General features: G+C 41.6%; 13 protein-coding genes across 23 annotated transcripts; 8 read left to right on the top strand and 5 right to left on the bottom strand.

Moving 5' to 3' along the window:
- Positions 1-10,720: 10,720 nt before the first annotated feature.
- On the bottom strand, positions 10,721-37,272 carry CCHa1-R (CCHamide-1 receptor). Of its 4 annotated transcripts, none has more exons than XM_002049823.4 (10): positions 36,833-37,272; positions 20,084-20,119; positions 19,532-19,918; positions 14,798-15,024; positions 14,636-14,739; positions 14,360-14,572; positions 13,391-13,494; positions 12,977-13,114; positions 11,761-11,910; positions 10,721-11,701 (listed from the first exon to the last, which is right to left on the bottom strand). In XM_002049823.4, the coding sequence occupies exons 3-10, from the start codon at positions 19,855-19,857 to the stop codon at positions 11,524-11,526; spliced, it is 1,440 nt and encodes a 479-aa protein (XP_002049859.1). In that variant the 5' UTR covers positions 19,858-19,918; positions 20,084-20,119; positions 36,833-37,272; the 3' UTR covers positions 10,721-11,523. The 4 variants fall into 4 exon arrangements, with proteins under 4 accessions (XP_002049859.1, XP_070066272.1, XP_032292890.1 ...); XM_070210171.1 differs by having other exon boundaries at positions 36,923-37,272; XM_032436999.2 differs by having other exon boundaries at positions 19,532-20,119.
- Positions 37,273-37,735: 463 nt separating this feature from the next.
- eIF3c (eukaryotic translation initiation factor 3 subunit c) lies at positions 37,736-41,255 on the top strand. Its single transcript, XM_002049824.4, has 3 exons — positions 37,736-37,882; positions 38,124-38,243; positions 38,319-41,255. The coding sequence occupies exons 2-3, from the start codon at positions 38,151-38,153 to the stop codon at positions 40,965-40,967; spliced, it is 2,742 nt and encodes a 913-aa protein (XP_002049860.1). The 5' UTR covers positions 37,736-37,882; positions 38,124-38,150; the 3' UTR covers positions 40,968-41,255.
- Positions 41,256-41,374: 119 nt separating this feature from the next.
- On the top strand, positions 41,375-42,896 carry LOC6625276 (TP53-regulated inhibitor of apoptosis 1). Its single transcript, XM_002049825.4, has 3 exons — positions 41,375-41,511; positions 41,651-41,798; positions 41,863-42,896. The coding sequence occupies exons 1-3, from the start codon at positions 41,468-41,470 to the stop codon at positions 41,986-41,988; spliced, it is 318 nt and encodes a 105-aa protein (XP_002049861.2). The 5' UTR covers positions 41,375-41,467; the 3' UTR covers positions 41,989-42,896.
- On the bottom strand, positions 42,883-44,173 carry P32 (complement C1q binding protein P32). Its single transcript, XM_002049826.4, has 2 exons — positions 43,884-44,173; positions 42,883-43,736 (listed from the first exon to the last, which is right to left on the bottom strand). The coding sequence occupies exons 1-2, from the start codon at positions 44,089-44,091 to the stop codon at positions 43,153-43,155; spliced, it is 792 nt and encodes a 263-aa protein (XP_002049862.1). The 5' UTR covers positions 44,092-44,173; the 3' UTR covers positions 42,883-43,152.
- Positions 44,174-44,247: 74 nt separating this feature from the next.
- Positions 44,248-45,955, top strand: LOC26531805 (rRNA N6-adenosine-methyltransferase ZCCHC4). Of its 2 annotated transcripts, none has more exons than XM_015174885.3 (3): positions 44,248-44,660; positions 44,715-44,909; positions 44,962-45,955. In XM_015174885.3, exons 1-3 carry the CDS (start codon positions 44,272-44,274, stop codon positions 45,746-45,748), a joined length of 1,371 nt encoding a protein of 456 aa, XP_015030371.1. In that variant the 5' UTR covers positions 44,248-44,271; the 3' UTR covers positions 45,749-45,955. The 2 variants fall into 2 exon arrangements, with proteins under 2 accessions (XP_015030371.1, XP_070066270.1); XM_070210169.1 differs by having other exon boundaries at positions 44,534-44,660; positions 44,720-44,909.
- On the bottom strand, positions 45,766-46,789 carry Sec61beta (Sec61 translocon subunit beta). Its single transcript, XM_002049827.4, has 3 exons — positions 46,630-46,789; positions 46,358-46,566; positions 45,766-46,285 (listed from the first exon to the last, which is right to left on the bottom strand). Exons 1-3 carry the CDS (start codon positions 46,630-46,632, stop codon positions 46,198-46,200), a joined length of 300 nt encoding a protein of 99 aa, XP_002049863.1. The 5' UTR covers positions 46,633-46,789; the 3' UTR covers positions 45,766-46,197.
- Positions 46,790-47,382: 593 nt separating this feature from the next.
- Positions 47,383-58,695, top strand: Su(var)2-HP2. 4 transcript variants are annotated; one of them, XM_032436978.2, is made up of 10 exons: positions 47,383-47,727; positions 47,788-47,952; positions 48,035-48,190; positions 48,257-48,607; positions 48,989-49,141; positions 49,221-49,469; positions 49,543-53,724; positions 53,835-53,954; positions 54,015-57,427; positions 57,942-58,695. In XM_032436978.2, the coding sequence occupies exons 1-10, from the start codon at positions 47,673-47,675 to the stop codon at positions 58,329-58,331; spliced, it is 9,234 nt and encodes a 3,077-aa protein (XP_032292869.1). In that variant the 5' UTR covers positions 47,383-47,672; the 3' UTR covers positions 58,332-58,695. The 4 variants fall into 4 exon arrangements, with proteins under 4 accessions (XP_032292869.1, XP_002049864.2, XP_032292871.1 ...); XM_002049828.4 differs by having other exon boundaries at positions 53,832-53,954; XM_032436980.2 differs by lacking the exons at positions 49,221-49,469; positions 49,543-53,724 and having other exon boundaries at positions 47,390-47,727.
- Positions 58,696-58,977: 282 nt separating this feature from the next.
- Positions 58,978-73,368, top strand: rgr (regular). Of its 3 annotated transcripts, none has more exons than XM_002049829.4 (5): positions 58,978-60,022; positions 70,214-70,393; positions 70,486-70,830; positions 71,269-71,655; positions 71,731-73,368. In XM_002049829.4, exons 1-5 carry the CDS (start codon positions 59,201-59,203, stop codon positions 72,742-72,744), a joined length of 2,748 nt encoding a protein of 915 aa, XP_002049865.1. In that variant the 5' UTR covers positions 58,978-59,200; the 3' UTR covers positions 72,745-73,368. The 3 variants fall into 3 exon arrangements, with proteins under 3 accessions (XP_002049865.1, XP_032292850.1, XP_070066269.1); XM_070210168.1 differs by lacking the exon at positions 58,978-60,022 and adding an exon at positions 69,945-70,154; XM_032436959.2 differs by lacking the exons at positions 70,214-70,393; positions 70,486-70,830.
- An 8,263-nt stretch (positions 73,369-81,631) lies between these two features.
- Positions 81,632-83,764, bottom strand: LOC6625281 (fibroleukin). The gene is made up of 2 exons (XM_002049830.4): positions 82,515-83,764; positions 81,632-82,448 (listed from the first exon to the last, which is right to left on the bottom strand). Exons 1-2 carry the CDS (start codon positions 83,708-83,710, stop codon positions 82,316-82,318), a joined length of 1,329 nt encoding a protein of 442 aa, XP_002049866.3. The 5' UTR covers positions 83,711-83,764; the 3' UTR covers positions 81,632-82,315.
- Positions 83,765-84,185: 421 nt separating this feature from the next.
- On the top strand, positions 84,186-96,108 carry Cirl (Calcium-independent receptor for alpha-latrotoxin). 2 transcript variants are annotated; one of them, XM_032437034.2, is made up of 13 exons: positions 84,186-84,851; positions 85,080-85,135; positions 85,867-85,956; positions 86,315-86,504; positions 86,977-88,430; positions 88,499-88,726; positions 89,299-89,509; positions 89,575-89,815; positions 91,588-91,753; positions 91,815-92,044; positions 92,106-92,203; positions 92,277-94,094; positions 94,153-96,108. In XM_032437034.2, the coding sequence occupies exons 4-13, from the start codon at positions 86,470-86,472 to the stop codon at positions 94,610-94,612; spliced, it is 4,941 nt and encodes a 1,646-aa protein (XP_032292925.1). In that variant the 5' UTR covers positions 84,186-84,851; positions 85,080-85,135; positions 85,867-85,956; positions 86,315-86,469; the 3' UTR covers positions 94,613-96,108. The 2 variants fall into 2 exon arrangements, with proteins under 2 accessions (XP_032292925.1, XP_070066497.1); XM_070210396.1 differs by having other exon boundaries at positions 85,867-86,504.
- A 533-nt stretch (positions 96,109-96,641) lies between these two features.
- Positions 96,642-97,373, top strand: Vps25 (vacuolar protein sorting 25). The gene is made up of 2 exons (XM_002049832.4): positions 96,642-96,774; positions 96,829-97,373. Exons 1-2 carry the CDS (start codon positions 96,725-96,727, stop codon positions 97,301-97,303), a joined length of 525 nt encoding a protein of 174 aa, XP_002049868.1. The 5' UTR covers positions 96,642-96,724; the 3' UTR covers positions 97,304-97,373.
- Positions 97,374-97,575: 202 nt separating this feature from the next.
- On the top strand, positions 97,576-99,925 carry Gle1 (nucleoporin GLE1). Its single transcript, XM_002049833.4, has 2 exons — positions 97,576-97,722; positions 97,782-99,925. Exons 1-2 carry the CDS (start codon positions 97,720-97,722, stop codon positions 99,804-99,806), a joined length of 2,028 nt encoding a protein of 675 aa, XP_002049869.1. The 5' UTR covers positions 97,576-97,719; the 3' UTR covers positions 99,807-99,925.
- Positions 99,926-100,985: 1,060 nt separating this feature from the next.
- LOC6625654 (zinc finger CCCH domain-containing protein 15 homolog) lies at positions 100,986-102,606 on the bottom strand. The gene is made up of 3 exons (XM_002049835.4): positions 102,431-102,606; positions 101,872-102,309; positions 100,986-101,814 (listed from the first exon to the last, which is right to left on the bottom strand). The coding sequence occupies exons 1-3, from the start codon at positions 102,497-102,499 to the stop codon at positions 101,113-101,115; spliced, it is 1,209 nt and encodes a 402-aa protein (XP_002049871.1). The 5' UTR covers positions 102,500-102,606; the 3' UTR covers positions 100,986-101,112.
- Between the last annotated feature and the right edge of the window lie 14,172 nt (positions 102,607-116,778).

The raw sequence follows: 116,778 nt of genomic DNA, 5'->3' as shown, positions 1-116,778 counted from the left end.
CACTGCAAAGAAACCAGAATTACTCCACATTTAACGAAATGTTTTCCCGTCGGCCTTAGCCAAGACACAGCTCGAATCGGAAGCTTGGAAAGTGCGATTAAATTAATTGAAAAAAATATTGTAAAACACATGATGTCATGTTATGTTGTGATATATAAAGTAAATAATACAATTAAATACAATTATATATGTGTGTACACATATATAATAAATATTTTTTAGTTTTAATTGTATTTGTTAATACCAAGGATTTCTTAAAAAAAAATTAATTTTATTTCTAAGTCACTTTTATGAGCTCCCTATATTATGCTAGTTTTTATTTTTTTACTGAAAAACTAGGTTAAGGGATTAAAGCATTTCCCAACTCCCAACTCGATGAGTTCACCTAAAAGGTGCGCATAATCACATTTCCAATTTCAAATGTCAACGGGATTTGGAACCCATCTGAAATCAAATATTTGCGCAGTCCGATAAATTACGGACGCAAAGAATGTCTGGAAAGCGATGGCAGATGGCCGGTTGTTAACGATTCGCTAGCTATACCCTTGCAAAGGGTATACACGTTTTCTCACGCAATATGTAACACATCGAAGGGGTCTGTTTTTGTGCAAGTTAGTCTCTAGATATTTGACAGAATCGACCGAATCGAATTACTTTATCATCAAATGCCTTAAAAATAGTCTGTCAACAATTAAGTTCTAGTTAGAACAGTTTAAGGAATTAGGCATTTATTAGTTTAAGTGTATATCTTTTTCGCATTTCTTATCCACATGTCCGTAAGGGTATTTAACCTTCGGCATGTCGCAGATAGAAGCACTGTCTGGCTTTTCGGCCACCTTTGGTGGCAATGCTTATGGGTATTCATTTTTGCAGGCACTGTTCAACAGTCGGAGTCGTAGTCGGAGTTGGAGTCGGAGTCGGGCGGGCATTTGCTGTTAGTTGGTCGATATGGATATGGATGTGACATAAAGGTTGGCTCATCAAACGAGAACGATGGATTGGAAATATGCAAATGATGTGCGGCAACTTCCTGACCCGCTCGCAATTCAGTTGCAAGTGCAAAAAACTGTATTGCATGCGGCAAGGTGCAAGGGGCAGCATGTTCCACCTGTAGCCCAGCGCATGCAGCTTTTTGTTGCCAATCTCCATATGTGTGTGTGTGTGTGCGTGTGTGTGTGTTTTCCGTTAGAGCTTCAATATTTTAATCTATTTGCCGGCAGCTGAAGTTGACAGCTTTGAGACGATTCTCGCGCAATTTCTTTTACAGCTTAAATCGAAAATATGTTGCCCCTCACATTTTTTTGTCAGCCTTCAGTTTTCTTCTTTCTCATTTTTATATTTCTTTATTTTTTTATTTTTTTTTTTGTGTTTTCATATCTTTTCTATTTGAGTAACCGCGCAAGATGAACAGAATGCCAGAATACAATTTATTTCGTGCGTGTCTTTGACCTCGACAGTTGCGTTCTTTGTGTGAGTAATTGTCCCTGTATGTGAGTGTGTGTGTGTGTGTGTGTGTGGTGTGTCAGCATCTGAATTTTTGGCAGCTTGGGCGCCCAGAAACCCGCAGAAAAAAACTACTCTACGAGATTCAAGGCTTCCACTGGGCTGCATTCAAGCATGTGAAAAGGTCCGTCAAGTTTAAGGACTTCTTTTTCCTAAGCCTTGAAAGTTTCATTTGAAGTATGCTGGTCTTGAGCCAACCTTCAAATTATTTTGTTAGCGTAGGTCTGGCTCTGAAGTTGGGAGCCGTGCATAATGATTATTTCTAATTGTTACATAAAAAAAAAGTCCATTCAATTAACTTAAAGAACAAAATCTTTAACAGTTTTTTCGACATTTGAAAGATTTTAAGGATATTTGTCACTTGCTTACTTTCTCACCTTTCATTCAACTTAGGCCAACGTTTTTGTTTAGATGTTAATAAAATAGAACTGCAAAAAACATGCAGTAACACAACTTGTTTCATTCCTTGACGCTTACAAATCGCAACCAGTTTCAGCTTTAAGCTGAGTTAATTACTGAAGTTATCTTTTTTGATGAAAGTACTTGCTAGGAAGGGGTTTATGTATTTCCAATCGGTTGCATTGTTTTTTTTACTCAAATCTACTTTCAAAGATCTTTGCGATCCTCATCGCTGAACTAAAACGGGCCTAAGACGCGGTTTCAACATCGGTTTCTTGATATCTTAAGGAGGTTAAACACCAGCTATAATACACTATAAACAGAATATGTTTTTATATACGTGAGTCAATGAGTCGATGATCTAATGGCTTATAACAGACATGTTTAGTTCGTGACACTAGTTGAAAACTATGCGAAAGACCTTCTCAATGCGCATTTGATTGTCCTGTAAGCAAGCCGATAAAACGTGCTTTTCCCCCCAGACAAGTATGCTGGCAAAAATAATATCATAATTCAAATGCTATTAAAAGTAGATGAAAAGTTGGGAAAAACTCAGCAGAGCACAAGCCAGCGATTCCTACAAACACGTAGTAAACGCTCTCGTGGGCAGACGATAGTCCGTCTCCCAGTGGGAAAATGAGCCTTGAAAATAATTTGTCATTATTTCGGCTGCAGCCGAGCGGAAAGGCAAACTGAGAACAGCTCCTCTCAACGCGAACAAAACAGAACTTGGGCAAACTTGAAGTTTGTGAAGGAGGCGTCCACAAACGTCAAGATTTGACTTGTCATTTTTCCAGCTGCCACTCGTCGATTCCCTGCGCCCGGATGTTTCCCGGAATGCAGCCGGCGGTTGCCGGCTATCAGCGCTGCCAACTTATTCTGGCCATCAACGCGGCTGCCAACTCCATATGAGATGACCTGACATTGTGTTGGCATTATCCGCCAGCTCGTGGCACCACATTGTGGCGGAAATTCATTTGCCACGCCCTCGCATTAATAGTTTTGTGACGTCCACACGGTTAAATCAATTGTAAACTTTTCTGCCTTGTCATATAAACAGCTTCCACGTCTTCGCCTTCGAATGAGGGCAACTGTTAGTTTAAAGGGCGCCAGGATCAACGACAAGGTGCAGCATTTTAGTTAAGAAAAATCAAAAGCAAAGGCTGTGGAAGCCACAATGTGGATGTGAAACAATTCAAATGATATCTGCTACAAAGTCAAAATCGCCGTAAAGTATTCAGTATTCAGTTCGCCTGCTTTAGATTCTTGCCAGCAAAGTGTTTTTCTAGAAGTTATCAAAAGACAAACCTGCATAAATATTATTATTTATTTACTCGCATTTAACAGTTAATACAAATTTCCTTTTCATACATTTAAATTTTCTATATACACATATAAATAAAGCTTCCACACAAGCTTAATATAGCGCCATTTTTCTGCTTTGCATAACTTGATGCTTAAAATTCTCAAAGAGTTATAGCTGCCAATAATTGGCAAGGTATTTGAAAACCTAGAGTTGCTAACAAAGTTGGCTGCTGATAGATTTGAAAGAAGTTAGAATTGAAAAGCTTTACAGACAATCGGCACACCTGTTGGTTCTTATACCTTCTCCTTTTCCTAGTTATTATGTGTATAATAAAATAAACAAAAATAATAAACAATATTGACTCTGATCCAGGCAAGCGCTAACTATATTTTATACTAAGGCCATTTTTTTTGTTTCTTTGTATTCATTATTCTATTTGCGATCTATCCTACTTGGAATAATATGCGAATTTTGTAATATAACATTAAAATCACATTTATGCTCATAGAGTGGAGCAGCTTTTTCCCGAATATAATCTTGTATCTTTGGCTCAATTTCAACTCCAAGCTTTTCTCTTTTATTTAATTTTACTTTACATAAACTAAAATTTATTGAATAAACTTAAGCTTAAACTAAAGCGGCAAGGGAAATACAGACCTTGCTGCTGTGGCCCTCGGCTGTTGTTATTATTAGGGTACTCAATATTATCTTAGAAGGTAAAACCTCATTTAACATTCAGCTTGTATATTGAAACGTACAACCCTTAACGTTTAGGTAATAGTTTTTTTTTGAATATGGATTTTATGGTCCTGCTTTTAGCAAATAAATTATCTTTTTTTGCCAGGTAACTTTTGCTGGGAAGAAAGAAATAAACTTTCAGATTCAGTTTGAATAACATTCCCTTCATTCTCTTCTTTTTACCCTGTCCCTGTTTTTTTCTCTAAAAAATATTAATGACATTTTTGGATTTGTTAGTCACTTTTACTCAGCCATTGCACAAATCTTAATTTTACACAACTTAAAAAGCACAGAATAATTTTTGATATTAGAACAATTCTTTAATCTCTGACCATAAAAGACGTCAGTCGCAAAGCATTAGCTGCGTATCCTTCCATTTTCCGGACAATGTTTTCTCCTTATTTCACTTTTATCAGTTGAAATTTTAGCAAGCGGGTGCTCAGGTCGAGAGTGCTTGACTAGTAGATACCCTGTAACCAGCGCCAAGTTGCGATTAGAAACATTCAAACTTTCTTATATTGATTGATTATATTTATGTTGATTTTAGGGTAGAGTCTGCCTGTAGCATACATGTGCATAAAATCAATAAACCCTTTTTAACCACTTGCAAAATGTACAGGGTATAAAAGTTAATTGAACGTCTCGTTTGATGCGAACAATTTGATTGAAAAGGGTTTCTCTCCAGTTGCTTTTGCCCCAAAGCGGGCAAACAAATAAAATCGACGATGCGCATAAGTCTTAAAACAAAAACCACATTTATTTTTATCAGCATATTTCTTTTCTTTCAATAAGCCCAATGCAAAGTTTATGCTCGTCACTTCCCGCCCAAAAACTTTTGGGATTACCAATTTTGAGCAAAGGCAACACGCCTTGGATTCGAAATTAATTAAACAAGTGTCAGAGTTTTCGCCTAAGTTCAACCCAAAAATGCCGACTAACATAAAATGGATATATTGCGAGGAAATCCAATTTCCACGCTATACAGAATACATGCTCCTCTGCCGTGCCGGAATAAAGTTTACATTTCACATTTGCCATTCCGCTTCCATGTCATCAAAAATGAGATTTACTTCGTGTATCCAATTTTCAAAACCCGTTGAAATTTATTTGTATATTTAGAGCTTAAAGATCGAATAAAATTCTGGCAGTCCAATATTCCGCACAGAAGTAAATACTTATAAGTAAATAATTTATAAGTAAATACTTTATGAAGATCTTTGAAAATGAGATTCAAGTTGAACTGATTGAAACAAAATGTGTTCCTTGAGAGAAATTTCAGCTCATTTTCCAATCTTTGCGGTAGAGTATGCAAAAAGGTCTGAATATCGTTTTTAGTAAAACGTTAAATAGATCTTGGAAAGTAAGTTATGAGCCGATTGAATACAAATTTGAACCTTCGGCCCATTCGTTGATCATCAATCAATCAATCAAACGTTCTATATAAATTTAGGCAGATATGCGAATTGTTTGCTCAGAGGATTTGTCTTGAATTTTGTAACCTCAAACAAAAGTAAGCTTGAGCTTCGTTGAGTTAGTTTTTCAAACACTTTAACTCTCAAAAGAAGTAAATTTAAACTCATAATCCTGAATGGTAAGCTTTCAGCTGAATGGCACTACTCGCAACTATGTGACAATCCAGGCGAATGTCCTTTTTATTGTTAAGCGAATTCGAGAATTTCAAGCGGGCGTGTGTGTGAGTGCGTGTGTGTGCTCGCATCTCAATTTATGAGCTGAGTGGGTCCTCCACATGCCACTTTAGCTGTGATCCGGGTCGTGCTCGAAGTAAACGAACAGCTATTTTTATATGTTCTCTAAATTTTTTGGTATTTTTGTACCCTTAACGGAATGGAAATGGTTAGGGAGGGTATAATGGTTTACTGCAAATGTATGTGACAGGCGCAAGAAAACATTATCATCAAACAGAAGCCGCCTGTCTGTCTGTCTGTCTGTGTAGGCAAGTCGAACCCGGAAACAAAAGGGCTAGAGATTTGGAAATTTTATTATGCATTGTCGTATGTTATGCCATGTAAATCGTATATCGAGCTTGTTAACTAATTTTTCGTAATATCGATAAATATCGATTTACAGAACTTGGTACAACAAACGTTGCATTAAGGTTTTCGTGTAGTTGACACGGATTCATTTTATAATTTGATATAGATATTTTAATTTATCGAGCTTGTTCACTTAGTTTGCGTAATATCGATAAATATCGATTTAAAAACATGGTACTGTAGATAAAATTTCTTCTTTTCGTGTATAAAATATTTTAATTAACAATAATTTTATATAAAACTTAATTCATTTACATGCTCGTGTAATGCTCCTTAAAAGAGACCGACCGACAAATCTATAGAAGTGAGTTAGAATGTTTAGTTCGGCTGCTGAGCGACTGCATAGGGTATTTCGTAGTCGAGCTAGAGCAGTTCAACACTTGTGTTACATGCTCTCTACATTGTTTCGGTGTTTTTTTTTTTTTTGTTGCCTATTTATATATTTATATTTGTTGATGTGCTAAAGCAATAAACGCCAGCATCCCAAATGTCGCATTTTGATATCTGTGGCAGCTCAGTGAAAGGCCCAAGGCGAGCGCCTGCTGGGGATCTTCTTTGGGCTTACCTCGCCGGAGTGCACTTCATCTCAGTAATTATCTCGTGACTGGCGCAGTACATTTAATTGGGTTATTCGTCGCTGTGGCAGCTGCGCTCTTTGACTTGCTTAATTACTGTCAGCCAGTCGTTATACGAGGCGTATGCTTAGTTTTTGAGGGAATAGTATTATTTGTTTTTGGTTTTCGCTTGGTGTCAGATTCGAAGCTTGTGCCCTGTGCCCTATGCCCTTCCCTGCAATTAGGTACACATGAAGCATTACGGAGCTGCCCCATGCCACGCATGGACCACATAAACCACCCGCTGTGGGACCGCCCGCTGTGATTGCCCCAAAAAGGAGCTCAACTCTGAGTCTGGCCGGCTCCGAGCTAGTTGCCAGGACATGGCCGGAGGCAAGATGTGGGTCTGTGGACTTGACCACTTGACCGGCTGGCAATAAACTTGTAAATGCTTAAAATAGACTCGAACTCGAGTGCGCCGACCAAATCGGAAGGGTGTGGGCCATGCCCAGGGCTTAGGCCTGTAGGTGGGCGTGGCAAGAGGAGTGTAATTTCAGCTTAATATATTGCAAGTCAGCAGGTGATGATTTTCGGCTTGTGCGTGATTCCTGAACAGTGTGAGGAATCTGCTGGCTGGAGGCTTTAAATGGGGCGTGTGATTATATAGTATTTTTCGTACGTCTTGTGGGTAGGTAATCGACTCGGATTTAGTTGCCAGATTCGACATAATTGAAATATGTGGTATTTGTACGTGTGACATAGCTAAAACTACAATTCAGCAAACTTCGCTGATTTTTGGGGAATGAGTTACATTCACATGGCTTTCTATTTGTTAACTTTAATTTACCCAAATAAAATAACTCTTTTTTTTTGAATATCTATGTAAAACTAGCGTGTATACGCAGCCCTTGTTCGTAGATACATTCCCATCAAAGTTCTTTAAAAATTAGTTTCAAATCCGATCGGAGAGTATTCTAATGCCATAAAAATGGCACTAAATTCGGGAATATTATCGAAAGGGTTTCATAACGAATTTAGGAATTGAGAAAAAGTTCTTTAAGAAACGCACAAAACATTCTCAACATTAAATGAAACTGAAGAGGTAAATCGCAAAAAAGTTTTGTGTGTTTAATTTAAGTAATCTTCATGGAATATACAAAACAAAGAACCCTAATAATTTATTCGCACTTAATTGCCAAACGGGCAAACCGAAAATCGCTTCAGCTCGTTTTAAAAATAAATATAGTTGAAGTTGAAATTCGTAAGCCTCGCAACCCTCCTGTGTGGAAAATGCGGGTCAAACATTTTTTGTGCGAAATTTCAAGTTTCATGCGATCGGCGTCAACTTATTTTCTCAGCCCTTCTTAAGAACTTTATGAAGACGTGTTTGGAAATTCCCCAGAGGGAACTCTGTTCAATTTGGCGGAAATTTAAAATGCATCCTTCCTTTGTGGAAACAGCGGTCAAAAATTAATTGGGTGAAAAATTTAAGGTTGCATGTAACGGCAAGTAAAATCAAAAATGCCGGCTTCAAACCGAAACGGCTTAAGCCGTCTTGCAACACTGGTTTAAGTAGCGAAAATATTAACTTAAATTTATTACTGCGCACTAAATACTGACTGAGATAGTTCGAGTATATAAATAAATATGAAAAGCAATATTCTAATACCGTAAAGCTCATGCTGTAAGCATCTTTTCCGAGTGCCTTTCACATTGTAACTGTATTTCTGCATAAGTATTTATGTAGTTCAAATGAATAGAAAGGCGACAAACGGTAAATGCCTACGTCTCGTACGTCTCAGACACACGTTGAAGGAATATCTCGTGAAGTCTGAGCATGTGTGAGTGTGTGAGTGCGTCTCGCCTCCAAAGTGCCCTCGTGCTTATTGAGTGCCAATTTTTATATCGTTAATGCGTCTGTATGAGTGAGCGTGGCTGTCTATGTGCACGTGGCTCTGTCTGCGTGCGTCTGTGTGTGTGTGTGTGTGTGACTGTGTCTGCCTGCGTGCGTGAGTGTGTGTGTGTGTGTGTGGTAGATTAAGCTCCTCTCTGCTTTGGTTGTTGTTCTTGTGCTCTTGTCGCTGAACGCAATTTACGATTAGCAGTCGCCGCAGCTCCCCTCAACCGTCTTGCCCAGTGTCTCGATAAATTGCTCTGCTTTGCACCTTGAGGTATGTTTTGTATTTACATTTGCGTTGTGGGTCTCAAATCGTTTTATTTACTTGCCGCAGTCACCCCGACCCCTTACCCCTCACTACATGCACACATATGTTTAATATGCCCCAGCCTTATTATTGTTTTGTGTGTGTGTGTGTGTCTGTGCGAATGTGTGTATTTTATTTGTTTGTGTGCCTTTGTTATTGTAGGCGCGTTATGGCTGCTCTTATTGTTGTTGTTATTGCGGTTTTGAAGTGTCGTCGGGCCACTTAAATGAATATTAATGGCCGTTTAAATAAGAAATGAATAACTAGACGCATTACAAGTATTTTATTTGACGGAAATACACTTAATTTGCACCTTTGCGCGTATCGTTAAAACCCAACTAAGCCCTAGTTGTTGGCGGCTTTTGTGTGTGGGCGTTGTTTTTGTACTTTGGCTTTTATTTATCAAACTCAATTTAGACCAAAAGTTTCGCTACAAAGTCCAAAACCAGAAATTAAGACAAAGGCAGCTTCAGTAGCATAAAAGTCAGCCTTAGCTCGTGTTACCCACGCAAAGCCTTCAACTTTCTTTTGTTGATTTAAAAGAAAGAAGAACAGTAGAAAAAAAAACAGAAGTCGAACAGAAGGGCATAGGCAAGGCTTCTAAGAAATATGTGCTTGAATACCAAAAGTCACAGGCACATAAAAAAGGTATTTTATTGTCTTAAGGTTATCGAATTACCTGTGCATAAAATCAATATAAATTGGGATAGAACACGATCCAGCTTGCAGACGATAGCATAACATTCTCATCGAGAGTGTGTCACCTGAATGGTACGCAACTGTTTGGGCATTAAATATAATCAATATAAATTATGTATTATCTACTTTTCAATGAATATTTCATCGCGGTCTAAAGATTAGAGATAGTTGCCTTAGGGATAGGTCCTAACTTTGTTTGAATACACTCCGAACTATCGAAAGTTTCGAGATTCGTTGAAATCAACAAGAGTTGCTTGAATCGGCCAATTAGGCTAATTTAATTGAATTTGCATATTTGATAGCCACTTGGCCAACTAATTAGTGGCAATACGCACGTAACTCGGCTGTTGGAGCCAAAAATAATGTAGATACCGTAATCGTAGAAGCAGCAAACAGCGAAATGAACGGAAATGGTATCGAAATTCAAACCCACAGAACCGCAAAAATGGGACAGTTGCGGATAAAGCCAAGGATAAATACTCGACTTGGCCCGATGACAACTTGTCTTGGTGGCTGCCCCCACTCCGGGCTCCACTCCGGACCCACTGACGCGAGAGGCGGGTTTACTTTTTTTTAATAAGTCAAAAGAAACAAATATGAGCAAAATGTGAAGCCATTTTCCGCTTACGAAGCCACAACTGGCGGGCTGTCCTCGCTGGCAAAGGCAACGGCAATGATGATGGAGATGGGGATGATGATGTTCATGTGTCAGAGGAATCGCAGCAGATCAACGCCTGTAACATTTATGAAAAGTTAATTTAATTTATGCGTCTGTCGTGGCAATAAAATAAGTCGTATATACGCGAGATTTAAGCTGATTGAGCCAAAGCAGCCTGGCCATGGCCGGAAATCGAGTCGGAAAGGCAAACAGTGTTTAAAAGCCGCACAATTTGCTTAAGTCCGCACCTAGCTCGGTGTGCCTGGAGCCAAACCAATTAATCTCCCTCATGCTTATCGGGCCACAGAAACCTCCAACTCCGACGGCACACTCCCAGACCCAGAGCCAGACCCAGACCTGGACTAGCCATAAAGCAGCTGGCCAACCTCTATCAAAGCTGCTTTGCGACGCGCCTTTTTCCGGTTTCGAATTTGAGGTCGCATTTACGTTTAAAGTTGACGCCTTAAAGTTGAACATAAAACGAGGAACAGAGACAGTGGAAATAGCAATAATTTTTAGTCCCTATTGAATGCGCCCAAAAGTAGGCAACATTTTCTGCTACTGCCTTTGATAATAATAAATGAACACTTTTTAGTTTAACGCACACAAATTTACATTTATTGCAACAATCGTTTGAAATCTTTAAACATACAGATATTTACACATCTAAATATTTAATTGCTTAAAATATGTACAAGAGAACAATTGAAGTTAGCATTTAATTTACTAAGTGCATTCTTGTCGTGTATGTGGAACACGACGTTAAGTCTTAGCCATAAATCTTATTGTAAATACTTGTTTTAAATTGTGTTAGCTTAAAGCCGTGCAACGGCTGCAATACTTTAGTATGAAACAGACACAGTTGCCGCTTACGATTACGACTAGACATGAAAAACACATTAAATTCTTTTGTATATGTACAAGCCTAGGAACTAAAAGTCATCAACTTTATATTAACGCCAAGATGTTCCGTAAATCATTTTCTGCACTCAATTCACCAAGCAATTTCGGCAAGTTCCTGAAGCCCACTCCTCGGGGAGCTCTTAAATTGAAAAGGTCAAGTGAAATGTGAAGTAACAACTGCAATTTATTTGAATGAACTTCAAAGAAAAAGTTTGGTCAAGTGTTTTTTTTTTTTATAAAACAAATCATGAAATTTAGATTACCGAAAAGCTTAGTCAGAGTTTCTGCTAATATGTAGAGTAACATTTGCTTGTATTCGGCAGAGTAATTGCCTTTGGTTTTGCTTGATGTGCTGCTTAAAATTCTCAACGAGTTTTGACAGAATGTGAATTTGTGGAATAGTAGCGCATTGCGGAACATATTCAATTATGTAAAACTTAGTTGACATTCCTGCTACTAGATACTTCCTGTAATCTCCGTTTGGGACGTCAGCGACTCGAGCTGCTCAGTTTAATGGAGACTCCTGCAGCCTCTGTGCCAGCTGTGACGCCTTAAGCGGACCGAAATCGCTGAGTGGTGTAAATTCATAGCCGGGAGCTTCATTATGGGTAACGGCTGTGCTGGGCGCTCCGTTTAGGCCGCCGTTGGGCAGCGTTGTAATCGTTGTCTCCTGCAGCCGGCAGCTGTATGAAGGGAACTTAGGGCTATCTCTGATATGGCTTGGCCTTGTGCTTGGACTTACCTGCGCACTGTGCTCTGGTAGCAGGAGTGCCGGGACTGGAAACGCTTCGAGGCTGTGCTGGTCAGCGAGGTGTTCCGGTGCATGCAGAAGGTGTCGTTGTGCTGGTTGCGCTTCTTGCGACGTCCGCTGATGCCTCGACAGAAAAGGTATCTGGATGTTGCCAGCGAGAGGGGGCATTCATGTTCAAAGGGATGCAATAAAAGTCAAGCAGGAAAACATAATTAATTAAATTATGCTTTCAAAGTCTGTGCAGGAGCCTGAAAAGTTTGTCAATTCTTGTTTGTATGAGGCGCACCTTAGCTATAAAATTGTTAGTTAGGGATAAGAAACATCTACGTAATTGCTTGTGAGCCTAGGACAGTTCGTCTGAGAACTAGGTCTGAATATGTAAAATCTGTAAATGTCGTGCGCTTCTTCTAAAAAATCCCTTCATTTCCATAATATCGATAAATATCGATTTTGAAATAAGTTTTTGTTTGGAATAGATTTTTAGTTACGAAATCTGCCTGGGATGTTCTCGAATAGTATAGATAGATACAAAATATTTCACTTTTTGGTTAATCCGTCTGTTCTTCTTATAACTGCGCTGGATACAGGGTATCTCCCTAATTGGAGCACTCTGATATTACTAAAGAATCTGCCCAAAGCGACAATTTACGTAATTTGTATAAAAACAATTGCATTTTGATTGCGTATTCATTTGGTTTAATTACGCAAATAGATTCCTATTCAATCTAGCTGTAAGTCTTCGCTGTCTGCGTTTCACTTTTAAGCGTCTATACAATTTAATTGAATGAATTTATGTATTTATGTACATCGCAAATTGATTTGAATTCCTCTGTGATTTCTATTTGTCGCTCCTGCCTCTGAAAACTTTGTTTCGTTTCTGTCCTGCGTCGGACAAACAAGCAAAAAGTTCCATCAGAATTGCAATCAAAAATGAGCTTAACTTCTCCAGGCACAATCCCCAACAGGTATGTCATGATATGCAGGTGTCAGAGGGAGTCAGATAGATGTCAAAGAAAAGTTTAAAGTGTCTACTTGTTATGTTTGTCTGTTTGTTGTGTTTTTTTGTTAGTTTTAAGTTTGAGATACAAATTGCAGTTAGCTTACGCGTACAGTAACAGTTATTACATTGTTATCGGTAATCGGTATCGGTTATCGATTATCGTTATCATGCTGTTATTCTGCTGCGGTGATGTGAACGAACAAATACCTATTGAAATGCTTGCGAAACGCCCCGCTCACAAAGTAGAGAGCGACCGGATTGGCACAGCTGTTGGCAAAGGACATGCAAAAGCCGACGATGCGAAGGACATGCCAGAACATGTTGTAATCCTGCTGTGCTGTCGGCCTGTAAACGGAATGGAAAGTATGTATGTATGTGAGTTTGTATGTAAACCTAATGGAGACATAAGCCAGCGACAAGTTGGAAATTGATTGACCAGGGCAAATGGTCACAGCGAATGGCGTCCGCATTACTCATACGCCATGTGAGCCATGTATTCAATAGATAAATGGTCCAGAGCATAAACTCCCTTGGCATCCTCTTTGCAAATGCTCGCTCATCCATTCCTCCTGCTCCTGCTCCTGCTTGTCGCTGCTCTGCTGGATAAATGTCGCCACTTACCAGTAGTAGAACCATAGAAAGAAGACGTGATAGGGCAGAAAGCAAATACCAAAGATGACAACGAATGCCAACACCGTGACGGCGACTTTGCGACGGGCTCGAACCTGCAAAACATAAATCCAATATAACAATCTGTTCGATACAATTGTCAATGCGTACATAAAAAAGCGATGCTACTGAATATGAAATGTCGTTTATCTATTCGGCAGGTGAGCGAAAATCTTGCTGCATACCAAATGAGGTCGAAGTAGACTTTGAAAATTCAATTTAGAGCTCTGGATAAATATTATTCAATTTGCGGCGAACTCAAGCGATTGGAAATTATTGAAACAGCTCATGAAAAAATAACTTACTGAAAAGTTATTGTCATTTGTCTGTATTTGTCTGCACAATTCATCAAATGTCACAGGCTAGATTGGCATTTATTTTTATGCAATAGACATTCAGGAGGAGGAAATAAATACCTCAGGTATTTTTTATACACATAGCTTAAAAGGGATTCACTTCTTTGAAAGTTGAAAAGTGTCTTTGGTCATTGAACTGCTGACTCTTAGACTCTAAACCTGGGTTTTGTGTGAACGTGACATCAATGTCTTAGAATTATCTATCTAGTAATTAGGCTATATAAATAATTCTAAGCAATGGAAGATATAGATGATCTTCCGCTTGAATAGAGGCAAATAGATGTAGACAAAAAGTGAGCGGTGTTTTTAAGGCAAATAATAAAACGAGATACGAGCCCTTTTCTTATTTAAACAGACAGACAGAAAGCGTATTAGATTATTTTTTATTTTTTAAAATAGAATCCGGTTTTAATAAAAGCATTGTCTTCATTTGTCAATCATCAATCACTCAATAAATAAATGTCATTCAGCTAAAGCCTCGCTCGTTAAATGTAATTGCCAAATATCGACATCAATCTTCAGCCGAAGTCAACATCAATCATCATGATTGAGCATTGCTACTCACCTGTCTGACAGCACCCTGCATCTCGCCCGGCACACTAGCCGAGTACATCAGGTGTAGCGCAATCATGACATAGAAGGCGGCTATGATGACCAGGGGTATGGCATAGTAGACCAAAAAGTGCAGCATTACCATCAGCTTGGCATAGTTGTCGCCCCACGCTTCGGGATACGGATAACAGATGACAATCGATTTCTCCTGATTGATGCCAACTGGCTGGAAAATAGAAGGCACATCAAATCGCAAGTCCAACACACTCTGTTATATGACCCGACCCACCTTTAAGTTGCTGCCAATCAGCGCCGGCAAGCCGCAGATGATGGCCAACAGCCAGATGGACACGGCTATGGCCAGGGTCATGCGAGTGGCGCGACGTCCACCGCCTGCGAGTTGTTGCTTTCAGTAAGGGATAAGATGGATGAAATGGATGTGGTTTCTTACCATGTGCATGAAATTTGCGCAACGGGTCGACAATGGCAAAGTAGCGATCACTGGAAAGAGCCGTCAGTGTAAAGACCGATACGCCAATGGAGACATCCTTCATGAACTCCGAAACGCTGCACAGAAAACTGCCCCAGGGCCAATACTCGACGGCATAGACCGTCGAGACCAGCGGCACGGTAGTCAATATAACCAGCAAATCGGCCAGCGCCAAGGAAAGGATGTAGCTGGAATGATGAAGAAGATGTGGAAGGAGCTTAATAAACGGGAAATCTGAAGATAATCCACTTGCGCACTTTTGAAACAAACTTTGAATGCCCACACGTAAGAATTTTATGTATATTTTCTTGAGTTAAATAGAATGACCCCTCAACTGGTCTGGTTTTCCGGCTGAGGGTCACCCGCACGTGTTACGTTTTGCTGATTTATGTTGTTGCCCAAGTTTTGGCAATTTGCGCGTCTTTGTCATTGCCCATGTTAAACAATTTTGTCGGCTCGCGCTGATAAAATTGATTTATATGACACTTTATTAAATGCGCACACAAAAATAAAATGTCCAAAGTGCGTTTGACATTTGCATGTGGCACAGAAATCTTTTTCGCAGCGTTTTCAACTTACCCCCGACTGGACTTTAAAATCCTATTACTCTAACAATGCTCAGAACCCTGAAGAGGTCATATTGCTTATTGTTGTGTAACAGGCGGAAGAAGGCATCTCCGAACGCCATCAATTATATATATATTCTTCTTGCTCAGCATTAAAAGCAGATTCGATCTATAGACATGTTTGGGTGTTTGTCCATCGATTTAAGCTCCTGTTTTCTATGAACTACCCAACATCATTTGACACGGACCCTAGTTCTACATAGTCCTAGACCCTCATCAAGATCCTGTCTTTAATTTTTGATAATAGTAGCCCTTTATTAGGAAAATCTTGCCATAGATTGAAAGAACTTCAAAGCTAGTTAATATCTATAAATTATAACATGATCTTTACATGATAAATGCATGATATATATTTTATTGAGTGAATGCCAGCTGCCAAATGATATTTTGCTAACATTCTGAGACTTTATTTTCCGCTAACAATTTCATTTGATTGGATTAAGGAGTAATTGATTTGGTAATTATATTTCAGTTGAATTTCCTTTGGCGACATATGCAAGAACATCAGCGACAGCTGGAAATTGCATCTGTAATTCAGATATGGTTATTGCACTTTTATGCCACGTAACCTGCAATAAATAAGCTGCATGTGGCACTTTGTTTGTGCAACTACAAATTACATTACTTGGGCACGCCTGATAAGCATCTGCCAGCTGGTCCGGAGAGGAGCGACTGCTGCTGCTGGCGCTGAGATTCGGTGTCCTGGCCATGAAATGCAATTTCAGCATAATGTGATCAGCTGACATTTCCGGCTGCCTTTTGCTGGAATATACTAAGTACACAACTTTTATGTGGCAGACGTGCGCCCAGCATCCATAAGTCAGGTCAGGTCAGCGCCGGCAGCTCGCTTGGGGCACGTGTTGGCTTTTACTTATTTTTTTATTTATTTTTTTTTTGGCAAGTCTTTCGTCACATGGCACGTTCCAAAAAAAAATGCTCTGAATATCTACTTAACGCATCAACTCGATTAATTAATTGGTAATTCACTTTGACATTTACTTTCTCGCCTGGCTTTCATTCGATTGCGAGTCTTTTGCTCTTAAATTGAAAACCAGATTATTGAAAGCGCGTAAACAGCATTTTATTTGTATACTCTGATTCCATTGAAAATGGGTGAGAAGGGTATTATGTTTCTGTGCAAATGTATTTCTGTGCTAGTGGATGGTTTAAAGTGCCTCTTTAGCTCCATAATGTATATATATTCATGAACATGACGACGAGCTGAGTCGATCTACGTGATTTTGTCTTTTCGCTGACTTTAGAGTATCTGCCAGGCGGGTACTCCCGGCTAAAGCACCCTCTGGTTTCTTTTCCCTGCAAGTTTGAAGCACACTCCGGCAAAGTTATGCTCCGACTGACAGTTAATTGTCCTGCATGCATGTTCATTTAAGCTTAAGACTTTAATTGGCCGCTTTCGAGCTGTTGATAGAGGCAAATCTAAGTTAGATGGACATAAGCCCACATTCACCTAATTGTGGCCACAGGCGGAGCCTTGTAAAATAAATCATTAACTTAAAGTGTGGCTGCAAGCCAAAGAACTTACCTGTGCAATGCAAACCAGATATATACATACATATTGGAATAGGTATAAATAAACATCTAATATATGTATTCTTAATCAGCATGAACAACAATTGAATTGTTCTGGCCCTGTCGCCCTTTCTATGTATTTAAGCTTAGAGCTCACTTTCTATAAGGACAAAAGACTACAAATTTGACCAAATCTGTATCAAACGATTGATAAATCGCTACATTTCAACAAAACCGATAATAATAAGTTTTCAGATTACATTTTGTAGGTCTACATGCACTCATCATTATTATATTATTATTATGTCATTATTATTGGTAACCATCTCCCGTTTCCAGGAAAATGAACAAGAGCCTATTTTTAAATGTTTAACTTGACGCTTTGGGACGGCATCTTTATGCAATGAAAATTTCATAAGAATCCGATTTTACGCTCCGAAGTTATTTAAGAATGGGGTTCTCACACAGTGTGGGGCCAAAGGAAGAAAAAGCACACATGTGTGTGTGTGTGTGTTTTTTTGCCAAAAGTGTGGGATTTTCAGCCACTAAAACCACCACCTACTCTCCGTTTCCCTTGCGCTAAGTGTTAACTCAGGAGGAGGATAATCTTATCCAGAGTTAGAACTTGAACTTGTGTGTGTTTGAGAGATGTGTCCAGAAAATGTTTGAAACAGCATCTCGATGTATAAGTACCAATCCGTCAGGTTCTTTGGACTGTAGCCTGTTGTCTTTTTAAAACGAATATGAGACACGTGTCCATCGTTTATAATAATGAAGACATTATTTCAGGAAATTTTGTATTAAATAGATAATAAATATTGCATGCTGGCAAATTGTTTGACATTTACTTTATTGCTGCCTTTTACTGCCACGACGGCAATAAACCCGAGCGCAGTCGATACTCAACAAGCAGCTTCTTAACTTAACAATATTGAGTTTGATTTCAAGCACAAAACTTGGCCCGTTTAAGAAGGCAACATCTTTCAGAAAAAGTCGCCTAAATTAGTATTCCGTGCCACACAGTTGGCAGAAGGTATCCGGGCCACGGCTAAGACACATTTAATACACCAACCATTGACAGTAACAATAACTTGATTTATGACAGTCAATTTATGCTACACACACACACGCACACACACACACACACACACAGAGAGAGACATTACAGCTAGCAAGCATGGCTAATTAGTCAGCCAAATAAGCCAAAATCTATTTCGGCCCCACGTCGCGCAATTAATATGCAAATGTTGTGGCTGTAACTAATTTAAAGCCAGGCGGAAGATACATTGCCGCCGTCGTGAGTGTATTTGCCACGCCTACACATCCTCCTTTTTTTGGTTAATTTGGTGTTTGCTGGCCCCGTGACATTTAACTTTGGCCCATTGCATGCATAATTTGGCGAGCACAGGCTGTGCCTAATTCAATTCAATTAAAGTTTGCCATTAATCAAAATAGAATACGACAATTTTTAAATCGCCCGACTAGGCTAATATCCTGCACTCAGTTCGCACTCAGCGCGAGGCTGTGAATGAAATGCTATAAAAGCAGCTTAAAATATGTTCAACTCCATCTTCAGAGAAGATCTGACTCTATCTATCTAACTCCAGCTGTATAAGTGTGGGGAGAGATCGATTTTTTTGCGTTTTCTTCTGGCTCAAAATAGTTGACAGTTATGTGAGGGCTTTCTATATAAGAACAATATCTTTTTTATATGGTTTCTATAGGAACTAGATATAAAACAGGCAAAAGTATCTTAGCAAAATGTTTTTGGCGGAACTATATTTTGCTTCGATCCAACTGGGATCTAAGGAACCTATGCGAAGTATCTCAACAGCCTTAAAATCGCCAGACTAGGCAATTTGCATATAATCAGAAAGACAGACAGACTTTCGTAGTAATGCATGTTTACACTTCTAAGTCTTTAAATCTGCGAGGAGCACGCAACCATACCTGTCCAGTACTATATATGACTTAAGAGGGTATTATAATTTTGTCATGGTATGTGTAATGAATAGATGAAGACATCTATATAAAGTATACTTATTTAATACCAAAAGCTGAGTTGATATAGCCATGGGAAAATTAGGATCTTTTGTGGGAAAACTTTTTTGTTTATCAAAAAAACTGACTAAGTACAGGAAGAATCGGAGAAATGGAAAAATCAGTTTTGTATGGGAAAATATTGTGTTTTCCCAGCATTTGCGAGCTTTAGACATTTCTGGCAAAACCTTTGGGAAAATGTCTACAAGCGTTTTGAATCTTTGGCATGCCGAAGATATGCTTATGTACTCGTTTCGATATCAGTAAATACTTAATTTTAATTAAATCACAACATATTTAATATTTTAAATTAACTGACTTGTTAGTCGCAAATTTTCTGCAGAGAAAAAAATGCGAAAGGCCAGAACTGCGTAAAAAGTGAGACCTAACCACGGCGCATTATTTATAAATATACTTTGACAGTTTTAAATGTAATTCTAAATATAAATATATTAAATATATAGTCAGGCGAAAAGAGAGAAAACTTGTAGGGACTCACGTATTTGGCACATTTCGCATCTGTCGCACGCTCAAGAAGACCACAATCAGAGTCCCATTGCCGAGCACGCCCACCACGAAGATAATGGCGAACAATATGGGCACTATGTAGGTTTCCAGTCGCCGACCGTAGGGTACATAGGGTATCTCGGTGACGGGCACCAAGCTGCCGTTCTCATCAAAGAGCGGCGTCTCGGCCGTCGTTGTCATGGCCAGTTCCCACAGGGCGCGGGTTGCATTCAATGGCGACAGAGGCGACTCCGAGCCGGAGCCTAGCTCCATGTCCATGGCGATGGTGCTTATGTCGCTGAGTACACTGGTCATCATGGCCAGAGATTGCTTTTTGGCTGGCTCTCGATTTCAATTATGCTATCGCAATGCACGAAAACTGTTTAAGCGTAAACTATTAATTTAATTTCCGCACATTTTGCTTCTTGTTGCATTTTTTTTTTGTTTTGTTTTAATCCAATGCGAGTTTTTTACGCCAATTCATTCAAATATTCTTTTTTTTTTTGTTGCAAACTCTTTGATGCAAATTCTCAGTGATAAATACCGTAAATATTGTTGTTGTTGTTATCCGTGCGGTTGGCTGTAAACAGAATAAATGCATATAATATATTTCATTTTAATTTTGCTTTAAATTGAGCATTTTTAATGGCATATTTCATCATACAAGCTTAGCTTTAGGCACATGAAAAGCCGAACATTTAGAAAGCCTCTAAGTTCATGGCAATTTGCAAAATTTATCAAAAGAAATTTCCAAAATATAAAAGCTAAATTGAAAGCGACATGTCTTTAGCTGTATGAATTTCTTAAAGGATTATTGCCTCGAGAAATTTAAACCAATTAAAAAATTTGAGATTTTATGATAATACAATCAAAAACCACAAATATTACAACAGAATAAATTAAATTAAAATATGTCCCACATAAATGAATATATGTCTATATCTAAAAACAAAGACTGAACTATTTTTGATCCTATAGGATAAAAACATATATGCATTATATTTATTTATTTAAAAACAGATTTTTGTATCTATAAATGATATTATTGTTTGTTGCATGGATTAATTTTGCAAGTTTTCCGCGTTCCGCGTTTGGGTACAAGTTTTTTCAAATGACTCCCGAAAGAATTTTGTAAAACGAAGTCTCTGTTTAGGGTATCTTTTCGTCGAACACGCCCGTCTGTTGCACATTTAGTTGTTTTGCTTTTCGCTTTGAGAATGCTGTGAACAGGAATTGAAATGTCGGTTGCACAACTCACACTTGTTTATTTCACATTTTGCTATAACTTTTGAAATAAATTCAGGCATTATGCAAATTTTGTGTGCAGCATTAAAGCATTGACCAGAAAGCAACCGCACGCCCAAAGGGAAATGTGTGCTTTTACAGGCATTCATAATATTTAAACAGTGTGTGTGTGTTTTTTTATGCACTGAACAAAGCACAACAAAGCACAAGAACGACTCATCGAGCGTATTTGCAATTGTAACCTGAACGGAAAGCGAATGGTGAATAGCGAACTATTCATTCTTTTATGACAAAGAAATGGCAGCGAGCTGTCAAGCCGAAAGCCACGCACAGATTTCAATTACCAAGAGCTGCTCTCTTCACCAAAACCCAACCCAGCTGGAAGTTCGCACTGGCGTCAGTAACATTTTATGAGGCACTGTGTGTGCGGTTAATGGCTGGAAATGTAATGACAGCATCCTCGCCTGTGGACTCCTTGAAGTGTCTCGCCAGCTATAGCTGAGCAGCAGCTTGTGAGACGCCCCAACTTGATAAGGATATAAACTTGGATGCGCTATAATTCCTGTAACTTAAGGCTCAGCCCGGGTAGAGTCTCTCGCAATTAGCTAGCAAAAACATGCACAACTTATTAAAAGTTGCTATAAATAGCTGAAAGTTTTTCGAAAAAAATCATTAGTTTTGCAGTTCCCTGTGCAACGAACTCCTCTTCAGAGATGAAATCATTGCAGAAGTGCAGCATGAAGTTTTAAGGCGTGCAATCAGCAGCTCTGTCTAATACTTTGTCCTCAACAAAATCCTCTCGCACAATGTCAAAGCTTAGCTGGCTCTGTGTATGCTGGACAACTTCACGGCGCCTCTACTAACCACAGGGTATGCAAGTCCTTGCCATTATCCCCTCTTCCCATGACACTTGCACCTAAAACTTGCCGATAAAACCCACTAAAAGAACCGTTCTCTGTCTCCAGGGGCCCGAAAATTCTCGGTAGACCTACTGCCGGGAAAATACGCACGTCGCCAAATATCTTCGTAATCTTTATGATATTTTAAGGTTTACGTAAGTGTCCAGATGTGCGTAAATACCAGAGAGAGTGCGATACCCTAAACCCAGCTCCAAGCTGCCCTGACAAAACATTCAAGCTTCCTTCGATATTACATAAACTTTCCTTTCTTTAGCCCAAAATTATGGAATAAAATTTGTTAAATAAGCTTTATAAAACATTTATCTGTATTTTCTGTTGTCTGCAGCTCTTATAATTTTCGTGATATAAATAATGTATAATGTCATAAAAAAAATTGTAGAATAATGCAAATGTAGAATAAGTAAACGAAGGAAATTATGGGGAAATGCTAAACTGAAGTTTAAATGATTCTAAAATAAGTAAGCTGCTTTGTAATACAATTTGCAATTTTCAAAAGTATTTATTACAGTTTTAAAATATACAGCTCTTGTCATAAGGACGGACAGGCTGATAGAAATTGTGAGATTGATTCTTATCAGCTCAGGTCCTTATCCTTATCTCGGGTAAATAATGTCTGATTTTAAAATGTTATACCTTTTTGAATGCGTACGGATCCCTACCATCAATTGGCATTCAAACAAATTAATCATCGATGGGTTGAAAAATGTTGTTGACAAAAAACCGATTAGTTCGTAAATTCAACGTTTTTGATGAATTTTTTTACATCACGTTTTTTTCAAAACCGAGGTCGGTGCGAAAATCGTAACTTTCTCGATGATTTTTTTTTAATATCTCGGGTAATAGCTCCGCGCGGAGATATGACGTTCCAAAACGACATAACTCCGCGAGGAGATATGACGTTCCAAAACGACATAACTCCGCGAGGAGATATGACGTTCCAAAACGACATAACCTCGCGCGGAGATATGACGTTCCAAAACGACATAACTCCGCGCGGAGATATGACGTTCCAAAACGACATAACTCCGCGTGGAGATATGACGTTCCAAAACGACATAACTCCGCGAGGAGATATGACGTTCCAAAACGACATAACCTCGCGCGGAGATATGACGTTCCAAAACGACATAGCTCCGCGCGGAGATATGACGTTCCAAAACGACATAACTCCGCGAGGAGATATGACGTTCCAAAACGACATAACCTCGCGCGGAGATATGACGTTCCAAAACGACATAACTCCGCGCGGAGATATGACGTTCCAAAACGACATAACTCCTCGCGTAGATATGACGTTCCAAAACGACATAACTCCTCGCGGAGATATGACGTTCCAAAACGACATAACTCCGCGCGCAGGTTGCGCGGAGGTCGTGGTCGGTGCGAAAATCGAAACTTTTTGTTGATTTTTTATTTAATATCTCGGGTAAATAATGTCTGATTTTAAAATGTTACACCTTTTAGAATGCGTACGGATCCATACCATCAAATGGCATTCAAACAAATTAATCATCGATGGGTTGAAAAATATTGTTGACAAAAAACCGATTCGTTCATAAATTCAACGCTTTTGATGAATTTTTGGAAAATTTCCGTCAAATAATGTCAGATTTTGGAATTTTATACAATTTCTGACTCGTAAGGATCAGTTCTATAGATTGGCATCAAAAAAAGGAAATCCATAATTTTGACCCAAATCGACAAAATGGCAAGGGGTTACATCACGTTTATTTCAAAACCGAGGTCGGTGCGAAAATCGAAACTTTCTCGATGATTTTTTTTTTAATATCTCGGCTAATAGCTCCGCGCGGAGATATGACGTTCCAAAACGACATAACTCCGCGAGGAGATATGACGTTCCAAAACGACATAACTCCGCGAGGAGATATGACGTTCCAAAACGACATAACCTCGCGCGGAGATATGACGTTCCAAAACGACATAGCTCCGCGCGGAGATATGACGTTCCAAAACGACATAACTCCGCGAGGAGATATGACGTTCCAAAACGACATAACTCCGCGAGGAGATATGACGTTCCAAAACGACATAACTCCGCGAGGAGATATGACGTTCCAAAACGACATAACTCCGCGCGGAGATATGACGTTCCAAAACGACATAACTCCGCGCGGAGGTCGAGGTCAGTGCGAAAATCGAAACTTTTTGGTGATTTTTTATTTAATATCTCGGGTAAATAATGTCTGATTTTAAAATGTTATACCTTTTTGAATGCGTACGGATCCATACCATCAATTGGCATTCAAACAAATTAATCATCGATGGGCTGAAAATGTTGTTGACAAAAAGCCGATTCGTTCGTAAATTCAACGTTTTTGATGTTTTTTTGCAAAATTTCCGTCAAATAATGTCCGATTTTAGAATTTTATACGATTTTTGACTCGTAAGGATCAGTTCTATAGATTGGCATCAAAAAAAGGAAATCCATAATTTTGTTTCCGATAATCGATAACTCACTCAGTTTCCAAGCAATCGATAACAATCGATATCGATATTCTGTTTTTTAACCAATTTTGGTAAATAATAAGAGCTAGAGTCACGAAACATGATATGTTGCTTCTAAAATAGAATATATATATGCATTTGATGTTGGAAGAAGAGGATTCAGGGTATCCCCTAGTCGTAAGCTCCCGATTAGAACCTCTTACTTGTTTCCAATGTATGTGTGCGTTAAACCTTAAGTAGGTACTTCCATAACAATTTACGCAACACATTTCAATTGTCACAATTTGCCCATGCTCAGATTTCAGTCTAAGGGCTGTCTTCATTACCAAGGCGCTAAATCTTAATGGGAGAAGATACTCGAACGAGCCAGGAATGCGGTTATTCCCCTGACTTGTTGCTTTCGACTGCTGTCCCGGCTGCTCCTGAAAGTGGCAGTTAATGGCGCACAGCTAATTAAGTTGAGTTGCAGCTCAATTGGCAGCGTTCCGTTCAAAGTTTTATAGGAAATTTCTTGAGCTGGCTAAAGCGATGCCCGAGGTCTGCCAGCATCCAAAACGTAGCCAAAGTTTGGCAGCCTCACATCTCCGGGTACAACTTCATGATTGTCTTTGGCAGCGCAAACTGTGAGCCATTGCAGCGCAAGTTGTGCAATTGTAATTAAAATTGATTTTTAATGAATTTATGACAGTTACACCCAATTAAGAAACGATATACAGCCATTATTATTAAATCGATTTCAGATAGAAACCACATAAGTGAATATAAATCAAGTCTAAAGTCCTTAAGACCCATGCTCTGGAGTAAGAAGTGTCGTGTTCCCAACTCTTAGAGTATTCTAATTATATATTTAGAAAACTATTTGTCCCGATCGACTGATAGACCGATTGATTATGGATCAGAGCATAGCCTAAGTGGCATGTTTAAACAATATTTTAAGCAAATCCACTCTTAACAGTGGGAAATAAGTGGAAGCGGTTGTACGTAACCTTGCTTTTTGTCATCCGTCGGAGCTGAAGCTGACTTTTCAAAGATCTATCTGCAAATTTAGACATCCACTCCTCAAAGCTAAAAACAAAAGTTTATTTCACTTTGGATTTCACTTATCTAAGGGCATTCAACAAATAAACCAGTTGCCTATTAAGTATATACGAATAATAATATAATAATATTGTTCTTTAACTACTTATGAATAAAATATAAATTTTTTTTTACAATCGTTTAAAAGTCAACAAATGTTTCTTAAATTCAATAAAAGGTGTACATTAATATTTGTTACAAGCACGAAAAGACAGAAATATATATAAAATATAAATAATGTAGTTCTTCCCTCTGCAAAAGTATTTACAATTTTAATATTCTTTAATGCCGAGTACACACTTTGAATTTGCTTTCTAGAGCTTCACTCAACTTTTACCGGGCACATAAAACTTATTTGAAAGGGGGAGGGAGGGCTGAGTATTTGTTCCTGGGCCTGAACGCCAATTCGGTGCCTGCTTTTGTTGATGTTGCTGAAGCTTTAAGACGACAGAAAATGTACATATTTCAATTTAAATTTGTATAATTAAAACATATTAAATCAAGTTAAGCTGAGTTGATTCCTTGACTAAAGTCTCAAATACTCAAACATTTACGAACTGTACATAATCCCAGTTAAAGGCGTGGCAAACGGTTTTTGGGATACCTTTTGGTAACGCAGCTAAATTAAATTTCCAAAATGCGACATCTAATTGAAATGTAAAGTTCTTTGCATTATTATAAATGTAAATACACGGAAAACTGGATAAATAAAGGGGCTTTAATAGTGGCCCCTCTTGATTTCAGCCCCAAACACAAAGCCGGCTTATTAGGTACTTTGTATGTGGCACTTGAAGCCATTTTGCATTGTTTCGTTTCAATCATTTGCCAAAGTTTCAAAATGAAAGTTTTCCACAATATGTCCTGGTGCCTGGTACCTTTGATAAAGTTTTACGCCAAGCAAAATGGCAAGTAAAATGTCAACTTTGTCTCATTGTTTGCCGTTCTCGTAATTAATTTGTTAACACAATGGCCGAGGCTGTCTACACACACACACACGCACAACATATACATAAGTATTGGGCATGTATATACATATATATTGGTATATAATTTGTTTGTGTTTCACTTAGCTAATTGAAATTTACAAACTGCATGGCATTGAATTTGAAACAGACGCGTAATTGGATCAGGTTCCATTTCGGTTTATGATTACATTTACACAATCATTTTGTGCAACAAAATTTGCGGCCGCATTCATCTATTTCTGGTAGCCCCATTAGGGCCAACAAATAAAGCTGTTAGCCTATATCAATAACAAGCTTAAATCGCGCCATGCCCAAAAAAAGTGCAGAACTCAAATGATTTATGACAACTCCCGCCATCGGCGGGAAAGGTTCACTCGCTTATCTGTTGACCATCTGGATGCCACGTATTTATGGACTCCCATAGGGAGTGTACACACACGCACACCCACACACATACACACACACGCCGAGATATCAACACATGCTTACATGAGCGAGTAGATTTGATAAATCAATGCAATTTATCAACAGTTCACTTAAAATCTGTCGCATGTTTTCAGCCAACCGCCAGTTTTATCTTAACGCAAACAGCCCGGTTGCCGGTCGCCGCTTCCCTTTTGCCGGTCGCCGGTTCGAGTCGAGTACCCGAATCTTATCTCTGTCAGCCGTTGGGGCTTAGTGTGTCTCCTAATAAATGCATTTAAGTCGTTTGTCTCTGCAAATGTTTTCTAGTTCTACAGCCTTGTAGAGAGTATTAGAATTTTGTGCGGCAAACATCTCCGAGCTAAAATATAAATATTACTGATCAGCATTAGCAACTGTGTCTATATAAACTGGTCTCTCTAATCTAAAGAGTATTTAAATTTCGGCATGACAGCCATTCGTTCGGGTTCTTTATTTTTATTTGCGAAAAGCACAAGCAAACAAAACCATCCAAAATATTTGGCAATAAATAACGCGACTCAGCAGCGTTTTACATTCGTTGTCCTTATTGTATGTTTATGTGTGTCTGAGGATTCCGTGAAATATGCGTAGCCCTTGTAGGCGGCTAGCATGCGGGTGAGTATTTGTGTATTTGTGCCTGTTTCTTGCGGAGATGCAGCCCAAGATTTGTTGCTGGGCATTTGTTTTGCTGTGCGTAATTGAATCTGCGCGAAGCGAGAGTTTGCATATAAAAAAAAAAAAAATGCGGGGCGCGCATTCGGTAAATTGCGTAAATTTGCTCCCAATGAAAAATCAAATAAAATGTTATTTTTAACAATGAACATAAATAAATCACGACCAAAGATAAAAGCTATGTATTCCGTTTTTATATCGATATTAGCATTTTCATAGAACCCAGGCACAAATATAAACTGGAGTGCATAAACAATTGAAATTTTTGGACTCATAAAATGACAAACAAGCGACACAGTCGGCTGTGCCCGTCGAGAAGATACCCTAAACTTTACCTCCAAAACTTCACATACCCCCCCCAAGCATTCCTTTATGCATACGCATGCATGTTGTCCGACTAGCAGATGCTCTGCATGTTGCAAACCTTTGACACTTTCATTTATTTTTTACCATAAACCGAATCTTAAGTCTTACTTAAATGGTAAGGTAATGGAAATTTCGACCTTGAACCAACAACTGTGCAGGATGCAGGATATTTGCTAGTCGGGCAGTCTTATTTGCATTGTTACAAATTTACAAATTATTGCCAAACAATTATAATAATTGTCTTAAATGTATGTATTAAAGAGTTCAAAGGTTTCTATTCAGAATTAATTATCAAATTAAAATTGCACAAAAGCTTACTAAGGGTATCAATTATAATTATAATTAATATTATGATTATTAGTATATAATAAAGCAACAAAATTACGACCCAACTTTTGTCTTAGTTAAAGACAATATGACATTGACACAGTTTAGTCTAGGATTCAAGCCCGGATGTTCATTTATTTTGGATTTATCTACCGAGAAGTGAACGTCTAATCAACTCTGAGACACTCTGAGACTCGTTAGGCTGTTTAAATAGTACGCTTAATTAAAAATCAAATTTATCTCTCAAAAATATTGTTCAATTTATTATTCAGCATTCAGTTGTCGCTGTGCGGCTAATGGAATTTTCGGCTCTCGGCCTTAATCTGTTTCATATTCTGCTCATGGAAATCGTTTATGACTTAAAAATATTTGCGCAAAAATTCGGCAGCAGCAATTGAGACCATTGGCAAGAGTGGGGGAAAAGCCATTAACTATATAATTTATATAATCGCTGAAACATTATTTTCCGTTGCCCGAAAGTATGCTTTAAAATTTCGGCACCGGAAATCGACTGTTTAAGCAAATTGCGATAGCATTTGGGGCTCTTCCGGCGACGGGTGTTACTATAATAATACACAACGTTGTCATTTCGTAAAGCTATTTGGCCGCATAAAAATGCTATTTAAACCGACCAAAAGTGGATTAATTTTGCCATAGAAATGGCACTTTGCCATCATGCTCCTCAATCATAGCCGCATTGGCAGAGTAGTCAGAAACTTTGAACTGTTCTCCTTACTAACTAACTCTTGATAATGACAACATATTGGTCGGTAGATCTCAAAATCAATTAAATAAGAATCAAAATCTTTTTTGCAAATTTATGTAACAGGCAGAAGGAGGCATTGCCGATCGCATATCAATCCGTCAGTCTGTCTGAATGTAAGAACTTAGCGATCTCAGAACCGATAAGACTTGGGGTAATTTTGAACGCAGTTCCTCCGATTGTCCGATAATTGATAATTTGCCCCGTTTCCAAGATATTGCTGCAACTCGATATCTAAATACGGTTTTAGGCTTTGAGAACACATTTGAGCCACACATTTTAACAAGTAGCTTCTAAAAAAGTAGATCCAAATCAAGTATCAAGTATCAAATCAAGTTTTATCTAATTAATTTGTTGATATCTTTATCAAAAATTTCGTATGTGCACTGTGTACAGCGTATGTTCTAGTCGGAACGACCCGACTAGAGTCTACTTAGTCAGCCGCAAATTGTGAGCACAATTGCTTTTACCCTCATCATTTCGCCACTCCTTTGAAGAAATTTATAAATTTTATTGAATTTCGATTCACTTTCAGCTGAAATGCTTTCAAGATTTTGTTAAAAAGCTGTCGCGATCTTTTTACCATCTTTTGCTCGAATTGCACCGCTTTAAGTCGGATAAATTAAGCCATGTTGAAGCATTGAAATTGGCTTTTCTTTCCGTTTAAAGTGCTCAAATTTAATGTTTGAATTTTGCACCATTTGCTGTTTTATCAGCGTAAAGTCTCGGCACTGTCATTTGCACAGGCTAATTGTGCACTAAAAGTGGCCATTTTTGCCACGTTTTGTTGTGCTATCTTTTTTTTATTTTTTATTTTCTTATATCGCGTAGCACTTGGGCGAGTCCTTGCGCATGTAAATGAAGAATCCTGGCGGTTGATTTATGCACTTGAGTAATGGTCTGCTCCCATAAAGCCGGGCAGCGACAGCTTCTGTTGTTTGCGCCTGACAATTTAAAGCACACACCGACCGAACAAGACAACCTAAACTGGATACGTGTTGGTAAAAGATTGAAAGCAAAACCCAAGCAAGAAAGTGCGGCAAGACGAATATACAATGCCCTCACAAATACTTATGCTCAGTTTTGACAGAATATCTTGAAAAACCATCGAATTTTCCAGATGAGATTTAGAAATTTTGAAGCTTTGTGCGATTTATAATAATTTAATTGTCTAGAATCTATGAAAAAATTAAATGCATTAGTTTCGAAACTCTGAGACTAGTTGGCGCAGAAATAAAAGGTTGATGGAATGGGTGTCCATGTCTCATGTCAATAGCATAATATTCTAGGCAAGGGTATATGAATAGAGGAAACAAGTTAAGATTGATGGATAAGTTAAATGTCACATTTGACATTTTATAATAATAAATAAGAACATCTTTTGAAGTTGGGCAGCTAATGATGTAGTCAATTTGGCTGCATGTTCAAATATATGCTCCTGTGTGAATTGAAAATAGCTAAGTTTTCTGTCTTTGGGTAAGCACATTCGATCGATATTTATATATATATATGTTGCCTGCATGTGACAAGAGCCTCCCGCTGTGCCAATACCCTCTAGACATCCTCTGGTGCCTGGGCTGCGAAATGTTTTCCACTTGTCGGCGCCTTTGAGCGCCTCTCTCTCAAATTGCTTATGTGCTGACAATTTGCCTCGTCAATGTTTTGCTTTTGCTCATTAATTCAAATTTGGCCGCTTTTTATTTTAAGCATCTTTGTTGCAGCAACGCGACAGACCCCAAATGCCGCCAATTTCCATAATTCCGAGCAGCAGCCTCAAAACGCTTCGGTTTTGCTACACTCCAGCTTGTTGACATCGCTTTGATGGACACAGTGCCGGTGCCAAGAGCACTGCTGCCGACTGTCGCTTCAAGAAGCAGCTAAATCTAATAGTTATAACTAATTAATTCAAATTGGCAAAGCGCCGACTACCTTTAGTAAAATTCTATTGTATAATCAGTGCCTGCTAGTACTTGATTGTCGCTAGAAGCCGGCATAAGCTTTGCCAGCTAAATAAAAGTGACAATCAAAATATTCTCTTGTCAAATCGTGTATGCTGACGATCTCTGTAGAAAAAGCCAAATTTAGCTTTAAAAGAATAGCTAAATTGGCAACACTGAGCGCCAGTTCTGGCGTGTCGTGCCGCTTCATCAAGAGAGCAACAGTTTGAATTTGGATGCGAGAGCCATCGCATAAATTGCAAGCTGGATGGACGCTTTGAGTGACAGGCAGTGGTTGCAATCCCGTTGCCGCCTCTGCGTGCGCTCCACCCAAGCATCAGCAGATATACATATATCATTTTCATTTTGTAATTTGTCTCACATTCCGCCGCCCTGCGGCTCCGGACTGGGTCCATTTGTGCACAATAGCCCCCAGTTAATTGGTTGGGTGTCGGCAGTTGGCGCTGTATTAAATTACATGACAGCTTACATGGAAGGTGGCCGGACACAAGGACAGAGGCGTCGGCGTCGGCTCATTAAATGTGTGAAAACCGCCTGAGTGTGCTGTCATTTATGAAAAATGCGGCAGATTCAATTTTGCTCATGTAATTTACGTTTGACTTTTGACTATTGGCCTACTTAGGCGCAACAATTTAAAAACCAACACAAGAATATCATAAGCATAGAATTAGCAACGCGTGCATATGTCTTTAATAAGGATTTAATTCTCTTGACAACATTCATATATGTTGCCGAGAAATATTCCCTCTGGCTATACAGGGTATTTATTCCACTGCAAATACAATTATTGCACTGTATGATATTTAAATAAATTTAACCTCATTATAAGAGCTGTATATTGGCTTGAATAACCCATGTTGCATACACATAAGCTGGATAGAAATACCATAGAATTAAAAACAGGGTAACTTTAAGTGAGAGGAAGCACAACTTGCAGATACCTCGTGCCCAGAACCTTTGATACACTCATATTCAAATTAAAAACTGGATAATGGGTATCTCATTATTATACAGAGAGCCTAAAAAGCGCGTATCGTCTTGATAAACCAGACCCTAAGCAGCGTCAATATATTATATTATCAAGTATTTAAGGTTTCAAATATAATTAATCAGAATTTGTATAAGAATTTGCAAAGAATTTAACCAAGTTGATAAACGTAATGCAAAACTTTATTTTTGAGCTAAATGCCAAGTCCCTTTCAATTATTGAGCATCCTTTTGGCGCTGCCGCAAAAAAAACTATAGGAATGCCAAGCATTGAGCCAACATAAAGCTGCAAAATTTATTCTAACACGGAATTGGAATGGGACATGTAAAGATAAATTAATTTCAGCTAAGAGCAGACGCCCCCACACCAGTTCTTGCCACCGAACACAGAGCCCGGGAAAAGGTCGCCGCCATTTCATTAATTCCGAGCGCGTGCGCTTATCAAACTGTCTTGACGAAAGTATTAAAAACGTCTGCTTCAGTTAGTTAATTAATGATAATGTCAACATTATTCTGGCACGCGGCAAACAGTGAACACTGTACTTGCTATAGTATATGCAATTCTCTACATTTTCATAAAACCAAACCATCTTTTAAATTAAAAGCACGCCAATTTGTTGGCCTTGTGACTTTCTAATGTTGCGGTCTCATGTTTCCCGCCATCTAATAAGGCTAATTGCATTTGGTTTCTACAACAAAACCCAAATGCAGAGCATACTTATATGGGTGCCACTCGTGTGCTCGTTGATTATTTAAAATAGTCCAAGCCGGAAATTAGTTAAACAACTAAACTTCACTAATGAAAATATGAAATGAAATATATATATTATATAGCGAAAAACTAAATTCGTTTTGTTCGTTCTCAACAAACAAAAAGCTGCTTTAATTATAACAAATTATTGAAAGCATCAAAATAAATCATTTTTATTTATGCATAACTTTAATAAGAAACTCAACAAAAAACTAAATTCTTTTATTTAAATATTTATATATATTTTAATTATTTAAAATATTGCAATTAAATACATCATGACTTGGGGTTTTATTATCTGAGCCCATTTAAAATGGCAAACGAAAGTATCTCAGAGACTTTATGAGCTATGCATTTTCACGATTCAATTTTCAAATTGATTTTTTCCGCAGTAATAAGAGCTAGATACAGTAAATTTTTTCATTCTAAAGAAAAAGAATTTCCAATAGCCTTTAGCAGAATGGAAACAGAAGATATAATATATATATGCAACAGGCTAGTTACAGGGCATCTTCAAGTCGGACTTTCTAGATCAAGAGCATCACTTTTTAAAGACTTTTGAACTTTAACAGACTTGACTGTGAACCTAGTTGAACTCAAAATAAGAACAGAACCGTTAAGTTTTAATCTAAGCGCATAGATTTGTCGGCGATATTAAAATTATACCAAGAGTTTCTAACAAAAAGTGTGCCTTTTATCTAAAGCTCTCCCTGATTTGTGAAACCAATTATATCATTGTGCCTTTTATTCGATTTGGAATCATCTGCAACCGAATTGAAGCTAAGCCCAAAGCACAAAAACAATAGAGCATTCCGATGGTCAATCCAATGACAACAACAAATTCTGATGCCTTCGATAGCACAAAGCAGCAGACAAAAGCCACTTGCATAGTTCAGCATCATTACTTTAGTGTTTTGTGGTGATTGGCTTTGTGTGTGCCCGCCCAGCCAACGGCACATGGCACATGGCACTCCATATGGATCCTGGCAAAGACTCCTCCATCGTCACATTCAGCAGCCAGCCGGTAAACAAAACCAAAATAAAGTCAAGCAAATGTCAGACTGCAGCTCACAGTTGAGTGGCAAGTGGTGAATGGCGAGTGGCGAGTGGCGAGTGGGGTGTGGCAAGTGGCAAGTGGCAAGTGTGTGGAGTCGTGAGCAAACAAAACGCTTAGGCGATGTGCTCGTCGAGGCTCTGTTTAATATTAAGCATACGACGCGTGTGCACAAAGCCTTAAATACTACACAAAGCCGCACGAAAAACTAGCAAAAAGAAAAAAAAAAACACAAAGCAAAGAAAGAAAAAAAAAAAGAAGAAAGCAAACATATACGAGCGCTGCAGTCGAGAGTGCACGACTAGGATACCCTGTATTTTACATCCATAAAATGAAAAGTTAAGTTCGAAAATAAATTCGAGTCTTATTTAAGCCAAGCTATGTTTGTTTTTATCAGAACGAAAGTTCATGGCTTTTAATTTGTCTTTCGTAAATCGAAATATGATTCGGTATTATATAAATAGGAGAATTAAGCATGAGAATATGTTGTTCAAATTTTAAGTCTCTAGTTTTCAAGATTCAAGAAGTCATGCCCAAAACTTCCTTAGTCATTCTCCTGATCAAGGACTGCCTGTTACATACGAACGCACAAAACCTTTATAGCCCATTTCTTAGCCATTTTCGATTGTGTACAGGGTATGAATAATGGCACTCGATTCTCATGATTTGCACGAGAGCTATAAATGCTCGACCAAAACTTTTGCCGATGCTTGTTTTTCACTTCGAGTTGAAATTTTGTTTTTTGTTGTGGCCTCGGCGCTTTTTGGATAAATGTATTGATAAGTTTAAGTACCAACTATTAAAGACTTAACAACATGTTCAAGCTTTTTTAAATATTATCAGCTACTGAAACGCTTTAAGTTTGAGTTTCATTAAAAAACGAACCACAAGCCAGCCGGCCAAACAATTCATGGAATTATGTTGTTTTATTAATTGTAAACTTGCAAAATCATAAGTTACCCAAATCAACCAAATACATATTGAATGTTTAGTTTTATTTCCCGACTGTATGGAATGTTGCCTTCATTGTAACTAGCTTTCTAATTTGTCAGCTAATTAGCTGCATTTGCGTGTTGCTGAACTTTTAGCAGCAACTGTGCGCTGCTTACATCACAGTTTCATGCAGCGGATAAAGTACACACGAGGACACGCGTATAGAAACCTAATGAATGTGCATTATAAAAATTTATGGCTCATAGAAATTAAATGACAGCCATTCGTTAGCATTAGCTGCGAAATTAGAGCAGTAGCACTCGGAGCTGGGGATAGTCTGGAGATGGGGGCATCTGCAAGTACAAACAGAAGGAAGTCAAACAGAATTCGGAGCATATTGAAAGATATCCACAGCAAAGTGGGTGGTTGGGTTAATGAGCTAACAAAGTTTGGCCATAACAGTCAAGGCAGTCAAGGCTGCCACTGGCGAAAAGGACACGTGGACGCATAATAGACATAAAGTAGAGGAATATCAAAACATTTGACTGCCTAATTAATCAAGTAATCAACTTGGTAATCTCAACTTGAACTAGTACTTATTTGCATACATGTTTACAGACACATATTATGCTTGATTCTAATTAAAGTTTCTGCCCGATTCTTTCTTGTAGAAGCTGTCGATTGTAATTACGGCTTACCGTTAACAAGCGCTAAGAGCTTTACTTAATTAGTTTGTTTTTTTTTTGGAAAATTGAAGACAAGCTGATGTCTAATTTAGGCCTTGCAAAGCCGGGTAATGCCCGCCAGTTCTTATTAATTTGTATTGTATCTCTTCTAAACTGGAATATTAAATGATTTTCTCTGAACTAGAACAAGTGCAAATGGGAAAAATATGTGCCCAACTATAAGATGGCCGTGTGAATCAGGTGAGCACTTTTTACGATTTGGCTACATTGTTTATTTTTGCTGTCGCGTCGGCAAATTATAAACAAATTTTCTATTCTAGCCAACTTTGGCCGAGGCGTTCGTCTAATTTATATTTAGATGACGGAACGCTGGCCGACATCCATCAGGTCCAGAGCCGGTTATGGCATTCGAATGGCCGGCCTCTGGCATACAACATGCACATGAACCAACAATTACGCAGACGCCATAAACATTTCCATTAACTGTCGTTTGCCTCTAACTGCTCCTCCTATCCCAACTCTCTCTGTTCTGGCACTTGGGGGCTTCCGTTAATAGTTTTGGCCAGCGCACGTTTTTATCCACGCGCTGCGTGCCAGCTCAGCTTCTGCTTCTGCTGCCAAAGGCTAATAAATGGCACGCGCTTCTCCTGCAGCTACAGTTGCACTTTGTGCCGAGTGCCAAGTGCATCCCCGGCCCCATCCCCAAGCCCAGCACTGACCGCCGACCTCCGAACTCCGTTCGCCTGGCATATTCTCTTCTATTTCCTTGCATTTTTAAGTTCTACTTCGCCCCTTCCTTTTTGTTTTGCTGGCATTTTTTATTATAGTTGGGGATCTTCGCCCAGCTACACGGTGGCTTGATTTTGGTTTTGTGCGCTACTCATAAATTGTCCGACTAGCACGGAATGGGCGTGTCGCAATTCCATAGACCAAAGCTTGCCTTTGGAGACCTTTACTTGACTCAAATATTTATTGCGCTTGAGGTTAACGATTGCATTGAATTTAAAACAACAAAATTATTTAGCTTTCTTTACATCTACCAAAGGTGTCAAAAGACACCTTTTGCTCTTAAATAGGTGCATACAAGACCTTGGTGTTAGGAAATAACTTTTTGAATAAATTCCCATTTCCTAAACCTGCAAACAATAGCTAAACTAATTTGTTCAAATGCTCCATACTTCGGCCATATATTTATATTAAGTCGATACTTTATTTGATTTTGAGATATATTTGAAGCCCTTTGGATTGTGAAATTCGAAATGCCCAGAATACAACTTTCATTCGGTATGCTTCAAAATTTATAGCTAAGCTCAAGTGCGTAGATAAACGGATGCACAATTCAAGTTAACAGGCCGAAGAAAATTCAAATGAAAAAGGGAACTCCACTTTTTTAGCTGGAATATAAATACATATGTAAAAGCTTTGCCTGCATAGAAGATTTACTACGGACAATATTGCATTTGGATATAAGTACAATAAATTGCAAAGGGCAACGAATTTTATGGTGTAAGGCCTTCCACATGAAACAGGAAGTGTAAAATGCATGCAATTTATTTTTTTAATTTTTAATTTACAAATAAGCGGCATTAAATTGTCTATCAATGCTCGCAGATCTGTGCACCGTCAGTTGTCAGATGTCAGGAGCTGTACGGATTTTATCAGATTTTATCGGATTTTACCTGGTCAGTTTATGATATTCATTTGAGCACTTTGAGCGACACAGATAAACACATTTGCATCAATTTCCAATTATTATTTATTGTGCTTACATTTGCGTTTCAGAGTTTCCTTCTTTTTTTTTTGTTGGGCGAGGCGGGGATTTGGGGGATCTCAGCACACGTGCCCGTAAATTGTCGATTGCCGAACGGAAAATACGCTAAACACTTGGCTAATTTTGTTTAAATTTAGACTTTTTATCACTTTACGTTTCGCACAGACACCAAAGCCGGAAACGGACCTCAACGCTTGAATTTCGCGCTATGCTAAAGATTGCCGCTTCCGCCGATTGGCAGCTGGTGAACTGGCCACGACAAGCGAACGCAGACGACTTGTTGGCGCGCTCAAACGTCGACAACATTTTGCCTGTGCCTGACAATATAAATTCGCATACATTCGAATACGTGATTGTCAGCGGGAAGCGTTGCGGCAAGGAATGGCTGTGTTTGCGCCAAATGCCGGCTATTGGATGCGCCTGCGCAGGTATGCTAAACATATTTCAACTAACAATACGCTAAGTAATATGCTAAATAGGTTTATTACTTTATTTTCGTTGATTAATATAGTAGTTTTATACGTGGAAGTAAATGGTTATTTCCAATTTCAAGTATAGAAAATGGCTATGATGTTAGCTATTTAAATCTGTAACAGACAGCCTCACATTGGCTCTGTTAAACTCAAGTGGCACTGTTTTCTACAAAATTAAAAATCATAAAATTTTCCCAAAAGTTTTATAAAAACAAACTTCAAAAAAAAACCTTACCATTTTTTTCGAATATATCAATACAATAGTCAAATTTTAATAATTTTAGTTTTATTTGTCAGACAAGCGGCAATAGGAACAGTCAAAGAGATTTATGTTGAAATACATTGTCATAAATGACAGTGTTAAAAAATATAAAAACATCGTCAAAAACATCGATTCATACATTTCACATATCGATAACCGAAAATTTGTATTATTCCTCTTTTCTTTGATGTCTTGCGAATGACATCGTTTTGCTGTAATAATTGTAAGTTATTTTGAAATACCGTGACCGGAGCGGCTCTAACCAAGTTGAGGACGAAAGCCCAACAAGCGCGGCATGTATTGCAACTCGCGCTGACAAAGATAACTTCGTAATTGTGGCAGAAAGTAGTTGTCAATATTTGGCAAACGCCATGTTGGCCGCCTGCACATAACCTCAACCGCTCTGTGACACACAAGTCAAGCAGCTAAAATTGTATGTAATTTGTGTTTTATTTATTTTGCAGAAAACGGCATAAGCAGAACTAAGTACCATGTCACGTTTCTTTGCCAACGGCTCCGACTCGGAATCCGAATCCAGCGAAGAAGAGGTTCAAGCATCAAACTTCAACAAAGCGAATAACTTCGTAAGTTAAAAATGAGCCCATTGGCGCCTGTCCCAGTCGTGTTTAATTAAAACAAAAATAACATTATTTGAGCAGCAATTCAGCGATGACGAAGAGGAAGTTAAGCGTGTGGTGCGCTCCACCAAGGAAAAGCGCTATGAGAACTTAACAGGCATCATCAAAACGATACGCAACCATAAGAAGATTAAGGACATACCGAATACGCTGAGCAGCTTTGAGGATTTGACGCGCGCTTACACGAAGGCGCTGCCCGTCATCTCGAAGGAAGAGAACGGCATTACACCGCGCTTTTACATTCGCTGCCTTGCCGAGCTTGAAGATTTCATCAATGAGGTGTGGGAGGATCGAGAGGGGCGCAAAAATCTCTCGAAAAACAACTCAAAGTCGCTGGGCACGTTGCGTCAAAAGGTGCGGAAGTATATCAAAGATTTTGAAGAGGACCTCGCGCGTTTCCGAGAAGCACCCGACCAGGAAAGTGACGTCGATGAGGGCGAAGGGGAGGCACACGATAGCGACGCCGAACGCGCAGGCGCTGACAGCGATGGCGGCATTGGCGCCGGCACTGGCAAACTGGCCGAATTGCCCAAGGCAGCGAAATTGGTGCCTACCAAAGTGGCTGCGGACGAGGATGATTCTGATGATTCGATCGATTGGGACTCTGACACCGAGTCGGAGACCGAATCCTCAGAGGATGAGAATCTATACCAGAACATGCGTGAGCGTTTCCTTAAGCGCACCACCGAGAAGGAGGACAAGGATGACGACAAGCGCAAGGACAAGCGTAAGGAGCAGAAGCACAAGGTGCGCAAGCGCGCCGATGACGATGAAGATGGCGAATGGGAGACCGTCGTCAAGGGCAATGTCGTTGAGAAGCCCAAAATGTTTGAAAAGGATGCTGAAATCGATATTCCCCTCGTGCTTGCCAAACTGGTAGAAATAATGTCAGCACGCGGCAAGAAGCGTACCGATCGCCGTCTGCAAATTGATTTGCTGTTCGAGCTGCGCGACATCTCCGAGCAACATGAACTGGGAACGCCCATTAGCGTGAAGATTCACTTCAACATCATTTCGGCCATTTTCGACTACAATCAAAAGATATCCGAGCCCATGAAGCTGGAGCACTGGGCCCTGTTGCTCGAGGTGATGCAGAGCATGCTGAAACTGTTGCTCGCCAATCCGGAAATCAACATGAACGAGAGCGTGGCCGAGGAACACGAGGAATATGGAGCTGCGCCGTATTTCATTCGCGGCTGTCCGTTGGCTGCCGTCGAACGTCTGGATGATGAGTTCACCAAGCTGCTGAAGGAGTGCGATCCGCACTCAAATGACTATGTTTCGCGGCTGAAGGATGAGATCAATGTGGTTAAAACCATTGAGCTGGTTGTCCAATACTTCGAGCGCTGCGGCAGCAACAACGAGCGTTGTCGCATTTACCTGCGAAAGATCGAGCATCTGTACTACAAGTTCGATCCGGAGGTGCTCAAGCGCAAGCGGGGTGAACTGCCAGCTGCGGGCACAGCTCCGTCTTCCGTCGAGGTAATGGACAAGCTGTGCAAGTTTATCTATGCCAAGGACGACACAGATCGGATTAGGACGCGCGCAATACTGGCGCACATCTATCATCATGCGATGCACGACAACTGGTTCCAGGCGCGCGATTTGGTTCTGATGTCGCATTTGCAAGACAACATCGATGCGGCAGATCCCTCGACGCGTATTCTATACAATCGCATGATGGCCAATCTGGGCCTGTGCGCATTCCGCCAGGAGAACATAAAGGATGCCCATCATTGTCTGGTCGATCTGATGGTCACCGGCAAGCCAAAGGAGTTGCTTGCTCAGGGACTGTTGCCTCAGCGTCAGCACGAACGCTCCGCCGAGCAGGAGAAGATCGAGAAGCAGCGCCAAATGCCATTCCACATGCACATCAATCTCGAACTGCTGGAGTGCGTTTATCTGGTCTCGGCAATGCTTCTGGAGATACCCTACATAGCCGCACACGAGTTTGATGCACGCCGTCGTATGATCAGCAAAACGTTCTACCAGCAGCTACGCTCCTCCGAACGTCAGTCCCTGGTGGGTCCACCCGAATCGATGCGCGAGCACGTTGTGGCAGCCGCCAAGGCCATGCGCTGCGGCAACTGGCAGGCGTGTGCCAATTTCATAGTTAACAAGAAGATGAACACAAAGGTGTGGGATCTCTTCTACGAGTCGGAGCGTGTGCGCGAAATGCTGGTCAAGTTCATCAAGGAGGAGTCGCTGCGCACATATCTGTTCACCTACTCGAATGTGTACACTTCGATTAGCATACCATCGCTGGCGCAAATGTATGAGCTGCCTCTTCCAAAGGTGCATTCGATTATCAGCAAGATGATTATCAACGAGGAGCTGATGGCTAGCCTCGACGATCCCAGCGAAACGGTGGTCATGCATCGATCGGAACCGTCGCGCCTGCAGGCCCTGGCCATGCAGTTCGTTGACAAGGTGACCAACCTGGTGGACGTCAATGAGAAGGTGTTCGACATGAAGCAGGGCAACTTCTTCCAGCGCGGCAACATGGGCAACCGTGACCGCGGCTACAATCGCAACCAGAATAACCAAGGCGGCAACTGGGGCGGCCAGCGTCGCGACAATCGCAATCAGCGCAACCGCAACCAACGTGGACACCACAAGCAACAGCAGCAGCAGCAGCAACAACAAGTGCAGACCATCGAGGAAGAGTAGACACAGTCATCTAAGTAGAAGCCTTTAAACAAATTTCATGAACAATACACTGCGTATAAGGAAATGGATCTGTGGAAGAGGAACAGCTGCTGATGCCGACTGTGGCCAGACCTCCGATTCAGTCAAGCCCTGAATCGGAGGTCTACATTCATTATTCAGCCTTTCATTGTAACCATTTTATCCTTATTTATTACGCTGTACTGTGAATTTGTTTCAACGCTCATTATGCTTAAAAAAAAAGAAAAAAAACTAATTGATAAATGCATTTTGTATGAACTAAAATCTAAAGTGCGCAAGTCTTTGATTAAAATAAACAGTAAAGGAAACTAAAAAGAAACCGAAGAAAAAACACACACACAAAACAAGAAAAACAAATAAGTCGTGTCATTTCTAGTGCGATGTAAAAACTGTTAACATGTGCTAAGAATTGTGTCGTATATTTCAAATTAAATAACGGCACAGTTGAAGGCGATTGTACAAGGTGCCTGCCTGCTGGCAAAATGAATATTTTAATAAGTGGTCACCGTACCCGGCGTTATCGAAGGTAAAGTCTTGTGCTGTGGAACTATCGGCGTGACAATTATCGATATGTTATCGGCAACCTTTCTGCAGCAGTCGCACGTTTTATTGGCATTATTATTTAACAAGTGAAAATTATCAATAAAAAATTCAACACTCTGCAGCATGAACAGCATAGGCGACGACTGCAATGAGCTAAAAAAGCAATACGATGCATGCTTCAATAACTGGTTTTCCGAACGTTTCCTTAAAGGAGAAACCGATGATTCCGTGTGTGCGCCCATTTTCAAGGTTTATCAGGAGTGCGTAAAGGTTGGTGGTCAATTGCACATAGACACTTGTATTACTCATTGCTACAGCATGATAAACCCAACAGCGTGCCATGCGTGAGCAGAAAATAGAATTACGTGAAATTGAAACGGATTACAGCACAGGCACCGAATACGACAACAACAATACGGCGAGTGGGAGCAAAAGCCAAAGCGGCCAAAGCAAAAGTTGACCCCAATTAGCCGATTCAAAGCCTTGCCATGGTGATAAGATCAAAACGGATTCAGAGCAAAACATTGAACAGCCGCGAGGCGACAGATAGGAGTAAGAACGCATTCCCTGGGAAGCACAAACGCAGCTCCACAGTCTAAATGTATAAGTAGCTCGTGGCAGTAACGCCTTTTAAATTGGCGCAGAATGTAAATTAATCGTTTTCAATTAAATTTATGTTAAGTTCAAACAATGCCAGAATTATTTAAAGTTCAAAGTTTGTAAATATGTGTGTGTGTTTTAATAAATAATTAAAAAATTACATAAATGTATATGCATAATCCTCAACCTGCTGCTCTCACAAACTAACAATTGACTTGTGTATAGAGAATAATATTTGCATTTGAACAGATACAGGGCATTTGCTAGTCGGGCATTAAAGAAGCCACAGAATTTGCCGACAAGATGTAAACAACTCATATTTACGTTTTTACACACACATCTGCAGCATTTATTTTATTGCACCTTCATTCAAATCTGCTTCTTGGTGATTCCCAGGAGTGCTTATCGAAGCTGGGAGCTTAAGGTCAGGTGCTTCCCGGCGCAGTAAATTGTCGCCGCGTATTTCATATATAAAGTCCAATGCACAATCTACTCAAAAACAGAACTGAAAAGTGATTTTAGCTATTAACATGCGGCTTCTATCATCACATTTGATATTCGTGCTGGTCCTCTGTGCACTTTGCACGCAACTCATCCAAGCGGAGCCCTTCGTTTCGCGATCAGGTTTGGGTCAACCTAGACGGCCAGAAACATTGCCGCCCAACAGACCGCAGACTCCAAATTTTGGGCCATCGCGCTGGTAATCAGTCGAAAGGATATTGTTTGCCCACGTTTCCAAATAAAACTCAATAAATGAATAGAACAAAACGTGTTGTATTTAGCTTATCAAAGCCAGAGCATATGCCCCACTAGATAGTCAACTAGCATAGGCTCTTTGTTGAAATGCCAAAATGGTTGGACTTAAAAACTAGGTTCAATCGAAAGTATACGGCTAAAAACACAAAGGATCAAAAACGTTTTTAGTTAAGATAGACTAACGATTGGTACCATATCTGCAGTTGCCGGTGAAAACTTAAAAAACTACACAACTTTTGCCTTAAAATTAGCAACGAACATTCAGCTTTTACTTGCCGGCTGTGAACTTGGAAAGTTTCTCCAGCAAGGCAATGTACGAGATGTGCTCATGAGCTGTGGCCAAATCGGAGAGTTTCTCGGCAAACTCGTTGCTGATTCCCTTCTCCTCGAGAATATTCATCAACAGATCGTATAAATAGCCATCGAGCACATCTCCAGCAACGGCATAGATTTTGTCATTCCACTCGCCCTCGTAGATGGACATCTCATCAATGGAAAACACATCATTGTACTCTCCCTCCTGCGCCTCTCCCTCCAGATAGGAGCAAGTAAACGAAAGGGTCGAGCTACCCCTAATGATATCTACTTCGAACTGGGGCTTGCTGCGCATTTCACCCAATTCCGGTTTGTCGGCATTTGGATTGATTTCAGGCTCTTGCTCGCTGTCAACTGTGTGATTCACATTGAAGCTAACAACAACCTTCTCCTTGTCCGTCTCCTTGGTCAGCTCCACATCGGCGCCAGTCAGTTTTACGCTAAAGCCTTCCAATGTGCTGGGAACAGTTTTGCCCTTTTGCACCTTACGCTCCGCAACGATCTCCTCGGTGAGAAACTCGACAAGCTCACGTTCACCTATCCACAAAAAGAAACCTTTTAGTTAATTTCAAAATATCACCCTGGATGTTGTCAGCATCCCGCCTTTGAGGTTATGTAACCATGCAGGAACATGCGCCAATCTTTAAAGCTTGCGACAGACGTTATTCTCAATGGTAGACTCACCTTTGGTGTGCACATTGCAGCCACAAGTGCAGTTAATGCTGGGCTTGTGCACATTCAACACGGTAACATGGTCGCCACTGGCGCCTGTCGCCGCCGGCTTTTTGGTCATGTGCCAAAGACTACGGGCGAAATCACGTTTGCCTAATGCGCCATTTGCTGTACTGGCCAAATTGGCAAATCGCATAGTTGCTGTCTTCAGGCTGTTCATCTTGTTATATAATATATCAACTTATTATGACAATAATTGGAAAAATGTGCTGCCGCTTCTATGTTGCAACTTGCAATGCTCTTACATATGCGGATGTCGATATATTTTATATCGATATACATCTTGAGTTCCGATATTTTGAAAAGTGGCAACGCCTTGCCCTTTGGTCAGTTAGCGCAAATGAGTAAAGAAATCGTCAGGGAAAAGCTTCTTCTGCAAGTTGAGGAAGATGGCGCAGATGCCGCGGATCAGCATCCTTGCTGCCCGCACGGTCCCACAGTGTTATTCTATCGGCAAAGTGAAACCCCAGGCGATGGCTTCTATGCCTGCTCCGCTCATCGGAATCCCAAACTGTGTGATTTTCACATGGATAAGATTCAATGGAAAGGCAACAAGCTTAAGCGCTTGCCAAATGTTCGCGATTATCCCGAGTCAATGAAGGAGCAAAGCGATCCCGATCCAACAAATCACCTAGAAGCCCTTTCGCAAGACGAAGTGCATGCCCAATACTTTTTTGACCAGAAAGCCCTGGAATTCTTTGCGGATCAATGTCGCTTGCTTAAATTCAAGTAAGTTGCAGCAATTAAAGTAGGACTCAATGCAGCAACATCTCTTTTATGTAGTAAAGTAGTATGCATGGGTGCGCCTCGGCTCCATTTCCACCTGCGACGTATCCGCAAAATGCAATCGTTTTTGCTAGATTTCGACGAGCGATTTGGTGCCTATCTAAGCCCACGGGAATTCTGCCTGTACAACATGTGCAACAATCACTTCTTCTACAATCGAGATCCTTTTGAGCTGTTCCTCAAATGCAACAAGTAAGATCGCTTTCCATATCCAGAAAATTGATGCGACAGCCCTGCATTTCAGCAACGATCGCGTTTTAATTGTAACGGATCCCCCATTCGGTTGTAGAACGGAGCTCATTGCTCATACGCTGCGCTCCCTCGTGCGTCTGCACAATCGCATTAACTGCCTGCCCGCCACGCCACTACCCATATTTTGGGTATATCCATACTATATGGCAAACTATATAAAGCAGGATATGCCCGAGCTCCAAATGTGTGACTATAAGCTGAACTACACCAACCACAGTCGTTATACGAATGTGGGCATCGCCCGTCGCTCCTATGGCTCGCCAGTACGCGTCTTTACCAACGTGCCCCTGGAGCTGCTGCAGCTGCAATCTGCGGAGGGCTACAAGTATTGTGATAAATGTAAACGCTACACAGGCATAGAGAACGTGCACTGTGATCGGTGCGGCAACTGCTGCTCGCAGAACGGCCAAACCTATCGGCACTGTCAGTTTTGTGATATGTGTGTGAAACCCAATTATGTGCACTGCACGAACTGCCGCCGCTGCAGCCAGCGCGAGGGCCATGTCTGTGCGTTGTATCAGTCTATGCAGCGCTGCTGGTTATGTGGCCAACGTTCTCACATTGAGACCAATTGTAGACTGTGGCTACAACTGAAACGCAGAGATCGCCAGCAGAAGCAACGAAAGGACCAGCACTACGGCTGCATTATTTGCGGCCAGCGAGGACACAGTGAACGCAGATGTACACAACGCTGTCGATACTTTAAGGAAACGCAATTCATGGGACAAGCTGTGATAGTGGCTCGCAATAAATGCAGTCAAAAGTTAAGAAAGTTGTAGAGAAAGACGACAGAAAATTGTTATTTTTACTCGTTTAATACCAAATTCATTTGTTCTTAACACTTTTTAAACTATTGAACTGCGTCTGTGAAGCGCGAAAGTAATGCACATGAACATGGCCACCATAAATTGTGGAATGGATTATCTGCCACAAACTCCAAACAAAAGAACTTTGCAGCAAAGTAAATAGAAAATTTTGACAAATTATGTATACAATTTAGTTTATCATTTAACGACGGGTAACTTAAGCTTAGACAATAATTAATTTCAAGTGGAAAACACAATGCCTCAACCAACGGAATGCAGATACTACAGTGCTAGCTGCGATAGTTCAATTATTTTTGTTGTTGTTTTGGCAACTGTCTGTGAGAAATCTGATGACGTCGACAAAATTGTGTGTCGCGGCGCGTCCGTTGAGGTGAAAGTATTTATTTGCTACGATGAACTGTCTAAGAACGGTTGTACTTTCCCCAAATGTGCAGCATGAAGACAGAGGCGATGAACAGCAACGACATGACCAGAACTGGAACTGGACCACTATTAAACATAAGAGAGAAAATTATGTTTAATTTAGTGATTACAACTAATTCAGTTAAACAGGCCGCTTACACTTTAATGCCGGGAGAATCATCTGTGTAGAAACGCCACATGCCACCAGTGCCTGCTCCGCCTGGAGCACGACTCCTGGCCGCCGTTGTTGTTGTCGTCTTTCGTTGTTTCAGAGTGCTGCCGCCGCCAGCGCCAGCGCTACGTGGCGCCGACAGTTTGCTGGGCGAGCGTGAACCGCTGCCAACGGACGTCGAACTTGCAGGAGCAGGCTATAACAATGGACGGCACTTGGTTCGTCTTTTTCTTTTTCAAAAAATATGTTTTTTACTTACCATTTTAATGTATGTGTTTAATTTTAATTAAAGGCAAAATGTGCACTAAGTTCGTGAATTCTGCGTGCTGACCTGGAAAGTGTTGAAAGCGTTGGAATCAATTTGACAACTCTTCGTGTCGGTTTCGTGTTCCACGTCACCTGCCATTCGCCCGTAAACGTAACTCTGACAGCAACTATTCGATAAGGTTTCATAATTTCGATTACAGTTCGCAGCGCGTCAAGCTGTTGTGTGCGCGCTTGTGTGTGTGTGCATACGAGGTGTACACAGATTAAAATGCTGTAGAATATACTTTGGGTATGCTCAAATAGGCGCAACGCAGACTGACAGTGATGACATTTATATTAGCTCATTGTGAAAAATAATTCTTTATTTATTAAGTCCTAAAAAAATTGTGCAACAAAAAAAAAAACTAATTACCAAAGAAAACGAAATTTGCATCCCCTGAAAAAACTAGTATTAAAGTTGAGCTGAGTCGAATAGTATGATTTGTTATTCAGAGCCGAAATAACAAAGTATACAATAGTCTTAACAAATGTTGATTCATTAAAAAAAAATTGTACAGCTATATTTTGAATGGACACTACAAAAGTCTTTCGGTTGGGTTGAGAGTTTAATCTTTATTGTAATTGTTGATATTATTCATAATGCACTGTTTATTAAATGTCCACTACGAATGAATATCGCGCGATTTTTAATTCCATTGATTATTATCGATTTTTAGCTGTATGCGAACTATCGAATTGTGCCATCATTATCGATAACAAAGGCTGCATATTCATGAAATTTTTCATGTGCGGTCCTCAAGCACCTTTTGCGATTGATAATGTATTCAATATTTGATGTAATATTGCGCGATGTGTTTGTAAATTAAAACTCGCTTTGCATGAACAGCGTCCGATTTTGCTGCACCGTTGCTATGGTGCGCAAATTCATGCTACAAGCCGACAGTGACAAACATATATTTGAAGTGTAAATGCAAACGCAATAGAGCAAAAAGAAAGGAACAGAAAAGATATATACAGACAAAACTATTTAATAATATGGAGGATATAGAAATAGAATATCTTGATGAGTACAAAGATTTGGTGCTGCCAGGTGAGTGTTCCATTTGCAATGTGCGCTTCTTGCCGATTTTTCAATTGAATTTTATGCAAGGTATCAAAACAAGCAGCGAAGGACGCGCATCGAATCAAGCGTTGATGCGTTTGCCGCAACGCCGACGCATTTCATCAGACTCGAGCGGTTCTTCGTCAATAGATCCGGATATTTTTCAAAAACTATTTGACGGCAAGTTTCTTGACGACGAGCTGCTCACTGAAAGTAAGTATATTTAATAAATAATAAAGTCAAAAATCTTATTCATGCTTATTTTGTGCGCGTGTGTGTGTGTGTATGTAATCAGGTGGCACAAATGAAAAAGGAAGATTTCGGCGACGATTAAGTTCTTCATCGAGCGACTCCAACGATGCTCTGGATGCGTTGTATAATCGACAAAGCAGCCAATTCAGGAACAATAGACGCGATCGCTTAGAATCTTACGATTCCATAGATGATTTGGGTATGTAATGCGTTACAAGTTGTACACACAAGAGTTCACGGCTTATCGTTTCTTATTTTATTTCAGGTGATGCGCTGATGGGCCAAACACACAAGTCGCCGTCAAAGGCGGTTGACTTTGCGGCATCAAAGAAGTCACTTAGTGACGGCTTGCATAGAAGCACTGGCAACGCAATCGGCAAGTCGAAGAGTGCTGACTATAAGCTGCAGGCAAACAAATACAATTTGTCTGATCAATTAAAGCCACGGAGCAAGGCTGATTTCTTCAAGCCCGGCAATAGGCCCAACGGCAGCAGCAGCAGCAGTACCTCGTCCAACACTCATCTGCTGCCCAACAAGAAGAAAGCTATAACCATTATCAAAGCTAAGAAACCGACCCTGAAGCCGCCTAAGCACGAGCCAAAAGAGGATCCACTGCGTAAGTAAACCTCTTCAAACTATCTATCGATTGGCGCTCTGCTTTTTAAAAGATATTTTGAAATCAAAGCACTTTATCAAGTCTGTCGTTAATAGCTAAAGATTCTATATATTAACTCTTTTTTCGTCCGTTTTTATACAAAATATTTTCTTGAGGAAACTGAAAAATGCCGTATTACAGACAGAATTGAGCATCTCACTTTTTGGTTAAAGATGCATTTATTCCTTTATTACTGAGATTTTTGAAACTATCCTATAAAGAGCAAACTTTTGGCTGTATGAGACACTTGCTTTGCGTCCTTTATTGTTTGACACGAAAATTGAGCGTGATTGTTAATCATAAAATAATATTTCAATAAATGTATGTGTTTTTGGTTTGCAGATTTGCAGGACTTCTCAGACGACTCGGACAGCGATTCGTCTTATGAATATGAATCGGATTTTTACGGCTATGGCGATTCAGATGATGATGGCGAGGGCTCTAAGCAGGTTATTGATATATCGACAGATAGCAGCACGGCTACATCATTGGCGGGTAAGTCAGCGTTAAACTACTAGTTGATACTGCCAACCCTCTGATTATATTTATAATGTGCGTAAAACAAACCGTGTAGACACTGTGACACCTGTTGTTTCCGAAGACGAGAGCCTGCAGCAGCAGCAGCAGCAGCACATGCCATGCGGCGATAATGAGCGACTGCAATTGTATTTAAATAATCTAAGTAGTGCCGAATCGCCACCCTCTAAACACAAATACACAGCTAATGCTAAGAAATCGCGTTCCCATGAAAAACAGTCTACGACTAAAGCGCAAACAGATAACGATCAGGTTAATGATTCCGTTGATCAAGCGGTGGCAAAGGGTAAGTTTTTCCTAATTCCTTTTCATTTTAGCGTATTTCACATTTATCACTTATTTCGATTTAATCTTTGCAGCTGAGCAGCAGCTTGACGGCCCCTCCAGCAGTACAGGCCAAGGGAAAAGCTGCAACGAGTCAGAAAAAACGTCTCGCGCCGATTACGTAGACGTTAATTTAACTTACGAAACCTTAGAGCGCTTAAGCCTCAGTCTCGCCGAGCAAATCATTAACATTGATGTAGAGCGCTCCAAGGAGTTCGAAAAACGTTCCGCTTCCAAGCCGCGCAGTACATCTATCCCTAAACTAGTGGACCCAACCATTGGCTTATCTTCCTCCAAAAGTCACGTTCGCAAGCTGACATACTCTAGCGAGAATTTAGATAAGGTTGCACCAAAGAAAACCGAGCTGCGTCGGGCTAAAAGCGACAGCGCCTTTCCGAAGCGTAGGCGTCGTCAGCAGGCAAAGACCAGGGCCGCCACCACAGAGGAACAGAACAATTGTGTGCCGCTGTCGCTGCCAACAATAGCCAACGCTGAAAAAATAGGGCAAGAAACGAAAAATAGGAGTGAAATAAACAAAGAAGATCCCAAAAAGCCAGAAAAAATAAAGCGCAAGCGTGGCAGACCGAGGAAGAAACAAAACATTAGTAAGACAGAAGTAAATGATGCTGTCTCGAAGAATCTGACTGAGCAACCTAGTGTAGTTCCGTCAGAAAATGAAAATAAAACTGTCAAAGTGAACGAAGACATTAACTTGAATTTAACAACCGACGAATCGGCGTATAAAACTCCTGAAAAGTCGAAAAGGGCACAACCGAAAGAAGAGTTACACACTCTATGCGCTGCGTTAAAAAAGCTGGCGGATGCAGACCTTAAAGCTCCAACCGATGAAGCAGAAGCAAATAAGACGATAACTTATTTAGACCCTGAGGACGCAGCGTTCTTTGAGCTTCAAGACAGATTAAACGATTCGATCAAGAGCGCGTGCGGAGCATTCTTGTCCCACAGTCCTGCTGAAATAGCAGAATTAACCCGGGAAATTAAAGCAAAGGATAACATTTCCCGGAAGCAAGTCGTTGGGAAGAGACTGATGGATACGGAGCCAGAAATTTATAAAAGCCCACGGCTGATCAGTGCTGGAAAGTGCCTTGGGGAAAACAGTGTTAGTCAGAGCAAGGCGCAAGGAAGTGCTGGGCAATGCATGGGGGAAGACGGTGTCAATCAAGAACGTGCTTTTAAAAATGCAAGTGCAATTGTAAAAATGGTTGCAAATAATTCTGAAAATGCAGATACTGAACATATGGATATTAATATGCGGGATACAGCTGTCCAAGAAAGAACGGATACGCCAGCCCTGGAAGAAATGTCTTCTCAAAAAACACTCGATTTTAATGTTTCTAGAGAAAGAGGGAAGGATATTGAAGCATCCGATGGGAATGTGGATGAACAAATAACCAGGGAAGAACCTGCAAAAATCGATGAACTATCTGAACAGACGTTGCCTGGCAAATCGTTGGAGACGAATTCAGAAAATGTATCTGAAAAGGACATAGGCACTGAAAAATCTGAAGAAAGTAAAAATACTTTGATAGCTGAGATAGACACGCCTGAAGAAGTAACTACTAAGGTTGATTTGCAACAAATTGACGAGGAAATGGGTGATGATTCAGGTGAAAAACCTCTAATGACAAACCCCATTACAAATATCCCAGCTGAAAAGAACCATTTAAAAGCAAATAAGTCAGATAATCCGGAAAACACAATGCAAACGCGACGCTCTGCATTGGCCAAGGCTAGCCCTTGTCCAGGGAATATGTCTCTCGTAATATCGACAGGTCGGGAGAGTCGTAGCAGTAAGCGATTGCTTAGAGGCGACAATAACGCGGTATTAAACACCGGAACACCGCATCGCAATACCCCAAGGCTCTTGGAAAAGTCACCAGCGGGCAGCGATGCGTCTGTACCATCGAAAGGAAACCGTAAAGAAAAAAAGGACAAATCTATCGGCGACTTGTTAGCCACAAGAACACCTCAAAAATCAAATGTAGACAATAATATAGAAAGAAAAACTCGGAAATCCAAACACGAGATACCAAAGCAAGAGGAATCCTTAAACGACAGGCCACTTCGCAGCTCAAAACCGTCTGAAACTACTGAAAACGAGAAATCGGAAGCAATTGATAAAACTCACAAGAAACCGAAAGAATCGCCGGCAAGAGCTCCTCAACCCAATGATATTGATAATACACCAAAGGAAAGAAAATCTCGCAGGTTAAAGCATAGGTCAAAGATCGAAAAATCGCCATCAAAACAGATGGAAACGGATGTATCACATACAGAATCTTTACATAATCCAACGGCTTTGGCACCAGAATCCATCGAACAAGTAAATAATGAGGATTCCTCAACAACGGCTGGGGTTCAAAGTGTATCATCAGCATCTGCGAGTGAGGTTAATAACACAAAGGAAACTGATACTGAAATTAGTTCGACGGAGGACAAAGTTATTAAATTATCTGCAGGTGATCAATTTGCAACAGCCGTTGAAGCTGAAGCTGTTTTAGAGCTCGAACTACCTACAACAACGGACCTCAATGATAAGTTTAAGTCAACTTGTAGCGAGGACCAACCAATTATTCCAGAAAATCCTCCTGTCTTGCTAAGTAAAGACGAAGCAACCTCTGAAGGACAAAAGGGTACAGAAGAAGCAGTCGCTTCCGACATTGTTAACAGCCTAGATGAGACAGCAAAGGGGAAACTTCGCGCAGGATTAACTCGAGAAGTGAGAGATCTTATACAGGAGGCAAAAGAATGGGAAGTGGAATCAATTGAAAGCCATGGCCGATCCACTCGATCAAGAGTTGCAACTCCAGTTCCATTAAAAGGGAGACGCGTTAGATCACGGGAACCGAAGTCCGCAGAGCGCCCAGCTAAAGATCAAAACAAAACCGCAGCAGACACAGAACCAACCTCAAGCGACAGCACAGTCAAGGAACTGCCAAAGAAAGGGCAGAAGGAAGCAATCAAGAAAACCAAAAACGATCCTTCTGAAATAGTTAATGAACCAGCAACGCCACTTAAAGCAGACACAAGTGCTCAGTCGGAATTTGATAAAACCAGCAGTGACTTTCAGGAAATAAACGCAGATGAACACATAGAGAAACCTGCACCCAGATTTGCAAAGCAGAAGCGCAGGGCAGCGAAAAATATTAACAATCAAACAGACATTGTAGAAACTGAACCAGCGCCCGCTAATTCAGTTACGCCAAAGATTGCACCGACCAATGATTCCAGCACACCATTTCCAAGCACACCCAGCTCAAGCTCTTCAGGCAGTTCACGCCGTAAGCTGCGTATTTTATTGAGGAAGGTAGTGCCACGCTCCAAAATTAATTTTAGCCAGAAACTTGAAAACGTACAGGAGGGCGATGAAATTCTTAACTCGTCTTCGGATCAGCAACCTGAAGAGATCGCCTTGGAACAAATTTCTGTGGACAATCCACTCGATAATCGAGGAGATTTGGTTGTTAATGAAGATTCAGTTGATCAAGCTATGGATAACATTGCTGACCCATGCATAGCGCACGCTCAAACCGATATGGCAGGCGATGAGGCTGACACTAGTCAAAGTGGGCCGGGGCAGAATTTGACGGATCTACCCACCGGACAAGTTGAAGTCAACCTCGAAGGTGACTCATTAGAACCTGAAACAGACCCAACGCAGACTGCAGTCATCCAGAAAATCGACGAGGCTGCAGACGATACTTCAACTGGGAGCGAAGTGCCTATTAGTGACCAGCAGACAATTTCAACGGAGAATGCTGAGAAGGAGCTGTGTCCGGAGCAGGAGTCTGCTGACCACGATGTTCATCGTGAGCAAACTCAGTCGGAGACAGCGAATGAAGAGCCGCAACAGGAGGAAAAAACTGCTGACGAGGATCAACCGCAAAATGAGATGGAAATTGCTAAGGAACAACAGCAAACGGAAAACGAAGCTGCTGAAAATAATGAACAGCAACATAATATGGAAAATTCTCACGAAAATCCGAAACCGGAGAAGGATGCTTCTGACGACGGTCAACAGCATTCAGAGGAGCAGCCAAAAGGAGATAATGATAATGATAATTCATGTCAGACAGAAACAACAGGTGTCACGGGAAATGTTGACGACGCCGGCGACGATGAAGAGAGCTGCACAGATTCCGTGAGCTCCAATCGAAAGCTCAAAAATCGCGAAATGGATGCCTCCCAGCCAGACGGTTAATAGCTATTACTAGAATATAATATAAACATGATATCTTTTTACCGTTCCAGCTCGTTTACTAATATTTAACTTCTTTTCTCGTAATCCAATTTTTTCTTTTAGCAGCAGCCAAACGCAAGAAAACGCTACAGGCAAAGGAATCGCACGCAAGCAAGGGAGCTAGTAACATCACCGCTATGGCACCGCCAGCTCCACCTAAAAGGGAGTTGTCTACTGGTAAAGCTGGTAAGTTTTGGAGAACTGCCAAAGTGTTGCCCCTGAAGTACAGTAAATGCATCTTTCTAGTGCTGCGACGTCTAGGAAAACCTCTGCAGACTGATGTGCAGCCTACACAGAAGCGTCGGAAGCTCGCGAGCTCAACCGTAGAGCATCAGGCCAAGGCTAGTGACAAGGAGCCAACTTCGTTACACAAAGCTATAGAGGAGCTACGGGACGAGGCTAGGAAACATATGTTAGATGCCAAAAAATTGTTGGCACAAGAAGCCATGCAAGGCGTGGTTTCGGGTCAAACGGCAACAAAGCTCAGCAAGAAGAAAGAAGTGAACAAGACGCCGCCAGTGAAATCGAGTTTGTCAACGTTGCTAAGCGGCGATGACTCAATGTCGATAGACAACTCGGTAATAATTACCAAAACTGCAATAACAAGTACAACGGAACCCTTCAAGAAGGTGGAAACACCATCAACTCCTGTCAGTGGTATAAACATCTCCGTCTCATTGGTGCCTGACGGCAACAAGCTGGCGAGTTCACCTCCCAAAAAGACGTTAACTCAAGCCGAAACTGTAAGGAAGATGATGTTAATGAATACACCCTCAAAGACGGTGGATGCGACGAAAGAACCTGCAAGTGTTTCCGAAAAGACCTTGGCACCTTTAGACTCTGGCAAAAAATCAAAAACCCGTAAAGCGGATGCCGGCGTAAGCACTACAGACAAGCGAGCGTCCCTACCTGCCAAATTATCCTTGCCACGAAAAACAGGGAAAACAACAGCTCCCATTGAGGCTATCAAGAAACCCATATCAAAGGTGGAAACTAGTGAAAAATTGGAAACTGAACAGGCAACACAGCCAGCAGAAGCGGTCATTAACACTATCACCCCCAGAAAATCATTTCCACAGGCGAAAAAATTGGAAGCAGTACTGGCAGCACCTGCAGCCAGTCCTAGCGTCGAGGATAAGGATATTGGGGTGTCCGCAGCTACAGAAAAACTGTCTGAAGCGAAGCCCGCTAACAAAATGGAATTGCGAAAAGTCGCAAACAAATCGTTTGGAAAATCAAAGTCAAAGGAATCGGTAACAGCAGTGGAACAACCGCCTATTCCTTTAGCAACGAATCCCACTTCGGACTCCCGCGACTCGTCCAATGAGCGTACAAAGCGCTCTTCCCGCATGACAAAGTTATCGCTGACGAACTCAAAGACTTCGACACCGGTAACACGCGCCTGCAGTCAAATACGCTCCACGACTGCCACGCCCACGATTACGCCTACACAACAGCGCAATGCCTCCAACGAGCGACAGCAGCTGACATTGCCGCAACTGGTCGGACAGCTGCCGCCAAAGCCGCAACGTCAATCCCGCAAGAGTCTCAAACTGGCCGCTGCTGAGCCTCAGCCGCCGCAGCCTCAGCCTCAGCCTCAGCCTGAGATCCCTGATCTGGCGCCAGTTCCGCCATCGCGAAAACGCAAGCTCCCAGCTAAGCCCGTTACGGACGTAGCGAGTGTTAAGCGTCAAAAGGAGCTGCCAGTCATACCGGACACATCAATTGCGTTCCCAGTGCGGATTACAGCTGCTTCCACTGTCACTGACAAGGGCAGTGAAAAAGCGGTGCCTGTACCAGAAACGATTACCAAAGCACCAGCGCCTTCAATACCATCGGAAAAGCCAATGCAGAAACCCAAGGAGCTGCAACTGCCCTCACAGCCATTACCACAGAAAACGCGAAAGTTGCGCGTGCGTCTGAATCGGAACATGATTAAAAACTGGGTTTTGGGCTTGCAAGAAATAGAGCCACCTCCAGAACCAGATCAAGCACAGCCAATAGAGCCGCCAACAGCTATAGCTCCTATTCCCGGAACAGCTGCAATTCCACCGACGAAGGAAGCAGAGCCAGCCATAACAAGAGCTCAGCCGGTTGCACAAACGCAACTGCTCAAGGCGCCGGTGGTAAGGTCCATGCCCTTGCCAGTGCCGCTGCCAGTTCTGGAAGTAAAAGCGGAACAGGTAGAAGTGGAAGAACAGCAACAGATCTTGCCCCCAGAGCAAACGGTGCAAATGGAGGTTGATGTGCCCGTTCCAACTCTCTCACAAGTTGCAGCCAATATTTCCTGCTCCGTGAACACCTGTGCGGCGGCTCCAACGCTTATTTCGACGGCGCCGACAACGCATGCGGATATTAACTGCAGCAGGAGCACCGCCATCAGCAGCACAACCGCTAGCAGCACGACCATCAGTAGCAACGCCACCAGCAGCACAATTCCTTCAGCGAACAGCTTAAATGATCAGCACACGTTTGGTACAACGAAAATGTTTTCGTTTTTGTATCCATCACGCTATCAGCGCTCTTACGGCCATGTGGGTCTTGACTTTTGCTGTCCAAACCTGGACGGGCCGATGCAGGCCATTGATCCGACACGGCTGCACTCGAAAGTGGAGGTGCCGGTGCTGGAGCTGCCGCAGTACATGGTCATCTCGACAAAGATCATCTCGAAGCAGGACAAGAATATACCGCAAAAGGTGCGCGCCAAGCTCGAGCAGCTGGCGGCCAAGGATGGGCTACCTTGTGTCATCCAAACAACGGCGACATCAACGACAGCTCCCATAGCAACGTCCACTGCGACCTCAGCTACGCAAGTGCCCACTCCGCCAAGTACGAGCAACATTGATCCGCTGCCCAAGCAGCAGCAACCGCGTAACACGAACTTAACCAAAAAAGTGCATCCGCCTAATGCTGCTGCAGCTACACCGGGCACTTCAGTGCCAAGCTCACAATCTGTGTCCAGCCTCGTTTCGGGAATGCTGCAGCTGCCGTCCATTTGCCCCACCGACAAGCTGCGAGTGGAGCTGCAGACACGCGTTCAGCTCTTTGATGTTGTGCTGCAGAGTCTGGCCAGGCGAGCTATTTCAATGAGCGTGTCGGAGCGGCAGCAGGTCATAGAGAGGATTGTTAGGACAAGCACACTGCTACCGATTGATGTAGACGTGGGCACCAAGCTTCTGGAGAACTATGTATATTATGTAAATGCCGTCACCAATACCATTTCTGCGCCCATGCCACAAATTCGTGCCGTTGTCAAGGCTGTTGCATCAACGCCCAGCTCCACACCAGCCAGCACCAGTAACTCGGTGCTGGCTAAGGCATTGAATACAAGTCATGCTTCGCCAGCGGCGGGGGTAAACACTCCACCAGTTGCAGCCGGTAGTCTGCGGCAGGCGGTATCAGCGCCAAGTTACAAGCCTCCCGCCACCAGTCGGCCCATTTACGATAAGGACAAGAACATTATTGGTTATCAGTACAAAACGCCCAAGTTAACATTAGGCTCAACGCCAGTGCGTGCTCCAGCAGCGAGCAGCACGCCACGTGGATCAACCGCGAAGGGCTCTCTGACAGCGGCATCAGGAATAGGCACACCAGTTGCAACCGTCAGTCAACAACAGCGTTCACGGATCCAAATGAAGCCAGCTGGAGGCAACAGCAAGGTAAGTTTCCCGACTATTTCAGTTTATATTCTTGCCGAGGGTATTATTATTTCGCTGACCCATCTGTCTATCTGTGAGTAAATGTGAGTTCAAATCCGATAACAGCTGTTATCTAACGGCTGTTAATGTTAATGCACGCAGTTATCGGTACATACTCGATTATTCGGTACTGTTATGTCGCTTTCAGCGAACTTTTCGAGTTTACGGGTAATGAAAAACTGATATGCTTAGGCAATACATAATATTACTTTATTTTTCGTTGTGAGAAAAACCAGATGAGGCTCAAGACAAGGGGAGCATATTTTGCTAATAATTTAGGGAACCTTTTAAATGAATAAAAAAAAACCGATTGATGGGGAAATGATTTAATGTTATTGTTTTTTTTTTTAATCTATGTATATCAAATGTCGGCTGGGTGCAAGATTCGGGGCATCTCGGTGACTCCCGACTAGAGCGAGCACTATTGTTTGTTAAGATAAAATTCACTATTCTAACTTATTATTGTTAATTGCAGGTTGCCGGAGCTAGTTCGGCGACAACACCAGTGGAAGCTGAAATTGTCGCGAACAGAGTGGGGTCTGGCACCATAAATCCGTTTAATCCATCTCCAGCGCAGAAGACCTATGCACGTTCCACAAAGAGCTCAGCAAATTTGTCAAGAAACTTAGCGACGCCCGTCGGCGTGGTGAATGGTGTACCTGTACTGGGAACGAAAGCGGCATCTTCGCCTGCGTCAGCAGCGCCCGCCATTGCGAGCAAAGAGGTGGGATCTAATCGTAATCTGTTCATCGTTAACCAGGTCCTCTCGCAGCCGGAGGAATGCATATTGCCGGATACGATTCGGGCGACGGATGCAGCTGCCGAGATAAAGGGCGAGGTGGAGGATGCGGAAATATTAACTTAAGCTAAAAATATTCAGTAAATACATAATTATAAACACAACATTAAACTATGAAAAGTATTTTAAGTTACTTTACCAAATGCACGAAACCTACATTTCACACACACACACACACACACACAGAAAGCATATGTAAAACATTTTTTGTGGGCTTCGTGAAAGATTGTTGAATTTCAGCTTTCCCATTTACCATAATATTTTTTAAAATAATAAAATAACAATTACTTAGTAACCGAAAGCAAGCAGGAATGAATTTGGTAGATTTTTAATCAAATACATTTCCTAAAAGAATAGCACATTATAGGCTGCGTGTGTATCTCTCTTTATTGTGAGCATAAAGCCAAATAAATGCGATCATAAGCTTATAGTTGCTCTTGCATAATAATTAAAATTTAAAACTACAAATTACTTTTAAAATAAGAGTGGACGTCGCAATAAAAATTAAGTCTAATACATAAGATAAATTTAGCTGCTCTTTAACAGTACTAACAGAATTTCATTCAAAATCTTTTGACCGAATGACGTCACACGTATATATTACGTTCTCAGAGAGCGCCGCATAACGGAGCTGCGCACTGCGCAACCTTTTGTGCGTAGCGGTTCATGATTTCGACATTCTTATAAGCAGAGAACATTCGAACACAACAACAGTTTTCGTTTGCCGGCTGTTTGCAACGCACTCCAAATAAGAGGTCTCCGCGTAGCTTTGCTCTTTGCGCTCGTCGTTCGATTGTTATGTTGTCGTGGGCGCGCAACGGACCAATAATAATTAAATAATAAATAAGGGAACATTGCGATTAGGAGAGAGTGCGTGCCGTTTAAGGAGTGTGTGCGTTCCGGGGCAGCAAGAATTCAACAAGAATTGATGTGCGATGGCGCTCGAAATAACAAACTCAATATTATCGCTGCAGCCAGCAGTTGAGGCTGAAACACTGGCGCCGCAGTCATTCCACTGGCAGCTCGAGGATTACGCATACTTTCACAAGTGCGGAGAGATAACCAGCTCGCCGGACGTACAATGCTTTGGCTTCAATTGTGCTTTCTGCCCGGCGATTTGCCTGCAGCTATCGGTTTTCATCGATCACATACGCGGCCAGCACATGCAGGACATGCGCCGGCGCTACGAGGGCGCCGAGGAGAAAATCGAACAAACAACACAAACAGACTTCAACCTAATGATAAGGGACATGCATCGGGAACAAATGGACACAACTCCAGCTCTGACACCCGCAATGGCCACAACAAATACGCGCCTAGACAAACGCACAAAGAAACCGAATTGGAATGAGGCGCAGGGCGCAGGGCTCTTAGACATGGGCCTGGACTTGGGCCTAGACCTGGCTAACATGGTGCAAGCCCAGTCGCTGCCAAAGACAAGCAACAACAATGCGACGCTATTGCAGCTTGGCAACACGAACCCAACAACAACAACAACAACAGCAACAATGTCGACACCAGCCGACCTGGACCTCGTTTATGTTATGGAAAATCCATTGCCACCCTCGCCCCCACCATCGGCTGACATTTCGAGTGACGGGAACAGTCCGTCGCGACTGCACCAGCTAGATCCGTTCGAAATGTTGCACGAGGCGGTCTCTTCAGTCGAGCACACGGCCACACCCACGCTGTTCGAGGCGGTCTCCAGAGGCGGCCACACTGGCGTAGCACCGCCCCGTTATGAGACGCGGCGCGTGGTAAGTTAATCGCCGATTCTTGGCCCTGCTCTTGCCTTTACCCCTACCATTTAGTTGCCGTTGTCAACGTGTTTTCCCATTTTTTATGCGATTCCGCAAGGCAAAAAAGGGGTTTCCGTTGTTTTGGCCTTTTTTTTTTTAATAGGCTCGACAGCGGCCGCACGACCTTCAAAATAACGGCGCATTAGCGGCAGACGCAAAATACTAAAAACTGTGTCGCATTTCTTGGATACCCTGTATCCATGCGGCGAATGGGGTATGCTCGGCTGGTACTCAGCTGATGAGCCTGACATTGAACAAAGTTAGGGATCGCAATAATTATATGTGTTTTACGATAAAAATAACTTATTTTATAATTATGAAAAGAAAAACAATGACAACTTTAAGTTCTAATTGATTTGGAATTAAAGTTAAAAATAGTATAGGTAGGGTATGGCATAGTCGAGATTGGGTCTTGTCACGTTCATTGCGTATTTTTTATGTCCCCGTTTACCCGTTTATCCCGATATTCAACTTGGGGGTAGCCATGGCCAGGTGGTGACAGGGAGGGGGGGGGGGGGGGGGCAGACAGTTCATCAGCTTCACGAGGGTATCGCTATTTTTACTTGCAGGCTGCGCAACGCAGTGTTTTTTTTTTGTTTTTGGATTTTCACTTGTTTTGGTTTCGACAAATTTTTTGTGGAAATGAAATATATATTTTTTTTGACGCCAAGAGCAACAAAAGCAACGACAACGGCAAACGCAAAAGCAACAACTTTTATTTTTTCAAAGCGAGCGCATAATAATTTATGTGCCAACAAAATAAAATACAACAGAAGCGTGGAAAAAGCCTTCGATTTGGAAGTTTGTTCTATTTTGTATCTATATATATTTATATATATTATATGTATCTTGTTATTGTTTTTCACTGATTTTGTCACTAGTAATGAAGTTGAGAAAATGTTGCTTAAGATCCAATTACAAAAATGGTTCCACCAAAATCTGAACTGATTTTCCAAATGCAATTAAATTGCAATATATATATAAAAAATCGTAGGTAAAAGTTCGCTTCTAATTATATTGCAAAGCGAACTGATAAATTTATAAGTATATCCAGCCGGATTGCAAAAACAGAAAACAGTTAGATATGCAATTGTTTACATTATATAAATGCGATCTCAGAAACTGCAATCTTGAATATTTACATTCACGGCAAAGTTCAGTCATTCAATACGGAAACAGGGTATCGTGCAGTTGACTACTCCCGACTGGAGCAGTCCCGTTTTGAAGTGCATAATAACTCGCGCCTCGCATATTAGGCCCGCGCACTCCGTCAACTCGCAGCAATCGGGTATATTCGTTCCATTTCTCCAAGTGTTTCATTATGTCATAATTGAATGGACATGCATAAGTTTATTTTAGCACATGCGATCCGAATTTCGGACATGTGTCTGGCAAGTAGATATGCCATGAATAGTGTATATGTGGCCGAATATATATTGTGTATACACATGTCATCCAAAAGTTTACGTTTTCTTTTCTTTTTTTCCTGTAAATAAGTGCGGCAGTATAAATATTGAATTTAATGCGTGTTCAATTTGTGTGCCAAAAGTGAATTTCGTTGAGGACTGGAAAACTGCAGTCAAGTGGGGTTAGCCTGTGAAATTCTTAAATAAGTTGTTGTAAAGGCCACGAAATGAAAGTGAATTATATTCACATGTTTTCACTTGTATCTTTTTATTCGATATACATTGTATATATATTGCATTGTCTGTCTTTAATGGAAAAATGAATGCATATTTATATGCGGGCATGTATGTAGCATATGACAAGGGATTGCCGTCATATATCATAGCTATGCCTATGGAACTGTTGCTATTTTTATACATTCCCAGACCAGGCTGCATTATCGCTTGGCCCTCTCCCCCGCTACCAGCGATATCAGAGAATAGAATCGACGGAATAACAGAACGGAACAGAAATACAAATGTTGATACTGTTCCAGACAGGCTACACACAAAATGTGTCTATACAATTACGAGTAATAGTACTTTTTCAGCGGGGCTCTTTTCTTTTATATTATTTTTATTTTATTTTATTTTTTTTATCAATACGGGCAAGTCTGGGGGCACAGTTGGCCGTTTAACGTTGACGTTTCTATTATCTATAAACCGAGAAAGTAAACAACCAGGCAAATTATCTATGCTTCGATTAGGCGACATTATATACACTATGCACAGTGGGACCAGATCAAACATTATCTTTAATATTAATGCTATTATTACAAGTATTATTCAATTTATAACTAACTTTTGTGTGACATTCGACTTAGACAATACTATATACTATATACTATATATTTCTCCTCGTTGTTCAGTATTTTTTCTACATAGTTGCGATGCAATAAATCATAAATATATGGCTTATTATCTTCGATACTTTCAGTAATATTCGGCTAATTCGTTTCGTTTTATATGCTTCGTTATCTATGGATTATCTTCAAGTACCTCAATAGGTTATTTCACAACATGCACCTGATTGTTTATTCTTCAAATACTTAAGAAAGTATTGTTTTCTGATATCTCCGCATCGCGCATCGCTCTTCAAATTTTCGATCTATAATAATAGAACAAATATCTCTAACAATGACGTGATTTGATCCACTTGAGATCAAAATCCCAGATCATACAACTCCATTCAAACCCATTTCAATCATTAGCGAATCTCCTAGCCAGCACTTTTCGGCGATAGCAGAGCACGTCGTGGGTAATAAAACAATTCCAATTTTTGTCGATGTTTGTCAGTTATTGAAACAGCTCAAAAGATAAGGCGAATGGGCTGCCCGGTTCCCCCATGGGCCTAAGGAGGTTTTAATGTACATTTAAACACCAGTAAATTGGTATTTTTAGAGCACTTGTCATAAAACCTATCGCAACGTTTCGATTGGAACGCATAAATCATTGGCCGACTGAAGCATTGAAGTGTGGAAATCGTAATATGATAGCCCATTTTTGAGAGACGCTATAAATTAGGGCGTGATCTGCGAAACCGAAAGCACTTTCAATTCCCATGAAAATATAGTCTATATCCTTTTATTTAACATTTAAGAAGTCGAAGGTTTTCGTTTTTCGAAAAACTGTGAAAGATCGTTGAGAGTGAGTTTGAATCCGATCGAGTGATAAACAAAAAAATACCAAACGTTCGTTTCCCAACACTTTCCATCCCATAAGATTGCTTTCGCACACTAGAAATTCAGCTCTAACTGTTTCTGGATGAGGCTTAAAATTAAATTTAATCTTATAATATGCTTCGTAAGGTATTACCTTAAACTTTTGTGCAGGGTGTTTGGCAGTCGAGCAATCTGAAAACTAAAGGAATTATTGCTTGTTTTTCATGTTCGAATCCATCGTTTTATGTGCACGCTAATGGTTATTGTACAAAAATTGTATAAAAGCTAAACAAATAACTCAGTTTTTATCAGCTGCACTTATTAAATAATTAGCATGTTTAATTAAACATTTATTTAGCAAGCCTTCACTTGTTTTCCTTTTGCTTTATTGATAGCCGCTGGTCTTGGGCCCGATTCCACCCACACCTGTCTCGGGGCACTGATCGATCAGCTGATTTATCGTCTCGGGTTTATAATCAGTCTAATTAAATTACGGCCGCCTTGTGACTGACTGACTGACGAACTTATTTGCTTATACTTACTTAGTTTTAGTTTGCGACTCGTCTGCGGCAAAAAGAAGTTAATACGCCGCATTAGGGGACCAGCCGCTGGCAGAAATTGATTGCATCGAATACTTAGCGTATTATCTCTGATTTTGACTCGAGTCGTCCAAGTGCTGTGCTATCGGCCCAGGTAGCCTCTGGATCGATGGCACGTAATAGACAAGGTGTTGTGTGCACGTGTCTCAAGACCTCACCTCAAATATATTCCCTGTACGAATGGCGCGAACGGGGTGGAAAACTTGAATCGTATTCAACTATATGTATAAATAAATATACACATTTTCGCAGCTCGCATTTTTAGTTTAATATTTTGCACTTGCGTGTTGGCAATTTTCAGGCTATTCATTAGTGCGGCTTTTGAACCCTTTTTAGTTTTACTCGGCTCTTGCATGTTGTTTGTTTGCGTTTATCAATAATGAACATATTTAAATTTTTATGGCACGTTTACCTATTTTGTTTATGTAGCATACAAATGAGCGCCCGGCTGCTGCGTGCCACAAGATGGGGCAGCTAGTTTTTCATTCTGAAAATGAATATGCATTTAAATAAGAAAATTCGAATTTCCGGGTTCGAATCACAGGCAAGTCTCTGGCAAAGAACGTGATCATAATTATTGTAAAAATAATAATAATTTTTATTTTAATTCCAAGCACTTTTCCTATCAAATTTCGTTGCTATTTGGCTAACAAATCTCTATAAGTCTTTGCATTTAATCAATCAAACTGTAGCAAACGTTCAGCTTTTAAATTAAATAATCAAAGTCTTAAACTATTTAATGCATTGACATCATTTTGGAGCCCGTGTCGAGCGATGTATTCAGGCCAATGTTTTATAATGGCATTAAACGTGTATTAATGGCATTACCATGAATCTTTTATTTGCACTCGGCCATAACACATGCAGACATAAAAGGCAAGGCCAACCTCCCACACCACCTTCTAACTATTTTCACGGATTCCGCTTAGCGAACGCATTCTAATTGCCACGCCCACTTGGTTTGAACTGGATGGTCGTCTCTGATGTCTCTGTGCTGGGGCGGCGCTTTTCCATCTGATAATTAACAATTGGCCATGCAGCCAATGTGAAATGGCTTTTGATTAATTTGTGGGCCAGCAGCTGGCCCATAAACTGGACATCGAGTCGTCATCATCAAAGGAATTGATTGCGTTACCCGCATATTTTGTGTCATCGTCAGCTGTTGGCAAATGCAATAAATAATCATTTTTAATTGAGCAGCGACATGAAAACATCAACAGAAGCTCCATCATAGCGGCTACTGTTAAAAACAATACACGGCCCGAGGTCGAAACGATGACGCAGCTGCTCTGGAGTCCATTTGGACACCATGCATGATATTGATATGGCCGCATGGCGCGTTCCGGATGACTCTTATCAGCAGACATTTCTAGTCAAATTGTTATATAACTAAATGGCTTGGGTTATGGCTTTGGATTTGTTGCCTGCACAAATTACGCGATTCAATTGAGTCGCAGAAGTCAATGATTTCTGCTCTTCTTGGGATTGTCCAAGTATCAACAAACTTTCCTCCAGAGCCACATTATGCTTTTTCTATCTCCACTAAGTGCTTGCGCGGTTTTCTTTAAACAATCTTAAGACATTCCTATATTCCATCTATTTATATATTCTTGAGCGCCAAGTCTCGAGTGAGTTTTGAGAGTGATTTTGCAATTTAAAAGGCTTTTTCTACTTGTGTTTATTTTTTAGCAATGAATTTGAAGCCTATTAGACGAAATGAAAACGTTCGTTATTCGGTTCGGTATTAATAAGTGATGACATATTCTTAAAGACATGTAAAAGTGTTTCATGCAAGCGTATTTCACCAATTTTCCATAGTTGCGGGTGGAATTGTGCAAAGCCCCGTCTTGGCTTGCGCTAAAGCAAGTTAATTACAGCTAAATTTGACAAATTAAACTGTGCGTTTTATCAACAATCAAGCATGTGGGCAATCAATCAGTCAGTCAGGCCAAACAGTTGTAGATTAATAACAAACTCAGTATTTAGCAAAGGTATACAAATCTTAAAAATGCAATGCAATGGCTTGTTTATGGTTCCATATAATACTTGCGTGCCTTAAAGTTTGAGGCGAATGTGTGGAATCGTAATTTACTGTGGCTTCTGCCACTGCCTCCCTCCCTGCCTGCTCAACAATTACCAGCCCTATTCTTCTCTCCAGACAGTTCTAACAAGTTTCGACCCCTTTTCATTAGAGAGCATATAAATAAACATAAAACAGAAAACCTAACTCGATAAATGGGTCTGCGATCGGGTTTCAATTCGCTCGAGTCTCTCAACAGACGCTTGTTGTTGTTGTTGTTGTTGTGAGTGCTTTTTATTGAATTTTTATGCAATTTTGTTAACTGGATCAATTATTTGAATTGCGTGTTCAGTAAACAGACGCCGCCATGACGCAGACGCCCCATCAATAGTGGGCAGCGGTCAAGCCCCCACTCCCAACTAGGCAACGCCATGCCATATACCACACCCAATTTAAAAAAAAAAAAAACGAGAAAGAAGGGCTATCTTCGGCCTGCCGAAGATTAAATACCCTATTCATAAGGCAGGTTAAGATATATTGAAAAAAAAAATATTTTTTCCATAAAACGTAATTTTAGACCGATCGTTTCTATGGAAGCTATATGATATAGTAATCCGATGTTGATAGGATCCAGATATCTTAATAAACAAACAAGTTGTTCATATTAGAAACTACTTTTCGACCGATCGTTCCTATGTCAGCTATATGATATAGTGGTCAGATTCAGCTGAGGAACTTCTGCAAAGTTTCATAACGAAAGCTTTAAAACTGAGAGGCCGATCAAGAATATATATATTTTATGATTACGGAGATGTCTCCTTCTATGCGTTGCACATTTCACGACAAAAGTATAGTATCCTCTGCAAGGGTATACAAAAAAACCAAACCCAATCTGTAGTGGCCCGTGGCCCTTACGGAGCACTGGAACCGTAGTTCGTCGCGAACGTCATCGCCCGAGTGTTGCCATTGTTTGGCACGCTCTACAAATTGCGCGCCTCTGCTGCAGAAATCAACAAAAACAGCTGCTAAACCATTTGCTGGAACTACCTTCATGTATACACACACCACACACACACATATGTATATATAACATACACACACACACACATGTCTAGCCATGGTAAACGTGGCATGCCACAGACCCCACCCTTAGCACTCAAATTTTCGCTTCCACCTGGCAGACAACGTGCAAAAGCGTTCTGTGGCTTTTAAGGGCGGCAAGAATGTATTCTGTATACCCGGAACCCATTAAAAGAGGGTATACAAGGGTATAATAGTTTTCTTCAAAGCTATGTAACGGGCAAACAGACGGCACCTCCGATTGATTAAAGTTTAATTGTACTTATCATGTCCGTGTCTGTCCTTTCTCAGAGTTAGCTTTTCCAATTATCGATAACTTTTCGCGTTACTATGAAAATATCGATAAAAATCGATATTATTATACTGTTATTTTCAGCATATCTCGGAGCTGTTAGGTGTTAGATTTACCAAATTTAGTATGTTGGCTTTTGAAAAGTAGACACAAAACTTAGTTCTCGCCAAAAATTGAAATATCGAACTTGAAGGGATATTCCCTTTAAGGAGATTTTTGGTAAATATAATAAGACAATCGACAACGAAGTTATAGGATGAAGATGAATGTGTGTTTTCTGTATGGACTCAAGGTACTTAGTTAACGGTAGCTTGGGGCTGGGTTCAGGGTATCTCCTAGTGGTGCACTCTCAGCTCAGGCAATCGTTCGTCTTCTCAGTTAATTGCTGCAAAGTTTCGCTACGTTTAATTTTGGGTGGTTTGAACTGGTTTTCTTCGTGTTGTTTTCGGGTGTGGTCGATTTTTTATATTGCTTTGCGTAGGCTATTTACTTATTTTTGCATTTTAATGCATTGCCAGAGAGCCCTGATGATATTTGATTGACGTTATGCTCTGCAATGCTTGAGCTGTTCAATTAGCTTGAAAATAGCATTAGCTGCTATTGAAAAGGTCAGGGCTTGGCTGTCAGCGAGTCAAATTGACGGGCTTAAAAGGTAAAGGTTTCTATAATTAATCAGTTGAGCTTTGTTCGTCTAACCTTTTGCATTGATTGGCCTCAAATAAAGGGCTTTATAATGAAAATGCTTCAATCAATGTTTCAATTCGAATGTTGTACAATATTTGATTCTCTTTCCTGATTGGATTATAGGACTACCTTAAACTATAGATAGAAAATTGCATATAAGATTTATAAAGTGAGCTTTATCAAAACCATTTTTTTCATTGATTCTCTGAAAGGGCCAACATTTATTGAAAATCGAACAACACGAGAATGTAAAAGCGCGTCAACAATTGTGGCACTTGTCGCCTTAATTCAAGACAATCAGGCGGCAACTTCAATTTGCGATTATGGCCCAAGAAAAATTAAAACAAAGTGTGCATTAGTCGGCAGTGGCCGACTAGTAGATACCCCGTAACTGTGTATCTTCTGCCCTTAGTCCACATTGTGACAACTGAATTTTTGAATAACTTCGGTGTTCATAGTCCGATTCTATTGAAATACTGAACCAAAACCACTTTGAGGTGAGATAGAATAGTATTTGTAAACTATATATTTCATGCGAGAAACAACAAAAAACTTTGTTCTCTGTAGTTCTCATGATCCCCGAGTTATCAAATCAAAATTTGTTTTAAAATCGATATTTATCGATGTGGAAATGGGGCAAGATATTAGCAATTTTTAGACAGATGGACACAAAAGCGGGCATATAGACATGGCTAGATCGACTGATCTCGTCGGCCTGACCCAGAATATACATATGTATATATATTGTTTTTAATGGGCTGTATGTGCATTGTTCTGCCTGTTGCATACATTTGCACAAAAGTTTTATACATTTCTTTGCCCATTTTCATTGAGTACAGGGTAAACAAAAACAAAACAACAAATACAACAGCTAATGGGCTCATGTTACTCAGCATAACAAGTGAGATCCGGATAATACTGCATGTATGTAAATAAAAACTTGTATGCCAGACAGATTTGCAATTTCAAGATGCATCGACCTGGTCTTTTACAATTTATTGGAGTTTGTGCAGCGGCAGCTGGCGCCGTAAAGAGTACAATTTGACAGCTGCTGTCTGAGAGAGTACCCAGGAATTGGTTGTCTGACTATCAGACTTGATGCCAGCCGTAAAGTCAGATACTTGGTTTTAATTTGTGCAATTCGATCTCAACTACTGTGAGCTAAGAAATTCAAGCTGCTCGTTCGAATTGCATTCAAAAGTATTGAAATTCCTTCTCGAGCTATCGATTGAAATCTATTTCCAACCAAAAGTGTCAAAAGGCTTTTAAATTCTTAACGTCGACAGTAAAAATGAGAAGAAAATCATTTAAAAACCTTTTCCTATTTCCTTTTATATACACAAAACCTTGGTAGAAATAGTTTTAAGAATGCGATCTATCCAAGCACATCTTCAGATTCAAGGATGTAAACCTGGAACTTTTTTAAGGCTGGTGATTATCTTTTCAAAAAATTTCAACCCAAGTTAGTTATTAATTCATTTATTTGAGCGATTCTGTGAAAATCTGCAAGCGTTTTCCACGCAAGCAAGTGGAATTTTCCAATGCCTCGTCGTGGTGGCCGACATCATACCTGGGAAAATTCCACGTCTGTCCATAGCGTATATAGATAGAGATAAAGTTATGTCCGCCTGTCTGTTAAGAAATTGTTTTTTGTTTGAAAATTAGTTTTGTTTTGTTTTTTCAAAATATATTGACCAAATTCTCCAATTTCTATAGAAAAGTAGGCTTAATAAAATGGTTTTGTACGAATGCTATTCTATTTAGAAGAGTATTTAATTGTTGTCTTCGAGAAGATGGCAATTTGTTGCCTCTAAAACTCTTGTTTTACTTACCATTGTTATCCGTAACTGATAAACGATTCCCTTCAACTGATCTAACTAGGAAGAAGAAGCGCCGCATTGTATGACACACGCGATGTTCCCTTGAATTATTCATAAAATTCATTCAACAAACAAAATCAACCCATGTATATTTAATTGTGTGTTCTGAGTGTGCGTTACGACAACTCGCAGGCAACTTGAGCTTTTGGAAATCCACAATAATACTAGATATTAATATATGTATATATATATATATATATATATATATATATAGATGTAGATGTGTGTCCGTGCATGAGGGTACGTTGTTATAGTTGTGAATGTGCGATAAGCCATGTCGATGACGAGGGCGACTCCGGCGCAGAATTCCAAAGGCCAATAGCCGCTGATATTTACGAGAGGGGCATGGGATGGGGCATGTGGACTTTCCCTTTTTGTGTGCACGTGAAGCGCCGAAGCGATCATGTGGCTGCGTGCATTTGTTTGTGCGTGCGTATCCGTAAGGTACACAATTTATTTACTTATGCGAACTTGTCTGTGCTTGCCAGGCAATGCAGCGCAAGCTGCGCGACGCGGAAAAACAAACCGCAGAAGAGGGGCAACAGCAGCGCCAGCATATGGAGGAGAACGTTGGAATGCTGGAGCTGACGCCGCCAGCCACGCCGCCAACACCCATGCCGCCCACCTCGCCGACGAGCAGCGTCGCGAGCAGCGTTGACTTGAAGCTGGTGAGCAAACACAATAACAGAATCAACAATATCGGCTTATGTAATCACAACTGGTGACCTCCTTTGTCGCTCCGCTCTCCATCTCCATGCAGCGCACGCGTCGCGAGCTGGAACGCAATCGGGAATTTGTGTGCTCCCTGCTGGTGGCCTATGAGCGGAACGAGAAACTCTGGAATCCCAAGCACCCGGACTACAAATACAATGCCAAGCGCAGTGTCTATAGTGAGCTGGCTGCACCACTTCAGGCCGTCTTTCAGATACCACTAACCGGCGCCGAAATCTTTGCCGTGCTCAAGGAGCTGCGCGGACGCTATCGTCGGGAGCTTAGCAAAGTCAACTCCTTGGGTGGAAAGTACAAGTCGCGTCTGTGGTACTTTGAGAAGATGCATTTCTTACGTGGCGTCATCGAGCACAAGCGCGCCGAAAGAGAGGCAAAGGTGAGCCCACCAATGAGAATGTTTTCTTTTCCCTCTTGAGTACTCTCAACAACGGCAGAAGGCAAGGTTTTCAAGGTGTAGAGTTTGCTTGTGGTGCCTGGGATAAAGCGATACGCCAGATCCGCCAGTAGCAAGTTTTCCAGGCTGCCTAATACTTCGAAACACAGTCGGCTCAGCTCTTCCCTTGCAGCAGCTTAAACAAAAGTCCAGGTAAAAAGCCTGCAACCTCCATACTAATTGGACTGCCATCATTATACTTTTCCTGAGTGCCTGTGGGAGTTGACATTTAGGCTCAGAGCCATCTGTCTCCCTGAGATCGCTCTCATTTTAATTGTTAATCTATAACCAATTCCCTTCAAGAGAAGGGAAGGGAGTTTCGTTATTTGGAAAGCTAAAGCTTTAAACCCGTATGCATTCTTTATTCCCCCCTCTCCACAGAGCGAGTCGACAGAGAGTGAAAAATCAAGTGAAACGGATAGCGAATCAACCACAAAGTCGGCGCAGTATCGTGAAGTGCTCAGTTGCATAATAGATGCGTTTAGGCGCCAGGAGAGTCTGTGGAATCCGCAACACTTTGACTACAACAATTGCTGCAAGAAGGAATTGTACCGGGAGATCTCAGCGGAGCTGCTGGAGGAGCTCAACTATGAGATGACTGGCGAGGAGTGCTACAAGGAATTGCAGAAACTGCGCACTCGCTATCGCAAGGAACTGCGCATGGTGATCAAGCACAAGGGTCTCTATCTGCCAAAGCTTTGGTGCTACGATGAGCTGGAGTTCCTGCAAAAGATACTCCAGGATCAGATCTTCAATAAGATAAGCAAGGTAGAGAGCAATGCGAGTAATATATATGTATATATATATATATATAAAATATTAACGTTAATCCATTTATTTCAGAAAAAGGGCGTGGTTGAAACGAATCACCGGACCAAGTTTATTGACGCCAGCAGCATAAGTTTTGTCACACAGGACGACCAGCTGCAGTTCGTGGAAATCTATCGCAACTATCCGGCATTGTGGGATGTGGATCATCCGGACTTTCGCTCAAATGCCTATCGCAGTCAGGCCTTGGCCCAAATGCTGGACGAGCTCAACACCACCTTTCAGTGCTCGTACACTTCGGCAGAGCTGGAGAAGACGCTGTTCGAGTTACGAAAGGATTTCTCAGCGCAAAAACGGAAAATCCTTACCAATGTCTCGGGCTCCAGCAGTGTTCCGCTGCTACATGCAAAGCTTGGTCAGTTTCTCGAACCGAATCTGGGCCCCTTTCGCTGTGATGTCTGCGCAGAGTTGGTTAAGACCTGCGACCAGTACAAGGTGCACCGCGCTGGCCATGACGGGACACAGCCCTTTATTTGCACGCTGTGCGGCAAGGGCTTCCAGATGCCGTGCAATCTGACCGTACATATACGTCGCCACAGACACGACTTCCCGTACGCCTGCGAGCAGTGCGATAAGCGCTTTGCCACCTCCACCGAGGTGGCCATACATATGCGTACCCATACCGGCGAGCGACCCTACATTTGTGATCTGTGCGGCAAGTCCTTTAAGACGTGGTCCTTCTTCGACATTCATCGGCGCACGCACCTCAATCAGTCATCCTTCCATTGCCCCATCTGCGACAAGGGCTTCTATGAGAAGAACCGCTTCACCGACCACATGAACGGCCATCTGAACATTCGCAAGCATTTGTGCACCGTCTGCGGCAAGACATTTACCACATATGGCAATCTGAAGAAGCACACCGAACTGCATCTGGCCGTGAAGAAGTACAAGTGTACAGCTTGTGGCAAGCGTTTTGCGCAGTTCGCCAGTCTGCGCTGGCACAAAAAGCGTGAGCACACCTCAGAGCAGCAACAGCTGCAGCTGGAAGAGGTCGAGTTGGAGGTGGAAGCCGACGCGCAGCTGTAGATCCCTTTGTGCTTACCAAATCATTTAAGAAGTTAGTTTAATAACCAAATACTTAGAGATACTCACTGTAACAACTGTACTTATCATATCTGCTCTATCTTTAACTATTTATGTCAAGGGTTTCTTAACAGCAATAGATGATTAAGCGTAATTTTTAAATTTTCAAATATAATCTATTTCCAATTGGCATATTTGTGAATTTCGTGTATGCCTTTTGATCTCAACATAGTTTGAAGCTTAAGTAATAATCAGCTATGAAGTGAATTAGAATATACTATTGTATTATTTATTTATTTTTATTTTCTTTATTTCCTATATTGCATCTATGCATTGGAATATGATACCCGAGCTGTATTTATTGTGTTCATACTGTTGTTTACATACGTTTTAAGTCAAAATTGTAGCATCCCAGCTTCCCATGCTGAGACTAACGAATATTGTGAAATTCCACCTACCTCGCATTGTCTTAAATAAATAAGAGTATACGAGATTCCTTACTCTGCCATTTATATATATACTATATAACTGTTGGCCCTGGCTGGCTGATTGGGGCTCAACGCACAGTTCAAACCGTAGGAGCTGGGTAGTTTAAAATAAATAAAATAAAATAAAAATTAAACAGAACCCTATATACCGCATATATATCAGAACCGCATATATATAATCTATTTTAGAAGCTATATGTCAAGTTTGGGGACTCTAGCTCTTATTATTTACCAAAATTGCCCAAAATACGGACGGACGGACAGACAGACGGACATGGCTAGATGCTGATCAAAAATATATATGTAACGTGATGTAACCCTTGTCATTTTGTCGATTTGGGTCAAAATTTGGATTTCATTTTTTTTATTCCAATCGATAGAACTGATCCTTACGAGTCAAATATGGTATGAAATTGCAAAATCGGACTTATTTGACGGAAATATTCCAAAAAATCATCAAAAAGGTTGAATTTACGAATGAATCGGTTTTTTGTCAACAACATTTTTCAACCAATCGATGAATAATAATGCCAATTGATGGTAGGGATCCGTACGCATTCAAAAAGGTATAACATTTTAAAATCAGACATTATTTACCCGAGATATTAAAAAAAAATCATCGAAAAAGTTTCTATTTTCTCACCGACCTCGACCTCCGCGCGGAGTTATGTCGTTTTGGAACGTCATATCTCCGCGCGGAGGTATGTCGTTTTGGAACGTCAAATCTCATCGCGGAGTTATGTCGTTTTGGAACGTCATATCTCCGCGCGGTATTCTGTCGTTTTGGAACGTCATATTTCCGCGCGGAGTTATGTCGTTTTGGAACGTCATATCGCCTCGCGGAGTTATGTCGTTTTGGAACGTCATATCTCCGCGCGGAGTTATGTCGTTTTGGAACGTCATATCTACGCGAGGAGCTATGTCGTTTTGGAACGTCATATCTCCGCGCGGAGTTATATCGCTTGGGAACGTCATATCTACGCGAGGAGTTATGTCGTTTTGGAACGTCATATCTCCGCGCGGAGCTGTTACCAGAGATATTCAAAAAAATCATCGAAAAAGTTTTCGACCTCCGCGCGGAGCTATGTCGTTTTGGAACGTCATATCTACACGAGGAGTTATGTCGTTTTGGAACGTCATATCTCCGCGCGGAGTTATGCCTTTTTGGAACGTTATATCTCCGCGAGGAGTTATGTCGTTTTGAAACGTCATATCTCCTTGCGGTGTTATGTCGTTTTGGAACGTCATATCTCCGCGCGAAGTTATGTCGTTTTGGAACGTCATATCTCCACGGGGAGTTATGTCGTTTTGGAACGTCATATCTCCGCGCGGAGTTATGCCTTTTTGGAACGTTATATCTCCGCGAGGAGTTATGTCGTTTTGGAACGTCATATCTCCTTGCGGTGTTATGTCGTTTTGGAAAGTCATATCTCCGCGCGGAGTTATGTCGTTTTGGAACGTCATATCTCCTCGCGGAGTTATGTCGTTTTGGAACGTCATATCTCCTCGCGGAGTTATGTCGTTTTGGAACGTCATATCTCCTCGCGGAGTTATGTCGTTTTGGAACGTCATATCTCCGCGCGGAGTTATATCGCTTGGGAACGTCATATCTACGCGAGGAGTTATGTCGTTTTGGAACGTCATATCTCCGCGCGGAGCTATGTCGTTTTGGAACGTCTTATCTCCTCGCGGAGTTATGTCGTTTTGGAACGTCATATCTACGCGAGGAGCTATGTCGTTTTGGAACGTCATATCTCCGCGCGGAGCTGTTACCCGAGATATTCAAAAAAAATCAACGAAAAAGTTTTCGACCTCCGCGCGGAGCTATGTCGTTTTGGAACGTCATATCTCCGCGCGGAGTTATGTCGTTTGGGAACGTCATATCTACGCGAGGAGCTATGTCGTTTTGGAACGTCATATCTCCGCGCGGAGCTGTTACCCGAGATATTCAAAAAAAATCATCGAAAAAGTTTTCGACCTCCGCGCGGAGCTATGTCGTTTTGGAACGCCATGTCTCCGCTCGGAGTTATGTCGTTTTGGAACGTCATATCTCCTTGCGGTGTTATGTCGTTTTGGAACGTCATATCTCCACGCGGAGTTATGTCGTTTTGGAACGTCATATCTCCGCGCGGAGTTATGTCGTTTTGAAACGTCATGTCTCCGCGCGGAGTTATGTCGTTTTGGAACGTCATAGCTCCGCGTGGAGTTATGTCGTTTTGGAACGTCATATCTCCACGCGGAGTTATGTCGTTGTGGAACGTCATATCTCCGCGCGGAGTTATGTCGTTTTGGAACGTCATATCTCCTTGCGGTGTTATGTCGTTTGGGAACGTCATATCTCCACGGGGAGTTATGTCGTTTTGGAACGTCATATCTCCGCGCGGAGTTATGTCGTTTTAAAACGTCATGTCTCCGCGCGGAGTTATGTCGTTTTGGAACGTCATATCTCCGCGCGGAGTTATGTCGTTTTGGAACGTCATATCTCCACGCGGAGTTATGTCGTTTTGGAACGTCATATCTCCGCGCGGAGTTATGTCGTTTTGGAACGTCATATCTCCACGCGGAGTTATGTCGTTTTGGAACGTCATATCTCCACGCGGAGTTATGTCGTTTTGGAACGTCATATCTCCACGCGGAGTTATGTCGTTTTGGAACGTCATATCTCCACGCGGAGTTATGTCGTTTTGGAACGTCATATCTCCACGCGGAGTTATGTCGTTTTGGAACGTCATATCTCCACGCGGAGTTATGTCGTTTTGGAACGTCATATCTCCACGCGGAGTTATGTCGTTTTGGAACGTCATATCTCCGCGCGGAGTTATGTCGTTTTGGACCGTCATATCTCCACGGGGAGTTATGTCGTTTTGGAACGTCATATCTCCGCGCGGAGTTATGTCGTTTTGGAACGTCATATCTCCACGCGGAGTTATGTCGTTTTGGAACGTCATATCTCCACGGGGAGTTATGTCGTTTTGGAACGTCATATCTCCACGCGGAGTTATGTAGTTTTGGAACGTCATATCTCCACGCGGAGTTATGTCGTTTTGGAACGTCATATCTCCGTGCGGAGTTATGTCGTTTTGGAACGTCATATCTCCGCGCGGAGTTATGTTGTTTTGGAACGTCATATCTACGCGAGGAGCTATGTCGTTTTGGAACGTCATGTCTCCGCTCGGAGTTATGTCGTTTTGGAACGTCATATCTCCTTGCGGAGCTATGTCGTTTTGGAACGTCATATCTCCGCGCGGAGTTATGTCGTTTTGAAACGTCATGTCTCCGCGCGGAGTTATGTCGTTTTGGAACGTCATAGCTCCGCGCGGAGTTATGTCGTTTTGGAACGTCATATCTCCACGCGGAGTTATGTCGTTTTGGAACGTCATATCTCCACGCGGAGTTATGTCGTTTTGGAACGTCATATCTCCACGCGAAGTTATGTCGTTTTGGAACGTCATATCTCCGCGCGGAGTTATGTCGTTTTGGAACGTCATATCTCCACGTGGAGTTATGTCGTTTTGGAACGTCATATCTCCGCGCGGAGCTATGTCGTTTTGGAACGTCATATCTCCGCGCGGAGTTATGTTGTTTTGGAACGTCATATCTACGCGAGGAGCTATGTCGTTTTGGAACGTCATATCTCCACGGGGAGTTATGTCGTTTTGGAACGTCATATCTCCACGCGGAGTTATGTCGTTTTGGAACGTCATATCTCCACGCGGAGTTATGTCGTTTTGGAACGTCATATCTCCGCGCGGAGTTATGTCGTTTTGGAACGTCATATCTCCGCGCGGAGTTATGTTGTTTTGGAACGTCATAACTACGCGAGGAGCTATGTCGTTTTGGAACGTCATATCTCCGCGCGGAGTTCTGTCGTTTTGAAACGTCATGTCTCCGCGCGGAGTTATGTCGTTTTGGAACGTCATATCTCCGCGCGGAGTTATGTCGTTTTGGAACGTCATGTCTACGCGCGGAGCTGTTACCCGAGATATTAAAAAAAATCATAGAAAATGTTTTCGACCTCCGCGCGGAGTTATGTCGTTTTGGAACGTCATATCTACACGAGGAGTTATGTCGTTTTGGAACGTCATATCTCCGCGCGGAGTTATGCCTTTTGGAACGTTATATCTCCGCGCGGAGTTATGTCGTTTTGGAACGTCATATCTCCGCGCGGAGTTATGTTGTTTTGGAACGTCATATCTACGCGAGGAGCTATGTCGTTTTGGAACGTCATATCTCCGCGCGGAGCTGTTACCCGAGATATTAAAAAAAAATCAAAGAAAAAGTTTTTGACCTCCGCGCGGAGCTATGTCGTTTTGGAACGTCATGTCTCCGCTCGGAGTTATGTCGTTTTGGAACGTCATATCTCCTTGCGGAGTTATGTCGTTTTGGAACGTCATATCTCCGCGCGGAGTTATGTCGTTTTGAAACGTCATGTCTCCGCACGGAGTTATGTCGTTTTGGAACGTCATAGCTCCGCGCGGAGTTATGTCGTTTTGCAACGTCATATCTCCACGCGGAGTTATGTCGTTTTGGAACGTCATATCTGCGCGCGGAGTTATGTCGTTTTGGAACGTCATAGCTCCTTGCGGTGTTATGTCGTTTGGGAACGTCATATCTCCACGGGGAGTTATGTCGTTTTGGAACGTCATATATCCGCGCGGAGTTATGTCGTTTTAAAACGTCATGTCTCCGCGCGGAGTTATGTCGTTTTGGAACGTCATATCTCCACGGGGAGTTATGTCGTTTTGGAACGTCATATCTCCACGCGGAGTTATGTCGTTTTGGAACGTCATATCTCCGCGCGGAGCTATGTCGTTTTGGAACGTCATATCTCCACGCGGAGTTATGTCGTTTTGGAACGTCATATCTCCACGCGGAGTTATGTCGTTTTGGAACGTCATATCTCCACGCGGAGTTATGTCGTTTTGGAACGTCATATCTCCACGCGGAGTTATGTCGTTTTGGAACGTCATATCTCCGCGCGGAGTTATGTCGTTTTGGAACGTCATATCTCCACGTGGAGTTATGTCGTTTTGGAACGTCATATCTCCGCGCGGAGTTATGTCGTTATGGAACGTCATATCTCCGCGCGGAGTTATGTTGTTTTGGAACGTCATATCTACGCGAGGAGCTATGTCGTTTTGGAACGTCATATCTCCACGGGGAGTTATGTCGTTTTGGAAAGTCATATCTCCACGCGGAGTTATGTCGTTTTGGAACGTCATATCTCCACGCGGAGTTATGTCGTTTTGGAACGTCATATCTCCACGCGGAGTTATGTCGTTTTGGAACATCATATCTCCGCGCGGAGTTATGTCGTTTTGGAACGTCATATCTCCGCGCGGAGTTATGTTGTTTTGGAACGTCATATCTACGCGAGGAGCTATGTCGTTTTGGAACGTCATATCTCCGCGCGGAGTTCTGTCGTTTTGAAACGTCATGTCTCCGCGCGGAGTTATGTCGTTTTGGAACGTCATATCTCCGCGCGGAGCTATGTCGTTTTGGAACGTCATGTCTACGCGCGGAGCTGTTACCCGAGATATTAAAAAAAATCATAGAAAATGTTTTCGACCTCCGCGCGGAGTTATGTCGTTTTGGAACGTCATATCTACACGAGGAGTTATGTCGTTTTGGAACGTCATATCTCCGCGCGGAGTTATGCCTTTTGGAACGTTATATCTCCGCGCGGAGTTATGTCGTTTTGGAACGTCATATCTACGCGCGGAGCTGTTACCCGAGATATTAAATAAAATCATCGAAAAAGTTTTCGACCTCCGCGCGGAGTTATGTCGTTTTGGAACGTCATATCTACACGAGGAGTTATGTCGTTTTGAAACGTCATATCTCCGCGCGGAGTTATGTTGTTTTGGAACGTCATATCTACGCGAGGAGCTATGTCGTTTTGGAACGTCATACCTCCGCGCGGAGTTATGTCGTTTTGGAACGTCATATCTACGCGAGGAGATATGTCATTTTGGAACGTTACATATCCGCGCGGAGTTATGTCGTTTTGGAACGTCATACCTACGCGAGGAGCTATGTCGTTTTGGAACGTCATATCTCCGCGCGGAGCTGTTACCCGAGATATTAAAATAAAATCATCGAATAAGTTTTCGACCTCCGCGCGGAGCTATGTCGTTTTGGAACGTCATGTCTACGCGCGGAGCTGTTACCCGAGATATTAAAAAAAAATCATAGAAAATGTTTTCGACCTCTGCGCGGAGTTATGTCGTTTGGAACGTCATATCTACACGAGGAGTTATGTCGTTTTGGAACGTCATATCTCCGCGCGGAGTTATGCCTTTTGGAACGTTATATCTCCGCGTGGAGTTATGTCGTTTTGGAACGTCATATCTTCCCGCGGAGTTATGTCGTTTTGGAACGTCATATCTACGCGCGGAGCTGTTACCCGAGATATTAAATAAAATCATAGAAAAAGTTTTCGACCTCCGCGCGGAGTTATGTCGTTTTGGAACGTCATATCACCGCGCGGAGTTATGTCGTTTTGGAACGTCATACCTCCGCGCGGAGTTATGTCGTTTTGGAACGTCATATCTACGCGAGGAGATATGTCATTTTGGAACGTTACATATCCGCGCGGAGTTATGTCGTTTTGGAACGTCATACCTACGCGAGGAGCTATGTCGTTTTGGAACGTCATATCTCCGCGCGGAGCTGTTACCCGAGATATTAAAATAAAATCATCGAATAAGTTTTCGACCTCCGCGCGGAGCTATGTCGTTTTGGAACGTCATGTCTACGCGCGGAGCTGTTACCCGAGATATTAAAAAAAAATCATAGAAAATGTTTTCGACCTCTGCGCGGAGTTATGTCGTTTTGGAACGTCATATCTACGCGAGGAGTTATGTCGTTTTGGAACGTCATATCTCCGCGCGGAGCTGTTACCCGAGATATTAAAAAAAAATCATCGAAAAAGTTTTCGACCTCTGCGCGGAGTTATGTCGTTTTGGAACGTCATATCTCCGCGCGGATATATTACCCTAGATATAAAAAAAAAATTTTCGAGATAGGTTCGATTTTTGCACCGACCTTGATTTTGAAAAAAAAAAACGTGATGTAACCCTTGATTTTGAAAAAAAAAAACGTGATGTAACCCCTTGCCATTTTGTCGATTTTGGTCAAAATTTTGGATTTCCTTTTTTGATGCCAATCGATAGAGCTGATCCTTACGAGTCAAAAATGGTATGCAATTGCTAAATTGGACATTATTTGACGGAAATATTCCAAAAAATCATCAAAAAGGTTGAATTTACGAACAAATCGGTATTTTGTCAACAACATTTTTCAAGCCATTGATGATTAATTTTTTTGAATGCCTATTGATGCTAGGAATCGGTACGCATTCAAAAAGGTATAACATTTTAAAATCAGACATTATTTACCAGAGATATTAAAAAAAAATCATCGAAAAAGTTTCTATTTTCTCACCGACCTCGACCTCCGCGCGGAGTTATGCCGTTTTGGAACGTCATATCCCCGCGCGGAGTTATGTCGTTTTGGAACGTCATATCTCCGCGCGGAGCTATGTCGTTTTGGAACGTCATATCTCCGCGCGGAGTTATATCGTTTTGGAACGTCATATCTACGCGAGGAGTTATGTCGTTTTGGAACGTCATATCTCCGCGCGGAGCTGTTACCCGAGATATTAAAAAAAAAACTTCGAAAAAGTTTCAATTTTCGCGTTGACCTCGACCTCCGAGCCACCTCCGCGAGGAGTTATGTCGTTTTGGAACGTGTTTTTGGGTTTCCTTTTTTTAATGCCAATCGATAGAGCTGATCCTTACGAGTCAAAAATGGTATGAATTGCAAAATCATCAAAAAGGATGAATTTACGAACGAATCTTTTTTTTGTCAACCACATTTTTCAACCCATCGATGATAAATTTGTTAGAATGTCAATTGATAGAAGGGATCCGTACGCCTTCAAAAAGGTATAACATTTCAAAATCAGACATTATTAACCCGAGATATATTATAAAATATCATCGAACAAGTTTCGATTTTCGCACCGACCGCGACCTCCAAAATTGCCCAAAAACAGGATATCGATATCGATTTGTATCGATTGCTTGGAAACGGAGTAAATTATCGATTATCGGAAACAAACTCGATCTGTGCAGGCACTAGGAGCACCTACATCTAAAATATCAAGTGTATAGCTCTTATATGTTCTGAGATCCTTACAATATACAATTTACCCTTACACCCATTTTTAATGGGTTTAGGGTATAAAAAGCAAATGTACTCAATAATAATAAGTAAGAATAAGACGATTAATTGAAACATTTGAATAAATATTTTAACAGTTCATTTTATTACTTGTATATTTATTAAATCTGGCAATAAAATAAAGACAGGTTATTTGTCTGAACCAGAGTTGTGTCTGTTAGCATTATCATTATTTTTCATTATCATTAAAAAGTGTAAAGATAAACAAATTCAAATTTAATTAACGTTGATAAAAGTAATGATAATCAAAATTACATATCATTATCTATGAAAAAGAAATGAAAATCCATATCGTTTTCATTATGCTTAAAAAGAAGTAATTTTAACAATTACATCCCAATATCATTGCAATAATTTATTATTAACATGAAAATAAAAACTAATGAAAACGACCTGCTTTGGGCCAAACGATACAGATATACATATATAAAAGTGATACTTAATAAAGCAATTAAGTATTCGTTGTAATTTTAAATAATTTCATGAATATTACTTTTTCGATGACAACGAAGTGAGATATTCATTATCGTTGCTTTTTAATGCCATTCACTGGAATGTACAAGCTTTCGATGCTATCTGTCTATTTTACATCTGAATAATGCACACGCCAAATATGATTTGTCTAAATTGTTGAAATAAAATTAATTGCATCATTGACTTGTGTGTCAATGAGCACAAGCACCAGGGCAATGCAATGAAACGAAATGAGATACAAAAAAAATGGGCGTGGAAATGACTTGAGGCTTATCTGTATCTGTCGGCGCGATATAGAGATTCAGATATCTTAATTCAGCAATATCGGATATATTGTATAAAAGTAAATTAAAAGCCTTAGGTTATTAATTGTTGTGCGCGTTCTTTGGCCTGATGAGCATTTGTACCGACTTTAGGGACTTGAAGCTATACCAGCGATCCCAGAAAATACCTTGTTCATTGTCCATTTGCTTTTTGAAGTATTTACCATTCAGATTGCTAGAGAAAATAACATATCTTTTAAATTAAGTAGTTAGCTTATTATTTGGCTATTTCGGGTCCTACCTGCGGGAGCAAAAGTCGTACCACCAAGCCCCATGATGGTATTCAGCGCAATTGATGTGCGTGAACTCGTCGTGATCCCTATCATAGGTTGAGAATTTCATTTTGTCGTGTGTGCGCATTGCATCGCTGGCATTGCCATGAAAATTGCCCAGCAATTTCATTTCGTAGCCTTCCTTCTCGCTGCCGATAATAAAGTCATCGTACAAGGCAAATCGTCGAGTGCCATTAAATAGACGCAGCGAAATATATAGTTCGTGTGCCTGAAACGTGGTCAATCTGTGCAGTTTTTCCAAGCCGATGAAGAACTCTCCATTCAATTTGCCAAACCCATTGCGGTACTCCACCCAATTGCGATAGAAGTTGACAGATCCGTCAAAGCGTCGCTGGATAACCGTCCAGCCGGCGCCCGCTGCAGTGAGTCCGTCGCAAGGCACCAAAAATGGTCGAAAGTCGGGCAGTTGTATCAAATGAATTCCGGCGGATTTGCCATAGGGGAGACAACTGTTTGTTGCCGCCTCCCAGTCGGCGAGTAGGTCATCTTTTCTTTCTCTGAGCCTGTATTCCAAAGCTTTTACCCTAGCTTTCAATTCGCTTATCGTTGCCGCGTCGGATTCGTTTTGTTTTTTATACAGACCTAACAAATGTTGTTTTCGTTTTAATCTCGCTCCGTATGTGCTGGTCTTAGATTCCAAGCTCTTAATCTGTTCGTCTCTTTCGGCTAATGTGGCTGTGAATGATATATTTTGAGTCTTGCATGTTTCCGATAGCTCCTGATACTTTTTTAATTGATCATCATCCGATTTATCCCTGGACTGTAGCTGACTGATTTCATTCTCCTTGTCCTGAATGGTTGCTGCGTTTTCAGCCAACTTGGCCATATAAACGTCCAACAGGTCATTGAGATCATCCTTGCTGATGCTGATCGTCTTGTGGGCATCTATTTGAAACTCCGTCAACTTTGGCTTAGCCGTAACCGTTTGATTAACAAGCGGCGCTTGGATTTGTGTTGTATTCTGGCACATTTCCGATTTGTTCTTCATTTCTCGTGTACAGTCTTTAATTGGATCCTTCTTTTTAGTACCAGTCAGTGAGGTAGTGGCTTGTAAGGACCACGGAATAACTAATATGATCATGAACGTGGTAAAATAATTCTCCTTTTCCATAATAATTCTATAAAAATAATAACATCCGCGCATTAATGCGCTGACACTTGAAGCGATACTGAACTACACCCACAAATCAAATGACTATTTTATAGCAGCTATAATTCAGGAAGTTCAGCTAAACAATTGTCTGATAAGAATTTAGCTGGACTATAGGCACGTGCACTTGAGATTTTAAAGCTGATTTAATTGCAGTTTGGTCCGGAACTGTGTTTTCATATCGTATTCCAATAATTCTTTTTCACAATTACTCTTTACATGTGGATAAAACTCGCCGATACCGGATATTTTGCGTTTATTTCTTAAATTACTTTTAAGCTTAATACAAACGGAACTAGGTTTATCTTGCTTTCGGCATACTGTGCAGCTTTTTTAAAAAAGCAAATATAACACATTTAAATTTAAATAATCGCGCTCTTGCGAGCAAGTTGGCAGCACTGTAAATGTACTTTTGCTTATTATGTTGCCGTCTTTCTCCCACGCATGGACTACCATTCATTTAAGTATACAGAATTTTTCTGAAAGAAAGTTGTGTGTGATTTAGGCTCGCATCATAAAATATAAAACGGCATTAAACAATTGGCTTTAAATATCCAGTTAATAAGAGAATCAATCTTCTTGCACGGCTTAATGCCAGTGAACAATTTGTGTGCAACTATCAATTGAATAAAAAGCTGAAAATCGAAAATAAATGCCACGAAAAACGCGACCCTAATTCAAACCAAAACCAGTTTTCATTCCGAAGCGAATTTCTCAACTTCGCCGTCTCAAATACATCTCATACGTCAGCAAGTGCAGTCGCGTTCACCAATAGTTAAGAAAAACTACAAATCAATTTTTAAAAAACTGCAAATAGTTATAATTTTCGTTCAAATAACAAGCTTGCTCTTAAACCAAAAACTATAGTTATGGGTGCTGTGCCGAAAAACGTACTCAAAAATTCATATGAAAGTGCTGAGAACAAAGACCAAAAAGGGTGCTCCGCTGGCATAAGCAGCGCAGTCTCTGCTGCAGCTGAAAAAACTTGATTGTGTTAGTGTGCGTTTGTATGCGTGTGACAAAGGAGCAGCGCAGCCAGCGTCAAATTTTCTCTACATGGGACTGCACTTCTACGAATGCAATTTGAGTGTACAAAGAAAACGAGTCTGTTCGCTGGAAAAGCGACAAATGAAGGGTGCGTACATTCTTACAAACACATACATATATATGTATGCATTTACAATGTTTGTATGTCGTATGTGTATTTATAGTCTCCGTTTTTGTGTTTATCTGCTGTTTTTTTTTTGTTTACTTATTTTATCTTTGCTCCCTTCAATTTTACATGCATACATATATGTAAATATGTGCATGCACACACACACACATATATATGTGACTAATGCCCTGATTATCGTACTTTCAGTTGTGGCTCGTTCGTAACTTACTTTGACAATGGCGTCCAACAAATTGGGAACTGTGGTAAGTGACCTCATGAACTTCACATATGATAACTTAATCATGTAGAAATCAAAATCAATAAGCAGCAAAATGATTTTTTTTTGATAATAAATACTAATTATTAGATACAATCATATTTCTCCTGAATTTTGAAAGTATTGCATATAAAGATATTCAAATCCAGATTTTTATAGATTGAATATATTTTAAGAATGCATACATATTTAAATTTTTGTGAATTTCTTAAACAAGTGGCTTACACAGCGGGGAAAGATTGCCTTACGTTAAGCATTTTAAGCACTTGATACTTGCCAAGTTGTACTGAAAAGTAGCGCTAAAAAGAGGTCAGTCATGTTACTGTCCACTTAAAATATTCTTATCCTTAAACATACAATGGACATAATCATCAATGTCAGCTATTATTTTGCTATTACTTGAAGACTGTCTTAACTTAAAAAGCATGAATTAGTAAAAAACGAAGGTAAAGTGAAGAAAAATATAATTATTTAAACCCGATACAAATATTTATATAACGAATAATTCCGTTTCAACTCAAGACTCACGTTATTTAATGGACCTATTATTATTGGCCTATATTATCAAGTCGATAAACTGTCAGCATACAAGAGTGACTCAAAGTTGTCAACAGAACTCTATCAATTAGTTTTATGATTGTGTCGTTTGTCTGTCTATTGCATTATCAGCAGCAAGCGTATCAAATAAGTACATCATGCCGAAACTTTGTCTTACAGTTCAATAAACTCGGACAGCAATTGATAACACTCGAGACGGAGGCCGACCTGCGAGTTGATTGGGCATTGGGCATTGCCTGGCAGGATTTGGTATTTATGACTACTATTCTACTTGCTACAAAGCATCGCTAACGACCCTCCAACCACCACACATACTAAGTATATCGCAGGCAACGAAAAAGCGTGTATCATGATGCATATATATAAATATTCACATTGTTCTTGTATATACATATGCCCCCATATATAGTGCGTAAGTGTCTTTGCAGAACCAACCACCAACCAAAACCAAACCAAACTACAACAAATCAACGCAGCGCTAATAACAATTTTCTCTATTTCACATATCCATATAATATATATACTATATACATCTATAATTGTTGATTGATATCGATATCTGATTATTTGTTACGCACAAACCGAACTCATGTAGAAACATTTGCAGCACCCAAATATCAAACCGCCTACGCCTGCGAAGGTAAGAAACTCACCATTGAATGCGAACCAGGCGACCTAATCAATTTGATACGGGCCAACTACGGTCGCTTCTCAATTACTATCTGCAATGATCACGGCAATGTGGAGTGGAGCGTCAATTGCATGTTTCCCAAGAGCCTCACAGTGCTAAACTCAAAGTAAGTCCCATAAATTCGCCAATGTTCTTTTGTAAATGAAAATAGTATGGAATATTAAAGTCCCTTACATGGCACGATATATTTTTATGATAACATGATAGTTCTAGTTATCCCAAGTGGCCTATTTAACTCTGGTATTAATACTGACATGGAATATCCATGCTTTGTAGTTTCAGTAACAAAAGTTGAATGCTACAAAGTATTCAAGTATATAAGTAGCTAATTTGAAAGCTAATTTGCCGCAGAGCAATAAAATGGCGCCGAAAATTTAAAACGAATATGAAATAAAGCATTTTTACCTGCCCCGAAAGTTGGCTTAAATGGGAGCTTTCACTGTATATTGATCATTCTTTAAATAATTACATACTTTGTACGTTTTTGTCTGATTTCGATATATGCTAGCTGAAAGTTGAACTGTAGTTTCCTTAAATGTAACTGCATTTAGTAAATAATAAATGCTTTCGGTTCACAGATGTTCTCACAAGCAAAGCTGCAGTGTTTTGGCGGCCACCAGCATGTTTGGTGATCCCTGTCCAGGCACACACAAATATTTGGAAGCACACTATCAATGCATCTCGGCGGCACAGACATCAACGACTACCAATAGGCCTAGCCCACCGCCTTGGGTACTCAGCAATGGGCCGCCAATATTCGGCAATGGTAGCGGTCTTATACAGGCACCACCACCACCGCCGCCGCGTCTACCCAGCCTGCCAGGTGTGGTGGGCATTCATGGCATCAATGCAGTGCCGCCCACGCACTCTACGCCCAGCAGTAGCACGGCGACGCTGCCTGGTGGAAGACTCAAAGGCGTTACCAGTGCTACGACCAAGCACCCGGGTGGTCGACATGATGGATTGCCGCCACCACCTCAATTGCATCATCATCATCACCACACGGACGAGACCGTACCCACCAAGTCCAGCAGCAGCGGTAGCACTGGCAATGTTACGTCTCCATCCAACACACGCATTTTAACGGGCGTGGGTGGTGCCGGTAGCGACGATGGCACACTGCTCACTACCAAAAGTTCCCCTAATCGCACACCAGGCACTGTGGCCAGTACTACAAATAGCAGCTTAAGTATTGGTGGGACTGGAGCAGGCGGTGTGGTGCGCACTATAAACAATATTAATTTGAATGCGGCTGGTATGGGCACAGATGATGAGTCTAAATTGTTTTGCGGTCCGACGCATGCCCGCAATCTTTTCTGGAACATGACTCGCGTAGGCGATGTCAATGTACAGCCATGTCCAGGCGGTGCAGCCGGCATTGCGAAATGGCGCTGTGTCTTGATGAAGCGTCTACCGGATGCGGGCTACGATGAATATGACGATGATTTGCCAGTTGCCAGCAGCACAACTCCAATACCGCCCAGCTCTGCAGGTGATTGCTTGCACAACAGCAGCAGCTGTGAGCCGCCAGTTAGCATGGCACATAAGGTCAACCAAAACCAGCGTCTCCGTAACTTTGAACCCACGTGGCATCCTTTAACGCCGGATTTGACGCAGTGTCGCAGTCTTTGGCTGAATAGCCTCGAAATGCGTGTTAACCAACGCGATTCTTCATTAATTTCGATTGCCAACGATCTATCCGAGGTAACCAGCAGTAAGACGCTGTATGGTGGCGATATGCTCGTCACTACGAAGATCATACAAACCATGTCTGAGAAGATGCTTCACGATAAAGAAACGTTTCCCGATCAGCGGCAGCGTGAAGCTATTATTATGGAGCTGCTGCACGGCGTTGTCAAAACTGGTTCCAATTTACTTGACGAATCGCAACTATCTTCTTGGTTGGATCTCAATCCAGAGGATCAGATGCGCGTTGCCACCTCCTTGCTAACTGGTCTTGAGTACAACGCTTTTCTGCTAGCCGATACCATAATCAGGGAGCGCAATGTAGTGCAGAAGGTCAAAAATATATGTAAGTACCCTAATCTAATAAACAACTGTTTGATATATGTAGCCTAATCGAAATATACCCTTTTTTAGTGCTCTCTGTCCGCGTTTTGGAAACAAAAACAATTCACGGCAGTGTCGTATTTCCCGACTCTGATCAATGGCCGCTTAGCTCCGATCGCATTGAATTGCCTCGCTCAGCACTAATCGAGAACAGCGAGGGCGGCCTGGTGCGCATTGTGTTTGCGGCCTTTGATCGCCTGGAATCCATATTGAAGCCAAGCTATGATCACTTCGATTTAAAGAGTGCACGCAGCTATGGTAAGTTTAAGAATCTAGTATTGCTATTATTCCAAAATATACATTACATTACTTAATCAGGGTCTTAACCAAAAACCAAATTTATTGTGCTAGCTCTCTCTTCATATAGACAGAAGTTTTTACCATAACCCCTTGAAAATATATAAAAAAAAGTTATTAGGGGTTTTGTGCAAATGAATGAATAGGCAGAAAGAAACATTTTGGATCTTACTAGCGTGGTCAGCATTAATAGCCAAGTCGACTTAATCATGGCAGTCTGTTTGCATGTGTAAACGCGTCGGTCTCAGGACCCCGATACCAATACCCAATTTTCAACATAGATCACTTATCGTAAGGTATATACAGATCAAGTATACATCTCTGTTTAAGCTGGAGCAAGCGAGCACGCAGCGCGCGCTGCATTTGGAGAATAGTTTTTTCTAATATAGTTTATTTAGTTGGGTCAGCGTAATTATTGTACAAAAATGGACATCGTAAACCCAAAATAATGAATAATATAAGAAACATTACCGCAATAAATGATGTCACAAATACTAAAGCTTAAATATACATTTTTTTTATTTGAAACACAGTGCGAAACACAGCTATATTATCCAACGATAGCGATGCCGCCACTGGAGATATGCAGCAGCGTATTCGTATACTCAACAGTAAGGTAATCTCAGCCAGTTTGGGCAAGGGACGCCACATTCAGCTGTCGCACCCGATAACACTAGTGCTAAAGCACTTGAAAACGGAAAATGTCAGCAATCCCACCTGCGTTTTTTGGAACTACATTGACCAGTAAATATTCGCTAAGCATATTTGGTAATAGGCATACAGATATATAGATCAATTTACACTTACAGCGCTTGGTCCGTCAATGGCTGCAGTCTCGAGTCTACGAATCGCACGCACAGCGTCTGCAGCTGCAATCATTTGACCAACTTTGCAATACTTATGGATGTCGTCGATGAGCATCAGCACTCGCTATTCACCATGTTTGACGGAAATATGCGTATATTTATCTACATCAGCGTCGCTATTTGTGTTGTTTTCATCATAATAGCGCTGCTCACACTGAAGCTCTTTAATGGCGTCTTCGTCAAGGTAAGAAACGCAAATTCCACGCAGCTGCCGCATCAGCGCGCGGGGAGTAGCAGACGTCAACAGAATAATATACGCGATCAGACCCATGAATCTCTTACACTCACAACGCCTACTGCCCCAAACAATAACCATAACAACAACAATATGCAACAGCACACGAATTTTATACAGCATAATTCTATACGCAACTCGCATCGCAACAATTTAAATTATAATGTTCAGCAGCAGCAACAGCAACAACAGCAGCAGCAACAGGTTGTCGCTGCGGCCGCTGCTGCTGTAGTGCTCTCTCACAGTCACAATAATCACAACATGAATCAGCCGCAACGCGGCATGCAAATGAACAATCTCAATTTGAATTTGCATCCTCATGGAGCTCAAACGGCTGCTACAGCGACCAATACGACGACAGCTGCCGCTGCGGCGGCGGCTGCGTCTATAGCCGCTGCTTTGCAGCAACATGCGGCCCATGTGGGTGCGGCTGCTGCCAATGCTGCGGCCAGCAACAATTTGAATATTAGCCACAATTATCTGCAAACGCGACAGCAGACACAGCATCAGCAACAACAACAGCAACAGCCACATCATCAACATGCGCAGCACTCACAGCACAATCATAATCTGAATGTCGATGGCAGTAACGCGCTGGACTCGAACAACATCATTATGCAGGCTAACATGGATGACTTGCAATATAAATGGTGGTGGTGGTGAAAACAAATAAGAATTATACAATTTTAGGCTAGGTTATAAAATATACAATATACATATATTTATAGCTGCATAGGCAAGACATGTGGATATATGTATTGTCTAGATAGTTAGATATAAAATTGCAGCGGCGCCTTTGGACCTGCACATGTGATATAAAGCTTAAGTAACTTATATTGTATATGTTAACTTCACTAACACAATTCTAAACAGAAGACTTTAGTGCAAGGCCCGGGCATATAGAGTTCAAATAATTTATTTGATTTTTATTTTTAATTATAAAGTATTTGTTCTTGGAAAATACTTTGCAAACACAAAACACGCTCTGGCCTTGACCCTCCATAGATATTTTCTTAGTTATTGTAGTTTATATAAGTTTAGCGCATTTTCCTTAAGTATAATAGTAATATATCATTTTGGCATGCTTTAAAAACTTTGTGAGTACTTTCAAGATTGAAACTTAACAAATTAATTATTTTTATGTGCATTTCCTTGTCTAACAAATTAACTTAAAACAAGATTATATTAATGCATTTAGTTCTCTTGTCATTTTCGTAATTTTCTTTGTTTGTGTCTGTAATTAATAATAAAAAATGTTTCTAATTTTGCATTGTAAATAATTGTATTTTGTGTTTATTCATTTTGTATTATTTGTATGTTTTTGTTAGATTTATCTGCTTGTTTCGTGCCTTGTTTCACATTCATGTTTTTTTATATTACATACACATATGCGCTAAATGTTGTATCAGTCATATAATGCATTATTTACTTATTTTTGGATATTTTCACCACCAAAAGCCACCAAAATTATTGTAAACTAAATTAAGTTGGGCAACAAAAGTCTTGAAATCTATCAATCTATTTGCTATCTTGAACCAAACGAACTATTATTTACAATCAAATACGAAATGTTTCAAAAGAAACATTGACTGCCTTTCTGTTTGGGTCGCCCGCGTTACCGAAAACTTGCTCTATCTAAAGCGCTTTATTGTTCCAACTGTCAATTTATCCATTTTTATCGAATTTTCTTTCTCTCCCACTCTGAATCTCTCTTTCTGTAGTCTGCACGCACCTCGATATATAGCAGCATTTACATTTGCCTGCTGGCCATTGAGCTGCTCTTTCTGCTGGGAATTGAACAGACCGAAACAAGCATTTTTTGTGGGTTCATAACTATCTTTCTGCACTGTGCCATACTCTCGGGCACCGCCTGGTTTTGCTACGAAGGTAAGCGCTAATAGGCTCTGCGCAGCGCAGCTTTTAACTTACGTTTCCAAATTATGTTCAGCCTTCCATTCGTACTCCACGCTCACATCTGATGAGCTGCTCCTGGAAGTGGATCAAACGCCAAAGGTTAACTGCTATTATCTGTGGTCATATGGCCTCTCACTAACTGTCGTGGCCATTTCCCTGGCAATCAATCCGAGCACCTACACGCAAAATGATTACTGTGTCCTTATGGAAGCCAATGCGCTCTTCTATGCAACATTTGTGGCACCCATTTTGATATTTTTTGTGGTAGGTTTCTGTTTTAAACACTCAATTGCATTCATTGCCTAATACCCGACTTTCTGAACAGGCGGCCATTGGCTACACATTTTTGTCGTGGATCATCATGCGTCGCAAAAGTCGTACTACATTGAAGACAAAGGAGCACACGCGTCTAGCCAACGTGCGGTATGTGGCGCAGCCTATATATATATATTGATCCGGAGGTCATGTGTTAATGTATTTGTGTTTATTTGCATAGCTTCGACATACGCTGCTCGTTTGTGTTTCTGTTGCTCCTGAGCGCTGTTTGGTGCTGCGCCTATTTTTATTTGCGTGGCGCCAAACTGGACGAGGAAGTGGCCACCGTCTATGGCTACTGCTTTATCTGTTTCAACACGATGTTAGGCCTCTACATATTTGTGTTTCATTGCATACAAAACGAGAAGATACGGCGCGAGTATCGCAAGTATGTGCGCCAACACGCCTGGCTGCCTAAGTGCCTGCGTTGCTCAAAAACATCCATTTCCTCTGGCGTTGTCGCTGGTAATGGCGGGCCAGGCGTTGGAAACGTCGCCAACAACTCCGCTGGTACACTTTCCAAGTCAAAGTCAAAATTGCCGCTGAGCGCAACCGACGAAGCTCGAGCTGTGGAACAACAGCAGCAGCAGAAAGATGTGCCAGCCGCCGACGATGCAATCATCATGGGCGCCGGCTCCGACAGCGAGCTAAATGAAGCCCAGCAGCGACGCACGCTCAAAAGTGGGCTTTTAACAGGCAGTTTACAGCCAACGCCAGTTGGTGCGGTAGTGCTCGAGCGAGGAACATTGCGCTCTACTGGCATGGCTAGCGTGGGACATGCATCACCCACAAGCTCTGCTGGTTCGACGCATCTTATATTTGCACATAAACAGCAACAACAGCTCCAACAGCCGGGCGAGGCCTACTATCATCAGCCAGACTACTACAGCTGGAAGCATCCGCAGGCAGGTCAGCGAGAATACTACAACAATACTGGAGTCACTGCTAATGCAGGAATTGGAGGCGCCTCACCATCACAGGCGCATGAGGTATTTTACTGGACGCAAAAACACAACAACCAACACGGCAAAAAGAAGCGCGGAGGAAATGCCGGCGCTGTGCCCGCCTCGCCTAGCGGCTCTCTCCACAGCCGTGTTACGGCCGCCTCCCAGGTGTTATTTTACCCATCGTACAAGAAAACCAGCGGCTTGAAACAACCACCAGCAACTCAAGCTTATCCACACTATGCCGAGGCACTGGACCCACCCAATGCAGCTTACTACCAGCAACAGCTACAGCAGCAGCAGTTGCGTCAGCAACGTCAGCAGCAACAGCAACAGCTATCCTCGGATGAAGAGCAGGCGGAACAGCATGCACACCTATTGCACTTGCAGCATCAGCAGCGACGTGCCGGTGGACCACAACTGCCAGCGCCTCCGCCACACATGGCGCAGTACCAACAGGAGTTGTTAGCGCAACAGCAGCGCCAACAGTATAGAAATAAGCATTCCAACTGTGATCTTAGCCAGGGGATGGGCTTAGGAAAAGGCATGGGCATGGTACTCGGCGATGCCTATTACAATCAAGGCGGGAGCAGCAATGGTGGCGGTGATGGTGGGCCAGTTTATGAAGAGATTCTGAGTAACCGAAATTCAGATGGGCAACACTATGAAGTTGGTGACTTTGACGTGGATGAAGTGTATAACAACAGTGTTGGTACGGGCGTCTTTAACAGTATGCGCGCCGCGGTAGCTGCCGGAGGCAATCGCTATTGTGGTGGTAGTCTTAGCGGAGGAAGCGTTACCTCTAGAAATCAACAGCAGCAACAAAAACAGAAGCAGCCGCCACGACGTTGTGTAGCGGATGATGATGACGATGATGATGATGATGAGTATGATGACGAGGTGACGGCAGCGGAACAGCTGCACGACAGCGTCTGTGATGATGAAGATAATGATAGCGATATTGATGACGATACTCACGGATTGCCGCCTCAAAGTGATGAGCGCATGCGTCGTCTAATGGCGCTTCAGGACGAGGATTTTAAGCGGCGGTTTCAGTAAGACACTCAATTTGTTATTCGATAGTTTAAAAATTAACTTTCTGAATAATTGCAGACGCCAGCAGCGAAAAAATGGCTTACCCTTGGATTATGGGGCGTCGGCCCAAACAGCATCAATAAACCATCCAGAACACAATGGAGCGGTTTTTGGGGTTAGCGGCGGCGTTGGTGAGGGCTCCATGCGTGGCGCATACCGGCAACAACAGCAACAGAATGCCAAGTCACCGAGCGCACGTTTGGCGGTAAACGAGCTATTTGGCCATGGTAATGCAGGACCGCCGCTGCCACCGGCCAATCAGACGCCCGCACAAAAGCGTCAGCAGCTACAAAAATTATCACCGCAGTCCACAACATCTTCGTCGTCGCACACATCACACAGCAACCCGCAACATGCTCCTGCACACCATATCCAGCATCAACAACACCACCAGCAACAGCAGCAGGCGCGTCATTTATCGGCTATGCTGGATGAGAATAATACTGTGCGCTGCTACCTGGAGCCATTGGCCAAGTAAACAGCAAGAGTATCAGTAGCCGACAGCAGCCCTCCACACATTGCATGGCAGGCAGCTGATCGTTGTCTTAGGCAAAAATTGTAGCTTAGGTTTAGCTATACCTCTAGTATTAGTCATTAGTCGAAATATGGAGCATTGTGTGAAACAACATGCTGTCATGTCATGCTATACGTGCAGTGATTCGAGAATCCCAAAACTTTATATGTATATGTAACTCAATTAGACCATAGGCTAAACAACCAACCAACCAACCAACCAATGCGGAGCAAAACAAATTCAATATGAAAATTAAATGGATATTGTTGTCGCTCACAATTTATACAACTCGATATATAAATGTATGTACTGTATGTATATGTATAATGTAATATGTAATGTATAATGTATGTGAAGCGCATACATGTCACCCACATGCCATTTTTAAGTAGGTTACCAATTACTATACCATATGTGTATATGTGTATAAGATCTGAGAACTATATGTAAATGATATTTAGGGCGAGCATATTATGTATTTTATGTAATTTATAGGGCGTATATTGTTTATTTCTTTTTTTCGCTAATTAATAACTTAGGAAAACAATAATTTTTGCTTAAGATTTGTTTCAAATTTATAAACCAACTGAGAAAATCGAAAAACGAAAATGGGAAATCGTTTTTTCGCAACGTGCTGTAAATTAAGCTTAGATGCACTAACGTTCATTTCCCACGCTGACCCTAAATGTGAAACAAATCTTATGCGCATGGTTTTTATTTATTTCTAATTCGATTTGTATGCCATTTGTTATTGCATTTCTTTTAAACTTATTTTAAGAGATCCAGCAAAGCATTTCAAGTGTACATTTTCATCAATATGCTTTAAGCACAAATATAGGGCATTTATTTTGTACCATTCTTTTCTTTTTTTTTTTTAATAAAAAGAATTAGTAGAGCGCTTTACTATATGTACGAGACAAGAAATGTTATTGATATTTAAATGTCTTTAGAATTAGCATTACAAGCATGCTAAGTACATAACTCCACAGTCGGAGGAAACCCGAAACAGTAAAATATACCTACTTATATAGTAAAGAAAGATTTCAACCAAACCTCACTTGTTAACTAGGAACTAACTGTAAAACTCTTTAAACTAGCTAACACAAACTGAACTATAAAGAGACACCTTTGTTTCCCTAAACGGCTCTAGAGAATTTCCGCGCATGTGTACAAAAACCAAATAAAGACAAAAGCAAAGTGCAAAATATAATATTACCAAATATTTCGTAACACGCGAAATACGCGTTAACTAAATATATACTGCCTGCACAGCTCTCCTTCACCCAAGCATGAAACACAAATTACCATTAATATAAAAATCAAGCCTACTTCAAATGCCAGTTAGAATGCAACAAATAAGAGATCACAACTTATTATGATGAGCACAAATAGACAACAAATTACTTCTAAAGCACAAAGATGCTTCTAAATTTTATATACAAAAAAAAAAAACAAAAACATATGTTTACTAACAGCATTAAATTTAAATAGGTATAAATGGATTGCAAAATGGCAACAGGCAGTGAAGTGGTATTGATGCAGTTGGGCAAAGCAGCTGGTAAAGCAGAATAAAGAGAAACTAAATGAATCTATAATAAAAACAGAAATATTGAATGTATAGTGTTGCGCCTCCTAGTACTTTAAATATATTGATCAAGAATATATATCTGATATGAGTATATATGTAAATGGATATTTATGATTATAATGCAAAGCAAATGCCGATATCTACAAACTTCTTTTTGTCTCTACATGTTTACTTTTGGATGGAAATGTAACAATTACAAGAAATAGCAAAGACGACATAAACTTAAACTGTGTGGAATAAAAATGTTAATGTACACAATTTTTCTAATTAAGACAAATAAAGAAGAAAATCGAATGCATTTCAATTTGAGCGCTTAATTCATGTGAATAAATTCTTGTTGCTGGCGAAGCGCGCTCTCGTTTTAAATGAGAATTTATCGGTTATCGATATACGACAGTCTGGCAGCAAGTAAACTGTTGCTATGTGGCAACCCCATTTGAACATATGTTTGTTTTTTGTCCGTGACATGACGTCAATTTAACAAAACAATGGCCGAGTTCCAATGGCCCTGGGAGTACACATTTCCACCTTTTTTCACGTAGGTAACTTTTATAGCAACAAATTGGTTCATTGACTTATGGCTCTCCCACAGCTTGCAGCCGCATGAAGAAACACGCCGGCAACAGCTCAAGGTCTGGACAGATCTCTTTCTCAAATACCTCAAACATAACAATAAGTTTACGCTTATTACAAACGATCAAAACTTGCCATTATTTTGCAATGAATCTATAAACCGTCGGCTATCGCCCGAGCTAATACTGCTCATTCTTGAGCAACTGCAGCAAAGTGGACATGCAGCACCGCTGGACAAACGACGCCAGGAGTGGCAGGTGTATTGGTACACGCTAGAGGAGTACGGAAACATGGTCTATGACTGGATTCAGGAGACCGGACAAACGAATAGCATATGCACGTTGTACGAGATAATCTCTGGTGAAAGTACCAACCAGTTGGAGTTCCATAATATGGATGAGAACGTATTGCTAGGCGCTTTGCGTCTACTCGAGGAGAAGGGAAAGTGTGAACTTATCGAAATGGATGGCAGCCATGGTGTAAAATTTTTTTAAATGTGTGCTTGTTTTTTCAATATGCAATGTTTTAAATATAGCACAACAATATTTGTTTTTCATTATTAAATCTGTGTATTATTGTTAAAAAGCGGATAACTTAAACCTAATTTATCGGGCAACAATTTACCGTACTTTTCCACAAGATACAATTATTCCCAGACGATTAATTTAAATCAAGTTTTTTATCGTACTATTATTACAATAAGTAACTTTTTGTTTTTGACAAAATAATATCCCACATTATATTTAATAAATAAACCAATATACAAGCTCAAAAATGGATTCACATTGTTCACCGTTGGTTCCGGAACCAGTTCCTATTGAACTACAGCCACCCATCTCTATGGGTTATTTAGTGTTTTTTTTGTATCGCCGGCGTCAGACCGCCAACTATATTTTATTAAGTTAGCAAAATGGTTAGTCCCTTGTGTAAATGTAAAGATCTTTAGCTACTTTAGCATGCAATTGATTTCAGAGCGTGGATGACTTGGTGCGGGACCATGCGCGTCTGATGAATGTGCATACGGTACTCCAGCACGCGGCAGTGGCTTCTCTGGCATGTACAGGACCGCGTACAATTGGCCCGGATAGGAAGCCGACGCGGCTGGAAATGAGGGCGGAAAAACCAACCGTTTTGCCAGTTGTCGAGCCGGCCAAAGACGGCACCTCTCAATGTTTAGTTAACAAAGTCAATAAACAGACGTCGCCGGCGGATATTGACTCGTGCATCATTCCCGATGTGAATGCGATAAACGCAAGTATCGTTAAGCGAGAGCTAGACCAGGAATGCAAGCGCAGTGTGCGCTTGCAGTTAAAGGAGATAAAAGAACGGCAACAAGGTGCGATAAGGGAACGCCTCGCTGTTCAGCAAAAGGCAGAACAGCAACAGGGGCTCACCAACAGTCGGGCCAAAAGGGAAGAGACTAATAAACTTTTGCAGCAGCAGGCCGAGCAGTTGGCCAGAGCAGAGTTGGAGGCGTATCAGCGAGAGCAACGTGCGCTGCTCACGCAAAACAACCAAAAACTGCATATGCTAACAATCGAGGGAGTTTCGCGTTGTCACAGACGCTTCTGCAGCAAGTACGAGTCGGTCACAAAGCTGCTGCTGGCACTGGACAAGGAGACCGTGCAGGCATGTGCCGCTCTGAACAGTGAGCTGCGCGAGCTGGGCCAACTGTTCGATCAGCTGGTTGAGAAAATCAAAAATGATAACAGCGAGCCGCCAGAGTTGAGCTGTGTGTTCACAGCGGAACAGTACTGCCAGCGCCTTGATAAGCTGGAAAACAATCTGCACAAGCAGCTGTCGGAGCAGGAGCAACAGCAGCTTACTAAAGCCAAAGAGCTGGCCGAGGAGAAGGAAAAGCAGCGCCAACTAGAAGCTGCGGAGCAACAAAGGCAGCAGCAGGAACAGAAGCAGCAGCAACTGCAGGCAGAGCTTAAAGCAACGGCGGATGCCGCTGCAGCCGCCTCGGCGGCTGCAAAGGCAGCACAAGAAGCTCCTGCCGCAGACGCGCCAATAGCGCCGAACGCATCAACGCCGCCCAGCAATATCTCGAACAGCTATGTGCATCCCACGCGTTTGGCGTTCTACAACGAGATTATTGCCTTTTACCAGGGCAAAGTGGATGCCGTCAAGCCACTCCAAACGGACGACACATGGAAAAAGTATCGTACCAACTGTCAGCGGACCATCAATTTGCCGCTGAACGCCATCACGGCCACCAGCGCCCAGCACCTGACCAACAACTTCGACAAGCTCTATAATTTCTTTGCGGGACAGCCAGTGAGAACCACAGACGGCAGCACCATTACGATAAATGATCATCCGTTGGCGCGCGACTATTGCATTCTGCTGATGGCGAAGAAGTTTGTTAGCCAAACGGACACGGCAATATCGAGCAATCCGCAAGCAGCCTTTCCGTTTGCCTCAGTGATTGTTACCTTTTGGAAGCTGCTACCCGACTTCGGCAGGATCTTCTTGGCCTACATGTACAAGGAGTCGCCATATCTCGTGCCGTATGTTATACCACAGCAGGCGGATCAAACACCGCAGCAATATTTAAAGACAATGGGCTATCGCTTGTCTGAGAACAATGAGCTGGAAAAACCGGACATGTTCCTGAAGCGTCAAACGGGGATTGCTCGCCTTTATGCGGCAGTTATTATAACACCCGGCCGCAAGGCCGATGGACCCGCTCATTGCTTTGGCCTGGACGAGGCTTGGCGTTGGCTTACCCATATCATGCATGTTAAGCCGCTTCCCGACATTTGCGCCACCATGATCATGGAGATGCTGCAGACACTGGGCTTCGAGCTGTGGCATGCCTACGGCGTGAACTTTTTAAAGCTCCTTGTCTACATACAGACGATCTATATGCCGCAGCTGTCAGCGTATGACGAGGGCGGACCCAAGACACGGCTAGAAATGCTTCTCTCTAAATTTTTGCGTGAACGCCAAATCCCGCAAGCTGTGGGTGTGCTGCCTCCTGGCTTTTGGTAACTGTACAGTAAATAGATTTACTTGAATTGAATTGCAACGTTAATTAATAGATATTTTTCTTAAGACGAGTGTATGCCCAACTTATTGTTTAATAAAGCTAAGCACAAAAGGCTGCTTAATTTTGTTTTTTTGGATGGGATAAACAGGCTAGCCTAGGGATTTTATGGATTAACTAAATAAGATTGCATCTGTTTAGCTCCTAAGGCTTGGAAGTGCCTAAAGAGCTGATCGGAGTACGAATTTAATGTCTCAAAATGATGCAGCCACAAAAATGAAATACAACTCATTTTCGGTTTGATTTATGGAGCATTGTTGAAAGGAAATAAGAATATACATATAAATAATTTACGAGTCTGAGAATGAAAAGGATATATATAGATATATATCTCTCCGTTAAAAGAAAATTAAAACCTATTTTATAACAATTAATTCCTATCTCAAAATTCAATTGTTTAAAAAATATATGACATGTCGCACGCCTTTTTTAATCAAAATTTTTGTTTTAGAAACTTATGAACTTATTTATTGTCAAAATTTATGTAGAATGGTTCCAGTTAAGTGTCCATCGATGCAAACCGGATGGAAATGCATAAAAAATAGTAGCAGGTGCAAAGTAAATACAGCACCTTGCAATGGCAAACCCTTTCTGATATTCGTGACACACTTCCGCAAGAATCAGAAGGTAAGGGATTACCATCTATCTGATTCACAATGTCTGAGGATCGCGGGTAAGGTGTGGAATCGTATGTCAGTCGCAGAAAAACAGCCCTATGTCAATGAATCGCGCAATTTTAACTATGTTTTTAAGTCGAGGAACAAAAAAGTCAATTGGGTTATAAAGAAACTGCGTCAGGTCGTGGCCGATGGACAACTGCATCTGCGCCGTCTTTGGGAGCTGGCCGCGAAAATGGCAGCTTGGAATAGGTGTGTCATGGACAAGATTCAAGCTCAAGAGGACGAGATGAAAGAGGACTGAGGCGATGATAAAATTAAATTATGTTTCTTTGTGTATAGTGCTTAAATGGATATGATCTCAGTTAAATAAAATAAATTATATGTTTCACACGGGCTGCTGGTAACATCTCTCTGGTTGGGCAATCTCTCAGGGACAACTTTGTAGATGCGACAGTTTTAGAGCTCACAACAATGCAGCAATGCGCAGTAACATGGCATAGGATATTTATGCAACATGTGATAGCCACAATTTTATTGATCAAAAGTTGCTAAAGGCAGAAATCATTATATGAACGTGTATGCAATTCAATATCAAACTATAACAAAGAGTTGCTCTCCTTGTTGATGCCGGCTAATCATCCTCATCATCGTCGTCAAGATCTAGGTCGTCTAGCTCGCCCGCCAAATCCAAATCCACAAATAGATCTTTGTTGATGGCGGGCGCACTGTCAGCGCAGGACACAGAGGGCGCCGCGTCCTCGGCTGCTGCAGTCTTGGCTGCTTCTGTTGCTTGATCGAGTAATCTTGTGCTGGATGCAATCGTGCCGGAACCATCCACCTCCTTAGCGGCCAGAGAGAGTGCTGCCAAGTCAAGTTCCTTAAATTCAACAATATTATCGTCGTCATCCTCTTCGCGCTTATAGATATCGAACGCGGCATCGCCTTCTTCAATTGGACCATCGTCGACCAGATCGGGATTGAAACTGAACATTTCGCGACCAGAAATACCGAACTGTTTGCCCTTGCTGTAGTCGCTCTTTTTGCGTTCCTCGTCGGCTGCCAGTTTTTCCTTTTTCTCCTGTATCTTGCGCTTCTTCCAGGCCAGGAAAGATTCTAAAGTAACTCGAGTCTGATTGGGCCCCAATGCAGCGCGTTCTTTCTCAATAAGATCGACCAGCGAGATCTCCGTCGGTTTATCTTCCTTTTTCTTGTCTCTCTTCAGCACATAGCCAGACGGAAGCGCATGACGATATATGCATTTTTCCCCATTGGGGCATTCCCAAAACCAGCCGTACTTTGATTTTTCCACAGCTTCCAGGAAGTATTTGCAAATCTGTAATTACGTTCGAGGTAAATAAATGTATGCTACGTGCATCCGAGTTATTCCTACAATATCCGTGGTTGGTCGTCGCTTTTCGCCTGAATGCTTCTTGTCGACCACCTCCTTGAGCTTGGCATCGTCCCAGTTGGTCATCGGATCGTCCTCGCCATCGCGCATATCCACATACATCGAGCGCTTCTCCACCTTATTTTCTAAAGACAAATCGTGAGAGAACTTGCACTTATCACCCTTCGTGCATGTGCCCTGTTTGAAGAATGCACACACCACGGATTTGGGATCGGTGCCCTTCTCCACCTTCTGGGTTTGCACTGGTTTAAAGATCATGGCCAACTCGCGCTGATCCGCCAATTTCTTTTCCTTGTCCTCCTTTTTCTTATCGCCATCCTGTCGCGGATGATGGCCACCGGCCTGCACCTGTTTCTGTACTTGCTGAATAAACTTCTGCTGTTTAGTGCCCTTTTTGTTCTTGAGGCCAAATGTTTTATCCTGTCAAAACACAAAGATGAGGTAAATTTGTTGACGTTGGGAGTTTTCGGCAAATTGTCGTGGTCTCTGCTTTGAGGTTATGTCCAACTTTGTAGTGGACAGACGTGTAATTATGGTTTACCTCTATGACCTTCTCCTTTTTCTTTTGCTCCGTCTTTTTGCTTGGACCAGGCGCCTTTTTTGGTGGCATCTTCGTGCAACAACAAATTTAATAAGCTGAAAATAAAATCCGAGAGCGGAGTTATTTCTTATAAATTATAGTTAAATAGGCTGACTCAGGAGCCACCTATAATCAGCAACGCCGTAAAATGAACGCTGCCACTTCTGGTGTATCGATATATCGATATCCAGGCACAGGGCGATCTAAGCGAAATTATAATTTTTAGTAGATCTGGCAGCACTCCTAACAAAAAGTAACTGAAATCGTATTTGACTGAAAGTTGTGACGTCTTTTTTTTTAACAAATACTTCCCTGCTATCAGTTAATAGGTAGTGCAACACACAAAGCAATTTCCCAACTGAGAATTTGTAATCAAACGATTCCAACTCTTTCACTCGCAAGGCTAACTGTTGCGGATTACACTACAAATTGATGTGTAAACACATACATATGTGTACATCTACAAGCCTGTTTGCTTGCGCACACATGTTTGCTTTTTATTTATTTATTATGCTTGTCTCTGTCCGCTTTTTATTATTTTGAAATTTGTGTATGCCCACTTCAGCGCACATGTTCAAGTTGTACATATTTCAATTATCTTCTCAGCATATCTCTACCCTTCATAGCCAATGCTGAATTTGTTTTCAAAGGTCTTTTCACTACACTCACAACACACTCGCAGGCACACTCACACTCGCATTGATACTCGCACTCATACACGCACATGTGCCAGCTCTTCGTGGGTGGCCTTTTATTCGTTGTTTCGTCTTGGGTGGTCTATCTCTTGCCAGTGTGTGTCTCTCTGTCTCGCTCACTCTCTCTCTCTCGCTGTCTACGTTTGCCTCTGCCAGTGTGTGTCTGTGCCCCCATTGATCATTTTCTTGTTTGATAGTGCGTGACGTTTTCGTAATGCTATTTCGCTCACACTAATTTATGCTGCGGCCGCTGCTGCTTCGACTGCTGCCGCATTTGGGTGCCCATTTTGATCCTTCAACGTTTTTTATTCGAGCATAAAATTAGCAATTATTTGTTTGTTGTTGTTTTTTATATTGGCTTTTTAAGTGTGCGCCGGCTTCTGGGCGCCCGGCACGCTGTGTGTGGCCTAAAATAACGAGTTTAGCTTTTATTTGAAAAAACATTCTTTATTTGCCATTTGGATTAAGTTTTCTTCTAGGAAGAATTGTGTGCAAAAATCGTTAAACATGTTTTTATGATGCGTTTTATGGCTTTCAGCATTTGTTGTTGTTTTTTAAATGAAGCATAGCAAAAGGGTTCCAGCGAAATAAAACTGAATCATGGGAACAAAGCTAATTTGGGCTCGGGCCACACATAGGCAAACTTTACTGTAGCATCAACAAATTAAAATATGCCCGCCAGCATGTATTAAAATTATGACAAGCAAATGTTGTTGCCAACACAAGAAAACCGTTTCACATGCAATGTTGCCAACAATTATTTGTGTTGTTGACAGCAAGACAGATAGCAACAGCAGCAGCAACAGCAACAGCAACAGCAACAGCAACAATTTGCATCAAATCGGAGACAACAACAAATATATTGTTGTTGCTGTTGTTGTCGGTTTGGTTGCTGCCGCTGTATAATTTACAGCGTGAAAGATCAAAAACAAGGCGCAACAAAGATGAGCTGCCACAACAGCAACAGCAGCAGCAGCAGCAACAGCAGCAACAGCAACAGCAACATGTTGCCAGTGTACTGCTGCTCCTGACAAGGCAGTCCCGGCCGGCAGCCAACAGTTAGCAGCTTGGGATCTGGGCATCTTGGTGGTCCCCGCTTCCAATAACCGCTGTCTGTTTGAAGCTATCTCCGACTGCAGTTGCTGTCAATCTATGGCAAAGGCAAATCTTGCTACTGTTTGTTATTGTTGCTGCAAAGGGAGAGAGCAAGAGAGAGAGACATGCAGTTTATAATTGCATATAGCGCCAGTTGCAGTTCCGGTCCGTTGAGTTTTTTCCCTGCCCTGGTTGTCGGCTCCTTCTTCTTCTTGTTGTTGTTGTTGTTGTTGTTGCTGTTGCACGCGCTTTCTTTTTTGCGGCGCCGCCGCCACAGACAAGAGCTCTGTTTGTGTGTGTGTGGGATTGGTGAATGGCATGTTGCCACCCAAGTTGCCAACTGTGTCTTGGTTGGCTGGCCAGACTTAATAGCCGCTTTCATTGGCCAAAGCTTGAACATTCAATCAGAGGACCACACACAGAGTTGCCGTCGCAGTCGCAGTCGCAGTCGCAGTCGACGTTCATGTAGTTTATGCAACATGCTGGACCCACCGCTGCCGAAGCGCCAAACGGTAGCCATTCTTAATTACAACAACAACAACAACAACAACAACAAGCAAAAAGCCCACAGCGTTGGGGCCATTAAGATAAATCGGAAACGGATATCGCTAATGAAAAATTTCCATATTTATGTGGCGATAAAAGCAGCACAGCAACAACAGCAACAACAACAACAGCAACAACAACAACAACAACAATTTCAATAGAACAACGAAACAACATTTCGTGTTGGCAGCGCAGTCGCAGTCCGCAGTCCTCAGTCCGCAGTCGGCAGCCCACCAACAGCGGCCACTTGGGAGGCCAAATTGAGTGTTTTGTTGTTGTTGTTGTTGTTGGTGTTGTTATTTATTCATTTGTTTATTTCATTTACACATATAATTGTTCTGATTGTTTGTGTGATGCAATTAATTTCATCGAATATTTGTTGTTGGAATTTCAATATGTCTTTGTACCCTGTACACACTGAGAAAGCTCAAGCGGGTAAACTGATGTTGAGATCACTTTTGCAACAGACAGAGCAATGTGATTGAATTATCATAAATTAATAAAAATAATATTTAAAATATATAATAAATTATAAAAAAGCTATTGATACTAATTATTGAAAGTTGCCTTTGTTGGACCTGAAGTTAATTTCAAAAACTTCTTGATTATAAAATACTGTCAAATTCAGAATTTGGATCAATGTAAAATGTTGCCCTTATAGACATTTTTACACGGAGTTAGATGAAATACAAATTCAAGCAGGCAGCACATCAGCATATTGTAGTAGACCGAATCGGAGAACTATATCATATGGCCCATTATAATCTAATGTATTATCTGCAATCTATTTAGGGTAGGGTATCTCAGCTTCGGCACCTCATAGATAAGTGTTCCTTTGGCTAACCATTCCAAAAGCAAGTCAATTATTGACACAACTTAAATGAGCAATAAAATATAAAAATGAAAATAAAAATTGATCGTTTCGTTCGGACCATAGAAAATGTAGCTAGGTCTCGAATATTTTCAAAATATATATTTTCTTAATGGGGCTGACTTTGGATATTGGGGCCCACCAACGAAGCCCGATGGGGCCTCCATCAGCGACGCCATAATAAATGATTGATCGAACTAACTATGTGTGCGTGTGTGTGTGTGTGTGTGTTTCTCTCTGTGTGTGTGATTGGCTGTGTGTGAGTTTGGGGATTGCTTTGCGGCGTTGGCGGTGCCGTTTGATTGATGCGCTTTTGGTGCTGCGTCTGGGACGGCGGGCTCGGATTTATGCTTTTTCACGCACTTGGCTGATGTAGCTAGTTGCTGTTGTTGTTGTTGTTGCTTTTGGCATCTTTATGCTTCAACACAACTGTCAAAAGATTTGCCCACAGCAACAGCCACAGCAACAGCAAGAGCAAGAGGAAGAACAGGAACAACAACAACAACAGGAACAACATCGGAGTCGCTGTTTGCAGCATGCTGTGATTTTTATCGCCGTCACACACGATCTGTGTGGTCCCATCCCATCCCATCCCATCCCATCCCATCCCATCTCAACCCAATCCATGTCCATGTCCAGTTCCAGCATAGCCCGCCACTTCAAGTTTCAAGCCAAGTCAAAGTCGAGTTGTCATTTATGTTTGTGTGTTTGCGAATGTGTCTGCGGATTGGGTTTGGGATTGGGCCTCGCTGTCACATACTGTTCCAATACTCAATGACCATAATTAATTGGTCTTTCGACTTTATGTGAGCATTTGGGCAGCGAATATCCAAAGCCTGTAAACGGCAAATCCACTTTGAATACGAGAAAATTGCCAAGCGATTTTCACGTAGAACTCACTCAACAATCTAACTCTGAGCTAGGTAAATATTCTACAGGCGAAATATACCTTCAACTCAACAATTTTAATGTCATGGTGTAAATTAATAGATAACCAAAAAACTTAAGACATCATTTTGATCTGTTACTAAAATATAGCTTACCAGAGCTAAGATGGGCATCTCTTGGTGGTTGTAGGGTATATTGCAATCCCATTGACCTTGTCATAAATTTCAGTGGCTCAACAAACGCCAAAACACAAATAGCTCTCTAACTATATGCATATATATAGCTACATATATACACAAAGATGCAAATGGTCAGTTTGTTAATAGCGAACAGCGTCAACAGCTATAAAAGATCAAAACGCCAACAAGGTCACGACAGTTGGCCGGAATAAAAGTGTCGGAAGGCCGAGCCGAGATGACCGTAAATACATGACATTTTCCATGAATTCATTGCACATGGAATACGAGCACATGCTGAGGTCAAACGCACAGAGACAGCCAGCGAGCGAGCGAGAGAGGGAGCTGGGGTATGAGACAGAGAGGAAAGTAAACAAACAACACGTGCTATTTATAGGGAAAATGGTCAGTCAACTAATGATATATGAGCCAGTGGTCAGTTTACACGGCTCGTTGCCATTTGCATGCTAAACAAACATTGAGAAGTTACCATGACGTTGTTGCGGGTAAATAAAAACCATATGGGGCTATCCTGTTTGGAAAATTGTAGGTGTGCAAATAGAAGGGTACGGAATTCGTGTTTGGGCAGTCAAAACTGAGAGTTAAGCAATCAATAATATCTGTGATAGGAGAACCTGTATGAGAGAGAGAGAGAGAGAGAAAGCCAAACCTTAAGCCAAACCAAATTGCAGCCACCGAACAACTTTTGGTTCAAATATCGTATTGAATTGTTTCAACAAAATGTTGTTGATTTGTGTGGAAAACCCAGCAATAAGCCTGAGCAGCAACTATGCATCTAGCGCATCTAAATTTCTATCAGAATTAATATCACATACTCCGAGTTGCATATCTTGCATGGCCTGCTCCTCCCAGCTGGGCGACAATGCATTAGCTTTAAGATTTGATTAACTTCATGCTCAATTCACATTATTGAAGATTGCTCAATCATATGGCACAGTTGCGATCGCCGCGGCTGGGAACGGCTGGAGTCTACGGCTCGGTTTCGGGTTCGCATCGGAGCTGGCTGCTAAATTGCCTGGCAATGGCTGGCGCAGACCACCATGATCATTATTTCAAATTTAACGCAGTGAGCCGAACGCCACACGGTGGCAGTTTGACCGGCTGACAGTTGCGCCAGGGTGGAGGTGGGGCCGTGCCAAGGGAGGAGCAGACAACGCCGCACGCGGTCCGCGGCTTAAGATCAAAGCAAGCGCCAAAATGAAAATTATTACAAAGTGATGTAGCATGACTAAATACAATTTTATGTAGGCATTTTTTGTTAGTTATATTTCTACACTCCATCAGACTCGGCGAGCATGTGGCAAAGGGGGCAGCCGGAGACGTGCAACGAGTTGGATGCGGATGCAGAACGGCGTACAGGAGCCATAAAATGGAATTACACGCATTTACACAGCCGCAGAACAATGATCTCTTCGTGTGTCTGTGTGTGTGAGCGTATGTGCGTGTGCGTCGGTGATAATGTCTAAATTTGGCCCAAATGGAGTTACCTGCAAAAGTCATTTCGTTCACGATCGAAGGTGGCCTACCGGCTAAGTGCCCCGGCCCATTATTACTTAAGTGTCATACATGAGTCATCTCTTCCAGTCGCCTCCTCCTCCTCCTCCTTCAGTTCCAGACAAGCATCGATAATTGTCGCGCTGGGAACGAGACAACTTAACTCTGGCTAACAGCGACATCTTTTATGCGGGTGGTTAGCCGTAACCGATGCGATTGCCGTAATCGTATTCGATGGATGTTTTAATATGTCTTGTTTCCTGTTCTGCTCACATTGGATTTGCCTTCGGCGTTGGCGTGGGAATGCCAAGTTCGTTGGTTGATCACAGGCAGAAATATTTTAATTCTGATTTCATTGCCAAAAGAGAGTCTTGCCAGTTGGAATAAAGATGCAGACATGCCCTGTATCTGGACAGTTCTCGGGGCTACGAAACATCAATGTCTGTGTCTAATAAGTGCCTCAAGATGATCTTTGTAAAATGGTTAGGTTTCAGACCTAAATGCCTGTAAAATGAGATTCACTAAAGCCGCTTACACTGGCCTCGGCTGTGTGGAAGAGCCTGTCGCAGTCGCAGCTGGACCGTAGCCAAAGTTCGTGTACCGCAAGCGATTCAATACGGAGCTACTGATTTACACAAGCACACAAACACACAAACAAGGAGGAACGGAGCAGGGAGCAGCAACCGGGAGCCAACTCCAGGTTGAGGCCCGACTCGAAGCTGCAGTCAACGACAGCGACATGATTGCACGTATAGTGGAACAAATTCATTGCATACGCGGCATCCCGGCCAGCACCTTGCCAATCAGCAAGCAAAACAACGTAGAAGGTTCGGCTTAAACAGACTCACATATGACCTGCCGGGCATAAGATTTGCGCGTGTGTCATCTCACCGATGTTCAAGCAGTCTGAGCGTGGTTTGAAATCCCCTATAACAAAAGAAATTCTTCCAATATTCGTCAGTTAGAATTCCATCTCAATTATCTGTGCCCACATCTAAAAGATCTCCAACTTCTCATCAGTTCGCATATGCCATGTTTAGGGTATTGCTGCTCGACAGAAGGCGACTCGAAAAGGAATTAAGTTGAAATGTTGATGGGTGTGGGGTAAATCGCTCTGGGGCTGTGCGGCTGCCACTGTTCTACGCTTAATGCGATGCACTGCTCCCCCCAACCAAGGCAGAGGCAACCAGTTGAGATTGCGGCTCATCTTCCGCCCTTCCCCTCTCTGTGCTCTTCCGCTGGTCTGGCTCTGGTCGAGTCTTGGATCTACTTCTTTGTTGTTGCGATGAAATCAATAAATGTAAGCAACGATCGCACAGTTTTTGGGGCCATTCAAGCTTCGAGCATATGTTACGAACTCACACACACACACACTCGCACACAACCCTATGGATATATGCACATAAACAATATCTATACGATCTGCAGCAATCCGGATGCTTGCATGTGTGTCACCTGGCCCAGGTTGTGCAGCTTCTATCTATTCGTACATAATATGTAGGTAGATTAATTTTTTTAAAAATTCACGGTGGTCGCACATCGTACCCAGGTCCAATCCCTGTGCCAGTTCCAGTTCGGGTGCCTTGTCCGCCTCTTGCCTGTTTGGTGGCCCCAAAAAGTTTTCGCTTTCAAATTGCCGGATCGCCTTTTTGTACATTGGGTGTGCCCGTGCTCCTCGCTTGGTTTTTTCTTTTAGCCAACCCCATCTGCCCCTCTTCATAACTCTTGCTCTTTATTTCTCGCTCTTTTTTTTTGTTGTTGGCTTTTTGCTCAAAAGTTTAAGTGGCCGTAATGTGTAAAGTGGGATTAAAATTCATCGTCGGCTACCGTTCGAGCCTTCGACCTGAAACTGGGGCCGTCACCTAAAAAAAAAGGCTCTTAAAGTTGTTGTTGTTGTTGTTGTTGTTGTTGATTAATTAAGCGCATAATCATATTTACAGAAGCTCGAGGCACACTTTGATATATTTCATGAATCAGCACAAATTGCTGACGTTGCTTTCTGCTCAAGTAATTCATCGCTTTGCGCACTTTCGGAAGTAATTACGCGGTTACCGATTTCAGCTCTTTGCTTATTTAGTTCTGGAAAACCCTATAGAAAAGTTTGGATTTTGTTAACAATATAGTGCACATTTCGAGTTCATTTGTTAAGCTCGTTCATGTAGGAATAGAGTATTTTGGGCTTCTGAAATTTCCCACTCTCAAAGTAATATATTTATGTGGATATGCTCACTGGATCTGTCTTTAATCGTATTACTGATAGTAATTTAATTATGGTAAGAGTATTAACAAATCAGTTGAATGAAATTCAAAGTCATTCTCAAAAATCTATATAAAATTTAACTTTGGAATTCGCATTAAAACCGATTTAAATTTTAGACGTGCGGAAAATGGGTGAAAAGCTAGTAAAGTTATTTCTAGACTCCAGTTTGGATTTCTTCTAAATACATATATATAGAATATGTCTCGCTTAGTCTGGACGGGGAGGGGTGGAGAAAGAGAGCGAGATAGTGAGAGAAGCTGAGGGGGAAAAATCAAAGAATATCTGGCAACTGGCAAGAGGGAACATTGAAATGCGTAGGAAAGATTGTTGGGGCTCCATCTGCATAATCGCCAGCATCTATGGCCACGAAATGTTCGCTGGCAATCAACAGTCAACTGTTGGCCCTTGGATGAGGTGAAACAACCATTAAGGCCAACAAATTAATTCGTAGAAAAAGGTGTGAGAAAATTGACTTGTCTTCCGTTGCCGCCAGCAACACGAACGAACAGCGGGCCAAAATAATCAATTAGTTTCGCAGAATTGTTTTGGAAAACACAGATCGCGTTTACGAAATTACGGAAACTGGCAACTGTTGTAAAAAAAGAGAAGAGAAAAGACTTAGCTGGAGCAGGGGGAGAAGCAGCAGCAGTTGAATGATGTCTTCTGTCAGCATCTGCGACAACAGGTAGCGGTAGCTCTATATGCCAGATTAACGCTCGAAGCGATTTCTGGCTTTGATCTTGGCCGCACGGCCCTGTTCCCGGCCAGGGAAATTGACTTTTGCACTCGGCTAGGGTGCACACACACGAGGCTAACAAAATGGCATTAATGTAGGCTAGGGTCAGAGAGTGTAATTATGACAAAGTCGGTGCAGAAAGTGTGAGTCCCACATGTAAGAGCATCAACAACAACAGCCCCTTTGATCTCTTTCATTTCCCATTTCCCAGCCCTATAAGGCTCAATTCGAGTCCTTTGCCTGGCTGCCGCCAACATGTCCAACACCTGAGCACAACAACTCGGCATTTATAATCTGCAGACAGTTGTGTAATTCTGGGACGGATCAGTTCGGCTCAGTTCGGTTCGGTTCGGTTCGGGTAGTTCTGTTATGCACAGCTGGAATTCAATTTGGTGTACAACAATAAAATGTCTTATTTAGGTTCGGTTATTAATGATGAGTTATGAGTTCAGACCTCCTTCGGAGTCATCATCATCATCATCATCATCAGCATCATCATCATCATGGTGAACATCAAAGGGCAGCAACATTGTGGCCACTCGATGCCTTCCTGGAAGGTACAACGGAATTGTCTTCAATTTATGACCGCTTTATTTTTTTTTAAATATTTTTATACCCTGAACCCATTAAAAATGGGTGTAAGGGTATATTGTATTTGTGCAAAATCCAAATGTATGTTTGGCAGGCAGAAGAAAGCATCTCCGACCCCATAAAGTATATATATTCTTGATCAGAACTTGATATGAACGCAAGGATCTCAGAACATATAAGAGCTATAGACTTGAAATTTTAGATGTAGGTGCTCCTAGTACCTGCGCAGATCGAGTTTGTTACCGATAATCGATAACTTACTCCGTTTCCAAGCAATCGATAAAAATCTATATCGATATCCTGTTTTTGGGCAATTTTGGTAAATAATAAGAGCAAGAGTCACGAAACATGATAAGTTGGCTCTTAAATATTATATATTTTTCAAGTATCTTTTATTTTATACCTATCGCCACCTCTCCTCTCTCCACGCGGAGATATGATGTTCCTCGACATGTCGAGGTCGGTGCGAAAATCGAAACTTTTTCGATGATTTTTTTTTAATATCTCGGGTAAATAATGTCTGATTTTAAAATGTTATACCTTTTTGAATGCGTACGGATCCCTACCATCAATTGGCATTCAAACAAATTAAACATCGATGGGTTGAAAAATGTTGTTGACAAAAAACCGATTCGTTCGTAAATTCAACCATTTTGATGATTTTTTGGAATATTTCCTTCAAATAATGGTGGATTTTGCAATTTCATACAATTTTTGACTCGTAAGGATCAGTTCTATCGATTGGCATCAAAAAAAGGAAATCCAAAATGACGTCCCAAAACGACATAACTCCGCGCGGAGATATGACGTTCCAAAACGACATAACTCCTCGCGGAGATATGACGTTCCAGAACGACATAACTCCACGCGGAGATATGATGTTCCAAAACGACATAACTCCGCGCGCAGGTCGAGGTCGGTGCGAAAACTTTTTCGATGCTTTTTTTTTAATATCTCGGGTAAATAATGTCTGATTTTAAAATGTTATACCTTTTTGAATGCGTACGGATCCCTACCATCAATTGGCATTTAAACAAATTAAACATCGATGGGTTGAAAAATGTTGTTGACAAAAAACCGATTCGTTCGTAAATTCAACCTTTTTGATGATTTTTTGGAATATTTCCTTCAAAAATTGTCCGATTTTGCAATTTCATACCATTTTTGACTCGTAAGGATCAGTTCTATCGATTGGCATCAAAAAAAGGAAATCCAAAATGACGTTCCAAAACGACATAACTCCGCGTGGAGATATAACGTTCCAAAACGACATAACTCCGCGCGCAGGTCGAGGTCGGTGCGAAAATCGAAACTTTTTCGATGATTTTTGTTTAATATCTCAGGTAAATAATGTCGGATTTTAAAATGTTATACCTTTTTGAATGCGTGCGGATCCCTACCATCAATTGGCATTCAAACAAATTAAACATCGATGGGTTGAAAAATGTTGTTGACAAAAAACCGATTCGTTCGTAAATTCAACCTTTTTGATGATTTTTTGGAATATTTCCTTCAAATAATGGTGGATTTTGCAATTTCATACAATTTTTGACTCGTAAGGATCAGTTCTATCGATTGGCATCAAAAAAAGGAAATCCAAAATGACGTTCCAAAACGACATAACTCCTCGCGAACTCGCTCGGAAGTCGAGGTCGGTGCGAAAATCGAAACTTTTTATAAGATCAATCGGTTAGAAATATGGTCTGCTAGAGCAAGAGTTTCTTCTTGTTGATGATTATTTTTTTCCTATCTTAACTTAAATGTTTGAGAGACTATCAAATGCTCTTCGATGACAAATGGATGTTATGGAGAACTAAAGGTCTATTTGAAAGAAGTTCCGATATGTTTGCAATTCTGAAAATTTGATTGCATTACGCCGGAACAAAAGTGTAAGAAAAAGAGAAGTTAAACATTTGTCACCTAACAATTTCTGATGAAAAACAACAACAATAAGTTCTTTGGTTAGTTGAACCAGCAACTGGTCTCCCACGCAAAGTATGCACAGTCAAAGAGATTTTGTGACAAGCGCAAATCATGAGAGGAGTTCCAGGCCAACAAACATTCGAATAGACAAACAAACAAATAGGTGCTTCAAAGGTGCACGGGCTGCTGACAATGGAGTTTCGAGTTTTCTTCTCTGTTACTTACTTTTTTTTTTTTTTTTTTTTTTTTTTTGTATGAATGCGCAGCCACAATATATTAAGAAAACTGTCAAAGCTGAATGGAAGTTAAGAGGCTTAGCGCACTCTTAACGTTTCTTTTTCTTCAGCCAGTTTCTTGCTTTCTTTTACCAAAAAACACGCACTTTTCTTACTGCTGTTGTGAAAATGAATACCTACCACAGTTCTGCCCGGTCAAAGCCCGCATGGTTCGATAAAGTTATTAACTGGCCTTTGTGATAAATGGTCCAACAACGCAGCACTTCCGGCGCGCTTTCAAGCTCGTAAACCAGCCAGTCCGGGCCAGAGATCACTGGCAAAATTATATGGAAATTCGAGAAGCTGGAGCGGCCCACGCAGGCGACCCGACCACGACCCCGACCCCGACCCCGACCGCGACCGGGGCTTATCAAACGTGCGACGCCGACGTGTGCGGCCCCTAGCTAGGGCTAGGGCCAATTAAAATGTACCGGCGGGCGGTGAGCTAACAACTCAATACAATGTAAACAAATGATATACGGTCACAGTCCGGGTCTCAATTGAAATGTATTCGCTGCGCTCACCTTTCGGAGCAGCGCGACAGCGACAGGCCGCACAGCTGGACACGGCCGGGCAGCGATCGATCCACCGGTGGAAGACCAAGTCCCAGTCGCAGGTCTGTAACAGAAACTGGCTTTCCTGCGCAGTCGCTGCACATCAATTTCAAAGAGATTTTCATTTGATTTGAGTTTGTCGAAAATGCAATAAAACTGGCCCCGGCCTGTGGTTGCCTCTTGGTGTGGTCTCTTCTCTCTCCCAGCCAGAGATGCTATCGGCTAGATATGTCGGGCCAAACAAGTTGAGTTGTCAACGCAACTCCACGGGCAAGTGAAGTGTCATTGAGTTATGGCCACGTTGCTTTTATGACTGGCACTCAAACATTTGCCTAATTGATCGTATTAGGCATCGTCTGGCATAGATTGACGGATCTTAACTTGGGCCATGAATCGACAGTCAATGGGTTTTGGATTGGGACTAGGACACGCTGTTAGGACTTCGGACTTTACTGAACAGCTTTCAAGATAAGCCTATCTAATAAAATATCGGGCAACACAGCTGAGTCCAATATCAGAGTTTCAAGCCCCGAGCCGCGAATGCTTGCCAAGCTAAGCCCAACTGTCGAGCTCCGAGCTCCACAAGCAATTGCTACTCTTATTACTTCACTTCACACCAATAAAAATACAACAAAAATAAACTGAACACGGGAGTGGTGAGGAGGGGAGCGGGGGCCAAGCGACAGGCCACACCGAATACCTTAAAGCCGTAAATAAGCAACTCAATGAGTTGCAGAGCCATAAGCCGAACGCCAGCGCACGTGCCTCATAAACCACAGGGCGAGCGAGCCGAGACCACCCAGGCGTCGATTTGTGCAGTCATTCCACGAATTCTTGGCAAGCTCAGCAAAGGCCCAGACCCAGACTCAGACTCAGAGCCAGTGATTGCGGCTTAGTTGTTGGAGCCTGCCTGGCGAATTCTACAAAAGTGTGCAGCAGGTAGACTATGGAGGCGGTTCGGCTGGTCGGCTGGTCGGCTGGTTGTGATGCGGGGGGGTGGAGCAGACCATTTCACATTTCACCATCTTATGAGTAAGGCGAAACTTTTTTGTATGCTGAGGATGTTGTCGTCGTCACAATCGTTAGCTGCGTCATGATTCTCGCTACGCGCCAGAGCGGGAGATCTGTGCGGGGGGGTGCAGAAGCACGGCCTGAAGACCGCCTGGTTATTGTCAAAGTCCAAATTATGCATGCGTCTCTAAAGATATGTTAATGTCTGTTGGTTATGGCTGACACAGCGCCCACGCAGGCGCATTGTCACGGTCGATGGTCGACCGGGTCTCTCGCCTGTCGCCCGTCGCCTGTCGCCTGTCGTCGGCGGTTGGAGGTAATCGCAGCCGAAGCCACAACGATAACAACGACGACGACGTCGTCACAAAACGAAATTAATTTGACAACCAACGCAAAACGCATGCGCCTTCAACATTCCACAACAGCACGGCCCCCGCCCCCTTCTCCACCTGCCGCCCACACAGGGCAACCTGGTGCCGTATCTGCCGTATCGACGACAGACCCACTGACGTTCCACGGGCTTATCGCCTCACTTTTGTACCTATCTTAAGCCTGTTGTTGTTCTCCGCTTTGCGATCTGGCTCTGATTTTATTGTTCGCAGTCCCATTAACACATGCGTCTGACACTGGGAGTGGGTCTGGCTCTGGGTCTGGGAAATGGGTTACGCTTATGCGCTGAAATAAACTGATGACCGGCTTAGATTGAGAAAGGACGAATCAGCTGTCACTGGCACGGATTCGCAGTGGGCGAACAGTAGACAACAATGGATGTCATTTATGATCCTGCTTAAAAATTACATGTTTCCCGATTAAAACTTGTTCAAATCGAAGGCGCCAAGTCGCACTGAAGCCGAACCGAGTCAAACCCGGAATTCCAATTATAATTTAAGTATATTGATAAATCAAAGGATTTCCTATTCTGCAAACTTAAATATACATATATTATTCTCAATTTTTAAGCAATGCCAGCAATGCAAAGATACGCCGCCCTCTCACTGAGACAACTAGCTCTGTGAGAGCTCGATCAAGCGTAGCCCCTTTATTCCCGCCTCACTCAAAAGGGTCAATTAGGCAGCCAGGGACCACCCACAAGGCACCTTCCATTTGAACAAACACGCGGCCAATGAAGTGTGTCGCCACGCGTAGGTTGCCAAATGATAATCCGTCGATCCC

The sequence above is a fragment of the Drosophila virilis genome, chromosome 5 (genome assembly GCF_030788295.1).
Source record: "Drosophila virilis strain 15010-1051.87 chromosome 5, Dvir_AGI_RSII-ME, whole genome shotgun sequence".
Classification (NCBI taxonomy): domain Eukaryota; kingdom Metazoa; phylum Arthropoda; class Insecta; order Diptera; family Drosophilidae; genus Drosophila; species Drosophila virilis.
Note: the sequence above shows the minus strand (reverse complement) of the source record. Positions and strands in the feature narration are given on the sequence as shown.

Bases quoted from the DNA above. Each gene is read 5' to 3' on its own strand.
- CCHa1-R (XM_032436999.2), bottom strand. From the start codon at position 19,857: ATGATGACCAGTGTACTCAGCGACATAAGCACCATCGCCATGGACATG. The intron at 14,573-14,635 runs GTGGGTCGGGTC...TCTATTTTCCAG, and splicing joins TGATTGGCAGCAACTTAAAG to CCAGTTGGCATCAATCAGGA. The intron at 13,495-14,359 runs GTGAGTAGCAAT...TATGTTTTGCAG, and splicing joins TGCAGGGTGCTGTCAGACAG to GTTCGAGCCCGTCGCAAAGT.
- LOC6625281 (XM_002049830.4), bottom strand. From the start codon at position 83,710: ATGCGCGGATGTTATTATTTTTATAGAATTATTATGGAAAAGGAGAAT. The intron at 82,449-82,514 runs GTAGGACCCGAA...TATTTTCTCTAG, and splicing joins TACGACTTTTGCTCCCGCAG to CAATCTGAATGGTAAATACT.
- P32 (XM_002049826.4), bottom strand. From the start codon at position 44,091: ATGAACAGCCTGAAGACAGCAACTATGCGATTTGCCAATTTGGCCAGT. The intron at 43,737-43,883 runs GTGAGTCTACCA...TTTTGTGGATAG, and splicing joins CTGCAATGTGCACACCAAAG to GTGAACGTGAGCTTGTCGAG.
- eIF3c (XM_002049824.4), top strand. From the start codon at position 38,151: ATGTCACGTTTCTTTGCCAACGGCTCCGACTCGGAATCCGAATCCAGC. The intron at 38,244-38,318 runs GTAAGTTAAAAA...TTATTTGAGCAG, and splicing joins TCAACAAAGCGAATAACTTC to CAATTCAGCGATGACGAAGA.
- LOC6625654 (XM_002049835.4), bottom strand. From the start codon at position 102,499: ATGCCACCAAAAAAGGCGCCTGGTCCAAGCAAAAAGACGGAGCAAAAG. The intron at 102,310-102,430 runs GTAAACCATAAT...GTGTTTTGACAG, and splicing joins AAAAGGAGAAGGTCATAGAG to GATAAAACATTTGGCCTCAA. The intron at 101,815-101,871 runs GTAGGAATAACT...ACGTAATTACAG, and splicing joins GACGACCAACCACGGATATT to ATTTGCAAATACTTCCTGGA.
- rgr (XM_002049829.4), top strand. From the start codon at position 59,201: ATGGCGCTCGAAATAACAAACTCAATATTATCGCTGCAGCCAGCAGTT. The intron at 70,394-70,485 runs GTGAGCAAACAC...ATCTCCATGCAG, and splicing joins GCAGCGTTGACTTGAAGCTG to CGCACGCGTCGCGAGCTGGA. The intron at 71,656-71,730 runs GTAGAGAGCAAT...CATTTATTTCAG, and splicing joins TCTTCAATAAGATAAGCAAG to AAAAAGGGCGTGGTTGAAAC.
- Vps25 (XM_002049832.4), top strand. From the start codon at position 96,725: ATGGCCGAGTTCCAATGGCCCTGGGAGTACACATTTCCACCTTTTTTC. The intron at 96,775-96,828 runs GTAGGTAACTTT...GCTCTCCCACAG, and splicing joins ACATTTCCACCTTTTTTCAC to CTTGCAGCCGCATGAAGAAA.
- Sec61beta (XM_002049827.4), bottom strand. The intron at 46,286-46,357 runs GTAAGCGGCCTG...TATGTTTAATAG, and splicing joins GATTCTCCCGGCATTAAAGT to TGGTCCAGTTCCAGTTCTGG.
- LOC6625276 (XM_002049825.4), top strand. From the start codon at position 41,468: ATGAATATTTTAATAAGTGGTCACCGTACCCGGCGTTATCGAAG. The intron at 41,512-41,650 runs GTAAAGTCTTGT...AACACTCTGCAG, and splicing joins CGTACCCGGCGTTATCGAAG to CATGAACAGCATAGGCGACG. The intron at 41,799-41,862 runs GTTGGTGGTCAA...TAAACCCAACAG, and splicing joins TTTATCAGGAGTGCGTAAAG to CGTGCCATGCGTGAGCAGAA.
- LOC26531805 (XM_015174885.3), top strand. From the start codon at position 44,272: ATGAGTAAAGAAATCGTCAGGGAAAAGCTTCTTCTGCAAGTTGAGGAA. The intron at 44,661-44,714 runs GTAAGTTGCAGC...TCTTTTATGTAG, and splicing joins TGTCGCTTGCTTAAATTCAA to TAAAGTAGTATGCATGGGTG. The intron at 44,910-44,961 runs GTAAGATCGCTT...CCTGCATTTCAG, and splicing joins CTGTTCCTCAAATGCAACAA to CAACGATCGCGTTTTAATTG.
- Cirl (XM_032437034.2), top strand. From the start codon at position 86,470: ATGTTTCCCAAGAGCCTCACAGTGCTAAACTCAAA. The intron at 92,045-92,105 runs GTAGGTTTCTGT...CTTTCTGAACAG, and splicing joins CCATTTTGATATTTTTTGTG to GCGGCCATTGGCTACACATT. The intron at 94,095-94,152 runs GTAAGACACTCA...GAATAATTGCAG, and splicing joins GATTTTAAGCGGCGGTTTCA to ACGCCAGCAGCGAAAAAATG.